Here is a 144,179-nt window from a genome sequence, read left to right on the forward strand (position 1 = left end):
TTTGGCAACATGAGGAAAATGTGAAGCAAGTGTACACACATATACTGTCAGTTTCTCATGACCATATGGACTATTTTGTCAGAAGAAAATATGCTAAGATTCCACATTTGATTAATCTCTGATATTTTTTATTTATAGAAGTTGTTTTCAAATGGAAAGAGATAACACTTAGGGCTAAATGAAATATTGGCTAATAGGTAAGAGTGCTGTGAGGAAGTATATTCCATGTGGTAAAGCATTCTGGCTCATACTTGAGGCAGAGCTGTGCTCCATGTTTGGAAATATATTTCCCATTGTGTTTTGGAACCCTCCTTTTTCATTATTATTTATATAGCAATCCTAGCACTTCGGCAAATCAAAAATTGCATAGATATGCCATATTTTCCCCCGTATGTTCTGTTTTGTAATCAGCAACCTGATTCTAAGGGTTTGTTTATCATATTTTTTTAAATGGAACATGACTGCAGAAAGAGTCCATATGTTTATGTACACCCTACAGAAATCCAACATGCCAGATCAACCCTGAATTATGGGTCTGTGCAGAAGAGTCCCTGGTCTCTCAGAGTCTTTGCCCATTACTCAAACCATTATAGCATTCTGGCTCTTCATAAATGAAAAAGAGATGCAGCAATTTTCCTGATCATCAAATTTGGGTAAATTCATTAACTACAGCTATTCTATGCATGGAGATAACCATGTTGCACATGGCTACTTCAGAACCATTAAAGGCCTTTCAGAACACCAAAACCATGGTTGAATACATAGGGATATCAAAGCCAGAGTTTTAAGCGCTAAGCATCCAAAGACCTTCACCTCTATTGGTCAGCAATACTTTCTCTCACACTTAAGAAAAATGAACTGCCAAATTAACTAAGAATCCCAAGAATTTTGAAATAATTCTTACATAAGAGAAATAATTTAAAGTGCTCACCCATGCCTAGTTACCACTACAAAAGCCCTGTTTGCCCTTAAAATGCAATATCTTCAGAGAATGTTGTGGTGTAAAGCAGGTTTTTTGCTCCTGGGCCTGTTGAAGGTCCCAAATGGTTCAAGGCTTTATAAATCAAAGCCAGCATATGAAATTGGGACTGGAAATTAATTGGCAGATTTACAAAGCCTTCTAAGTAAAAGGTTCTTCTCTTCACATTTACAGCAGATAACTTGTGCAGTATTTGACATTTCCAAAAGCTTTTCAAAAGCAGCCTCTTGATGAATAGCAAGCTACAGTAGTCTAAACATATGGATAATGCAGGGATATAGTCATAATAAATTATGCATATATTACATACCATTTATTTTGTGATTCACTGATGTGTATAGTGTCTTCAGAGTGTACTAGCAGCTTTTTCTTTTCAGTGTTGAGATGTTCAGAGGAATCATGAATCACACATGGTTCCTGATATTGGTCATAACCCCTTCCCATTAGCAATCTGATTAGATACCACAATGTTCTGCCTCTCATCTCACCCTCTGGGGAGACTTTTTCAGGGAGTCTAGAGGTCTGTAGTGGGGAGGAGATGAAGAGAAACATTGATTGTGTGAACAGATGGCAAAAGTTGGATTCTACCCCATACTTTTCAACTGTCCCAGTTTGTCAGGACATTCATGATTAATCCTGTTGTCTTTTTCTACTGCTCTTAAAATGTGCTAGTTTCTCTCTCCTCCTCCGATTTCCCCCCTCTCCTTGGCCTAATTCAGTTACTGAGAATGGAGTTCAAAGTGCAAACATAGTTTGCACTCAGCTTGGCAACAGCTTGCATTTTGCCCTTTTTGGCAAGTTCAGGCAAAAGTAGGCTGCTGCAGCTTTTCTGGCTTCTCTGGTGTTGCTTGGCCACATGTGTCCTTGATTTCATCTGTGAAATGTTGCAGGGTAAGTTAACCTAAATATTGACCATGGTGCAGGAATAAAGGCAGGAGAAATAACATGGCAAGGATAAGCCAGGTTGAACTCCAGGATATATTCAAACCAATGTACCAATGTAGTATGCCCCCAAATCCATGGAACCATCCTTAGAAGAGCAGGGGGGCATGGTATTCAGGTGGCATGTGTGCCAAAGATCTCTGTTTTGTTGGTATCTCCTTTCCTTTTCATGGACAAAACAGAGGCTTGGACCATGAAGAAAGAGCTGACAGCATGGGCCATTTCACTTATGAATCCAACTCCTCTTCCTGTGTTTCATGAATCTGTATTCTGCCTGGGCAAAGGAAGAGAAGTACTCTGGAATTAGAACATGCCACGCACAGGAGAAGGAGGAGGAATTGGATCTTCCAGGTAAGTGATGCCATGGGTTTGAGTGGGGGCCATTTCTCCTTTTCATCCTGCTTCCCACGAGTCTCTGTTCCACCTGTTATCTTTCTTTCTTTCCTTGACACATTCAGGTAAGAGGAGCTGGCTCTGTGTCACTTCACTTAACCCACAGATACAACTCCTCTTCCACAAATCTCTTTTCCACCCAAGCAAAGAAAGAGGACTACTGGTGGCGAGTGCAGGAACAGGTGGCACACAGGAAGTGAAGGAAGAACCAAATCTGCCAGGGATAGTTCCTTCTCCTCTTCCAGTTTGTTGTTTCTGATCCCTTTGGTACCTTTCTTCATTTGCCTACGTGAAAGAGAGACTCCTGCTACTCAGGAAGAGAAAAAGAAGCCAGGTTCTTCAGGGTAAGTGAAGTGGTGTGCAGGGCTGCTCTTTCTTCCCACAGGGACAATAGTAGTGGTGCCCCATTACCTTCCACTAGAGATATTCATAGTACAGTCTTTCCATGTTTGTAAGGGAGCTACACCCCAACCCCTTCAAAAGTGGAGAGACGACTGTATATGGTGGCATCCTACATTTTTAAAGGCTCCTGATAAAAGCTGGTTTTGGGAGACATATTTGACACAATTCTAGTTGTATTTTAGGTAATTCAGAGATGTCAGTGTTTCATTTTGGTATTTCCCCCACTCATCAGATGAGGCAACAATATAACTGACCTAAATATGTGGAGCAATTACCTAGAGGAAAGAATTTATTTCAGTTTGTATCAGCAGCCACAGCAAGTCTATCAACAGAACCATGAAGGAGGAATTTGTGAGGCCCAATACAAGGCAACTTTAAAACCAATATCAGAAATGGGGCCAAGTTAGTTTAAAGAAAAACACAAAACAAAAAAACAAAAAACCCCCACAATACTCACTGGAAACTGCTGTGCATTGTAAAGATAGCCAGTAATCCAATTACAGCAAGTATGATTTTTTTTTTGCCAGTGTAGACAAGCCCATTGTGAGTAAAAAGAATATGAATAGATTGCAGGACTAAAATAAAGAAAATTGGCACTAAGACCTTACATTGTTATTTACTACTGACGTATCTATATAGAATTAAAAGTCATGCTCCTAGGGGAAAATCTATTTTAATAAAAAAGCATTCTGGTTGCCTAAAGGAGATTTGTTTCACACATTAATCAATCCTAAGGTCTTTGTCTAAGACCCCATCTACAGTGATCATTTAATGTAATTTGAAGCTACAACAAACTTCTACAAAGACATGTGAAAGAAAGCCCTTAATGTGCACCAATGCTCCATGGTTGGTGTAATCATCATCTATCTGAACCTCAAACTGATTCCAGAATTTCTCATATCACCTGCACAGTGAAAACACTTTTTTCTATACTTGTTTAAAACTGCATTTAATGGTCAGTGTAGATGGGGCACTAAGATCATCCTCCAAGTATCCCTACCAAATGAAGCAGGCAGGATAGCAATTCACAAGAGAAAGTGCCTTCATAAGAGTCATATCTTTTTTGTGGATTCATCTAAGATAGAATCTCACCTAATATCTATGTTACAGCATTTTCAGCACCAGATGAAGACTCTGAGGAGTTTTGTCTCGCAGCGTTTCCATTCCTTGTCAAGGAAGTTATGATACCACCCGTATGATGTAACCTGTATTTTCCAAGGCCAAGGAGCCTGAAAAACAATCTAAAAAGTCCAAGCCAGGTTTTATCAGCCAGCATGTCAGTGCACAGCAGCGAGAGTCTCAGCCACAATCGCAGTAGTTCAGAGTCAAACAAACCAGCAAAGCAGAACAATGTTAAGGCAAGGACAATTTCAAAAATAAATACTCCAAGGCCATATACAACTGAGTAGCTAGCCCAAGTAGCAGATTTCTCTAACACAGAGTTATGATCTCTTCACATGGCTGTGCTGTTGCACCACAAAAGGAAAGGCACACGGGGTGACTCATGGCATGCCCTCCCTCCTCCCCTCATCACATGGTGAGGTTGGGAGAGGGTGCTTTTTCCAAGTTTTGGATGATGAAATGCTTGGATGCAGAATCCATGGATACAAAGGGCTCAATGAAGGTTACAGTGAAGACTGAAAGACAATTTAAAATGTGGTGGAGGAAACCATTACAAATGAGATGGTACAAATTCATATTTCTTGAAATGTGAAGAGTTCAGAACGCTCACCTCAATATTAAGCAAGCATAACAGCCCCAGAAGTGATTCACTGAGCTGGAGAAGTGCTTACATTCTTCATTATCTGTTACTCCGTGCTCTCATATCCCTTTATCTCCCACCTCCACACATACTTCTTTTGCAAAATTGAAAACATGCATTCCTTCATTCTATGGTTGCTTCTACCAGACCCACAAGAAAGGGCAAGGAAGGTGAGAAGGAATAAGATGGTTTGGAGTCTGCTTGATCATCCCCTCTATCTTTTATCTCCTTAACACCCTTATCTTAAAAAAATCCTGTAAATCTCCTGGTAGAAAAATGTCAGCATTCTGGAAGAAGCAAAGACTACCACCATTGAAGTGATAGTTCTCCTCTATCAACTTCACAAGACTGGCTACATTGTCCAAATGCCCAATCACCATTTCCCAAAGCAATTACTTTACTCTCAGCTCAAGAACAGAAAACAGAATGTCAGTAGACAGCAAAAGAGATTTAAAGTTGGACTTAAAGCTACCCTTTAAAAAAGTGGTATAAACACTGAGAACTGGAAAGCCCTGGCACTCAAGTGTTGTAACTGGAAGGTCAGTTTTTACCAACATTGCTGTGGTTTTTGAAGGGTCATGAATAGAGTGAAAGGAAGAAACATGCCAAGATGAAGGTACATCAAGCAAATCCTTCTTGTGACCACCTTCCACCTGGAAATCCATGTCCTTATTGTGAAAGACCATGTGGTTCCAGAATAGGTCTTCACAGTCATTTATGGGCCCACCACTAAGACTCATACTCAGACACAAGTGATAATTTGTAACACTAGTAGTGGCAGAATCACAGCTGAAAGTGGATATGGTCATTCCCTCTATCTTTCTTTTATCTCCCTAACACCAGTTTGTTCTTTCTCTCGCTGCTTCTCCTTCCTCCTCTCCCTTTCTCATCCTCATCCTCATCTCACCCACATCCTTTATTCTTGACACAACTTCCCTCTCTCTCTCTCTCTCTCTCTCTCTCCCTCCCTCCCTCCCTCCCTCCCTCCCTTCTCTCTCTCTCTCTCTCTCTCTCTCCTTTTTATACATGCAGTAAGGTGCTATATGAGAAACCACTTGTTCTTATTAAAGATCTGAACTTCTTGCTTCTAAAGGGTTTTTAAAATTAGTTTGAGAGATGTGGCTGTCCATTCCTCTCCTGACATCTTTAGCCACAGTGGGGCTATATAAGACAAATCACAATGTGGTCCAGTGGAGCCACTGAACTCCATGTCAGGGCTGTGGAGAATCCATTCTTGGATTTATTTCATATGTTTAGGATACCATCCAAAGGTCTGAACACTGTCCCCACAAACACATGACCACACCCTTCACATGAGAGCCATTGGTGACTACTGTTTAATACAATGTCCAGAGCTCCAAATTGTAGAGCATGACCACAATGTGCAACATTAAATGGGCCCTTAATCACATTTTGTCTCATTGTATCTTGTCCATATTTCATGTTGCATAAGGACTCCATAAAAGTCACAAAATACTTCCAGTTATGATTTTAGCTTCCATTCTCAAGAACCCATACCAGCTCCTGGCATTCACAATCTGTTTTTCTTTGGTGGACGTTGTATTTGTATCTATTGCAAGTTCCACTTTCAGTTATTTACTGAGAGCTGGGACTATTCATCCACTTGAGGATCTCTGTGATCAGTCACACCTTACTAATTCACATCAGCCATATGTCTATTCTGGTGGGTGGTTTGTACATCATCCCACAAAGGGGAAATCAAACAAAAGGGCAGCCCGAGGAATGTAAATGTGTATTTCTTCCTCACTTTTTTCTTTTTATCTCTTGCCCATATTTGGGTGTTCATAGTTTGTAAGTGTGGAGAGATCACACCCCATGTTGACAAGTAAGATCTGTAACAGATATGTAAGAACATTCAGGGGAATGGAAATACAAAGCTCTGTTTGGCTGGTATTCCCAATAAGATGAGAGATCCTAAATGTACATAACTTTATTTAGTTTCTGTTCGTTTCTCGGTTGTATTCATATCTTGCCTTTCCCCCAGTTATCTTAAGGCGGAATCTACATCACTGTCTCACCTATCATTTTCTTCATGACAGTCATGTGCGGTTTCTGGGTTGCTCACTAAGTCCCATTCTAAATTTGTTGTCCATGATACCAGTGCATTTACTTGAGAGACGTAACTTTTCTTTTGCATACCTTGCACTGTCAGCACAGGGAAGTCATTTTCAACCACGCTGGATAATGGGCGAGAAATTAATAAGGGAAACCATCCTGCTGTTGGAATTGATTGGCAATGGCATTTTAAAAGTACAATGGAGGAAAATCGAACAAAGTCAGACATTTTGGTTATCCCTAAATTATAGAATCATAGAATAACAGAGTTAGAAGAGACCACATGGGCTATCCAGCCCAGACCAACCACCATGCAAAAAAAGCACAACCAAAGCACTCCTTATACGGCATGGTTTCCAGACTTTTGATCTGGAAACATTCCCTCTTGAATTGAGGTGCCCAGCATTGGACACAGTATTCCAGGTGAGGTCTAGAATAATAGCACTAGATTATCTTGACACCAACATACTTCACACATTTACACAGATAACCTTTTTTAATGGGATCCACATTCTCAGTGGAATTGTTAACTATAGCAGTGTAAGTGAGAAACTCATTCTTGTCATTTGTAAAGGTTGAACATCCCTTATCTGAAATATGAAAATCCAAAATACTCAAAAATTCAAAGTTACCATTCAATGTACATACACTTTGCTTCATGCACAAAATTGTTAAAATATTGTGTCCAAAATTACCTTCCAGCTGTATGCATAAATTGTATATGGAATGTAAATGAATTTTGTGTATAGACCTGGGTCCCATCTCCAAGATCTCTAATTATTTGTGATGGGGATGCTAAACTTGTATGATAGATTAATTATTTATTTAACATCCTCCCCCATATTTACAACCAATCTCTCTCTTCTGTGACCATAACATTTCATGGGAGAAAACAACATGAGTTATGCTAAGGTTAATGTACATGATAGATCAGGCATGGGCAAACTTTGGCCCTCCAGGTGTTTTGAACTTCAACTCCCAGAAATCCCAGCCATCTTATCGGCTGTTAAGTATTGTGAGGCTTAAAGTCCAAAACACCTGGAGGGCCAACGTTTGCCCATGCCTGTGGTAGATGGTGGGGCTAAAGCCCCAAGATTGCTCTTTATTCACCAAAATTCAACACTACTCTTCCTTTCCTGCAAGTCATTGAAATGTTTAAGTCTTGCACATTATGACAGTATAGCTCTAGCAATGCTAAATCTTCTATCAAAAAGGCATTCAGATCTGTTTGTTTTGTAAATGTGCCTTCAAGTGAACTCTGACTTACAGTAACCTTATCCTAGGATTTTCCTAGCCCAATTTATTTGGAAGAGGTTTGCCATTGCTTTCTTCTTAGAAGACTGAGAGAATGTGACTTGCTCAAGTGTATTTTCTCAGACTCCTAATCCAACCCTCAAACCACTACACCACACTGGCTGTCCTAGATCTCACTGTGCTTGGAAAATGTGAAACCTGATCCATCAACATTAATACAAATCCAGACATTTGTCAAATTAATAGTCAATAATAATAATAATAATAATAATAATAATAATAATAATAATAATTCATGGGGTGGTGTTATTGTTGTCACGTGTCTACAAGTCATTACCAATTTATGGTGATCCTAAGATGAAATTTTTGTCACTGTCTTCCTTTGAAGATGTGAGAGTATGAATTGCCCTAGCTCACTCTTTGGGTTTCTGTGGAGGAATGGGGATTCAAACAATAGTACCCTGGAGTCCGAGTCCAGCACTCAAACCACTACACCAGACTGTTTCTGTAGCACTGGGTTACTTCCAATTTTTATAACATTCAATTAGTAGCCAAAAATAAACACGCCAAGTAAGAAATTTAAATAATGTGAAATGATAATTGCATACACACACCCCTTTAAAATAGCAGTTGCAAACTTTGACGCATTAGAGATAACTAAATAATTTTAAATGAATTATATCCATGCTCGGCTCCCTCGGTTCAGCCCCCCTCCCCCACCCCAAATCTTGGCTGTTATTTCAAGCAGTAATCTCTTTGAAATGTGACCTACTTGTATGCAACAAGCTACTTTTCAAATAGGAGCAAAAGAGTGGCTATACTGGAATGGTTAAATCATTGGAATCACAATATATATATACTCTTGATAGAATCATATTTATCTTTTAGATTTCACCCATAAATCTGATTAAAATTAATGACTCAGACTTAATCTGAGGTAATGGTCAATAGATCAAGTTTATATTGACAGTCTATGTTATGTAATAAAGTTCCCTTTGCAGTTTAAACTATTGCCTTAAGGCAGATTTTAATTTATTTATATGACACCAATATGGTCATTCTGAATAAATGCGTATTTTTTTCCTGTGTATTAATAACCACATTTCATCCGATGAGTTAAAATAAGTTGCTCAGATCCACATGGTTTCAATGGCCTGTGTGCAGCATTCCACAGCATATGGGAGCATGCATTTCGATTCCCTTTATGGCACTTCTGGAATAAGCAAACACAACTCACAAAATTTACATAGTATAGTACAAGTAGTTGAAAAAAGTTTAATTACAAAACTGTATTTTAATTGATTGCCGGAGGAATATATTACAGATTGCCAATTTGAGAAATAGCGACTGAAGTACGTTTTATCAACAGAGGCATTTTTCTTGTTCAACCCATAATAATGGTGTAATTGCCATAAATTTCGATCTGCAATTGGAAATATAAATGAATGTTCCTGTTACTTCTTGCAAGTACAAGGCAGTTTCAATTCTAATGTCTTAAAAACTGAAGGAAGAAAGGAAGATCTCAAAGTACCGAAATAATCATTTTACTTCATCAATAATTATTATTTCTATTATTTTTGGTGGTGGAGCAAGTGCCAAAACCATTGCTATTCCCAATGTTTGTTTGTTTTTTACTTCTAAAGCGATTGTGCGTCCTTGCTAGATTATAATCATTTCCAAACATTTTCCTTGAGAAAAAGGAACTGTTGGAAAGCCCAAAACTATTTGTTTCCTGGAGTTCAAAGGCACAATCCCAATCAGCTACTGCTTTAGTGACTTTTCTTCAGTAATAAAACCAGTGTAATTCTTGGCAACAGTGATAATCTCAAACAGGCAATGAGATGTAGTTATGTGATTTGACTCATTTGGACAAAGTGTAGAAGTCCCTTTAGGAAGCCTGTTTCTCCTTATACCAAATTTATTGATATCCTTATATATTAAGATCAACATGTTTGCACTGAATAAGGAAAAAGATATGTAAACTGCAGTCCATTAAAGCAAAACTTAAAGTTGAGGACAGATATCATCATGGTTAAATATCAAAGCACATCAAGTGAGGAGAATGAGAAGAACTTGAATATGCGGTAGCGCTGCTTTCTGGGAAAGGTGAGCAAAACTTCCATGAAAACCTCCATTTTTTAAAAAGTCACAAAAAAGAGGAACTTTTATTGGGCAACAAACAATTATGACCAGGTATGTAGCCGGAGGGGGGGGGCTTGAGGGGCTTCACCTGTCCCCCAATTCTCAGGATGGTCCACGAGAAGGCCTTACATTTATTATTTAAACTGTTATGTTTATTCATAACATGATCTGATCACCATGCTCAATATATCCCCCATGCATGGAGGTATTGGGATAACGATACAAAAGGTTTGCTAGGGTAGACCCTCTCCCACTCAGACTCAGCCCCCCCCCCCCGAACCAAAATCCCAGCCCCTCCCGAAACAAAATCCTGGCTACGGGCCTGATTATGGCTGAGTCATAAGTGCTGAAAGGGTTTTAAACACAAATTATCATTTTTTATGTTTAGGTAATATTATTTTCTCTAAGTATATTCTAGCATTGCTTCACTAAATCACACGTAGGCAATAATGCTTCTTCGTATGCTAATATGAAAATTTAGAAAAAGATTCTCAGCATTTAATATATAAAATGTTCAGAATGCCTGAATCCTTATCTGTGCCGATTGAGACTTCTGAGAGTCTCAAATCTTAATGTAGATCATCTGAAGTTATGGGTCACTGATATAAAACCTATTCTGAGCTCATAGGTGAAACTTCTAAGTGGAGCATAATGTATAGCCATGGATGTTTTATGTTTATGATTATATGTTTACATATAATCATATGTTTATGATTATATGTTTACATACATACAGATAATCTTTTTGGATATTTCTTCTATACAATGAAAATCAAATGCTACTCTGCAATTCCTTCCATAGAAAGATCAGAAGTCAATTTATTGTTAAACATGTCCTTATCAATAGGATTGTTACTTTCCAGGAAGGTTATCATGTATTTCATTTTAACATAATGAAGCAACAGGTACAATTACCATGGTAACTGTTTTGGGGAACAATTTCTCTATCCATAACAGAGCTCTGATGCCAAATTCCAAATATCTGTGAAGTAAAAGAACACTTCACCAACCTTCCTTTAACCTTATTTCAAATGAAATCTACCTAGCTAGACTTTTATTTACCTAGTACCAAAACAGACTAGAAAATGGTTTGGAAAGTTAGGTGACATCAGAAAGGTTTTAGAAGTTTTTGAAGTAGAGGTCTCGGGTAGCAAATACATCCTTTAATTTGCTTTCCTTCTGTGCAGGATATGAAACACAAACCAAAGATTACAAATTCTTTTAGGGTCAAAGTTAAAGGACGTGCCCACTGAACTTTCAAATATGTATATCACTGTGGGATAAATATTGGGCATCTAATATTGTTCCATATTCATTGCTATTTCAGCTAAATCAAGGGCTATGCTGCCTAGGAGCTGATGGGAGCTTCTGTCCCATGATATCAGGAGTGACACTGGTTGCCCACACCAACTTAGAATGTATACATTATCATAGCATTGTATCAATGTTAAGAGAAAGGCAACAATCTCAGCAGCCAATTTTATCTAAGCCAGCCCCGTTTTCTTTGAGGCAGCAGTCAGTTTGACTGCATAAAGATCCAAGTCTCAAATGGATCTGATATAGCCTGTCTATTATTGCTTCATATCACCAATGATGGTGGCATGGCAACCACACAGCAATCTGTTATTACTTCTGGTTTAGTGTCTGCCAATATAGGGTATTAGTTGTGCTGTATGTCACTCTCAGTTCTATTTCATTGTTACCTGCTAGATGGCAGTGGATGTCTTTTTACACGGCGTGCAGCCAGTTCATCCTTGGTGGGCAGGCAACATTTTTCTCCTGCCACAGGCAAAAGTGTCACATGTTGGCAAAGAAAGCACTTTTTTGTTGGATAGTGCCACATAGTATCTAATTTGTTACGTTGAAATAATCTGCTAGATATCTCCATATACCAAAAACTCATTTCATGATCACTAGACTCAAGAAGCAGAAGAAACACACACACACACAAACACACAATGTCATACTGATTTTTTTTCACACTTTTTATTAAGAATGATATTCATCAGTTCCTATCATAACACTGCCAATCATGTATGCAAAGATGGGTGCAAGCATAGCTGATTCCGGCAATTCATATTTTTGTCTTAGAATTTTATTGCCAACTAACCCCAAACTTCCCCCTTAAAAAATCCACTTTCAGGGAAGATTAGAGACTGGTGACAAGCAGTATATACCTTCCTTTCTATTCTAGCCTTCTGCAAAAGCTCCTGTGAACACATTTTCTACCCAAATCAGGTTATCACCTGATTTTGGAACCCAGTTGGGGTACAAATGATACCCCCAATATTTACAGGAGTAGAATTGACAAGTGAAGTATAAAGATCAGGTCGTACTCAGTTCCTTTTCTGAAATTGTAGAACAAATGTGGAGAATGGCATCACATCAAAGAAATATGGGCACTGGGGACACACGCACCACCTTTTCCTCAAATAATCTTTCTTTGTATTAAGAATTCCTTGCTTTGGTAACAAATTCATGATTGAATTGACAATTGGAAATTAATTCAATATTGACAGGATGTGGGGATCAATGTTAATTCACATGACACACTCAAAAAACAAACACACAAATATATTTTGTGTCCCCAGGGAAACAAACAATACTTATTTTCCAAGAAAAATATTTATGTTACTTTAGGAAAAGAAAACTCACCAAAACCACAGGAGTTTTATGCAGAGTAGCCAAAACAAAATCATGGTGAATTTATGCACTTCTATCAGTGTTTATAGGAAATAGAGGGGAGAAGAAAACTTTGCATTATGTAACCTTTGAGCTAAATTGAAAAAGTGCAAACACGACCCTCAATTATGGAAGCTTTTGATTATGGAAGTTGATGTGGACTAAAAGTTCCATGGATCAAAGCACTCTACATAAAACCAATTTCTAATATAAAACTAATCACAATTATTGGAGGCTATGGGAACTGTATTGCATATAATTTGCCATTGTGAACACAATGCCAGTTGTGTACTGATTACCTAAGCACCATTAGAAACAGAAAAGGAATGGGAAATCACAGGGCTAGGCCCAATAACTGGCCAGAAGACCACAACTGAGAGTATGGTAAGCTCAAATGCCAGCAAGGTGGGTTAGAATCAGAAAAACAAGAACTGTGTAAAGTAACGAATCAAAGAGAAAACTGTTTCATTTAAAGATAAGTCAGAATTCTGTCATCAAAGATAACATTTCCTCCGTAATAACTGCTTTTAATTGTCACAGTATTTAGCAAATATATATCACTATATCCCTGTTTTTTAAATATAATTCCTTTGACTTCAATAGCAAAGTCAATATTTCAGTCTTCCCATTAAGGTTTCCTTTATGGGGTAATATGTGTCCAAGACATGCAGTTTGAATTTGTCCTCTCACCTTGATGTCACACTCTTTTTTAGTTCATTGTGTTCTACTGTGTATATAAACCACAACCTAGAATCTAGTGTTTGGACTTTCTTGTAGTCAATACCACTATAGGTAAGTCAGATAAATGTATTTCTGCTTTCGCCATTCTTCTTTAACATCATGCCACAATATTCACATAGAAAAAAAAAACCCTATACATCTATAGTAGTGATTTTCTTCTTAAGTATGGTAACTTTGAAACTATTCGTACATATATCTGGAACAATACTGCAAAGTAGACTTTATTCCATTTCTATGAGTGGGCCCAATTCGTTTAAAATGTGAGAAACTATGACCCTCTGCTATACAGCAAAGCAGTAAACAAAAGAAGTCCTGCACTATTAAATCAAACCATTTTCTATGAGAAGGAGAGCATATATTTACAGAGTTCATAGTCTGATAGCATTCCCATTTTAATGGTGGGGTTTTGTTTTCTTGGATTATTATCACTGATGGACAATCTAATAAAATATTGTATTGGCATCCATTTGGCTGGCATCACATGACACCATCCACCATATTGATTTCTGGTGCAGTATTTCACAAAGCCTTTTGTGGAAACCTTTGCTTGTGGTTTTTTTTTAAATTCTCAAGAACACTTTATTATCTTAGGATATAAAAATCTAAGAATAACTGTTTGAGTGCAGATCTCTCACCTTGCTTTCATTACCTCTCACCTTGCTTTCATTACTGGTTGCCTTGTCAGTTTTAGATCTGTCTTTTTATGCACTTCTGACTAACCTTAGAAACTGTTGGTTGCCCTTAAAAATTGCAATATGGATAAGGTGTAGATATAAAAAATGAACTGAATAATCCATGCATCCCACCAACTTTTCAGGGCTGTACAAATCACACAGTTGAGCCGTGACAAATCCCTAACCCCAAATTAAAAGCAGCAAAGCACCCATAAAGATACTACTTTTAGTAAAAAAAATTAACTCCTAAATTCTACAAAGAAAGAAACCATCAAAGGAAACTGGTGGGGGAATACAGGGAGTATCTCTTGCAAATGTCACATCACACAGATCATTAAAAAAGAGTATTAATGTAAAAGTCCCTACATAAATGAAGCAGGCAGAAGAGAAAGAGAAGGAAACCAAGAGAGTGAAAATATGAGAAGAGAAAGAACGAATGAGAGGGGCGGGGAGAAGGAGAGACAGGTGGTGGTGGTGGGGACTGTTGAAGTAGAACTGCTACTTACAGGTGTAGGTCATTTCAAAGCTGTCGCTAATATTCACAATATCAATCTGGGGAGCCAGTTTGGGGGGCTCTGTGAACTGAGACAATGCAAACATAAACGCTGCATGTTCCTGGGATTGCTGTGTAGGAAATAATCCCCCTAGGAAACAAAAGATAGGATATGGAAGACAAATCAGAAGTTGAATGTTACATGACCATGACCTTTTTGAACTCTACATTGATATATACTGGTAGCTCTTGCTTGACTTTGTTTTGTTCCTATCACAACCAAAAAGTTTACAAAAAGAACAGAACTTCTGAAGGACAGTACTGTGGGCAGAAGAAGGAAGACATCAAATACACCGTTAAAAGATAAAAATGATGTACTTTGGCTACCTGCTCCTTCCATCATGCTAAATATCCCAGATGTCCAGTATGTTCACCTAACAAGACTGATTAGGGTTGGAAACACGGTAACGGGGTCTGTGTGTATATACGCGTAGGGTATTCTCCGGCCTCTTTTCCTGACAACACTTTAAGGGTTAAAAATGGGCTCTGCTAAGGAAAGAGGAAATTAACATCCACCATCCAAAAGGGTTTCATTTTCCCTCCCTATTTCATTTATAGGATATGAATCTGTCCTATTGGCCACACTGAGCTGATGTTTACTCAACAAGTTGTTGTCGAACTGAAAGAGAACTAAGAAAGGTTCACAAACCTGTTATTATGCAAGGAACATCTAATCTTGGACAAGGGAGGGGTAGGGGCTGACCAAATTATTGTTGCAAAGGGACATATATTATTAACCCATATTCTTTATGTGCAGCAATGTACTCCCTATATGGCAAGGGAGGCTATATGTCAACAGGATTAGAATCATATAACAGGAAGACCATTCTGAAATCTGTGGGGTCTGCTTATTGAATGTAATTTGCTACCAGTTTTCGAAATACAGCCAATTAGTGTGTGATGTTGAAGTTCCTAAAAGAACTAAAGTATCATTTTCCTTACTGTCAATCTACTGACAATCTAATTTCTGACAGATGTTATTGGCTCAAAATTATGTCCTTACATTTTGAAACCCAGTTTATAAAACACTTTTGATCTTTATATTGCTACCTTTGGATTTGACAGAAATGGAAAAGGTGTTCTGCTCCCCATTGGTACAGATGTGCAAATGGGGCAAAAATAGAGGATAATATGATATGCTAATGATGAAGATGAAAATGATGATGATTTTGTTAACATTAGTATTCATCATTTTCTATGATGCTTGCTTTTAGAAAAGCAAGAAATTAGACTAATTAAATGCAGTCCATCACCAATTAGGTGAATCGACATGTTCAACAACGTGCCCCGCTCTTGCTACTGCGCAAGGCAAAGCAGCATGTGTACCAAAAATAAAATAAAAAATAATACAAAATCACACTTGGATGTGGTTGCCAAGGAAGGTGTGAGAAACGGCAGCATGATAATTTTCCAAGCTCACCTTTTGTTACATGGTGAGACACAGAAGAAATTTGGAAAACAAGGATGCTGGCAGGCAAGGGAGCGTCAAACTGCAATAAAAGCACAGATCCTGCAAAACAAGGGGGGGGGGGGTGTAGCCCAGGCGGCGAGTTTTCCTGCTTCCTCTCCCCCTCCCCAAAAATGACAGACAGCAATTGAGATGGCAAAGAGAAAGGAGTGAGGCAAAAATAAATGGATCCAGTAGGAAATGCTGTCTGCTGTGAACATGGGGAGAGCTGCAGGGTGGAGGATTTCTGAGAGGATGAGGCGAATGAAAATGGGGGGAGTGTGTTGTGAATGTTGTGAGTAGGTGAGGCATGCAATGGAAAGAGGCTGAATACAATGTCTTCCTAGCATCGCTTCAATTTTGTTTAGCAGCTGCAGCAACAAAGACTAGAAATAGAAAGCAGTCTGATTTTTTGACAGGTATCAAGCTCTACCTAAGAAAATACCCTCAAAATTGAGGGGGGAGGGAAAAAATGCAAAGTGGTTTTCAGTCCAAGCTGCCTTCTGATGTGATGTGGGGTCCCAGATGGAGGTACAAAGAGTGATCACTTGCTTTCAGAAGCACTTGGACTGCAGGCATGTTCCCCAGCCACCCACAAAGCAACCTGAACAGGTGCACCCCATATTAGGGACCCCTACATAAATTGAACATTCATCAACCCTAGACCTAGATGCCTTCTTTCAGAAGTGAAAACAAAGGATGGCTCATCTGTCTTTTGCTCTCTAATACACAAATACACACATTCACACAGCCATCCATTCAGTACAGCCAAGAAACAATTCCACACTTACCTATCTGGATGTTGCTGGGGAAATTGACCCCCAACACTGCCCCTAGGAAACTGGTGCAGAAGAAGGCAAAAATGTGCTGCATATTCCCTTTTGCATTGGCGAGAAAGAAGCCCAGATCCAAGCATAGATTTGGTATTTTCTCCCTCTTATGTGGTTTTCTTTCCTTTCTTCCTCCCCACTCCTTTGTTTTGGTCCTCTGTTCCTTCTGCGATGCTGCCTCTCTCTTTCTCTTGGAATCCAGCGCTTAGATCGCTGCCTTAACACCAACTGACAGCAGGATTAACTGAACATTGAGAGAGAGAGACACTGAGAGAGAGACACGAGAAGAGAGAGAGAAAGAGAGAGCCCCCTCCTCTTCCTCCAGCACTTGCACACACACACACACACACACACGCACACACACACACACAGAGAGAGAGAGAGTCATACCGTGTACAGGCACTTCTCCTTCTTTCTTATTAGACACATACACAGAGTACTCCCTGCCATCAAATATATTCCCTTCTCATGGCTGAATCTCACCACCACTAGTTCCCCTCCTCCTTCATTTAACTGTCATTTTCTAGAGGGTCTCCCCCTTCCCCATGTGCCATCAGCATCTCCCATAAAATCCACCACCACCAACACCCCCACACTACACACATTCTTTAGACAGATCCTGGAGTAACCAGTAATCCAGCTGCCAATCCCTAAGTGGCGAACTCCATCTGAAGAAGCTCTCTGCTCTTCAGTCACAGATCAATAGGTCCTCTAGTAGGTCAGGGTTGCTTGGCTCTTGAGACCCAAGGGGATGCTGCTAGCTTGGTGTCACTCACTCCAAGACAGCCTCAGTCATTACAACAATGATGGGGGAAGAAAGACACAAATTGCTCCCAAAGGTTACAGAGACAGAGCAGAAGGCAAATAATGGGGTGGAGATACTGAGAAGAGAACCTGCTTGATATTCTTCTTCTGCCCATAATTAATTTTCTCTTTGCAGATTTCTTATTTTCCTAGCCCCACTGTAAAGGGATCCAGGCTGCATGAGGTTAAGTACAAAGCCTAGGAGAACACATTAATGAGATGTAATAATATTGTGGCTGGGTACGTGTGAAAGAGAAGCTTGGGGTGCTGCTGCTGATGGCAGCAATGAGTAGGTGAGAGACAGTTCGTAGGGATTGTCTCAGAGGTTCAGTCTGTGCGGCAGTTAACAGCTTTTTTCTTCCCACTCTCCCCATCTCTTCTGGGATTTAGAAACATTTAGGGCACAGACATTTGTTTTGTCAATGCAAATTTAAATGAAGGAGGACACCATTCAATTATTGTTATTTCTTATTAATTTACTATAGGGGCAACTAGAATTCCTAGCTGAGACCAGGATCCTTCTAGCAGCCCAGTCCTACAACCCACCAATAAAGGTTGTATTGGTATCTTTATTAGTGTGCCAGCTAAGGGCTTGACACCTGTATGTTTCATTCTTCTTTCTAAAATTAGGACATTAAATTATTATATAGAAATAGACAATTTTCCAAAATGTTCAAAGAACTCTGCAATGATGCAAATAAGGATAAGTCTATTCGGATTGGCATGGCCTTAAGATGTGCAGTCAGCAGGGGAAATAAGCAAGATGTAATGCCCCTTCAAATTTCTCCCATAGAACTGAATAACTGGCATTAACAGCTAAACAGAAGGCTCATAGAGCCGTGTTTTTACTGAACCTGCCATCCCATTCATGGTCTGAACTTCACTGACAGAAATCCTTTGTGTATTCATACGCACACCATGTGATTTGTCTCTTTATGGACCAAATCCATGCCAGTATGTGTCTGCAATAGGATATGATGCCCTCCATTTTGGGAGCCCGTTTTAATGAGATGTATTTCTGATAACAAAAAGGAGACTAGAAGATGTCAAAGCTGAAGAAATCAAGGTAAGATGTGCAACTTCAATGGACTATTTTGCAGACTGGTAGACATTGTTCTGGTAGTGCCATATGTCCCTGATATCCACTTGGCAATTTTCCAGAGCAGAGCATTCATTGGAGTGGCCTTTGTGGTGTCAAATGCCCTTCTATTTGACATGCCCCCACTGTCCTTAATTTCAACACATGTTGAGGAAATATTTATTTGAACAAGCCTTTGCTAGTGGTTCAATTCAGATCTATTTCTTCTGCCTCAAAAAGTGTTTTGTTCTTTGTATTAGTGTTTTGTGCATGTATTTTACCCTTTATTTGTGTACAGCACTTTAAGATTTTCCATACTATTGGCTCAATCAGTAATCAAAGGGGATGCAGTCTAAAATCAGAGGAAGGCTAGGACTCAGAAGGGCAGCTATGAACGAAATAAGATTCTGTAGTGTAGAGATATATATTGAATGCTAAAGCTAGGATGGTTCATGCCATTGTTGCTTCCATTTCTATCTAAGGTTGTGAAAGCTGGATGTTGAAGAATGCTGATAAGAAAAAAATCTATTCATTTGAGATGTGGTGTTGGACAAAATATGTGAATACTGGTAAAAAGACAAATGAATGGGTCCTGGAATAAACCAGGCCTGAACTCTCCCTGGAAACCAGGGCCCCTTTCACGTTGTCCCTATATCCTAGAATCTAATCCCATATTATCTGTTTATCCCAGATTATCTGGCAGTGGGAGACATTTAATCTGGTTTACAGCAGATATTCTGGAATCAGATCCTGAGATAAAGGGCAGTGTGGAAGGGGCCCAAGATGGTTAAAATGAGGCTGTTGTACTTTGGCTATCTTATGAGAAGTCATGACTCACTAGAAAATGCTATAATGCTTGGTAAAGTGAGGGCAGTAGTAAAAGAGTAACTGTGGCTTCCTTGATCGAGTCTGACCCCCTGGAACACTGTCTTAGGGCCCTTCTAGACAGGCCCTATATCGCAGGATCTGATCTCAGGTTTTCTGCTTTGAAATGGATTATATGGGTCCCCACTGCCAGATAATCTGGGATAAACAGAAAACCTGGGATTAGATCCTGGAATATAGGGCGTGTCTGGAAGGGCCCTAAGACAGTGTTCTAGAGGGCTAGACTCAATCAAGGAATCCACAATTCTGAATCTGTAGGGCTGTTGTGGATAAGGGACTTCATGATTTTTCATTCATACACTCACCATACATCATTGTCAATTTGAAGGCAGTTAACAACAATACTTTAAAACAGATCTGTTATTTCATTGCTTACTCTCTTTAATTATCAGTACACACTTTCCCTAGATTTTGCAGTTAGCTATGAATGCAATGGTCTCAATCTCTGATTAATAGCATTATGGGAAGGAAAAAAAGGGGGGGTCAGTTTCTCACATAGAAATTCAGGATGAAAATGAAATGCCTGTCCTCAACATAAGAGTTAACTGGAGTGAATTCTTTGTATGCTGCCTGTCTTGCGGGTACAGTAACTGACCACCAGCTGGATCCTTGCCTCAGCAACCTCTCTCGCTCTTGGAACATCATTTTCTACAAGTTGAAAATAGGTGATAAAAATATGGTTCTACTTAGCCCATCTCTTGTTGATTTATTTCATTTATATTATATATTATTATCATGCTTAACCTTTAACCCCCAAACCCCTAATTTTTATGCTCAAACTGGAAGTATTTTGCCTTTCCCTCAAGGCAGGATCCAAACAGGCTTACAGCAAAAATGGAAACAATCTAGCCCAAAACCAAGTAAGTTATTACATAAAAGAAAGCAATTAAATAGGGCATACCATTCAAAACAAGTTATGACAGTCTAAAGCATGCTTTAAAAAGCATAACAAAAACAGGTAAAGAAATATTTGTGTGTGTGCATGCCTTCAGGTTGCTATCAACTTATAATGACAATTTTCATAGTTTTTCCTTGGAAAAGGAATCCTCAAGAGATATTTTTGCCATTTCCTTCCTCTACAGGACCTGGTATTCATTGGCAACCTCTCACTGAATTACTGACCAGGGCTGTCCCTGCTTAGCCTCCAAGATTAGACAAGAACTTCTGCCTTTATGGCATTTTGGCTATTTTAAAAAATATAACCCGCCTTAAAGAAATATAAATACCTCACCCTTAAAAGACCCTTAACCACAAGTAAATTAGTGGCCAAAATCTGTATAAATACATTGTTGTTTCTCTTTCTTTTGGTTAATAATATAAGTTCAAAAGGAGCAAGATTTAGTGGGCAGATAAGTAGTAATGTTGTATCAAATCCACTTCCTTGCAAAAATAACAATTTGGTTTTTTTCCTTTTTCACACAGGTATTGAGCATTTCTGAAGAAAATCATCTCAAAACAGCACTAAAGAGCTTCAGTGGCTTTTAGAAACTGGACAATTGTTTATCAGGCTATGGGCCCCACCCCATCTGCCTTGCGAACAGTACTCCTGTTTCCTAGAAAGTCCCCTAGAGGTCTTAACAGTAGAACTTCATCCCCAGAGTATTTTTAGTTTTGCTTCCAGCCGAGTGCCTAAAAGTTGGGCATGTTTATTTTATTGCCCTTGAGGACAATGAAGAAGATTATATTTTTAAAAAAGTCATTGCAGTGAGAAAGAGCTGGATGCTCAGGTTGAGGTTTAAATTGGTTACAGCTTTTATAACAGCAGAATCTAGCACAATGAAAACATATGATATAGTGACTGGGAATAGATTGGGGAAAGTGATTTTTCCACACGCACATTGCGTGTGTGTTTTGCGATCATTCTGGTCTCTAGTTGACTTCGAATTGAATTATATGGTTAGTCTAGAAGTGCCCTCCAAGGAACGAACTGGCAAAACCACATCTGATTATTCCTTACCTAAGAAAACTCTATGAAATTATTGAGGTCTCCATAAGTCTATAGGCATCTTGAAAGGAAATACACACAGTATTCAAACTATGACTTTTGGCTGTTTTTTTTTTTTTACTAAGTCCCAGAAATACCTTCATATAATTTCTAGTAGTTTGAAAGTGAAAATTGATACTCTTTCACTGCATTCTGCCAATATTTGAATGCCCCAAATACTGCTAAATAAATGATCCTGTACAGAAAAACATGAAGAAACAGTGTTTTCTTCTCAGCAGTTTTTTCTGTACAAAAAAACCCAACATGCATTCTCCACATTCGCGTATATTTGAACAGCAGAGGAAAATCACATAACATTCTTGCTAGACTAAGGAATCATCTATACTGACAATGTAATACAGTTTCAAACTGGTTTTGAAGAAAGTGGTTTCACTGTGATTACATAGGAGAAACTGGAACCAATCTGAGGCCCGGATTGCGATTATACAAACCATGGACCACTGATGCACATGAATGGCTTTGTTTCATGTGCTTTTGTGGGTGTTTGTTGTATGGCCATTGTACTTTGAAGCTAGCTTTGAACTGCATTAAATGGCTCTTGCAATTGGAGGTATATGATTCTTCCCAATAGGCTAGGAAAACTCCTTTTCAACCTGAGAGTGAATAATTATGAAAATTCATTCAAACCTTAATCCCCACTGTTGGTTTTTGGTTGTAATAGTCATGTGTCTTCAAACCATGGTGGCCCTATTTTGGGGGTTCAGAAGGGGTTTGCTATTGTCTTTCTCTTAGTCGGAGAGTGTGCCACTTGACCAAGGTTATCAAGTGTGACCATATGAATCCTGGTCTTCCAGAGTCCTCTTCCAGCACTTAAACTACTACATCACACTGGTTCTTACTGTCAGGATCTCTGACTGAAGTGGGAACAAACCATCCTTCTCTTTTAAGTTTGTTTCCATAACCCCAACTAGGAGAATCTACTGGTTTCAGTGAAGCTGCTGTCAGATAGTATTTTGATCATGCCCACTCTTACTCATCACCTTCCTTGCCACCACTGTTTTATTGCTGCTGGTTGTTCATTATTATAAAGAAACATATAATACATAGTCCCATGGAATATAAAGAACTTCCTCTTTTTAAAGCAGATGTGGGGATTTACAGAGAACTGGAGTGGTGTAGTGGTTTGAGTATTGAACTATGCACACTTCCAGAGAGGCCTAAATCCCAAAATTTTAGTGTTTCTGCATGTTTGCATGTAACTCGATGCCCTCCTAGGTTGACCAGAGATGGACACAGGAGGCTATCTATCCACCCACCCCCGTTACCCCCCTAAACTTGCTGGAGGGGCCGGCATCCATCTGCAAGCCTTTTGGACTAAGTTCTTGTTGTGTCAAAATGATGTGTCAGGAACTTTGGAGAGGGGAGATCTCCTGACATGTCATTTTGATGCGACAGGAGCTTAGTTCAAGAGGCCTGTGGATGGAGGCAGATCTCTCAAGTAAGTTTAGGGAGGAAATGGGGGAGCTTGCAGGGAAGGGTGGCAATGCCATCCTGGTTCTTCAGCCTCCTGGAACCCAAAAAACTGGGATGGCAGTGGGGATTGACTGTCAGGATTGTGGAAGGCATTCCCAAGAATCAATCCCTACAGACCCACCACCTGTAAAGATCTGGACCTTATTGAAAGGTCTGCATCTTTGCAGGTGATTTTTTTTTAACCTGGGGTAAACCTGGAAATCCAGATTTACTCTGTGTTAATCCAGATTAGTCTGATGTGTCATTTGGCTGCCTCAGATTAACCTGGAACCCATCACAGGTTTTGGTCCTCTGTAGATGGGTCATAAAACTTTGGAGATCAAGGTTTGAGTCCCTGATCAGCCACTGGGTCACTTTGACTGATTCACGTACTCTTAAACCCAGAGAACCTCGGGGCATCATAAATTGGAAATGACATGAAGGCACACCACCAGCACCACTATACAAGGCATTTTTAAAATGCCTCTTATGGCCTCCTGAATATAGAAAGTTTCATTTCCCTTCTATGGAACCAAAAACATGAATGGGCAACCTGCATGTTCCTTATTATGCTAGTGGTTTATTTTGCCTACCAAAATGGTGCTTTAGTGTTTGGTAAACCCCAAATCCTTATTATGCAATAAATCAGTGACAGAAAACTCACAAATAAACCCCTTATTGAAGTCATGGATTCATATCCTAATTTAAAATCTGGAAGGCAAACAATTTAAGGAGCTGCATCATGACCTAGTTTTCTTCCTGACACAAAAATACATGGGGGAGATCTATGTAGCTTTCTCCATCACTTGATTTTGTGTACATATTGCTAGGATACCTAGAAGCAAGATTATTCAGATCCAAGGAAATATAAACCAAATTTCCTGTCTTCCTAACATCTGTAGCACACATATTTCTTTGACCCATTTTAATATTGCAAAGCCCACTCTTCTTCTCAAGTATTTATTTATTTATTTACAGTATTTATATTCCGCCCTTCTCACTCCGAAGGGGACTCAGGGCGGATCACATTACACATATAAGGCAAACTTTCAATGCCGTAACATAGAACAAAGACAGAGACAAACGCAGCTCTGAGCTGGCCTCGAACTCATGACCTCTTGGTCAGAGTGATTTGTTGCAGCTGGCTGCAGCTGATTGCTCACCAGCCTGCGCCACAGCCCAGAGCTGTTGAACAGTTTTCAGTACAGTTGCAGACGAAATCTAGAGCCATCACAGTGAGTGTCTGAAGAAATCATACAAATATTTTTATACAGATATTAAAATTGAAATCACAAGATGTATTTCAAACAATGATAAAATGTTTTATTTTTTTGAATTATAGTTCCTATAATCTCCTCAGTAGGGCCAATAGTAGGAGATTGTGGAGTTGTAGACCAAAACAACTGGCAGGCTAAAGATTTCTTTCATCTTTGTCATACAATTGTATGTGTGCTTCCCCTCCTTCATCTGTCCTCTTTTTGTGCACCTGGGAGAAGGATTTGGGAAGTTCTTGCTTCTATTTTGGATTCATCACAAAGGACAGTGCCATGAGAACCTGGAGCTGTAGGTTCATATAGTGTGTTAAATCATGATTTGAAGTGTTGTTGTTGTTGTTTTTTTTAAAAAAAAAACTAACCATAGTTAACATTAACCTCAGTTTTTTTTGTTCTGATCTCATGGTTCCTCACAAACAAGCCAAAGAAGGGGACCTTATATGTAGCTGAATAGGGTGGTGAGTAAAGGAAAAGGCCAATCTGATTGCTAGAGTTTAAGTCTGACAAGTAAGCCATAGTTCTTAACCTTTCTTGAGCCACAGACCCCTATGACAATGTAATAATAGCTGTGTCCCCCTCTTTCCGAACAAAATATTTTCAGCAGAACTTTCAAAGTAACAGAAAGAAAAATGCACCATATTCATAGACTCCATGAAGCCCATGGTACATGAGCCACATGTTAAGAACCTCTCCCCTAAACAAAGTCAAAATGAAAGTTGCATTGTTGAAGGCTTTCATGGTCTGAATCACTGGTTTGCTGTGAGTTTTTCGGACTTTATGTCCATGTTCCAGCAGCATTCTCTCTTAACGTTTCCTATCCTACTTCCAGTGGGATAGTGAATTTTATGAACAGAAAGATGGAGTAACCACAGGGAGCACTCTTAGCCCGGTTATAGCAAACTTTTACATGGAACACTTTGAGAAACAGACTTGGAAAAACACCCAAAAAAAGCCTACAATATGGTTCTGATATGTGGATGACACGTTCACCGTTTGGAACCATGGAGAAGAATAACTAAAGTTCCTGGACCACATCAATAACATCCACCCAAACATCCAATTTACCATGAAAAAAGAAAACAAAGGACAACTACCATTTCGAGATGTCCTAGTCATCTGTAAACTAAATGAACAATTGGGCCACATAGTTTATAGAAAACCTGCACAGACTGATAGATACCTACATAAAAACTCAAACCATCATCCAGGTCAAAAAAGAAGTACAATTAAAGTCCTGGTAGACTGTGCAAATAGGATTTGTGAATCCACCTCCTCCAACCATCTAAACTGGGATCTTGCACTATGTAATTCAGAGCATTAATATTAATATTGTATGTATATGGTGCTCTGAATTACATAGTGCAACTTATGTTTTGAAACTTTATAGTATTCGCTTATCCTTTTTACATAGAAGGAAGATAACTCTATACTCAGAGAGGCCTGACTATTTCTGTGGCCTTTGCAAGATGCTCTAATATACACATCTCTTTTTATGTTTTGAACGTTTATAGTGTTTGTTTATCTCTTCGACATTAAAGGGCATTCTATGACAGACATCAGAACAACTGCAAGACCAGGAACAAACCACGGGAATAAAGACAAGGATCCACCTAGAGCAGTGGTTCCCAACCAGTGGTCCCCAAGAACTAAAATATGGTCTGCAGCCTCACTGTTACTACACCATTGCAATGAGAGTGACTGGTCTCACAAAACCCTCTTATAGTGTCAAAACAACAGGTATATTGGGAGGAGAGAGGCTGACTACCCACGGAAGGTGTGGCAACAAGACTCCTGACTGCTGCTTCTTCTCCTCCCTTCCTCCCCCTGAGTGGGGCTGTTCTATGTGGCACCTGGAAAAGGGGGTGCCTTGGTGTCTTCATTTTTAGGCCTGTTCCTGGAGTTATTTGGGTTGCTGTTTTAGAAAATTGCATTGTATAGACCACATCAGCTCTAGATTATTAAATATGGTTTTCTGTGGGCAAGCAGATGGTGACTACTGGATGGCATATGTTCTGCATCAGAAATTAGAGCTGATGTGGTCTATCCAATGCAATTTTCTGAACCAGCACCCCAAATAACCAAACCAAATCTAAAGTTGACCAAAAATGGATTTGTAACACTTTTGCTACTAATGTTGGAGAGTGGTCCCTGGTCAAAAAAAGGTTTGGAACCACTGCCCAAGAGGAAAAGTGTTCTTACCATACATCAAGGGAACCACTAACCACATAGGAAACTGATGAAGAAACATAACCTACAAACAACCTACAAACCCACTAACAAAATTCAACAAATACTACATTCATCAAAGCATAAGAGGGATTCTCTAATCACTAAGTCTACCATATATTGTGCAGCTGTTGGCAAGTCTACATAGGGACCATCAAATGCACCACCCAGACATGAACCAAAGAACATGAAAGGCACTGCAGACTAATTCAATCAGAGAAGTTAGCTATAGCAGAATACATTAGAAACCAACCAGGACACAGATTATTATTTGAGAATACAAATTCTGTATCACTCTGACAACCACTATGTCAAACTACACAAAGAAGCCATTGAAATCCACAAGTACATGAACCATTTCAACAGAAAGGAGGAAATCATGAAAATGCACAATAATTTAGACACTAAATAATGAACACCACTCAGAAATAGGAGAACTCCAGACAACAGTAATTAAGGGCCAGTTAACACCTCCCAAACAGAGGATGCTTCCAAGCAACAAAGGCCAGGCTACCTCTACGCAGATATCCTCCCTGATTGACTTTGCAAACTCAAATGCTAATTCAAGCTTTGTAATTGCAGCATTCACACTTACTTTAATCAGAAAAGGGTTCCTTCTCCTACCCTGGACATTCTACTTGCCTCACTGCCAACATAACCTCTGAAGATGCCAGCCACAGATGCAGATGAAACGTTAGGAGAGAATGCTTCTGGAACATAGCCATACAGCCCAAAAAACTCACAACAACCCATGAGGAAAGGTTTCCCAAAATTATTTTGGTTTTTTTTTTTACCAGAAATAATTTTTCATACTTTATGTAAAGAGGCAGTATTTTAAAGAATGCTAATAATGTTAGCTGTTAGCTCCAGCTTCTGCCAACCTAGAGCCCCGGTGGCGAAGTGCGTTAAAGCACTGAGCTGGAGACCAAAAGGTCCCAGGTTCAATCCCCGTGAGCGGCGGGAGTGGCCGCTGTTAGCTCCAGCTCCTGCCAACCTAGCAGTTCGAAAACATGCCAATGTGAGTAGATCAATAGGTACCGCTCCAGCGGGAAGGTAACGGCGCTCCATGCAGTCATGCCAGTCACATGACCTTGGAGGTGTCTACGGACAACGCCGGCTCTTCAGCTTAGAAATGGAGATGAGCACCAACCCCCAGAGTCAGACATGACTGGACTTAACGTCAGGGGAAGACCTTTATCTTTACCTAACAGTTGTAAATGTGAGTAGATCAATAGATACTGCTCTGGCAGGAAGGTAACGGCGTTCTATGCAGTCATGCCAGCCACATGACCTTGGAGGTGCCTGTGGACAATGCCGATTCTTCAGCTTAGAAATGGAGATGAGCACCAACCCCCAGAGTCATACACGACTGGACTTAATGTCAGGGGAAACCTTTACCTTACCAAATAATGTACTGTTTCTCAATTTTAATTGCCTGATGGGGCAATCTATATAGAATATTTTTTAAAACCTATATGTAAAACAGGATGTAATAATAATAATAATAATAATAATAATAATAATAATAATAATAATAATACATTTAAATTTTAAAAGAATATTTTACACCTTTCTGTACAGAAACTAGGCATAGATTAATGTTAATAAGAGTGTTTTATTCCAGACATGGCCTTTTCTTTGTACCTATGAACACTTGCCTTCTTTCATTATTTTGCTATTATTCAATTGTAAAATAATACAAATGAGAGATCAGAATGCTATACAGAGAAGGGATTCCCCGAAATGCAAAGGCAAGAGGCCACTATAACCAGAAATGTAATCTAATAATATAAACTATAAGACAGTATTTCCTAAATATGCTATAGTCATACAACATTCAATATACAGACAAGGATTATAGAGATTCAAAATATACTAAATGCTTCAAAATACACGTCCCTAAACCAAAATATAATCAATGTGTTACAAACCTAGAAATAGTCAATTTTTCAATGTAGCACATTCTTCAAGTAAATAAATTCAATGTATCAGTATCAACGACGGAGTGGACCTACAGGCAGGGCCGGCCGGAGATAATTTTAAATATTAAGCGGGGGTGGGGAAAAGCACCCTCCCCCCGCCGGCACCACCTCCCGCACCCTGGCCCTGCCTCCCGTGCTGCTCACCCTGACCCCACCTCTCACGCAGCATGGGAGGCGGGGTCAGGTCGAGTAGCATGGGAGGTGGGGCCAGGGTTGGCGATCGCGGCCTGGAGGGACCTCCGCTGCAGTCTGGCCAGCTGGAAAAGGCCAGACGGGCGAGAGTGAGTAGCGCGGGAGGTGGGGCCAACCCTGGTCCCACCTCCCGTGCTACTAGCCCTGACCCCGCCTCCCACGCTGCATGAGAGGCGGGGCCAGGGCATGCTAGGCAGGAGGCGGGGCACCACCCTGATGGTGCCCCGCCTCCCGCCCAGTGTGCCCTGGCCTGGCTGGCCTTGCCCGGCCAGCTGCCGGCTGGGCAAGGCCAGCCAGGCCACAAGGCTTGCCCGGCTGGCTGCCGGCTAGGCAAGGCCAGCCAGGCCACAAGGCCAGCCAGGCCAGGGCGCACTGGGCGGGAGGCGGGGCACCGTCAGGGTGGTGCCCCGCCTCCCAGCGTGCCCTGGCCCTGCCTCCCACACAGCATGGGAGGCGGGGCCAGGGCACGCTGGGCGGGAGGCGGGACACTGCCCTGACGGTGCCCCGCCTCCCGCCCAGTGCGCCCTGGCCTGGCTGGCCTTGCCCAGCCAGCAGCGGCCATGTGGAGCTTGCTTGTTGCCGAACAGGCCTTCCTGTTCACCGGCGAGCGAGCCCATGGTCCCCGCTGGGGCGGGGGAAGCCTGACGGCGCCCCCCCGGGGACCTGCGCCCGAGGCGGCTGCCTCACGTGGCCTCCATGGGGGGGCCGGCCCTGCCTACAGGGAATACATATGAGTGGCTAGAAACACTTGTACAGGGTAAAAATTACAAAGTATAGTAAAAGAATTAAAGACAGGAGCATGTATACTCACATAAACTCTCCTACAAGGGTGCTCTGCTACTAGTTCGATTCCTTAGGCAAGCACAGGAGAAGCAGGTAGAACTCACTGTATATAGAGAGAATTTTAAAGGAGCCCAGTATGGATATAGGTATGGCTATGTCCCAGCCATCTGAAACAAGTTTCTCATAAAAGGAACCTATTTGAATGTCACCAAAAGTATACTCAGGCTCACAGAAAACATTGAAATGAAATAGAATCATTGAGACCCTTAGGATGAACTGTTTTAAGAGTAAATATCCAGAAGGCTTCCCGTTGTTGTAGTTTGGTGCATAAATCTGTGTTTGAAGAAGAAGTAACTACCTCTAAGACTAGAACCCTGAATGATTCAGGACTATGGTTCATGTCATTGAAATGTTTATACAGGCTTAAGTCAATGGCCCGATTCCTGATCTTACTCTTGTGTTCTGTTACACGGAGTTTAATTTGCCTGCTGGTTTGGCTGACGTACATCAAGGAACAGGGACAAGTAATAAGATAAATGATTCCTTTGGTGGTGCATGTAGCAAAATGTTGCAGTTGATGAACTATCTTAGTATGAAGATTCTGAAACACCTTAGTATGAGTAATTTGGGGACATATGGCACAGTGGTGACAAGGAAAATTTCCTACCAAATTAGGCCTAATTTTCATAATTTGAGAATCATGGTCAATATTAGAGTGTACAAACATGTCTTTCAAGTTTTGTGTTCTTTTATGTGCCACAATGGGGGTCTTTTCACATCCTGGTATATCACGAATAAGTTTCCAATATCTTTTCACTGTTTTAATGACCTGTCTGGAAAAGTTAGTTAACATCAAGGGCCAGACCAATCTGTTGTCTATGGACACAGATTTGTCTGCCAACAGGGTAGTGCATGAAACTTTGGATGCCCTGATGATGACATTAACAACAATATGTCCTAGATAACCCTTGGATAAAAATTGATTTTTAATTGATGTTAAATGGTGTTCAAAATCTTGTTGCAGTGTGCAATTACGTCTGATTCTCAATATTTGAGAATAAGGTAGATTATTTTTTAAGGATGGTGAATGGAAACTGGAATAATGTAGAGTTGAATTTCGATCTGAAGGTTTACGATAATTATTGACCACCAGTCTATTATTCAGTTTTAGTAATCAAGACATCTAAGTACGGAATACTATTAGGGTCAATGTGTCCAGTGAATGTCCGGGCAGATAGTATTAGCCCATTTGATGTCCGGGTGGATGGCACCAAACTACAACAACGGGAAGCCAGAAATTGCATTGTTCTGTTAGCCATTACATGAATACTACTAGTTCAACAAATTGCAATAGCATCATGCAGCAGTCTCACTATTTTAGGGCCCTTCCAGACACACCTTATTCCCAGGAAGAACTGGGATAGAGGCCTCATACCTCCCTCAAATTCCAGGTTTTACCTGGCTGGGTGTGAGGGGTGGGCTGGCTCTATGCCCTCCTCCAACCCCCCCCCCCCACCACCACCACCACCACCACCATTTAGCCACAAAGCTTACCTGCATGCTCAGGCCCCTCTGTCAAAAGCTCCTGATACATTGAAATTTCCCTCCTCCCTCCAACCTCCTGATGCATCATTTTGACACGCCAGGAGCTTTTGACAGATAAGTTTTGGGGCTAAATAGGGGGCTGGGAGGGGAGGTGGGGGCACCATCCTGCTCGTTCAGGCACTTCGACCCCTGTAATTCCAAGAGTCAATCCCCACAGAGCCCACACCTGGAAAGATTCAGACCTTACATTAAGGTCCAGATCTTTGTAGGTGTCAAATTAATCTGAAAATCCCAATTTACTCTGGATTAATTGCAGAATCATCTCTGTATCAACTGGTACAAAACCAACAAGACAGCGCAATGGCTTGGGAAAGGAAGGGTGTGAAAAACAAAGCAGTAGAACTTCACAACAGTTTCTTAAAGAAATGTTGTATTTGAGATTTGGGTATGGATGAAATCAGTATCTTTTGCTTCGTGCTATTCAAACAACACTGTTGGATATCTACTACGGATGTGTGATCTATTAAAATGGTTCAAAAGTCATTACAATACTGGAGGACACTGGCATTTCATTTCTAAAGTGTTTCTAAAATATAGTTTGTGAAAAATTTGTTACTGTAACGAGAGTAACGAAATTTCATTACTATTTTGTTATAGTAATTGCGCATAATTACTATACTTGGGAAGGCTTCAAAGTCTCCTTTCTCATTCAATTTTGAAGCTATTGGAGTGAAACTTCCTACAATAGTAGAACAGATTTACCATAGTTAGCCCACCAATTTTCAGAACATTTCACTTATCCACAGATTTTTGGGGAATTTTCAAAGTTTTTATGAACAATGTTTTTTTTTTTTTTTTAAAAAAAAAAACACTACAAGGGCTATCTACTTGAATTTTATATACAATGCACAAGATAACCAGGGCATCAATCCCCAGAAATGTCAGAAAGATTCACACATCTACAGATTTTTGGGGGATTTTTAAGTTTAGATAAAAACAATTTATCCCCTCAAAAGTGACAACAGCAACCCCCTTGAAAGTTTGTCTGTCTTTATGACACACAATCACATAACTTCAACTTAGCACAGAGTAATATTATAACTTACTTACTTTAGTCCTCTGCAGATTCAATAATTTTATTTATTATTATTAGACTGACTCTAAACGTCTGATGCCATTGCGGCTTTCAGATGCTCAGCACTACATTCTGAGAAATAGTTTAGGGCAGGGCGTTTTGCATTCTCTGCCACAGGGGACCTTCCCTTCCCAAACTATATTTCTAAAATGCTGTGTTCTCAGTCTCTGCCCATTACATTTCTAGTCCTGCCCCCAGTGCCTTTGCTTATGGTGACTGGGCAAAAAAAAAAAAAAAGGATTATTTTTTTAAACACTTTATGTTTTGTTGGCTTTTCCAAAGTTGCTTAATGCTTATACTGAAAATTAAACTGACTTTGGGAGGCATCCAAATGTTACTGAATTTTAATGAAAATGATTGGTGAAAGTTTTGATTCTTAAATTCCACCCTCACCTTTCCTGAATTTTTCTAATATCGATTTGTATGCACAAATTTAACGAATTTGATATGAAATATGAATCAAAAATGAAATAATGCACACCCTAATATCTACCAATCTCCATCTCAGATTCCAATCCCCATCTCAGCTTCAGGCAACAGGAAGAATTACAATCGCATACTGCATTCAGACATTGTCTTCAAGATATACTATAATTTGATGGGTGTTGTGCTACTTGGTTTGTATGTATGTGTGTGCATTTTATGAGATATATGTACCTCTTCTGTGTTTATGTGTTTGCTTTATTTTGCTTTGTATGCCTAAGGGTTTATTTGTGGGGTGTACCCTTGTGACAGGATTACATATTCATGGGTCTTTGTTTTGCCTGTGGATGAGTAAGTTGCTTTTTTATTGTGGTTTTAGGAAGGCATTTTAATGGAATGCTATTTTGCTCACATATTTGTTGGGGTTCTTATTTAAATTTGTTGAGAGGAAATATCGTGGTTTCTGTATATCTCTGTGTGTGAGATGGCTGTTATTATTTTATTTTTTTTAGCATCCCTAGATTCACTTCCATATATATATATATATATATATATATATATATATATATATATATATATTCTTGTTCTATAGGGGAATAGTATGCAGGTCAGCATTTGAAGACCATAATCCCCATCTGTCTTGTGCTCAGATCCATGAGAAAGTAATATATCTAAACTTTTATATGAAATGTGTGTTTTGCTGAGACAAAACACAACTGTTTGGGATAATTTTGTGATTTGGGATAACTGTGGAATAATTTAAAGGCATAGCCATGTTATTTTGGAATATCACAATAAAGGGATCTTGTAGGACCTTAGAGACTAGGGGTTCAGCTACACTCTAGAATGACTATAGTTTGACAGTACTTTAGCTGTCATGGCTCAATGTGATCTAATCATGGAAGTTGTAGTTTTGAAAGGTCTTTAGCCTTTTCTGCCTCAACAAACTACAACTCCAAGGATTCCATAACACTCAGCCATGACAGTTAAGATGGAATCAAACTGCATAATTCTACAGTGTAGATACAGTATACACTAACTGAGAATAATTAGTTTTTCTTCTAGTAGTCAATGTCCTGATTTGCCACAGCAGCCATTTTGTGACAGTGTCCGTAGAACTTTTTGAAAATCCCTTACATGTTCTCTGGCCCAAAGCTGCTATTACAAATTACAGCAGCTAAAGAGCTTGGCTTGATTATAAACATCTAAGGCTGGGTCTACACTACCCTATGTCCTAGGATCTCATCCCAGATCATCTGTTTATCTCTGATTATCTGGCAGTGTAGAGTCATATAGTCCAGTTCAAACCAGATAATCTAGGATCAGATCCTGGGACAGAGGGCAGTGTAGATCCACTTAAGTTGACTGAATTGTTTTGGATAAAGAGAACTGTGAGGGATGTGTAATTTATGTTATCAAGTAAGAGAGGACATATGCGATTCAGCAAGGTTACTGCTATTGTCACATCCAGGTACATTTTCTCAAAATGTCAGGTTGATACCCTTTAAATATGTTGGTTTCTGCACACACAAAATCACACAAACTATTCGATTCACTTTGCAATCGAATAGATTTCCTGAAAAGTGTTGCTAACTAATGCATTTCATTGCTATTATGTCAAAGAGAAACCTGGGCCGGGCAACAGATCTTAACTCAAAATACTTTTAAGTTGGGATGCTCCTAAGTAGAGGTTCCACTGTATTTATTTGATGAGTAGTTACATTTCTACCTTTTATAAAGCCTAAGAAGAGGCTGCACAAACAGAGCACAAACGTCATGGGTATGTTATGGTCATCATTATCATCCACTTATCCTCATAATTACATGAAATAATTTCTTTCCAGGAATTAATTAAGCAAACAGATTAATGGGAGATGAAGGTGTCAGTCAAGTAGACACCAGCACTGCCATGCTGCTCTTAAGCGATATTTGTGGTAGCACAAATATAGTAATTAATTACCGAGTAAGCTAGAAAATTGAAGGCTAAAGGATGATTCACCAAGATAACGAGCTAAAAGTTTTTATTCTTGTGTGTATGTGTGATCTTGCCCTTCTATAATTCAAGAACATACTGATTCTTTAGACTTTAGATATTTATTTGAATTAAGCAGAGGAAGACAGTACTTTAATGTTTTTAGTGGAAAAATATTACCCCAAATTTCCATTAATGTAAGAGTTAGGGTTGTGCAATCAACCACAAAAATTTCCAATATTCATTACTAGGGTTGTCCAAATTTTCGTTATGTTTCTCGTTTCATAATTATTTCAGATTGTTCTTGTTTTTTGAAACAAGTATTGAAATGTTTTCCCTGGGCGCAACTGGCAATGTAATTCGAACCATCATTGGCCCATTCTCTAATTGTTTCTTAAAATTTTCGTTAAATTTTTTCCTTCCAAAATTTTTTTAAATATTTTTTTTTAAAAAAATTTAAATTTTTTTTTGTTTCTGTAACCTAACATGAATGGGAGCCTAGCGCAGCCTAACATGGCTACCGCTCCCTGGCCAATCAGAGACTTCCACGATGGCTGAAAAAGGTGGGGGCTAGCGTCCTCCGAGTCCACGTGGAGGATCTCTATAAAAATCCCCTCCCCAACTGAGCCAAGCCATTCTGGGCTAGGATACCGAGGAGAGAGGGTGGTTCGCGCGCGCTGGGAAGCTGCTTGCTTGCTTGGGGAGAGAGGGCTAAGTGACTGTTCTGGCTATAGGGGGTAGAGTGTCTGTCTGTTGTTGCTGGTTCGATATTGTGTTGTTTTTTGGGGGGGAAATTGGCTTGGGGCTTGTGGCAGAGTTCTTGCTGTGGCTTTAGGGAACTTTTATTTTCCAAAGGACATCTGCATTCCTGCAAGTGCAGAGCTTGGGGTTGCTTTACTTTTCTACTCCAGAGGGAGTCCCTTTGCCTTTCTGTTTTCTTTTTTGGAATTTAGCAATCACCACATCAGCCCTTCTTTGCAATCCTGAAAGGGGGGGGACTTGAAAATAATAGTTTCCAAAGGACGTCTGCGTTCCTGCAAGTGCATTGCTTCCCTCCCGCTCCATTTGTAATCCCAAGCCGCCGGGCTAAGTGTTATTGCAGCAATCACAAAGACACACATTGTTTTCAAACCTAAAGGGTACATTGGAAGAAATAGTTTCCAAAGGACGTGGGGCACCCGCCAAGGCATTGCTTCCCTCACGCTCCATTTCTATTCCCAAGCCTTGGGCTGAGTTTTATTTCTGCAATCACAAAGTCAGACATTGATTTGATTCAATAGAGGGTCCACAGCAATTTATAGTTTCCAAAGGATGTTGCCAATCCTGTCAAGGCATTGCTTGGCGTATGCTGCATTTCTAATCCAAAGTCCTCAGCCAGAGTTTCATTTTTGCAATCACAAGGTTAGCCAGTGGCACCATTGATCGAAAAGTTCAAAGGCAATTTATAGTTTCCAAAGGACGTTGCCAATCCTGTCAAGGCATTGCTTGGCGTGTGCTGCATTTCTAATCCAAAGTCTACACAAGTAGAAGAGGGACATTTACAGTGATAAGAACCCAATTGAACAGGAAATAAGACTTTCAAACCAGGAACAGGTTTCTTCAAATATTGAAAAATAGTGTATTATAAAAAGTTATGAAAATTCGCCAAAAATCATAGGAGACAGGAAACATTCTGCAATTTGTTGAGCAAAGAATGTGGAATGTGTTCTCCCACTGTACCAAATTTGATGAGAATAGCTCAAGAGATGAGGGCGGGAGACCCCCAGAAAAGTCCCCCCGGTTTCCTGTTTTTTTGGCGATTGCTCATGCGTGTCCGCCATTTTAGAAACATTTTAGAAACATTACCAATTTTCAGAAATATCCGAAAATTTTGGGTGAAAAATTAAGAAATAATTTCTATATTGAAGAGCCGGCACCCCCTACTTTAGAAACGAGAATTGAAACATTTTTTCCATCGATCGGACAAGCCTACTCATTACTACATTTATTTCTAAAGTGTTTATAAAATAGCATAAGGAGTCCGTATTGTAACTATTAAGAAGTAATAAAGTTTTGTTATTCTTTTGTTATGTAATTGCACAAGTGGGAAAGCTTCCAGGGCTTTTTTCTCCCTCATTTTATAGCTATCTGGATGAAACTTGCTACAGCTGTAGAACACATTTACCACTGTTATCCCCCTGCCCCTAAAGTCTCAGAATGTTTCACTGATCCACTGATTTTTGGGGAATTTTAATTGTTTTCTACAAACAACATTTTAAAAAAATTACAAGAACTATCTCCTAGAATTTCTCTACAATGATTCAACATAACCAGGGCATCATTCCTCCCCCCCATGTTTCAGAAAAAATTAAATTCAAAATGACTGTTTACTAATGGGTCTATGTACTGTAATAAATAATGTTGCTGTGTTGTGTTGTGTGTTGATTCGCACATCTAAATTTTGGGGATCTAAAAAAAATTGTCAGTTTTTAAAAACCACAACAGCTATCCCCTTGAATTTCTCTATAACACATCTTAGTTGCTATGGCTGGCTGGAGTGTGGTGGGGTGGGGTGGGGTGGCTAGCTGGTAGCCTCACCATCCCCCAAAAGAGGGGTGTGCAATTTGAATAAACACAGAATGGTTTTGGAAAATGACTAAAGTTTGAGAGTGTTTCCTCAGTCATCCAAGCAGATGCAATATCAAATACAGTAACTGAGAAGAGATTTTTTTTCTGTTTTGGGGGCGGGGCAGGGTGCTAATAGGTTTTTATTTTATTTTCAAAAAAGAGGGAAAATTCACTCAAACTATTTAAAAAGGGGGAAAAGAAGGGAAAGACGGGTAATATCAAAGAATATAGTATGTAAGTTATGGAGCCATGTTAGTTAAATAGTTCTACAGATTAGTCTATTGCAGGGGTCCCCAAACTTTTTAAACAGGGGGCCAGTTCATGGTCCCTCAGACTATAGGTTTTTTTTTTGTTTTTTTAAAAAACCCTATGAACAAATTCCTATGTACACTGCACATATTTTATTTTGAAGTAAAAAAAAATGGGACCAAATACAGCCTCAATGTTAATAATCATAATAAAAATAATAAAGAGGGTTGGAAGAGACCGCTAGGGCCATTTAGTCCAACCCCCTTCTGCCTTTGAGCACCAAAAGCACTAGCAAAGAACCCTTAATCATTTATTATTAATTAAATAATAACTAAAATACCATTATAAACACAAGCAAAGCTTTGGAAATGGCCTCAGAGTGTGGTAAAGTCTCCTTTTTCTGGAGGTTTTGAAGCAGAGGCTGGAGACCCTTCCATACAGCTGAATAAAATCTCACATTATCTGTTTGAACTGGATTATATGGCAGTGTGGACTCGGATAACCCAGTTCAAAGTAGATAATGTGGGATTATCTGCCTTGATATTGTGGGTTATATGACTGTGTGGAATGGCCCTGGGTGGCCATCTGTCAGATTGTGTTTTTGCCTGACAGAAGAGGGTTGGACTAGATGGCCTTTGGGAGTCTCTTCAACTTGAACTCCAATATCTAAACCACAGGTGCCCTGAGCTCACTGGAGGAAGAACTGCATGCTTTCACACTGTGCCATTATACTGCTATGGTTCCACTGAAATTACCATGGCAACAGCCAATGAAATACTGGGGTTTGCGGTTTCAGGCTCTCCTCTGGTGCCTCTGGTCACATTGAGCAATCTCAGGTCTCTACAGAATGCCAACTCATCAGTCAAATGGGCGCATAGCGCTGTTTATATGTGTGAGAGGCCTCACTTCCTTCCCCACAGCCCTCCCACCAGATCCAGGAGGATGGCTGCCTTCTCCCTCCTTCTCTTCTGCATCACTCGGCCACGCTGTGTATGTGTGTGAGGGTTGACGCTTTCTTCCCCACAGCGCTCCCACACACACTGCCAGACTCAGGAGGAAAGGGGTGTATCTCTGGAGGACGGCTGCCTTCGCCCTCCTTCTCTTCTGGCTCACTTGGCTGCCCTTGCTCCATGCCACCTCTGGCTCTCGGATCCCAACCGTTGCACAGCCATCTGAGGCTAAAACTTTTAGCCAATGGCGTTCCTCGAGTCCCCGCCTCCGCCTCAACTTCCAGTCCAATTAGAAAGTAAGCCCAAACCTTTCCTCATTCCTCTTGCTCCCCTCCTTTTGCCTAGCTGTTACCAAATTGGCATCTTGAGGGACCAATAGGATCAGGCCGAGGTCTGCAGAGCCCACCCTTCACACCTCCCCTCTTTATTGCAACCTGACAGAACGGGAGAAAGGAAATAGCTGTCTCTCGCTGCTTTAACTCTGGATGCGTCAACACCAGGCATGGGCAAACTTGAGTCCCCCATGTGCACCACTGCCGCCGCCAAGAAAGGCGCATGCGGCGTGGGTAAGGAGGTGGGAAAGGCACGTGCGGGGGCCAGATAGATGGTTTTGATGGGCCACATGTGGCCCGCAGGCTGTAGTTTGGGGTCACCTGGTCTATTGTATCATCAAAGACATAGAGGGGGAGGGAGTGTTGTTCTACATATTCTTTAGTATAGGGAGGAAGATAAGTAAAAGAAAAACATGTTCCAACAAATTATCCTTCAGGATCCATGTTCATCATCTTATATTATCCCTTCTTTTCTTGTCTCTAGTATTGCTTTTTGTTGTTTTATCCATTAACTGATTCAAACTCTATTTTTTCTACCCTTGATGGCAGTCAATTACATGCATATCTTAAAGTTAATTTTTTTTGTTAGTAGATTAGTAATATGTGTTATGGTTGAGCCTTCGGGCTCCGGTAATAGAAGAAGGGGTCATAAGACTCCTCGAGAGTCAGACTCTTTCGAGGAGCGTGAAAGAAAACAGCTCCGGGATTTGTTTACAGACCCGACAGATGAGGACTCATTTGAGGGTTTTTCTGAGGGTTTGGAGGAAGAGATGGCCAGCTCGGAGGAGGATGGCATGGAATGGACTCATGTGAGGGAGGATTTGGGTGTTGGGGAAACAGGCAATGAAAGCATGGGAGGTGATTGGCGGGTTGCAGGATCAGACCCATGGACTGGCTGGAGGGATGGAGCGGGATCCACAGCTGGGGATGCTGTGGGGTGTAGTCAAAGGTGCTTAAGCTCTGATGAGGATGATGATGTTGGGGCGCCTGGAATTGGGATGGCAGCTGACAGCGATGATGAGCTTGAACTGGGATAAAATGGGGTTTGGGACCAATGTCTAATTGCGTTGGGCAAGGTAATCTGGACAGACGCTTGGGCTTTTGTTGGGGAACATCCTGAAGACGGGTGTGATTCGTTACTGGATACGTAAGTTTACCAAGGACACTGGGCATCGATGGCGGGAGGAACTGTGCGGGGTTTTTCTCTGTGCAACTTGTGTTTAATCTCGATAGCTTGGACCTCCGTCGTCTTTTTGACGGGCAATACCTACTCGCACTGGATTGACGCTGGACTGACTGACTTCGATTCCGGATTATCCCTTCTGCTGGCTATCGGTGAGACCTTTGGATTTCTTGACGACTACGCTTGGCTATAGACCTCTGGACCGGATTGGGACCCTGCTGACTGCCGTTACCCTGACTGCTGTGCCTGGACCTGGATATCGTTGGCCGCTGAACCTTAAGCTGAATCCTGACTACGACCACGCTTTTCGCTCGCTGCAGGAAGGAATAAACAAGCCTGGTTTATTCTCCTGCTGTTTCTGAGTAGCAGAGAGGAATCTGCCACCAGTCTGTTGTTTACATTCTGACTCCTGTTGATCCTCTTTTGTTTGCATTGTTTGCCAGGCTGAAGTAAGCACTTTTGATTTAATCCGGATTATACTTCTGTTTAACCCGGTTTATCCCTTTGAACTGTTTAAGCTCAGACTGAGCTGTTTTTTGTTACTTATCACACTGAAGTCAAGTGTTTGCCCTGTTCTTTGTTTCCTACGGGCGTTTTTAGTTCTGTAACCTCAATAAACTGAGTTTGTTTTACTTGCTGGCGTTCTGTCTCTGACAATATACATGTAAATATTTATTATAATTATCATTCAGGTAGGATCTACACATAATAAATCTTCTTATATAAGTGCATATATCTATAGTACCAACCTTCTTGAAGTTATACAGCTGATTTCTGATGTTCAAGAAGTCACCATAAATTTTCTCCCTGACATCTCATGGACAGAAAGGGGCATTGGTGGAGTGATTTGAGCGCAGCTGGGTGGTCTAACCTTTCTTGTGGGAAAAGACTGATAAGGGCAGTGGGGGTGAGGAGTGAGATTGGAAGGGAAGTGTGTGTGTGTGTGTGTGGGGTTGGCCGAAACTGCCATTAGCGTCTTTTTCTTGAGTTGTAGAGATCTGAGTAATAAAGCCAATTCCAAAGGACTTTTGTGAGTAGTCTACATGGCTAGCTAGATCCTGCAGGAACTGACATATGCACTTTTCTGCTTTAATTCAGAAGTATTAATGAATTAATTTTCTAAAACTTTTTTCCCTCTTAGATATACAAGTTATATAGTTTATACACATGTATTATTTCATAATACCTTTAGTTCACAAATTCTATTGCAGTCATCTTATTCAGTTTTTTATAAAATCCATAGAAAGTTTCCATTCTTTTTGCGGCTTATGAGTATTATCCTATTGTAGAATTAAAGTTAATTAATCTATTTTGGCGATTTCATTTTTTTTTGTAACCCATTCATCCCGTGTTGATGTTCATTGTTGCTTCCATAGGTTTGCATATTCAATCCTTGCTGCTGTAGTCATTAGGCTTGTCCGATCGATGGAAAAAATGTTTCAATTCTCGTTTCTAAAGTAGGGGGTGCCAGCTCTTCGATATAGAAATTATTTCTTAATGTTTCACCCAAGATTTTCGGATATTTCCGAAAATTCGTAATGTTTCTAAAATGTTTCTAAAATGGCGGACGCGCATGCGCAATCGCCAAAAAACAGGAAACCGGGGGGGGACTTTTCTGGGGGTCTCCCGCCCTCATTTCTTGAGCTATTCTCATCAAATTTGGTACAGTGGGAGAACACATTCCACACTCTTTGCTCAACAAATTGCAGAATGTTTCCTGTCTCCTATGATTTTTGGCAAATTTTCATAACTTTTTATAATACACTATTTTTCAATATTTGAAGAAACCTGTTCCTGGTTTGAAAGTCTTATTTCCTGTTCAATTGGGTTCTTATCACTGTAAAAGTCCCTCTTCTACTTGTGTAGACTTTGGATTAGAAATGCAGCACACGCCAAGCAATGCCTTGACAGGATTGGCAACGTCCTTTGGAAACTATAAATTGCTGTGGACCCTCTATTGAATCAAATCAATGTCTGACTTTGTGATTGCAGAAATAAAACTCAGCCCAAGGCTTGGGAATAGAAATGGAGCATGAGGGAAGCAATGCCTTGGCGGGTGCCCCACGTCCTTTGGAAACTATTTCTTCCAATGTACCCTTTAGGTTTGAAAACAATGTGTGTCTTTGTGATTGCTGCAATAACACTCAGCCCGGGGGCTTGGGATTACAAACGGAGCGGGAGGGAAGCAATGCACTTGCAGGAACACAGACGTCCTTTGGAAACTATTATTTTCAAGTTCCCCTCCCTTTCAGGATTGCAAAGAAGGGCTGATGTGGTGATTGCTAAATTCCAAAAAAGAAAACAGAAAGGCAAAAGGTCTCCCTCTGGAGTAGATGGAAAGCACCCCAAGCTCAGCACTAGCAGGGACGCAGACGTCCTTTGGAAAAAAAAGTTCCCTAAAGCCAGCCACAGCAAGGACTCTGCCCCAAGCCCCCAGCCAATTTCCCCCCAAAAAAACACAATATCGAACCAGCAACAACAGAAACACTCTACCCCCAGTTAGCCCTCAATCCCCCAAACAAGCAAGCAGCAGCTTCCCAGCGCGCGCCAAACACCCTCTCTCCTCGGTATCCCAACCCAGAATGGCTTGGGTCGGCTGCGGTTGGGGATTTTTATAGAGATCCTCCACGTAGACACAGAGGACGCTAGCCCCCACCTTTGGCAGCTATCGTGGAAGACTCTGATTGGCCAGGGAGCGGCCATGTTAGGCTGCACTAGGCTCCCATTCATGTTAGGTTGCAGAAACAAAAAATAAATAAATAATATTTTTTAAAAAAATATTAAAAAAAATTTGGAAGGAAAAAAAATAACGAAAATTTTAAGAAACAATTAGAGAATGGGCCAACGATGGTTTGAATTACATTGCCAGTTGCGCCCAGGGAAAACGTTTCAATACTCATTTCAAAAAACGAGAACAATCCGAAATAATTACGAAACGAGAAACATAACGAATATTTGGACAACCCTAGTAGTCATGTACAGGAAGATTCTTTTCGGGTGTTTTGGTATTTGCAAATGTTCGTTTTTGGTTAGTTTTAAAAAAAAAAACCCTGCTGTAGTTTAATTGAACTAGGTTTCTCAAACACAGAATGGTTTTGGAAAACTACTAAAGCATTGGGACTGTTTCCCCAATCACCCCAGCAGATGCAGTATCAGATTAAATAATTGAGAAGAGTTTACCACCCACAGAATGGTTTTGCTCCCAGTAGTCACTCCTTAGCAGAATCAATAATAAATTCAATTACAGATGTAAAATAAAATTTATTTGTTTATTTATTGTTCATCATATTTCTACCCCGCCTTTCTCCACCCCAAAGGAAACTCAAGGCAGCTTACAAATGGCAACCATTCGATGCCTTAAAAGTACAAACAATAAAGATTAAAAAATCATTTAAAATTTTAATTAAAATCACATCATCCGAAAATCATAACCCAAGGCCGTTTCATCGTCAATTATACATTATTCCAAGTCTATTATTGCACTATACTAGTTACTGAAAGCCTGATCCCAAAGCCATGTTTTTACTTGCCTTCTGAAGGCAAAAAGGGAAGGAGTTGATCTGATATTGTTGGGGGGGGAGAGTTCCACAGCCGAGGGGCCACCACTGAGAAGGCCCTTCTCTCGTCCCCACCAGCTGCGCTTAATCTTAATCTCTGAGGTGGCTCATAGGGGAAGATATGTACAGACAGATAAAATGGGCCATAACCATTTGGGTTTTATAGGCTAAAACCAGCACTTTGAATTGTGCCTGGTAGTAGACTGGCAGCCAGTGGAGCTGACATAGCAAGGGAGTTTTGTGTTCCCTGTACATTGCTCTGGTGAGCAACCTGGCTCCTGCCCATTGGACTATCTGAAACAAACTTGCCCTGATTGTTTCCTGTCTGGATTTCTCCTGTTTTTTTATTTTTATTTTTTTTTATTTTTCAGTGATTGGTTGGGAGGGGGGCAAAATTCTGTTCTTTACACTTGAAAATTATCTTGGGCCGGCTCTAGGCACAAATAATTTTTATTATTATTATTATTATTATTATTATTATTATTATTATTATTATTATTGACACAAAGACACAGTATGACACAGCAAATGAGAGATGTATGCTGGATTTCGTATTACAAAATCACAAGTTGAATATTTCCCAAGCATTTAGGACTGTGTGATGTATTTTCGGATGATGTGCACAGATCCCAGTAAGGTAGCCTTTTGCAGTTGACAAATCGTAATTTTGTTGATGTTTGTTGTTTCTAAATGCCGGCTGAGATCTTTTGGCATGGCACCCAGTGTGCTGATTACCACCAGAACCACCTCTCCTGGTTTCTGCCAGAGCCTTTGCAGTTCGGTTTTGAGATCTTGATAATAGTTGAATTTTTCTTTTTGTTTTTCATTAATTCGACTGTCACCTGGTATGGCAATATCAATAATCCAAACATTTTTCTTTTCCACAACCATCAGGTTTGGTGTGTTGTGTTCCAGAACTTTGTCAGTCTGTATTCGAAAGTCCCACAGTATTTTTGCGTGTTCATTTTCCACTATCTTTGCAGGTTTGTGATCCCACTAGTTCTTTACTACTGGCAGATGGTACTTGTGCCATAAATTCTAATGAATCATTTGGGCCACATAGTTTGTCAGCGGGGATGATGGGTAGCAGAGTGAAATCCAAAAATTCACCATCCCGGTTCACCTCCTTCTCTCCAGACTGTCTCCCGGTGTGGAAAACAGCACTGGACAAACTCACTCCAGTAGATGAGGGTTCAGTTGGTAGTCCAATGGCAAACAACTTTATTTACATGATCTATTTACAGATAGAGCAAATTCAGTCCTTTCTCCTCCATGAGTGCTTGCCGAAAGCACCATGCACACACACACAGCTCATCTCTCATCGCTGTTCTCTGTTCGACACAGGAAAAACTAACTCCCTCGCATTCCACAGGAACTAGATAGTAAGTCCCGGTCAAAACACACTTGACCCCATTGGTCCTGTGATACATCAATCATAGCAGACTCTCATTAACTCCATAATTGCTGAATCCAGATTGATTTTAACATTTCACAATACACAATACCCTGACATAGTTGTGGTTCTGTTTGTAGTCTGTCTGTGCGATTTTTTTTACAGCAGCTAAGGATATGATCAATGGTTTCGTCAGCTTCCTTGCACAGTCTGCATTTTGGGTCATCAGCTGATTTTTCAATCTTGGCATTAATTGCATTTGCTCTGATGGCTTGCTCCTGTGCTGCAAGAATCAGGCCTTCTGTCTCTTTCTTCAGTGTACCATTTGTGAACCATAGCCAGGTCTTCTCCTTATCAACCTTTCCTTCAATTTTGTCAAGGAACTGTCCATGCAATGCTTTGTTATGCCTGCTGTCAGTTCTAGTTTGTAGTGCAGCCATCTTGTCGTGGTGGGAGGGCTTTACTGTGCTGGTGGAAGTACAACTACCAGCAGGTCCAACCAAGCCAGAAAGGTGTGGAACTAAGAGCACCTAACCCATTAGCGCTATGGAGAAACAAACCAAAACGAAGTCTATACTGGCTCGGTCGTTGCCCAGGATAAAAAGGGCTGCGGTCGATGCTGCCGATTCTGGACATCCATCAACAAGTGGGCTACAGAATCAAAATACAAAAGAACAGTCACAGAAGTGGCAGAAATATACAATGCCAGAAAACCACACTATTATTATTATTATTATTATTATTATTATTATTATTATTATTATTATTATTAATATTATAAACAAGAAATGTTTACGTGATCCCAGGTATAAAAGCATATAAAATAGGTATAGAAATCAACCATTTACTGATAACAAAACAGCATTTGCAAGGCTTGTTAAAAGAGGCTGATTTTCCTTTTCATGAAATACATTTTCTGCAGTCTGTGTATTTACATGTGTGTTCTGTACATACAGATGAAATTCCTGCAAAGAGTTTAGCTTGCTAGTTTGGTTCCATCTCCCAACATACTTTCTAGTTATGCAGGTTCAGTATATGCTTTAGCTGTGTTTGTGATTTTATTTCAATAGAAATGAAGTTCCAATGTGTTCCCTGAATTCCAAATAATTTTTTATTCAGGTTACAATTCGACCAACTTTTCCTCAAGCCTACGGTACACCTATGGCAATCTCCCACAGGATGGACATTGCATCCTTGACAATTGGTTGACCAAGACTATTACAACCTTGATATTTGTAAATAGAAAGTAACTATTCCTGCATTTGTCATTACATCACTATCTTGCTGTTTTCTAAATGGACTTTCTTGAGCTGCATTCTTTGAATTACCATGGGTTAACTCAGTCATGAGGTAGAGGATTTGGAGGTAATGGCAAAATAAAACTGACTTCTTAGAAAGGTTTTTTGCTTCCTACTCAGTTCTCAGCACATTCATTGCTTAATCATACTCTTTTGGCACCACTCATCTAAGTAGGAGCATCTTTCTCCATTGATTTGGTTGGGTTCTTTTTTTTAAAAAAAATTAAATAACATATTGTCTTTTAAAACTTTCACTCAGCAAATGCTGATAAGGTGTTAAGGTTACTTCCAGAAGACACAATTTCCCTTTACTTTGATGCCTACTTAAATGTTGCAGTGCTTTTTTATTATTTGGCTGAATACAAAGGGAGAACATACTCAAACTACAAAAGATACTGCCTTACGTGGAATAAATCTGTGGGCTTGTTAGTTGTGACTAACAGTTTCCAATAATTTAAGTGTGATTACTCCAAGTAGGACTAACATTTGATTTCTTCTTATGAACAAAAATGTATGTTCACAGGAAGTCAAAGTCCCTTCTACACAGCACTAAAATCCAATTTGAAGCGAGCTCAAGGTCAGGATGTCTACAAAATGTACACTCCCGATGTGCACTGCAAAATGCATCCAACTAGAATGAGTGTATTTTAAAAACTCACCAGAATTTCTTGATCAAGCAGTAAAATTTGCAGAAGTCAATCACTGTATGGCTACTGCAGAGCAGGAATCTAAGACCACGATGTGGAGTGCTTCTGCGGACAGGGCTACCACTGAAGCATTTTAGGAAAGAAACTGGATACACAAGTCTTGAGATGTAGGGAGAAAGACACCTTTTGACTTACTTTTTGGGACTTCAAATCCCAGCTGAGGTTTTTGAAAGATGAAGTCCAATTAAGCAACCTTTCCAAGCTCTATTCAGTATTTTTGGCTCCAAACCTTGCCTACCCGCAACTCCCAGGCAAACACTGAAAATTATTCACACTTGTATTATTGTGTGTGTTTAAGTCATTTCTGATTTATGGAGACCTTAAGGCAAATGTGCTTGGCTTTTTAAAAGCAGCATTAGTTCAGATGGGCTTTGCCCTTGCCTTTACCAGAGAAAGTGTGATCTGCCAAGGTTATCCAGTAGATCTCCAGGCCAGAGTGAGGATATGACCCCTGGTCTCCCAGCTCTAGTCCAACATTCAAGTATAGACTTGGTTTGTTTCTCCATAGCGCTAATGGGTTAGGTGCTCTTAGTTCCACTCCTTTCTGGCTTGGTTGGACCTGCTGGTAGTTGCACTTCCGCCAGCACAGTAAAGCCCTCCCACCACGGCAAGATGGATGCCTATTCTGTGTTCCTAAATACTTAACTGAAGCTTTCAATTACTGCAATGAAGGAAACTTTCACTACAAGGGGTAGAATTCCTATTTGTTATTTGACACTCCCCCTCTCCATAGCTACACCTCTGCAGTTAGAAGATAAAAACTGTAAAAAAACAAGTTGGAATTCTCCAGTTTTCACATTAAAAAGGGTTTTTAAAAAAGAAAGGAACAATAGGAATTACAATTATTCAAATAGGCTTGCAAATAGAGCCATCACATTATTACCATTTGAAAGAATTCCAATGCTGCTTTGCAATGCACAGGATAAATAAACATGTAGGTTACTCACTGTACTGACTTATCTTGACCTTTTTAATAGTCCAAGGGAATCAAAGCTTTGAAATAAGAAGAAATGAATCAATAAAATGAAGTTTCCAGTATTGAATCGTGATAGTGCTGTATATATGAGATCTTAGTACCCCTCCCCCCTTGCAAGAAAAAGAAAAGGGAGAAAAGAACTAGCACAGCAAGAAATGTCTTCATCGTTTCCATTGCTTTCCCAGGGTTTATGTCTAGAATTAATGCAGTTTTTGAAGACTTTCTTTTCCACTTATTTAATTATTGTTACCATTACCTCTTGGCAGTACAGATGCTTTTATAAAGGTTTATTTCACATTTTGAAGGTTAAGAAACTCTTGATACTGTGTTTTGAAAGCACTCATATTAAGAAAGCCTTTATGTCAAGTTTCAACACGATCATATATTAACTATGAACTCTGAATGTGTATATCATTATTTAGCCAAAATAGCACCATCCAGAAAAAAACAGAGGTTTGGGGTAATTCTAATTCTTGTAGAATTACCAAAACACATTTGGAAGGGGGATGTAAAGAGAAGAGTTAAAAGAGCTCCTTGAAGATTGATCACTCTCAGTAGGCATGAAATACTGTCTGATGACTGGGGGCTTGTCTACACTGATAAAAAAATTGCTCACCTCATAGCAACCTTAAACCTTAGATATGACATATGATCTCTCTGGCAAAGGGAAGCACTTCATTAGACTGTAATGCAATATACCATAACCTCTCTTCTGCCCTGCAGTTTCCAGGACAACCTAAGACCTTGTCAAATGTGCCGCCAGAATCATTGGGTATCACCACAGATACTGGAAATATTGGTGGCTCCCACCCAGAGGATATGAGGACCTGTCGACTTGAACTGTCCTGGCTTCTCCCCTACCTCATCACATGGGGGGAAGCCTCCTTGAGCCAGCTCAACCCACCTTTTGTAATGGAAAGATAGGGATCCTCCTGTCAAATGCCGCTGATAATTTTTCTGCAGTGGCAGGGTTTTTGCAGAATTTCAGCCATAGAGCCACCCCGGAAGTAGCTCTCTGGGCTATGATGAATGCCATTGGGATCCATGGCTGAACTACTGAGCACCCGTCACTACCACTGAAAAATAGGTGGTGTGAAGAGATCCTAGTCTATTGCTGTGTTACATGTATACAATTTAGCCTGGGCTGGTTTCAGGGGTATGGATGATATGGGTCACTGCAGTGGCAAGCAATGCCGTTTTTTAAGAAATGCCCAGTGCTCCTAGCTGTGGTATATGCTTTCTGACAATAAAGATCCCTTCAAATCCTTCTTGGAGCAAGAAAAGGATGGTTTACTGATGAGTAAGCCAGTGGGCGATCAGTCTTCCCTTTCCTTTTGCCTAGCAAGTTCTGTCCCACCCATTGTAGCTAGCAGCTCCTATCACCATCACCCCTTTGCCAAGCAAGGCCCTGTGCTCCCACTCCTATTCTGGCCCCTTGTCCAGCTCTGACAGCAGTGTGCCACTCTCCTCTGGCTCTTAAGTATGAGCATGGCCACAGTAGTTGTGAAAACTTTTGGCGGCTGCTAAAAGTTCTGGAGCAGGCACCCAGGAGCCAGAGGAAAGGACAACGTCAGTGGGTGAAATGGAGTCAGCCTAAGAAGAGGAGAAGAAGAGGGATCCTCTACTTACCACTAAAAACAGTGGTCATTCAAATTTTGGGTGTGAATAGCAATACAAATTCAGTGTGATAAGTAGATGTGGTGCTAAAAGGGAGATTCTGGGGAAGCTTCAGGGCTGAATAACCTGCATTTCAGCTGGAGTGTTTTGGTGGTGTAAACATTAACAAGCCCTGGGTCTGTTGGGAAGGACAGGAAATGGAAATGGAAATAATAGTATGGCATGGAATATTATGAAATATAACAAATGTAGTTTGCTGGAATCCTGGGATCCTAAATAGGCACATTACAGGTGTAGCAGGTCCCACTTGTAGGTTTTGAAATGTGTTTTTATCTGTTCATGTTTCTTCAGTTCCAGAAGCAATAATAATTAAAACCACACAAGATAATAAGAAATGCCATATTACATCTTGCTGAGATTTAACCAGATGCAAAGCATCCTTTCTAGTGATTGCTCATACCATTAGATGGCCTACAATCAAAGCTTCTTTTTTTAAGTGAGCTGCTGCCACTTCTGGAAACTGAATTATAAGATGCAGCCCTATTGTTGTGTGAGAAACCAATGAATAAAGCCGCACAGCTTCACAGAGATTTAAACAGCAGAATGACCTTATCCAAATTTCCTGCATAAATTTTGCAGTTTGATTTGTTTGCAGTTGAAGTCTATTTGTACAGATGTTATGGTGTGCCTTGTAATAATTTCTGACTTATGGAAATCCTACAGCAACCCTATCACAATTTTCCTTCCAGAGGAGTTTGCAGTTGAATGTGAGTTGCCCAAAGTCACTCAGTGAATTTCCATGGCAAAATAGGGAATTGAACCATGGTCTCCTAGAACTTTGGGCCAGCTTTCATACCACACCATTACACTGGCACTCTCTGCAGAGTACAAAGAAAATTGTAGCCCAGCCTATATCAAATAACAAGACAGAGCATGATAAAATACCATAATAATATTTGCAGTAGTTAAGGGATTTCTCTGCAATAGTCAGTATTATTCATCATTACTAGGTTTCCAGAAAAAAATGTAATTTTAATTCTAATTTTCCACAACTTTTAAAAGAGCTTGAATGAATGAAACCGGGGGGGGAGGAGGGAGAGAGAGGGAGAGGGAGGGAGGGAGGGAGGGAGAGGGAGAGAGAGAGAGAAAGAGAGAGAGAGAGAGAGAGAGAGAGGGAGGGAGGGAGGGAGAGAGAGTAGCCAGCTGCAATAAATCACTACTGAACAAGAGGTGCCAATTCTGGGCACTGTGTCCAATTCTGGGCACCTCAATTGAAGGGAGATGTTGACAAACTGGAAAGTGTCCAGAGGAGGGCAACTAAAATGATCAAAGGTCTGGAGAACAAGCCCTATGAGGAGCGGCTTACAGAACTGGGCATGTTTAGCCTGCAGAAGAGAAGGCTAAGAGGAGACGTGATAGCCATGTACAAATATGTGAGGGGAAGTCATAGGGAGGAGGGAGCAAGCTTGATTTCTGCTGCCTGCAGACTAGGATGCGGAACAATGGCTTCAAACTACAGGAAAGGAGATTCCACCTGAACATCAGGAAGAACTTCCTCACTGTGAGGGCTGTTTTGCAGTGGAACTCTCTCCCCCGGGCTGTGGTGGAGGCTCCTTCTTTGGAGGCTTTTAAACAGAGGCTGGATGGCCATCTGTCAGGGGTGCTTTGAATGAGATTTCCTGCTTCTTGGCAGGGGGTTGGACTGGATGGCCCATGAGGTCTCTTCCAACTCTACTATTCTATGATTTTTATTATTCTATGATTCTAGGTCATGAGTTCCAAACCCAGGTCAGATTGAGTGACTGACCATTAAATAGCCCCATCTCGTTGTTTTACCTAAGCAACACAAAAGACAGTTGCATCTGTCAAGTAGGAAATTTAGGGACCGCTTATGGGGGAGGGTAATTTAACTAATTTACAACACCATAAAAATGTCCAGCAGTATGCGTACCAGAAGATGAGGAAGTACTCCATCAAGGACTCAGCATCACAGTGGATGATGAAGCAGCAGCTCCCACTGTGGCTGGAATTGAGCATACCCTCATAAAGCCAGAAGCTGGAAATGTTAAGTAACTTCTGTGTCTCTGTCTCTGTGTGATGACTCATGGGCCTTGTAGTCCTGTTCCTAGTACTATTGTGGCAGACGAAGAGGAAAACATGGGGTTTTCGCCAGTTCAGCAAGAGCCGGAGTCTCTTCACCTGCAGGATGTTGATGTTTGCCCTCAAGAATTCAGCCAAACAGGCCTTGGGCAGAACTCCCCCCCCCCCCGTTTTCCAGGAGGGAAATTATTCTAAAGATAGGGGAGTCAGGGAGGCTAATCGGAGAAGCCTGAGAATCGCTGCCAAACAAATGGCTGATTAGGTCTGCTTCCCTTGGGAAATTCTAAGGAGTCATGCATCTGGACAGAGTTGGGTTTCGCTTCTCGTTCTCTAGGGAAAGAGTTCTGTTGGCGGGAAAACGAGACCCAATATAGGTGTTTGGCGCGAGGGATTCTTTGCGGAGTCAATTGATCAGCTTGAGGAGAGAGATCATGTGTGGACTTCGTAATCCCAGTTCCTTGCTTTCCGGATCTAGCTTCAAGCCTTGCCTTGTCTCACGGTTTTACCACAGACTCTGTTCATGCTTCATGTTCGTCTTGCCTCCAGTCACGGATCTAGTCAAGAATCAAGTTTATTTCCAGCCTTGTTGTCAAGCTTCATTGGACTTTAAAGACTCTGTTATTTCCCCACACTATTGCTTGGCAAAGTGTGTGTTTCGGTCAAGTGGATTAAAACTTTGAACTCTAATATCTTATATTGGACAATACATTTCTGGACTATATTTGACCTCATCTGAAAGGTCTGCTTCTGAACTATATTCTTCACTTGTTTTTATTGATTTTATATATTTCTTTAATAAAGATATTAGATAGAGACTGGCCTCTGTGTAAGGTTATTGGTGCTCTGCAGCCAGGGTCCTGACACTCTGTGTGTCGTATGTCTATGGCATGGAATATTTGCCATGTATGTGTACATTGCAATCCGCCCTGAGTCCCCTTCGGGGTGAGAAAGGTGGAATATAAATACTGTAAATAAATAAATAAATAAGATGACTGGGTGGAATGACAGATATAAGGAGGGATAGATGATAGACAGAACCTTCTGAGATACATAGATACTGACTAAATCTTTCTGGATTATTTCAAATAATGAATACATTCGTATGTCCTTTATGAAGAATGAGCTTTTCCATGTTTTCTCAGTATGTATGTACTGTGGATTTTCCAAATATAGATAGAGGGAAGCACAGCTGGACATCTAAGCAAAGGGTATGTATATATTTGTATATATTTGTACATATTAGGAATATCAGCACAATACTTACTGTAGTATGAACTATAGTACACAAGCAAGTTGTACTGACTTTAATCCTCCTGATGCTTTGGACTTCATCTCCCAGAAGACCAAGCCTCCTTAACTAATCAGCCAAGATTCTAAGGATCTTATCTCTCTCTCTCTCTCTCTCTCTCTCTCTCTCTCACACACACACACACACACACACACACACACACACACGTGCCATTTTGCCAGCATAGCGAAATGGCAGGTGCGCTGGGCAACTCCATCGTCCCACACACCACTCAGATGCAGTGACGCCTCTTCCGCCATACGAGGGAAGCATCGCCCAACTGGGGCACTGCACAAGAGCATTCCAGTATTGACAAGGAAGTGTTCTAGAATGCTTCCACGCCGGTTGGGGAGGCCAAGTCTATAAAACCAAAGGCTGAGAACTATTGGCATGGTTTTGATTGTAGGAGGGGATTATATTGAGGAAATGTGGAAATAAAATATAGGATATTACTCATAAAGGTCAGAATTGGTCTTCCACAGTGAATCTGAAAGTCCTTTTCAGAAGGGTAGCAATATTGGTCTGTTGTGGGGGGGGAGGGGGGAGGGAGGAGTCTATTAGTACCTCTGAGACTAACATGTCTCATTTGGCATAGGCCTTGTAGGTAGAGGCAGCCAAATTTGTTTCATTGTGGAAGAACTCTTACTGCGCCATTTGGTAGCTGTCTTCCCCTTACTGACCTCTGCCTACCTCTTCAAACATGCTGGGTCCTGCGGGCTTTCTCAAGGAACGAATGTCAAGTAGGAGCAGTGGCCATCATCCAGATGGGCAAATGAGAGATTGAGACGATTACAGGGGATGGGGAGGTTGTGGTATGAAGCAGCCACTGTTGCATGTGTGAAGACAAGCAGGCAGGCACAACTCCAAAAAGTAGATATTGCTGCCAAACAATGAGTGAATGGGAAAGAAATAGAAAAGTGATGAATAGAGTTGCCAAATCAGAAACTGATACAGACACCTGTACCTTTAAATGTTGTGTAGATTGAATTTCAACTGGATTTAAAACTCAGTTCTGGATTCAAACCATTCAAAAACACTGGGTCATGTTGGCTTCATCAAGGAAACACTGGCAAAGTGGATCAGTGGCCAACATCAGATCAGCAAATGGACATTGTGAACATTTGGAAAATCTGTCCTTTAGTACTGCCATAAATGTGCTCAAATGAAACCCTCTTATGGCTGAAAAAGAAGATTGTCTGTCACCATTTGTGAGGAACTTGCCTTACTCTGAGCCACAAAAACAAAGCTATGTAGAAAAAAGCACTTCCACATCCCATTAACAAGAGCCAGTCAGCCTACTTTCTACTACCCACCCTCCCTCCTTCCTACACACTGAGAGGAGAAAGGGGTAATTATTACTGAGATTTCATATGATTATTGGACTACTGGGTATAGAAAGAATAAAATATCAATGAGTGCTAGGACTTATAAATCCATTGTGACCCCATTTTAACAGTTCACTTTGAAGTCATTGTGTTGACTTTTTATTATACTGAATGGGTCACTCCTTTGGTGTTGGGCCTAGCCCCTCTAATGACTGAGTTATAAAAACTGTCCCTCCTCCTGCTGTTTCTGTACTGAAGCATGTTTCCCAAGGGCTGTGATTATGAAATGTCACCGTGGTAACAGTTGGAATAGAATATATTTTCCCCTCTCTATTCTTCCCCCACGCACCATCACTTTGTTCTGAATGCAAGCCCCGTGTCTCTCCTCCTCCCTTCCTAGCCCCACTGGAATAATGAACTGCAAAAAAAGAATATAATGACAAGAACATGTATCTAAGGAGGAAAGGGAAAGGACCAAAATGCTCATAATTTGTGGGGAGTCAGCTTTGTAAAAGCTTTTTTTTTTTGTCCAGTTCATTTTTTTAGCAACTATGTTGGTGGCGATCTGAGTCACTTTTGCCAAGACAAGCTTTCACAGGAAAACTGTTATTGGTCCTCAAGCCCATAGTCGGGAGGGGGGGGGTGTTATGGGTTCAACCCCCCCCCCCAAAAAAAAAGCTTTTACAGGTTAAAAAATACCTGGATTTGTCATGAAGTTTAACTGGTTAAACAAATCCCCTTGATAAGTCTATGAAAAGCAAAAATTAGTGTTCCTCCTGAACTGCAAGCACTATCTCAGCCACATTTTAATAATTTATTCACATTATAATTACCTACCTTTCCTCCAATTTACATCTCAATAGCAGCAAAAGCTAACATAGCAGAAGCAACCAGATTATGACATCACAAATGTTTAATCAACATTTTTGATGTGAAGGCGTCATAATCCACCAAATCGGAATCGGACTCCCCAGATTAAACTCCGTAAGAAAATCTTAAGTTTACAATGTGCAATGTTTCCAAGTATATATTATCAAATTGTAACTATTGGCTCCTCGGCTGTGGAACTCCATCCCCAGTGATATCTGGCAGGCTCCATCCCTTCTGAGTTTTAGGAAAAAAGTAAAGACTTGGCTTTGTGAGCAGGCGTTTGATGAGTGAATTCTGTTGGCTCGACTCAGTCCGAATTAAGGTTTATGTACAAGGTCTTGTGGACGAATGGCTCAAGTATTTTATACTGTATGGTTTTAAATCTATTTATTGTATTTTGTTAAATTATCTAATTGTTTTAATTGCTTATGTTTTATCTTTTTGTATTGTATATTGGCATTGAATTTTGCCAGATTGTGAGCCGCCCTGAGTCCCTTCGGGTGAGAAGGGCGGGATAGAAAGGATGGAAATAAATAAATAAATAAATAAACAATTTTTAAAAAGCCTCCCTCAGCTCATGCTCGAGTGAGGGTCCTGGCCGGCTTATACTGTATTTGGGTCGGCTTATACTCTTATCTTATTAAAGTCTTATTATTTTCTTAAATTACAGTGTTATATAAATATTCAAAATATTTAACCTACTGATGCCTCAATTAATGTAATTTTATTTGTATCTATTTTTATTTTTGAAATTTACCAGTAGCTGCTGCTTTTCCCACCGTTGTCTGATACTCAAGTCAATAGGTTTTCCTAGTATTTTGTGGTAAAGTCAGGTACCTTGGCTTATATTCAGTTCGGCTTATATTTGAGTATATAGGTACTTTAATTTTTCCTAAACTAACAAGTTTTTTTAATAACTATGTAGCAGATTAAAGGTATTCTATGTAGTTTCTAAAAATATAATATGTGTGAATTATAGAACTTTATTTTTAGATATTCCAATTTAAAGTGAAGATATGTATAAGAGATCTTTCAAAATGATGTATCTCTTATTCTAATCAACATTTTTTTCATGAAATTTGAACACAATTATAGATTTTATTTTGTTATGTAGTTTCATTTGTTTTTAACCCATGTAATTATCTTTAATAGTTTTTGAAATATTATTTTAAAAACACCTGAAAGTAGTCATGCTCTCTTGATCTTCCCACTTTCAGAGCTCTCTCTTATGTCTCCCTTCTTGCTCCTCCCACTGGGATATAAAAGGAAGGCATTAAAGCAACTGTGGGTCATTCCAAACATGGCTGTCTTACTGTGTTTGCCTACTCATTTCAAAGATGCCACCATTATCACCCTTTTTAAAAAGGGGAAAGAACAGACTGTGGAAACTATCGAGGTATCTTCTTTCTAACCTCCGCTGGGAAAATCCTCACAAGAATCCTTACAAATCGCCTTCTACCTATCTCAGAAGACATCTTCCCAGAATCCCAGAACAGTTTCTGCCCCTCAAGAGAAACGGTGGATATGATTTTCACTGCACAACAGTTCCAAGAAAAACACAGGGAACAAAATCAACCAATATACATGGACAGATGGCAAGCTATTTAACCTCAACAGACTGAAAGCCAAAACCAAGGTTACAACAACATCTGCTATAGAACTCCAATATGCTGATAATAGCGTAGTCTGTGCTCATTCAGAAGATGACCTTCAAGCCACTCTGAACGCCTTTGCAGAAGCATACAAAAACCCTGGCCTTTCATTGAACATTGATAAAACCAAAGTGCTCTTTTAGCAGACACCAGCCAATCCTTCTGCAATGCTGGAAATAAAGCTTAGTGGTGTAACGTTAGGTTCACCATTTTTGATACCTTGGCAGCCTCCTCTCCACAAATGTCAATAGTGACATTGAAATACACCACCACCTAAGTTCTGCGAGTGCATTATTTTTCTGAATTAAGCAGAGAGTGTTTGAGAATTGGGACATTTGTAGGGATACTAAGATGCTTATTTATAAAGCTACTGTCCTCCCAACCCTGTTATATGCCTGGGAAAGGTGGACCATCTTCAGACACCACACCCAACTTCTGAAATGATTCCATCAGTGTTCTGTGAAAAATCCTGGAAATCTCTTGGGAGGACAGGAGGACAAATGTCAGCATACTGAAAGAAGCAAAGACCACCAGCTTTGAAGCAATGATCCTACGCCATCAACTTTGCTGGACTCGCCATGTTGTCCAAATGCCCGATCACCGTCTTCCAAAACAGTTGCTCTACTCCGAACTCAAGAATGGAAAATGGAATGTTGATGGACAGGAAAAGAGATTTAAAGATGGATTTAAAGCCAACTTTAAAAACTGTGGCATAGAAACCGAGAACTGGGAAGCACTGGCACTTGAGCACTCTAACTGGAGGTCAGCTGTGACCAGCAATGCTATGGAATTCAAAGAGGCACAAATGGAAGGTGAAAGAGAGAAACGTGTCAAGAAGAAGGTGCATCAAGCCAATGCTGATCAGGACCGCCTTCCACATGGAAATCGATGTCCTCACTACAGAAGATCATGCAGGTCAAGAATACGACTCTACAGTCACGTACACACCTACCACCAAGGCCCTACACTTGGAAGGCAATCATAGTTGTACACAAGTGATTGCCAATGATGATACATTTCATGTTCAAGGTGAACTCTATAAGTGCTGTGTGGTGTTTGGAGATGTTGGAGGTAAAAGTGGTCATCAGAAGCTTGGTGCATTGGTCGCTACATCATTTGTGTGATAGAAAAATGCAATACAAGTCTTCAATGGACACCAAAAAAACAAAGTATCATCAGAACAACATGTGCTTGGCTGAAAATGTCTTGCCAATTCACAGTGGAAAGCATCTTGGTGTAACCCATCATCATGATAAAGGAAATAAGAAAAAAGGAGAAGAAAACAGAAAGAAACCTGCTGATTGCGGAAACGATTGTTCCTCGTAGCCAACAAGACCTGGCTTTAAGAGGGAGGAATGATTCAGGACCTATTACTTGTAAAGAACCTTTGGACAATGATGGTAATTTCAGGCCCTTGTTGAGATCCCATGCCAGATCAGGAGACACTGACCTGAAAAATCCTCCAAATTACTAATTAAGTCATTTTCAGTTTCTTTTAACTTGAAACTTTGTAGCTAAAATATAAATTTGATTTAGTTAGGTCTATATAAAAATATAGAATGATTCATAGAATGTAAATTGTTTTGTGTTATGGATCTTCATGATTTGCTGAAAAAATAAAAATTGTTTTACTCCCCTGCCCCCGCCCTCAAAATGTTTTTCCTGGCTATGGGCCTGCTGAGTCCTTCAAGTAATTCTTGATGATGTAAGGATAATGACCAGGCTCATCCTTGTGTATTAAATAAGAACATGCAAAAATATCTTCCTAAGTAACGAGATGACAATACGTTGTTTTTTGTTGAGCTGTCGGCCTTGAAGAAAATTTATGAATTTGCCATTTTTATCAGTTTGTGGAGTTTGTTCCAAATATAAAACTATGGTAACAGCTGCTTGCTGAATTGATTATTAAAAAGCATTAACACTGAATGGTGTGTTCATGTCTATTATACTCACCAGCTATCTAGAATTGGCCAGAACAGCCCTAATGAATTTTCTGTCATCTCACCTTTTCAACTGTATCTAAAATGTTCCAGTTTAGTTTTCTCCCAACCCCCTTTTGTCCTCATATTACTTCAACGGCATCTGTCTGTTCGATCTTGTGGGATTCGTTTCAGCCTGTGCAACCTGATGATGTGGACAAGATTCTTGGAGCGGTGAGGGCAACCACCTGTGCCCTTGACCCTTGCCCATCTTGGCTCTTAAAACGAGCCAGTGGAGGGCTAGTTGATTGGTTTGTGAAAATAATCAATGCCTCTTTGGAGCAGGGCATATTTCCATCTGGCCTAAAACAAGCTGTGGTGAGGCCTGTTTTGAAGAAAGCCTCCTTGGATTCGGCTAACCTCAGTAACTACAGACCAATCCCTAACCTTCCATTCTTGGGCAAGGTCTTGGAGCGAGTGGTTGCTTCCCAGCTCCAGGGATTCTTGGAAGATACGGATTTTCTAGACCAATCACAGTCTGGTTTCAGACCTGGCTACAGTACCGAGACAGCTTTGGTCGCCTTGGTGGATGACCTCCGCAGAGAGCTGGACAGGGGGAGTGTGACCCTGCTGGTTCTCTTGGACATCTCAGCAGCTTTCGATACCATCGACCATGGTATCCTTCTGGGACGGCTCTCTGGGATGGGCCTTGGGGGTACTGCATTGCAGTGGCTCCAGTCGTTCCTGGAGGGCCGTTCCCAGATGGTGAAGCTGGGGGACACCTGCTCGGACCCCTGGCCTTTGACCTGTGGGGTCCCGCAAGGTTCTATTTTGTCCCCCATGCTTTTTAATATCTACATGAAATCGCTGGGTGAGGTCATCCGGAGTTTTGGAGTGCGTTGCCATCTCTACGCAGATGACACGCAACTCTACTACTCCTTTCCACCTAATTCCAAGGAAGCCCCTCGAATACTGGACCAGTGTCTGGCCGCTGTATTGGCCTGGATGAGGGTGAACAGGCTGAAACTTAATCCTGACAAGACAGAGGTCCTCCAGGTCAGTCGTACGTCTGATCGGGGTATTGGGTGGCAACCTGTGCTTGACGGGGTCACACTCCCCCTGAAGGCACAGGTCCGCAGTTTGGGGGTCCTCCTGGACTCTGCGCTGACACTTGAGGCCCAGGTGTCGGCCGTGGCTGGGAGGGCCTTTGCACAACTAAAACTTGCGCGCCAGCTGCGACCATACCTCGAGAAGTCTGATCTGACCATGGTGGTCCATGCCTTAGTTACCTCTAGACTGGACTATTGCAATGCGCTCTACGTGGGGCTGCCTTTGAAGACAGCTCGGAAACTACAACAAATACAACGATCGGCAGCTAGGTTTCTAACTGTGGCAGATTACAGGGCGTGTTCAACAGCACTGTTTAAAGAGCTCCACTGGCTGCCATTTATTTTCCAAGCCTAATTCAAGGTGCAGGTTATCACCTACAAAGCCCTAAACAGTTTGGGACCCACCTACCTTCGAGATCGCATTTCCCCCTACGAACCCGCACGGCCTCTTCGTTTGTTGGGGGAGGCCCTCCTCTCGCTTTCACCAGCTTCGCAGTTGCAGTTGGTGGGGACGAGGGAGAGGGCCTTCTCCGCTGTGGCCCCCCGCCTGTGGAACTCGCTCCCCAGGGAGATTAGGCAGGCCCCCACCCTACTTTCTTTCAGGAAGAGCCTGAAAACTTGGCTATTCCAGAAGGCCTTCATTGACTGATCCTTGTGGGATCATGTTATTTACCTGTTAAGCAGTAGATCCTCTGGATTGTTTTAGGATTCACTCAGCACTTTAATTATTACACCTGCTGTTTAATTATCCCTCCCTGATAATTTGACATTGCTTGTACCTTGGCCTGGATCTTTCGACTCAAATCGTAATTTTAATATTATTTTATATATTGACTTTTACGACTGTTCTTAATCATGTTGAAGTTTTATTGCTCGGTTGTTAATGTTTTATTTGACTTGTGTTGTTGTGTCTGGGCATGGCCCCATGTGAACTGTCTCGAGTCCCTTTGGGGAGATGGGGTAGGATATAAGAATAAAATTATTATTATTATTATTAACTGCTGCAAACTGAGGCTGGATCTACACTGCCATATAATCCAAATCACATAATCTGGAATCAGAAATGGGATTATATGGCAGTGTAGATCCAGCCTGACTTTAAAGTGCAGAAGTATTAAATCACTGGGAGGAGGAAGAGTAGAGCCCAATAGGCTCAGAGAAAAACAAACTGTAATTGAGCATGAATGAGAGTTTTGTCTTATTGTTTCTTGAGAACTTCCTCAAATTACCACATTTCTTCATAACATTATTGGGAAGAACTTACATTTTTTTTTAAAAAAAGAAAGGAAACCAAATGAAGTGATGCAACAGTTTTTTTCCCACCCAGAGACAATAATGAAAATTTCTTTTGAAAGCTTCTCGTTTTTAGCACCTCACTGATACTGTAAGTGCAATACAATTCTACCCATATTATTAATAAAATAAATTTTATTTGGGTTTTTATGTAAACTTGAAAAATTAACATATTTTGTTATAAAATTGATGGAAAATAACTTGGGGGGTGTTGATAAAGTAATCAGAAGGGGAGTAGAGAAAGCTGACGTATTTGTATCACTCCATGAGAAATCATGAGATGAGTTTAAAATACATATCTCAGACTTTTTTTTTCATTTTCTTCCACATAGTGACCAGAGGAAAATATTTTTCTTTTTGTGCAGCCCTAATAAGAGATGGCTAGCCTCTGATAATGATTTCTATCACAGTTCTTCCAGGCCTGACAAAAGGTCAGAGCTGTCCCAAATGAAAACTGAAAAACTAATTTGCTTTGTACTTTCATACACACATTCTTGGAATATTGAAGAAGTCCTTCCAGAAGTCAACTGTTGCTTAGCTATTTCTTTCACTGTTTTCACAGGGATTGTTTTCCAAAACCTACTTTTCCTGCCATGGGCTGAATGGTATGGAATGCTGGGATTTACAGTTTGGCGAGGCACCAGCATTTCTTTGGCAGCATTTCTTTGTAGAACTACAGCTCTCATGATTCCATAATATTAAGCCATGGCAGTTAAAGTGGTGTCAAAGTGCATTAATTCTAAAATGTTGGTGCACCCCTGGTTACACAACAATTTCAATCAATCTGTTCCAGCATGATAATTTTATAGTGGTGAGATTAAAAACCGGAGAAGCTTCCTCTACTTGTAATGGCTGTGTAAAACAAGGAATTTTATCAGGTTTGTTATGCAGTCAGGTCACAAGTAACACCTGACATTTTCCCTTTTTATACAGTCATTAGTAAAACAGGAGCCTTTTTCAGTTTCACTCTGGTAATCTTACACTGATGGTCAAGGACATTGCTGTAGAGAATCACCACTACCTCGAGACAAATTTTCAGTGTAAGATACACACATTTTTTTAAATGACTTCTTAAGAAGCTGGAAAACTTGAAATCTGAAGCTGTCCAAAATATTTCTGTTAGAATGGCTGGGGAGCCTTCATGGCTCTCATTTAGGCAGGAAAAGACAGAAGAAAAAGGGTCCTTCCTGCTACTTGGCTTGTAGGTATCACAAAGTGCCAGAGAGATCCTCCGGCCCCCAAAAGTTGGATATTTATAATTGATATCATAATGAAATACTCCTTTCTTTCACAACATAGATGAGAAATCTCTTATTATCAAGACAATTGAACTCATCAGGCCTCCTCATCCAACTTGCAAAGGCCTAGTTAAAGGCCACTATTTATTTACTCTTATTTACTCTTTCTATCCTGCTCTTCTCACTCTTGTAGGGGACTGAGAGTGGTCATAACTATGTGGACATAACTCAACTTCTGGAGTCAGAAGATTTAGGTTGCATCTACACCAGCCATTTGATCTGGGGCTAGTCCAGACCATTATGCTCTAGACTGACACTTGATTGTGATAGCAGTCCTGTGTGACAGATGTGATTGCAATGATCAGGTGCGCACAGCTTTGGGATGGAGGGGAGCAGCAGCAGTGATGCAGATGACAAGGAGATGTCCCAGTGGGGCAAATGTGGTCTTGGCCTGGGTGGACCATCTGGACACCAACTTGGTGCTGCAGAGGGTTTAATCTGTTACATAGGACTGCTATCACAGTCAAGTTGGTGTCCAGATGGTCCACCCAGGCCAAGACCACATTTGCCCCACTGGGACATCTTCTTGTCATCTGCATCACTGCTGCTGCTCCCCTCCTGCCAAAGCTGTGAGCACATGACTATTGCAATCACATCTGCTAAGGTCATAACAGAACACCCATGCTGACAGCAAAGATGGTGTAATGCTACCTCTCCTTTTCATTCTCCATGTTAGCACCCCATCTGATTTTGGCAGACTGGACCACGATGGCCAGGCTCTCTCAGGGAGCTCAGAGGATGATGAGGATCAGGAGTGAAGACGTGGCAATGAGGCATCCTCTTCCCTGTGCTGATCAACACAGGGAAGGGGTGATAGCAGCAGTGTGCATGTTCAATGTATTGTTGAGGGCCTTGACGGTCAGAATCACTTGGTTGCTGTGAGTCTTTCGGGCTGTATGGCCATGTTACAGAAGCTTTCTCTCCTGATGTTTCACCCACAGAGGTTGTGAGGTACCTGAGGATGTAATGAACTATATAAAACACAATAATGGTTCAACACATAAGTAGTACACAATATGTATATTAGAGCATCATATACATATTACATTCACAGAATCAATGCTCAGTCCTAAGGTATATAACCCAAAAGTATCTAACTCAGTATTATAAATCAAACAAAATGATATAAGTCTCTTCAGTACTAAAAGGATTGGATTGGCTTAAAGGCAAACCGATTCAGAGTCTCTGCAGTTCTGGAGGGATTCCTCAGGACTCCACAGGTTTTGGATCAATAGTAAAGCCAAGGAGACAGAGTCAATGCTGATGTAGATCCTGAGTAGGTGGTAATATATCCTTTCACGCCGTTTACAACTGGTTCCCAGGTTTTATCCCAGTTTCGGGATTCCCAGTTTCCAAAACCTGTGGAGTCCTGAGGAATCCCTCCAGAACAAGCCAATCCAATCCTTTTAGGACTGCAGAGACTTATATCATTTTGTTTGCTTTATAATACTGAGTTAGATACTTTTGGGTTATATACCTTAGGACTGAGCAATGATTCTGTGAATGTAATATGTATATGATGCTCTAATATACATATTGTGTACTACTTATGTGTTGAACCATTATTGTGTTTTATATAGTTCATTACATTATTTAGAATAGACATCTGTGTTTATTCAAAGGTACCTGAGGATGCCTGCCACAGATGTAGGCGAAACGTCAGAAGAGAAAGCTTCTGGAACATGGCCATACAGTCTGAAAGACTCACAGCAACCCAGTGTGCATGTTGACAATTGATCAGGCCAAAATGGAGCCCATCTAGCTGTCCAGATAACCTCAAAGACCTTAGAATATCCCCTGACTTTGCTTAGTGCAGAGCAAAGTTGGCTTAAGGGCTAAAATCTCTGGATACTTAGTAGAAGTCCAATGCATCGTGAAAACTGCCAGATCCAGATTCAGGGTACATATGGAGGTGTTCTTTGGGGGTGGAGGTGAAGTGGGGTTCATAAACAAGACTTTGGACAAGTGTATCAAACTTCCAGGAATTAATGGCTCCTGATTATGATAGCCTATCTTTTTTTTTTTTTTGGTGGGTAAACAGTTTATTAATGATATGTTACATAACAAAACAGCAAATTATAGCAGATAAAGTCAGATAACAATCCTTTTGAGATGTACATGCATATCTACATTAGTCAATCAACCGATTAATTCCAACATTGAGTACATATTATCAGTAACTCAAAACATATAGAATTGCTCTTTCTACATGTTATCCACTATTTTCAATCTAGGTTTCTACTCATTTTTTAAAAAAATTAAATATAAGAGTTCACTCTAACATTCAAACAAAGACATACAACGTATTACACACAAAAGACCCTGCACGCGCCCAAAACTCCTATCCCACACAAAATAAAACCCCTTCCCCACACCCGTGCACACTTCACCATGACTTCCAACCCTGAAGCACTATGAAGGCTTTAAGCCAATTTATCTATCCTTGTTAATAGTAACCCTAAATTCCTAATGGAACTCCTCTATATTACTGACTCTCTATTCAGATATGTTATGGCCAACTTCCATGTTTCTAAAAAGTCCTCATTACTTTTGTTCCTCCTATTATTGGTAATTTTGGCCATTAGCATATATTCCCACATTCTTTCCCTCTAATCCTTTTTTAGTTAAGCCTTTCTCCCCTTTCCAGTCTTTTTTTTTTTTGTGGGGGGGAGGGGGCTATACTGGTTGAGTTTAACCTATACAACACATGAAGTTTGTCCAGATATAGCTATACAGAAATGTATTGAACAATTCAATGTTCTCTGCTGAAAAGGGGAGCCTGTGGCTTTACAAAAGAGAGAGGTACCCCGGATCCCAACTTTACTGCTACTAATCTAATTTGAATCTAATTTGAATTTTCATGCCCTTTGTGTTGGTCTCCACATACCGCCGCAAAAAGGAGTCGCCTCTGCCTTCACTGAGTTCCAGCCAAGTAAACTGAACAGATCCAATATCTAAAACAAACTATAGGCTTGTAGGCCCCTCCCCCCAGTATGATTTTTATCATCTTTTGCTTGATGCAAAAGCCAGCGGAGCTTCAAAAGCTTGCATGTTTTGTGCATTTTTGTTTGCTAATAAAGGTATCACTTTTTGTGGATTTAGTTTTATTATGACATGGCAGTTGTCATGCAGCAACAAAAAAGCCAATTAAATTCTAGGCAGCATCAGAAAGAGTAGCAGAAATAATACTATCACCGTATTTTGCTTTGGCCAGACCTCAGTTGGAATACTGTGTCCAGTTCTGAGCACCACAATTCAAGAAATATATTAGAACATGCCCAAAGGACAACCAAGATGGTTAGAGGCAGATTAGGGAGTTGTGTATGTGTGTGAAAAGACTTTGAGTTGACATGATAGCCATCTTTACATATCCGAAGGGATGTCATGTAGCAGGTGGAGCAAGCTTGTTTTGTGTTGCTTCAGAGACTAAATCAGGGACCAATGGATTCTGATTATAAGAAAAAGGATTACAGATTGACATTAAGAAGAATTTTTTTAGTGTTAAAGTAGACTGTCCTTTTTCTGGTGGTCTTTAAACAGAGATTGTATATTTAACTCTCAAGAGTGCTTTCTTTGCACACATATGCATAGCAGAAGTTTGGGTTAGATGGCTTTGAGATCCTTTCGAACTCTGTGATTGTATGATTCTATAGGATGAGGCAACTCATTAATTTTAATTCTGAGCTTCTCTATGCACATTATATAGTACAGAATGCTATAATTCCAAATCAAGTTTACAAGTATATGCTATTTTAAAATGTTTTATAACATCTACTGTTAACTACTGTAATCAGAATATAAATTCTGGTTAATCAATCAATATAAACACTTTAGGAGCTGGATGTTCTTTTGAGATGGATGACTCCAAATTCATATAAATACATTAGCCTCACAGAAGAGATAAAAGGTTATTATACTGTATTATTATTATAGTATTATCCTGTATTGTGCAGAATGAGATTATCAATTGATCTTTCAATGGAAATTGTGAACAGAAGCTAACTGCCTACAGCTCTCCTGCCAACCTGAATCATCTTTCTGCACACTGTTTCAAGAACAGCTTTTCACATTTCATAGGGCTACCCCAAAAACCTGCACAAACAAATAAACAGTAACAATAATTGCCATGCTTAATTGTGTCCCTAGATGTCAGGGCATACATGGGAGCTACTGAAAATAAGTAAGAATAACTGTAAGGTGATGGAAACCTGGAGCTGCCCCAGACTTGCAAAAATAGGACTATCAAATTTCACACAATATGTAAAGTTATGTTTGTGCAGAACTCTGAGCACTTCCAGACAGCATCAAAATGAAGGTTTTAAAAGTGGGGCAAAAAATCCTAGGACCTGACAGCAAATCCACACACATAGCTGTAAGTCCTGGGAAATCACCCCTGCCGTCCTCACACATTCCTTTGAAGCGGATCAAGATGAAGGGAGGGGGGAACAGTTGACATCTGGCAGAAGTTTTCTCAAAAAAATTCTCCCCGAGATGCACTGAATCTCATATGCACACATGTGAAGATCCCAACGTACACACAAGCAGATTTCTTATCTTTCTCTTGTCACCCAACCATTAATTCAAGCTCTGTTTAATATTACAAGAAATAAAGGAATGGTTGCAGAGAGTTCTAATTGATTTCCAAGTTTGCTCCCCTTTAACCACCTATGTGTCAGTGGCTCCATTTTTTGACAGCCCAATCAGCTGTTTTAGGCTTTTAAAACACGTGTGATAGAACAGTCTACACAGGGGGATGGAAAGGAAGCCATGTGTTTTGCATGCCTTCAGGGATATACAGTCACATTTTGGGGGAGGAACTGAGTTTTAAGAGCACCTTTTAAACATGTGATTTTCAGCTGTTAACCCAGTTCTGCCCACACTTTCCCCAAACGTCATTTAGCCTGGTTACTTCTGGGTTTTACTGCATGTGTAGAAGGGCCCTCAGTCAATACTGTCATTAAGGTTTTTTTTTCTGTACAGCAAAGATATTAATTGAAGCCTGCCTTCTTCACCTAAATCAGCTTCTGATACCTTGTCTATACTAACAAGGTTTGAAGTTTTTAAGCATTCTAATCACTGTCCCCGAAAATAACACTATTACAGTTGGAAAATAAATTAGGTCAACTTCTAGGTCAACTAAATTGAAATATTTACACATTAAAGAGATTCTCTCAGTCCCCTTGATCTTTTAATTATCCAATATGAAACTTAGGTAGTGGAGGCTTGTTGAAATTGCAAGATAAATAGGCAGATAGCACCATGGTACATGTAATAAGCAATTAAATTTGCCAATCTTCCTTATCAGAATTGTAAATTATTCAATCATGCTATTTTCTCTGGGTCCTCAGTAACTATATAATATAAGCATATACATTTGAATTGCTATTCAACTCCTGATTTATCTAGAGTTATACAGAAAGTTTACCAATGTCATCCTCTGTAATATCTTGCTTTTCACTTGATACTTTACAAATTAGTATCTTTGATTGGCAAACAATAAACAATGAATCAAGATCACCTGAACGTAGGATTTCAAATAATTAAATTCAATTAATCATGGAAAGTCTTCCCTCAGCTGAGACATATATTGGTTCAAAATATTGAATGTGATCTGGAACCAGTATTGACTAGAGATGTGTGCAAAAAGAAATTCCTTTGTTTCCTTTGTGCTATCATTTTGTTTTGACATTTTTGTCAGAAATGGGAGGTGACGTGAAAATGAAAGCAGGACAGTCATTGTGCTTGTTTTCATTTTCCTTTCGTTTTGGCCTGTAACAACAAGTAGGTATTGACAGAGGGCTGCTTTCCCATTACAGCTGATGTGTACCAATGGGTGTTAATAATAATATTAATATAAATAACAATAGTTACTCTGGTACCCTAACCTGAGTCTGAGAGAGGAATGCTTCCCCTTTACATCTGATGTGTACTATTTATTTATTTATTTATTTATTTCCATCATTTCTACCCCACCCTTCTCACCCGAAGGAACTCAGGGCGGCTTACAAAAATGGCAGTTAATGCCAATACACCAATATACAATAAATAACATTAAAACAGTTAAAACATTTAAATAGTATCATAATATACAATAAACAAAATTAAAACCCATTAAAACTAATGGGTGTTAATATTAATAATATTAATAACAATAGTTATTCTGGGATCCTGAGAGAGGAGTGCTTCCCCATTACAACTGATGTGTACTAATGGGTGTTAATATTAATATTATATAACAATAGTTATTCTGGGTCCTTAAGCTGAGTCTGAGAGAGGCCTGCTTCCCCATGACAGCTGATGTGTGCCAATGGGTGTTAATAATAATATTTTTATTAATAACAATAGTACTCTGGGGAGGACCCAAAAGTTTTAAAAGTTTATGAGCTAAAAGGGGTCAAAATGTGTGTGGCGATTTTCACCGCTCTAGCTCAAAAACCAAGCCGGGGGGGGGGGGGGGGTGGAGGTGAGCCTCGGAAGCTCTCCCATTGCAGCCAACGGTCTGAAAAATTTTGTTTTTTCGTAAGTCAGATGAGAATTCTGTTTGTATAGGTGCTCCATTTTCACTAGAGAGAATAAATACAAAAATGAGATGAAATGAATGAAACTATACAAAAAGAACAGCAATTCCATACAAAAGCACACTAGTATTGACCATCTCAGCCATGACTGAAAGACAGTTGGATGCACATTTTAAAGGAGGGGTGGTGGTAATAATAATCATTTAGCTCAATCCTATTCTAATGAATCTGAACAACTCTTCTTAGGGTAGAGATTAAATGTTCATAGGTTTAAGTATGGACATTAAATAGGATTGCTGAGTCTTTAGCAATACACAACCTGAGACTAAAAAATAGGACCCATTGATGTGATTTTGATAACCCTCTAGAAAGCCTGGTGTTTTATTATATAGTCAGCCCCCTGTATTCATGAATGTAATTATTAATGGCTTGAAAATGTTTTTAAAATACCCAAAAACAAATCTTGATTTTTGCCTTTGTCTATATGGGACATTTCACTACACCATTGTATTTAATGTGACTTGAGCATCCATGGATTTTGATATCCACAAGGATGGGGGAGTGGGGTCCTGGAATCCATCTGTAGCAGATACCAAGGGCCCACTGTATTATTATGCTTACCCCATTCCTCACCCCACGTTTGATGGTGACAGGTGTACTCTTCACAAAATATCCAGGCTACAATCTAGCAGAAACATGAACACAATGGGTTTTCATGCACTTCAGTTGACATTGGAGTATAGTGCTGTGCACTGAAAACTTGTAGAGCTTTGTGCTATATGAATATTTTGAAAGTGTTCAGATTCTACAAAGAGTAACACACTGGCGTATGATACTAGTTGCATCAAAGTATGCCTTAAATTAGGAAAATTCCTTTTAGGTCATCAGGGAAGATGGAGGGGCCTTCTACACTTAACTAAAGCCTGAGAGGAAGCAGGTTAAAACCCCCCACTTAATCCCAGGTTTCAGTCTTCACTCATCCCATAACCATAGGCACGGTACCTCAACAAATCCTGACATTTAACTAGGATTTGGATCTCCTGAGGTTATCATTTATCCAAAGTAAACTGGAAAAGCCAAGTTTACTTTCCATTAATCCAGGTTTACCTAAGGCACCCCAGTTAAGTCCATTACTTATCACAGGTTTTAGGCCTGTGTAGAAGGGCCCAGAGTGTACTGTACGACAAATATGAGGAAATAACTGTTTATAAAGAAAAAACTTACTTTTCCAAGTTTTTAATTAAGATATAACTACATTATTTTCCATTTGAAAAGGGATAATTTTATTTCTTTGTGCTGTAAATGTAACTATTTTAATCACTTCAAAGTGTTTTTTGGAGAGGGGGTTCACTTTCTATCACACAGAAGCAGCTTATGGCATTCTGATTTGTAAAATGTTACTAATAAGGAATCTGCTTAGTAAATCTGAAATAATGAAAAAATAAATGGGTATTTTAAAGTCATCTAAATGAAATAATAATATTTTGTTGGGCCTCAAAATTGCAACCATAATTATTTTTAAAGCAATATTTGACAATCTGAATAAGACATTCTCACATTCTTTTTCCTCAGTTGAGTTCCAAATTCAAGGTTTTACACAGTTCCTTCTTAAATCATTAACTAATCTCGAGCAGTTTTGGTTGAATAAGGATTTACATTTTGTTTAATGTGACCTGTGACTTTGGGTATTCTTTTCCCACTTTAAACTCATTATTTTGGCTATTTCAACCCACTGGATTCCTTAGTAATCTACCATGACAAATTGTTGGCTTTAATTACTGGCTCTGAAATGTTCTTGTGCATAGAAACCTGCAGAGCTGCTCATGTTTGACTATAGTAAGTCAAACTTCAGGGAGATTGTGGTGGGGTATAAGAATAATGTTGTTGTTGTTGTTGTTGTTGTTGTTGTTGTTGTTGTTGTTGTTGTTATAAAAGATGTTGGTTTCTTGAAATAGAGCTTATCATTGCATCTCTCATATTTCAAGAGCAAATGATGTGTAAAAGATGGTTTACACAACTCATCAGCCTTTGATATGTCAAATAAAAAAACAATCTACCGCAAACTTTGATTTTTGGAGACTGGGTGCAGCTACACTGCAGATTCAATGCAGTTTAACAGCAACTGCCTTGGCTCAATGATATGAGAGTTTTGTGAAGCACCAGTACTCTTTGACAGAGAAGATGAAAGACCTTATAAACTACTCTATGGTATTTTCCAGTAGAAGCAAGCTATAGAATTCCCTGGAAAGCCGAGAAAATTCCTAGAGGGACATATTTATGGCAAAACTGCAGTGCGTACATTGCATGAATTGTATTTTTAAAACTTTTCAGTTGCATTTGCAACTAAAATGCATTTGCATCAGCATTCCATCCTTGCTTGAATATTTTTCTTCAGAATTTAGCAAACGGAGCATCTTCATCTATTATACTATGAAGGATCACAGTTCTTTTTTTAACTGACAGGACTGTCTACCTCCCCAGTCCCCAATCATTTTCGAGTACTTATTTTAGTCACATATCAATCTTTTCCTGTTTGTGGCTTTTTAAAAAAGAGCTTCCCTTGCATAGCTGACTCACAAAAATATTATTTTGATTCAAATGTTAATGGTCTGAGCACAATTGAATATGGAATTCACTTCCACATTTCCAGCTGTGAAAAAAGTTCAATTAGTTCACCATATTGTTGCTAATGTGTGCCTCCCCCAAGGGTTGCTATGGCAATTTGTTGAATTAAAAATGGTGAAACTGCTGGGACTCTTCCTTCTGAATTCCTCTGGCTGTTGCCTTTCAGTCAGCTTGAGATTTCAATAAGGCCAAAATCAACTCTATAAAATAAATTATATAGCTGACTCACCCGGTTAGAAGTGCATTTGGGATTATGCCTTACCACCAAATGACAGAGGAAAGAAGTACAGATGAAATTAGAACATGTCTGCAGCTACGATGTGAAAAATGCAGAGCATTGGTCTTCTCACAGAGTGATTTGAAATCAAATCCTAACTGTTACATTTATTATATGTTAATGCCCGATCGCACAAGAGCCTGTGTGCTTTGAACCTGAGAAATTGGTGACTAGAGTGGAACCAGAGAACAGATACTTAACTTTTAACATGCAGAAAAAGGAGGTGTAATAAACCTGGCTACTTCTTTCTCTATTCATTTTGTCTAACCTCTTTCTTAGCACCAGAATGATACAGGAGCAGACCTTCCCTTAGTTATGGCGAAACTACACTGTAGAATGAATGCAATTTGATACCACTTTAACTACCATGGCTCAATGCTATGGAATCATGATGGGAGTTGCAGTTTCACAAGGTCTTAGCTTCTCTACCAAATAATGCGGGTGCCTCACCAAACTACAACTCCCAGGATTCCATAACATTGAAACTTGGCAGCTAAAAAGGTGTCAAACTGAATTAATTCTACAGTGTAGTTACACCATAACTAAGGGAAGGTCTGCTCCTGTGTCATTCTGGTGCTAAGAAAGAGGTATAAAGATATAAGAAAGCAAGTAAGAATAACATTGCATTACTGTGAGGAAGTAGCTTATACTTGATCATCACTCATTTTATTAATAATGATGATAATAATAATAATAATAATAATAATAATAATAATAATAATAATAATATAAAATAATTGTAAAAGCTGAAAAGCTAATCTTCACATGACGTGGATTGACTACAAAAAGGCCTTTGACTCACTCCCACACAGCTGGATCATCAAGTGCCTGGATGCCATCGGGATTTGTAAAAACGTTGGCACCTTTATTGAAAACATGATGGAGCACTGGAAAACTGAACTGTTTGTTGGAAATGAAAACTATGGACTTGTCAACATAAGAAGAGGAATTTTCCAGGGAGATTCACTGCCCCCTCTGCTTTTTATTATTGCCATGACCCCTCTGTCTACAATCTTACAAAAAACAAATCTCGGCTATCAAACATCTAAGAAATCTCACAAAATTTCACATCTGATGTACATGGATGACCTGAAGCTGTATGGGAAAAAGGAAACTGAAATCCAGTTTTCGACCAACACTGTCCAAATTTTTAGTACTGATATCAGCATGGAATTTGGTTTGGACAAATGTTCGACAGTGGCATTGAAGAAGGGAAAAATCATTGAAAGTGAGGGCATAAATATGCCTAATAGCCAAACGATAAAGTGTCACCAGCCAGAGGCCTATAAATATCTGGGCATATTACAGCTGGACAACATCAAGCATGAACATGTGAAGACTGTGGTCAGTAAAGAATACACACAAAGGGTCAGAAAAATTCTCAAAAGCAAGCTCAATGGAGGCAACACCATCGAGGCCATAAACACCTGGGCCATATTTATCATAAGATATACTGAGGGCATTATAAACTGGACACAGGCGGAACTGGACAATTTGGACAGAAAAACAAGAAAACTCATGACCATTCATCACTCACTGCACCCTCGCAGTGATGTTGACCGGCTATATCTGCCTAGAAGATCAGGGGGCAGAGGACTCTTGCAAATAAAACAAGCAGTCAAAGAAGAAGAACATACCCTGGCAGAATAGGTAAAGCAAAGTAAAGAACCTGCTTTGATTGAAGTCAAAAATCAGAAACTCCTTAAAGCACAGCAGACAAAAAACCAGTACAAGAAAACTGCACTACAAACTAGAGCTGACAGCTGGCACAACAAAACATTGCATGGAAAGTTCCTTGATAAAATTGAAGGAAAAGTTGATAAGGAGAAGACCTGGCTCTGGCTCATGAATGGGACACTGAAGAGAGAGACAGAAGGCCTGATCCTTGCAGCCCAGGAGCAAGCCATCAGAACAAATGCAATTAAGACCAAGATCGAAAAATCAGCTGATGACCCAAAATGCAGACTGTGCAAGGAAACCGATGAAACCATTGATCATATCCTCAGCTGCTGTAAGAAAATCGCACAGACAGACTACAAACAGAAGCACAACTATGTGGCCCAAATGATTCATTGGAACTTATAATAATAATAATAATAATAATAATAATAATAATAATAATAATAATAATAATAAAACTTTATTTATACCCCGCCACCATCTCCCCAACGGGGACTCGGGGCGGCTTACATGGGGCCATGCCCAGAACAGTACAATATAGCAAAATATAAAAACAACATATCATAATACAATTAAACAATACAATAAATAATCATGTACAGTGCAACACAAAACAAAAAAAACAAAAAACAACAACAATATAACAGGGCGGGCCGCATGAGACACTTAGTTAAAACTTGGGGTGAGAAAAGGATAAGAATACAACCACGGGGAACAGGGACATAAGATAGAAAAACAATCTAGAGGATAGATGTTGGGGGGACTAACAAAAGAAGTGTGTAATAGTTACTCTCCGAAAGCACATCGGAAAAGCCAGGTTTTTAAATCTTTCCTGAAGGCTAAAAGAGTGGGGGCTTGCCTGATTTCGATGGGCAGTGAGTTCCACAAACGGGGGGCCACAGCAGAAAAGGCCCTCTCCCTTGTTCCCACAAGGAGGGTCTGGGATACAGGCAGTAGCGACAGGAGGGCCTCCCCTGATGATCGAAGAGATCGGGCAGGTTTATGGTAGGAGATACGGTCACGAAGGTAGGTGGGTCCCAAACCGTTTAGGGCTTTATAAATGATGGTCTGCACCTTGAATTGGGATCGGAAAGCTTCACCATCTGGGAACGGCCCTCCAGGAAGGACTGAAGCCACAGCAAAACCGTGCCACCGAGTCCCATCCCGGTGAGCCTCCCCAGAAGGATACCATGGTCAATGGTATTGAAAGCCGCTGAGATGTCCAAGAGAACCAGCAGGGTCACACTCCCCCTGTCCAGCTCCCTGCGGAGGTCATCCACCAAGGCGACCAAAGCCGTCTCGGTGCTGTACCCAGGCCTGAAGCCAGACTGCGAGCGGTCCAAAAAATCAGTGTCATTGAGGAACTCCTGGAGCTGCGTGGCAACCACCCGCTCCAGAACCTTGCCCAAAAATGGGAGGTTGGAAATTGGTCTGTAGTTGTTACATACAGATGGGTCTAAGGAGGTCTTTTTTAATAACGGTTTTACTACCGCCTGCTTAAAGCAGGATGGAACTGACCCCTGAACCAGGGAGGCATTTATAATAGCCACAAACCAATCCAACAACCCATCTTTGGCCAGCTTAACCAGCCAAGAAGGACAAGGATCCAGAGCGCAAGTGGTCGCCCTCACAGACCCAAGAATCCCCTCCACGTCATCAGGAAGGACAAGCCGGAAAGAATCCCATAAGATGGAACAGACAGGTACCTCGGTTACCTCCGCTGGAACTACAGTTAAGCTGGAGTCCAACTCACGACGTATCTGAGCAACTTTGCCTGAAAAATGGTGCGCGAAATCGCTGCACCGAGTTGCCAAGTCATCAGGAAGCCCCTTGGTCTCAGGAGGCCGCAGGAGCTCCCCAACTACTTGGAACAACTCCGATGGCCTGTTGGCTGCAGACGCTATGCGGGCAGTCGTGAAAGCTTTCCTGGCTGCTCGCAGAGCCACGGAGTAAGCTTTAATAGCGGCTTTAGCCCGTGCTTGGTCAGACACATCCTGAGATTTCCTCCAGATGCACTCTAGTCCCCTCCTCGCACGCTTCATCACAGCCAGCTCCTCAGTGAACCAAGGAGTCGACGTGACTCTACACAGTGAAAGGGGACGTTCGGGAGCGATCGTGTCAAGTGCCCTTGCCAACTCGCTGTTATAACGATCAGCCAGGACATCAACAGGATGGCCAGTCTCCAGAACAGGAAGATCCCCAAGAGACCTCAGGAGTCCATCCGGATCCATCAGCCTCCTGGGGCGGACCATCTTAATGGGTTCACCACCCCTGCGGAGGTTAGAAGCCACGGCGAAACTTAAACAGATCAGATGATGGTCAGACCATGACCATGGAAGAATATTTTGCTCTTCCACTCTGACTGTCCCACCGTCCACAATAAAAACCAGGTCCAACGTGTGTCCCGCCTGATGTGTGGGCCCAGATATAACTTGAGTCAGCCCCATGGTCGTCATGGCAACCATGAAATCCTGAGCTGCACCTGTCAAAGTGGTCTCGGCATGAATGTTAAAGTCCCCCAAAACTATGAGTTGTTGGGAGACCAGGGCCGAATTGGAGACCACTTCTGCTAGCTCGGACAGAGAGACTGCTGGGTCGCGGGGTGGACGGTACACCAGCAGAATCCCCAAGCTGTCTCGGGCTCCCACCTTCAGGAAGACACACTCAAACCTCGAAGACTGCGGAACGGCGCATCTGATCAAGGCGATGGACTGCCGAAAGATCACCGCGGCTCCTCCTCCACGCCCCCCAACCCTGGCCTGCTGATGCACCCCAAAACCCGGTGGGCATAGCTGGGTGAGATTCACACCACCCAGCTCGTCCAACCACGTCTCGGTGATGCAAGCCAGATCCGTTCCCTCATCCAGGATCAAATCCTGGATGACAGCTGTTTTACCGTTTACAGATCTGGCGTTCAAAAGCAAGACCTTAAGGCTGGGGGTTCTGTCCTGAAGACTACCACACCTATTCCTCTCCAGGGTCGCAAGAACTCTGTTGCGCTTCTCCCTGGGCAGCAAGTGACCGTTCTTCCTCCTCCCCCACACCACCTCTATAGAGTTCCACCCATGAGAACCCGCTTCCCCCTGGTGGGTTGGCTGATTGAAGTTGTCATGTAAGGGGGATAGTCAGCTGTCCTGAGAAGGAAAGCCTCCCAATGGGCTTGCTCGTTTAAGGAAGGAGCCTATCTCTACTGGGGCTACTTATGCCTCAAGTACCACCTCCCTGCAGCAATGAACTGGTGGGATCACAAACCTGCAAAAGTGTTGGAAAATGAGCACGCAAAGATACCGTGGGACTTCCAAATCCAGACTGACAAAGTTCTGGAACACAGCACACCAGACATCACAGTTGTGGGAAAGAAAAAGGTTTGGATCATTGATGTTGCCATCCCAGGTGACAGCTGCATTGACGAAAAATAACAGGAAAAACTCAGCCGCTATCAGGACCTCAAGATTGAACTTCAAATACTCTTGGCAGAAACCAGTGCAGATGGTCCCGGTGGTGATGGGCACATTGGATACCATGCCAAAAGATCTCAGCTGGCATTTGGAAACAATAGACATTGACAAAATTATGATCTGCCAACTGCAAAAGGCCACCCTACTCGGATCTGCACGCATCATCCGAAAATACATCACACAGTCCTAGACACTTGGGAAGTGTTTGACTTGTGATTTTGTGATATGAAATCCAGCATATCTATTTTGTTTGCTGTGTCATACAATAAAATAATAACAACAACAACAACAACAACTGACCCTCTGTCAGTAATTCTACAGAAAACAAACCTAGGCTACCAAACACAAGAAATTCACCAAAAATTTCCCACTTGCTGTACATGGATGATCTAAAGCTTTACGGAAAATCAGAAATCCAATTACTGACCAACACAGTCAGAATTTTCAGCACTGACATCAGTATGGAGTTTGGCCTAGACAAATGTGCCACAGTGGCATTAAAAAAGGGAAAAATACTCACATCGAGGGCATAGAAGTGCCAAATGGACAAACCATAAAATGCAATCAGCCTGAAGCCTATAAATACCTGAGCATACTACAGTTGGACAATATCAAGCATGGGCATGTGAAAATGTGGTCAGCAAAGAATATATCCAAAGAGTCAGAAAGATTTTGAAGAGCAAATTAAATGATGGAAATACGATCAAGGCTATCAACATCTGGGCTATACCCGTTATTAGATACACTGCTGGAATTGTGAACTGGACACAAGCAGAGCTAGATTATCTGGACAGAAAAACAAGAAAACTGATGACAATCCACTACTCATTACACCCACGTAGTGATGTCAACAGACTTTACCTTTCCAGAAAATCAGGAGGCAGAGGGCTTCTGCAATTGAAACAAATGGTAGAGGAAGAGAAACATGCCCTGGCAGATTATGTGAAAGGCAGTCAAGAACCAACATTGAGGGAAGTCAACAGAAGTAAACTGCTTGAAGTGCAAAAGACAAAGAGTGAATACCGTAAAAACACAATCCAGAGCAGAAGAGAAAACTGGCAAAAGAAGCTCTCCATGGACAGTTCCTGGGAAAAATTGAGAGCCAAATTGACAAAGAAAAAACATGGCTGTGGCTCACAAATGGAACTTTGAAAAGGGAGACAGAGGGCCTGATTCTGGCAGCCCAAGAAAAAGCCATTAAAACCAATGCCATCAAAGCCAAAATTGAAAAGTCGATGAGAGATCCCAAATGTAGACTCTGCAAGGAAGCAGATGAAACAATAGATCACATCCACAGCTGCTGCAAGAAGATCGCACAGACAGACTACAAACAGAGACATAACACCGTTGCTCAGATGATTAATTGGAACTTGTGCCACAAATACCATCTGCCTGCGACAAAGAACTGGTAAGATCACAAGCCGGAAAAAGTTACAGAGAATGAACATGCCAAGCTACTCTGGGACTTCAGAATTCAGACACACAGTTTTGGAGCACAATACTCCTGACCTCACAATCGTGTTAAAAAACAAAGTATGGATTGTCGATGTTACAATCCCAGGTGACAGCAGAATTGAAGAGAAGCAACTGGAAAAGCTGACCTGATATGAGGATTTAAAGATCGAATTGCAAAGACTCTGGCACAAGCCAGTCAAGGTGGTCCCAGTGGTGATCAGCACACTGGGTGCAGTGCCTAAAGACCTTGGCCTGCACTGAAACACAATCAGCGCTGACAAAATTACCATCTGCCAGCTGCAGAAGGCCACCTTGCTGGGATCTGCACACATTATTCGCTGATAAATCACACAGCCCTATACTCTTGGGAAGTGTCCGACGTGTGATCCAATACAACAGCCAGCAGAGTGTCTGCTGTGGATTCATCTTGTTGTGTTTCAAATGATGATGATGATGATGATGATGATGATGACGATGGTCCCAGTAGTAATTGGCACACTGGGTGCTGTGCCTAAAGATTTCAGCCTGCATTTGGAAACAATAAACACTGACAAAATTACGATCTGCCAACTGCAAAAAGCCACCTTACTGGGATCTGCACGCATCCTCCGAAAATACATCCCACAGTCCTAGACACTTGGGAAATGTTCGACTTGTGATTTTGTGATACGAAATCCAGCATATCTATCTTGTTTGCTGTGTCATACTATGTTGTTGTGTCAATAATAATAATAATAATAATAATAATAATAATAATAATAATAATAATAATTTACCCACCTCTTCTCTTAGCTTACAACATAGCTAAAATCCCTTAATCGTTATATAAAACACACATATTAAAACATATTTCAACAAAATACATATATTTAAATACATAGAACACAGATGAAAACATAGCAAACACAAGTTTAAACTTCATGATTAAAACTGTCTGGGTGTTTAAACATATGATCATAAACTATAACTCTGAATGACTAACCGTGGGACCACTACCGTAGTAAAATTGTTACATTCCAGTCTCTCTAATCCATAATTTAATTTGCAATTGCTTCATTTCACCTTTGGTACCATTTTTTTTTTGTTAACCACTACTCTGAGAAAACTAGTATACAACTGGTGTTAGAATTTGGAAACCCATTTCCCATGATCAAATCATTGCTTGCTTATGGAATGTCACTTTGGGCCATCATTAACCTCAACAAATCTATTTTATTGGGCTGTTGGAATTAATAAGGTGAGAGGAACCATGTCAACTGATCAGGCATATCTCTGAGCCAGTACATTAATTACAACAAGGATAATAACAGTCATAACAATTCTACATAGGCATGTCTAGTGACTATCTTGTTGTTGTGTGGTTTTGACATTTTCTCCTCTCGTGCAAAAAACCTGCAGATCCATGAAAAAATTATCAGAAACTCATGTGTGACTGTCATGTGATGCATAAGAGAGAGCTGCGAGGAAAAAAGAACAAATATGAAGGGCAAAAGTAGATCAGCGAGTAAGGTGAGATGGTGGAGAGATGATAGTAATAATGATGACTGATGGGTTTTCTGTTCTCACAACAGGCGGAGTGAGAATATTAGCTGCCCTTCAGAAAACAAAACTTATTCCCTCTTCCCTGAAAGTCCTAAACAACTGGACAGCATAGTGACTCAATTTTTGTCTCATATCGCTGCTCCTACCTAGTAAAGGTGCATGAAACGACAGAAGTCTGTTCTCTTTTTGTTTTGAATTTGGGTCTTTCCCCATTCTGTTTTTTTTTTTAAGATTCTGGAAGATTAGGAGGGGGGGCATTTCTATTTTTAATTTGTAACCCTGAGTTCCATTTTTGTTTCGGTAAGATCTGGTCCATTGCTACCAATGGGAGAACTTGTGAGGCATGTCTTTCTGACATTTTTATTGCTATCAGGATGAAACTTGCCACGCTTGTAGAACACATTTATGACTGCAAGTCTGCCAAGTTTCCAATCATTTCACTAATTCACTGACTTTTGGGAAATCTTTAAATTTTTTACCAATAACATTAACAAAACCCACAAGAGGGGGTTTTGGGATCTGAAGTCCAAACCAGCACATGTTAGAAGAGGAGAGGAGAATGGATAGAACCAGGCCTGTGATTGGCTGAGAAACATCATGTAGCTTCACTCACCGCTCAGTCCCATCACCTCTACAATGGAGAGATTGCTGCTTGTGCTTGCAAAACAAACAAATGGTCAGAATACTAATGTTGAAAAATAAGCCAGAATTCACTAATCTTTCCCAAATTTAGCTAGATCTCCCTCTGCACTGCACAGCTTGTATTGCTGGATTTAAAGTGAATTCATGCTTTAGTGCAGTGATTCTCAACGTGGGTCCTCAGATAGTTTTGGCCTACAACTCTCAGAAATCCAAGCCAGTTTATCAGCTGTTAGAATTTCTGGAAGTTGAAGGCCAAAATAATCTGGGGACCCAGGTTGAGAACCACTGCTCTAGTGTGATGAGGCTGTGAATCTCAGAGAGGATTCTGTATAAACATATATTCAGCAAGACAACTGATTCAAGAGATGGTCACAGTTAAAGATCCATTTGTTACAATTTTTACAAAAGGCTTAGAGGGCAGGAGCTTTGTGCTAATGATGAGCACCATTTGAATATATTGGGGAGAGAGTTGCAAGAGCTCTAAAACATGTTGGCTGTATCATATTGGTTGATTGAGCATGTCGCCTGCTTATGTGATCCATAGCAAAGGCACTAATCAGAGTTCAGATATTTTTAGTAGGGCTGTGCAATGGGTTTAGCTGAATCCCAAACTGTTTAGGTTATTCAGACTGATTTGCATCAAGTCATGACTGGATTGGATAAATATGAGATAGGTCCATATTGGCCCAGAACATTTATAGTTGATTGGTGATCTGCATAGGATTAAGTGGAGGAGGAGGACATGGGAAACTGGTATCATATTGGTATTGTAAAATATTTTTTTGGCAGGAAGATGGTCCCCCTAGCCACCAGGGCCTTGTGCTTAAGCACACATAAGTAAAGTGGTAAATCCGGCACTGCATATACACTAAACTCTTGAGTGACATGAATGGGAGCTGAGTTTTGCTCTTTGGCAGCAGCACTTGCTAATGACAGTGGTGGCACTGACTGAGAACTGTTTTGTTCTTTTCATTGTTCTTGTTTAGCAGAGGTAAAAATTTCGATAAAGCTGTTGTTAATGTCTGGTAGCAATTTTGTGTTTACTGCATCTTCTATTTCTGCTTCATTGATCCTGTTTGTACCCAGTGTTGCATCTCCCATTCCTAAACCTTTCCCAATCCATCTTCATCTTTTCTTACAATATATATATGGCTTTCTATTCTTCATTTAATGTTGTTTGAGAAGCACTTTTATTAGACAGTGGAACATTTGTGGCTCCCTTCCTGTTTTGGCTCAAGCTCTAAAGTTTAGGTTTGGTTTTGGTTTGGAGGAATTTGTGAAAAGATTGAATATAGCACAAACAGAAGCCATTGTTTTGGCATTCAGAAAAGCTTTAAAATAAGCAAGTAAACAGAGAGAACATGTTAGCCACATTCCTTCCATAGCTTCTCTATGTGTAGCAGAGCCTCTGCTTTTCAGAGTATTGCTTTCTTTATGAAAAAGGCAGGAACAGAAGACTCACCTACTGTCTCTGTAACATAATTGAATAAGACTAATGACTGCTTGAATAGGGACACTGTCAAACATTATCTTTAAACAACTTTAAAAGTGAATACCACAAAACTGCTGGACCTACTTTCCTCAAATTTGGCAGGATCACTCCTTTTAAAATGATCAAAACTTTATGCATTTATGTGAAAAAAAACCCAAAGTGGGGAAAAGTGGTTACAGGCCTGTTTGTCTGAAGTGTGGAATGTGGGTGGTTTAAGCCCATCTAACAGGCTACCATTTCTTCAAATTTCATATATATATATATATACACACACACACACACACACACACACACACACACACACTAGCTGTGCCCGGCCACGCGTTGCTCTGGCGAAGTATGGTGAAATAAAGTATTGAGGAATTGGTGGTAGTTAAGGTAAAGGGTAAAGGTTTTCTCCTGACATTAAGTCCAGTTGTGTCCAACTGCACACTGAAGTGGATTATATGGCAGTGTGGTGTCAAGATAATCCAGTTCAAAGCAGATAATATAAGATTATAAATGGGTTATATAGCTGTCTGGAAGGGCCTTGAGTCTACACTGCCATATAATCCAGTTCAAATCTGATAATCTATATTTTATAGGCAGTGGGGAAGAGGCCTAAGTGAGGCCTAACTCTGCCTGTCCCCTGGGCTGAGTGGGTTGCTAGGAGACCAAGTGGGCAGAGCTTAGCCTTTTAACTGGCACCAACTGGATAAAAACAATTATTCCTCTCCCTCTAATTAGGACTTCATTTTTCTTTTCTTTTTGTTGTATGAACGTAGGGGCATGGATGAGGGGTTGTGCTGCCAAGTTTAGTGTTTCTGGGATGTGTAGTTTTGTTGTTTTGTCCTAGGCCGAAATTTCATTACCCTTTTATATATATAGATATATAGATATATATTTAAAAGATGAGACTTCCAGGTTGGAAGGCACTCCACCAACTGTTGGGGAAGGCTAGAGGGCAAGTATAAGTAGCTCTGTGTCTAATGATACAAAGTGAAAGGATGTTCAGCTACAGACAAGCTCAGAGGCAAAATTAAAATCCAAACCTGCACAGCATTAAGTAGTAGCAGGAGTGTGGAATATGTGATGCATGAATCAAGGAAAGCTAGATAATATTGTAAAAATAGGAAATGGAAGGCATAGCCATATGTGGTCTGAGAAAGCAAAAGCAAACAGGAATGGGTCATTTTCAGCCCAATAATTATAGATCATTTTATTTAGGAAATGATAATCAAAGGAGAAATGGGATGATAGCAGCAGTAAGATGAAATATAGAAAACCAGTCAGGTGTTATATAAAAAGACTTATCAAATAACGTCAATAAGGTGTCAGAGGAAACCTATCAATATAACTATAATGCAAGTTTATTCTCTCATCACAGAGACAGATGAAGAAGATTCTAGGAGATTGTACATGGGTGTTCAAGAATAGCGTGATCACACATGACAATTGGGCCATGTTGGTATCCATAGGTGACTGGAATGCAGAAGCAGGGAAAAAACTGAATCAAGCATGATAGGAGAATTTGACTTACAAGAAACAAAGCAGGAGTATTATATGACAAATGGGCACACATCATGAAAACTGAACAAAATTAAAGATGGAAGTAAATACTGTCTTTCAAGGAAAGCCATTTGAAGATAAACTAACATCTTAGAAAATGAGGTGGATAAGAATCTCTAAACTAATCACCATGAAAAAAACAGAATTCCAATAGAATTGTATCAAACTATAAAACGAAAACAATTCAAACTGCAACAAAAATATCTTCCAACAAATATGGAAAACAAAACAATGGCACATGGACTGGAAATGTAAACAAAGTGATGCTCAAGATTTCTTTTTTCCCAATACAGTAGAGTTCCGGTTAACTGACTTCCGATTATCCAACCTACTGTATTATTTGACGTGCTAGGCCAGCCCTTTGGAGGCGCCCCCTGCACGTTGCTAGGCAGCAACGCACACAGGGCGCTTGCCTAAACTGAGTGCTCACTGTAGGGATGAGCCTTGTCCCTCAGGCCAGCACTCGGCCCTTTGGAGACACCCCGTGCGTGTTGCTAGGCAACAACACGCATGGGGCGCTTCCCTAAACCGAGTGCTCGCTGGAGGCACGAGCCTCATCCCTCTGGCAAGCACTCGGCCCTTTCGACGTATCACCTGTGTGTTGCTAGGCAGCAATGCTCACTGGGCGCTTCCCTAAACTGGCTTGATGGGAAGGATAATAGGGGCTCTGTATTATTCGTCAGTTCTGGTTATCCGACATTTGGCCTGCCCATTTATGTCCAATAACCGGAACTCTACTGTATATGGTAAGAAATGACTGATACCAAGCTGAGTTCAAAAATGGAAGAGGCAATAGGGGCAAGTATGTGAGGGGAAGTCATAGGAAGGAGGGAGGAAGCTTCAAACTACAGGAAAGGAGATTCCACCTGAACATCAGGAAGAACTTCCTCACAGTCAGGGCTGTTCGGCAGTGAAACTCTCTCCCCCGGACTGTGGTGGAGGCTCCTTCTTTGGAGGCTTTTAAGCAGAGGCTGGATGGCCATCTGTCGGGGGTGCTTTGAATGCGATTTCCTGCTTCTTGGCAGGGGGTTGGACTGGATGGCCCATGAGGTCTCTTCCAACTCTACTATTCTATGATTCTATGATTCTAAGTATATGTTGGATAATGGAATGCACAAAGAATGCCACTGTGCTTTATAAATTGCATGGTACCTTTTGATTGTATAAATCTTGAAAAAATAGTTTCTTGTAAAAGAAATCAGTCACTGAATTTATTTTACTGAATTTCTTGAACTGAATTGAGGTTTAATTGGTACACTGTCCAGTTTTTAACTTCTGATAAACATGTGTAAGTTGTAGACAGGAACCCCAGAATTGTTTTATAAAAGGAGGACTCAACTTCAGCAGATTAATGTTAATTTTATCTACTTGCTGTTACATTTTTACAAACAATGGAAATGCAGAAGACATTGTATTAGAAAAATAATAACAAACTGAAACAGATAGTCTGACTACTATGAAATCAAACTGAAAAGTAATAAATGAAATGATAGAAAACTGAATAAATACAAAACTAAATAAACACAATATATTAAGCAAAAGGAAAATATTTAAGTGAATGTAAATTTGCCTGTCACACCCTCTAACATGTCCACTACTCTAAAGTTAAAAGCATGAAAATATGTTTAAAGATTCAGGGCTACATATAACCCTCTAAAATATACAAAGGATGTATAACTATCAAACTTACAGTATAGAGAATCTCCTAATGCAAATCAGGAGTTGGAGGAATATAGTGGGCTCGGGCTGTGGTGCAGGCTGGAGAGCAAGCCAGCTGTAACCAACTGCAATGAATCACTCTGACCCAGGAGGTCATGAGTTTGAAGCCCGCTCGGAGCCTATGTTTGTCTTGTCTTTGTTCTATGTTAAAAGGCATTGAATGTTTGCCTATATGTGTAATGTGATCTGCCCTGAGTCCCCTTCGGGGTGAGAAGGGCGGAATATAAATGCTGTAAATAAATAAAATAAATAAATATAGTGAAGTACTGATAACAATAAATTAATAATGTAAGGTGGTGGGAACAAAAAAGTTGGGTTGGGTTAAAAATGTATTCTTCTATAGCATTCTGCACATAGTTTTAACCCTTTCAGGAATGCTCCTCTCTCTTCCCCTTCATCTTAACAAGTATACCTGGTGGGAAGTTAAGAGAGGACCTGACTTTCCCAGAGATAACTCACCTTACAATCTTTCTGCAGGCAATTGAAAATCATGTTCTGGCATGTCTTTGAAAATATTTTTTTTTGTGGTTGGGAAGACAGTCCTTCTACAATGTATCAAGTTTTTCTTTTTCTTTTTGGTGGTTTACATTTTAACTGGTTTTTATTTTTTTGTTTATTCAATGACTTTTTACATTTTATGTTTGACTTTTAAACTATGCTTGTTTTTACTGTTGCAAGTCACGTTATGTCCCTCATTGGGGAAAATAGACATGCATAAATTTAGCAATTTGAGATGTAGCTAACGGGATTTGAGCTGACTAGAGATCTCTTTCAAAAAGTCAGCCTGTGTTTTTCAACTGTATAAAAAATACTGTAGAAGGAGTGTTCCGGGAAGGAGATAATTAGAAGTGGAATCAGAAGTAACATTAGCCTTTAAATGATGGCAACCATAAGGCCTTTCATAAAAGCTGCCTTGGTGAAATTTGTTCAAAGGGGACCTGCCCTTGCCTTTCAAGATGTGAATTGCCTGTGTTCACCCAGTATATCTCTATGGCTGAGTGGGGATTCAAACCCTGGTTTCCAGAGTCTTAGGCCCCTTCTACACTGCTTTGTATTCCAGGATCTGATCCCAGATTATCTTCTTATCCCAGATTGCAGTGTGGACTGAGATAACCCAGTTCAAAGCAGATATTGTGGATTATCTGCCTTGATATTCATCATCATCATCATCATTTAATTACTTATTAATCGCCCTCCATCCAAGATGCTCTCGGCAATTTACAAGATTTACAATATTCTGGGTTATATGGCTGTGTGGGTCTCATATAATCAAATTCAAATCAGATAATCTGGGATCAGATCCTGGGATATGGAGTAGTGTAGATCCAGCTGTAGTCCAACAGTCAAACCAGTACATCATGCCAGACATTTTCACACTATCATCACACAAAACCTATTAGAGAATATAACCTTTTCGAGAAGAGCCAAAAAACCCCTTTAGAGCAGAATCTCTTCTTGTAGTATACAACCAAATATAATTATGCTAGGCAATGATTTTGGTTGTTAGAGTGAATAAACTGCAATCTCTGATCTGTCAGGAAAACAGAGATTTGCCAGTGCATAAAATAGAGCTTTAGAAGTGTTTTTTTAGTACCCATAAAACAACCTGTTTCATATTATGCACTCAAGAGATAAAAATGAAGTAGACTTTGATGGCATAACATTTGGTTCACTCACAACTTTCTTTTTAAAAAAATATTTTTATTAGTTGTTTTTAAACATTGAAAGAGTGGAAACAATAATGGGTGACTTCCTTTAATCCTTTGTGGTTAGGGTTTTGTTATTTCTTTCCTCTAGATTATTGATTGTCCTTCTGTCCCCAATTCTTCTCCAAAATTTAATGATCTATTAATTCTTCATTCTTCTAAAATAATTTTCTACTAGTTCCCAGTCCGTTTGTTTTATAGGGTTTCCCGAATTCTTTTTAAGAAGAAAAGTTAATTGGTCCATATCTTTAACCTCCCTTACTTTATTTCTCCAGGTGTCCAAATCTCATGTTTCCTGTGATTTCCATGTTTTCGCATAAACGATCCTCGCAGCTGTCAATAAATATGTGAATAAAATATCTTCATTTTTTGTTAAGGTCAAATCCTTATCTCATAAACCTAGAAGGTAATATTCTGGTTTCTTTGAAAAATTTCTTTTAAATAATTTTTGTAGCTCCTCATGAATCTTTGTCCAATATTTGGTGGACATTTTACAAGTCCACCATAAATGAAAAAAAACTTCCTTCATAGTCCGAACACTTCCAACATTTTGTATCAGCATTTTTATACATTTTGGATAACTTGATTGGCATCATGTACCATCGGTGAAACATCTTGAGCCAATTTTCTTTAAGGTCCGAGGCATAGGTATATTTTAACTTTTTGTTCCAAATCAGTTCCCATTGACTTAAATTAATTGGTCTCCTTATATTTTCTGCCCATTGAATCATACATTTTTAACTCCTTCTTCCTCAGTTGCCCAATCTAATAATTTATTATAGATTTTTGTAATTAACTTCTTTTGCGTAAGAAGGATTTTGTCCCAGAAAGATTCAGTAGTGCTGAATCCTATCTTTTTATCCTTATTATAGTGCTCTCTGATCTGTAAATAATGCAGCCAAGATACATTGTTAAATTTTGTTTCAGATCTTCATGAGGTTTTATTTCTGTGGTATTCTTGATTAGGATATCTTTATATGTTGGCCATCTGATTCAACCTAGAAGTCTCCTTTGATTAGCTTCCATGGCGGATACCCACATCGGTGTTTTAGTATAAAAATATTTTATATATTTATTCCAGACTCTCAATAAGGAAGATCTTACAAAATGATTTCCAAACCCTTTTATTTTTTTTTTCACTCTATCATACCAAGTGTATGCATTCCAACCTACCCTAAGGTCATGTCTCTCTAAAGTTATTTTTTTCCCTTTTCCAGAGTCATTCATTCTTTCATCCAAATTAGGGCACATGCCTCATGATACAATTTCAAATCGGGAAAGCCGAAACCTCCTCTATTTTTTTTATCCATCAAAATTACATAATTTATCCTAGGTTTTTTACCTTTCCAAACAAACTTTAATATCTCTTTTGTCCATTATTTAAACTTTTTAACATTTTGTATGATAGGTACATTTTGGAATAAGAACAATAGCCTCAGTAGAATCATAGAATCATAGAATCATAGAATAGTAGAGTTGGAAGAGACCACATGGGCCATCCAGTCCAACCCCCTGCTAAGAAGCAGGAAATCGCATTCAAAGCACCCCTGAAAGAATGTTCATCTTTATCAGGGAAATCCTTCCTAATAATGAAAGGTTTAAATGGCTCCATTTCGTCAAGTCCCTTTTAACTTCTTCCCAGAGATTCTCGTAATTATTTGTCAATAGTTGAGAGTTCTTTGTGGTTACCCAAATACTTAAATATTTGATTTTTTAAGTTACTTGTATTCCAGTCTTCTCTTTTAACTCCTCTTTCTTTTTTCTTTCTAAATTTTTAATGAGGATCATCGTCTTTTCCCTATTTAATTTAAAACCTGCCACTCTCCCAAATTCCTCTATTTTTTGTAGCCAATAATAGATATTTTCACTTGGGTCTTTTATAATTCCTATGACATCATCTGCAAACGCCCAAACGTTATATTCGTGTTTTCCGATTCTTGTTCCTTTAATTTTTTTGTCTTCTCTTACATTTTTCATTAAGACCTCCAGGGCCATTATAAATATTAATGGGGATAATGGGCATCCTTGCCAGGTGCCCTTCCCTATTATTATTTCCTCTGATTTTTGGCCGTTAATAATTAATCTTGCAGACTGTTTTTTGTATATTGCCGCGATAGCATTACTAAAATGAAAGGCCATGTCAAGTTCCTGAATTAATTTTTAAAAAATCCCAATTGAGATTATCAAAGGCTTTCTCTGCGTCTATTGCTAATAAGGCCAATTCCTTTTGATTGTTATTGTCATAATATTCAATTAAATCTAAGATTGTTCTGATATTATCTTTTAGGTTTCTGTTTGGGAGAAAGCCTGTCTGTTCTTCACCAATCTTGTAAAAATTCCTTTAATCTGGAAGCCATAATATTCGCAAAACTTTTGTAATCTAAATTCAATAATGAGATAAGGCGATAGTTTTTTTATATTCATCTTATCGGTTCCTTCCTTGTGAATCATTACAATCTCTGCTTTACTCCATGTCTGTGGTACATCATCACCTCTGATAATCTTATTCATTACTTTTTTAAGCATTGGTATTAGTTCTTCCTTCATGTTTTTATAGTAACCAGCAGTATATCCATCCTGCCCCGGAGCCTTATTAGAATCTAGTCTATTGATGGTGCTTTTAATCTCTTCTTCTGTTATTTCTTTATTTAGTGATTCCCTTTGGAATTCAGTAATTTTAAAAAAATTAAATTGTCCGAGGTATTAGGAGATTTCTTCCTTTGAAATTTGGTCTTTGGTGTATAATTGTTTATAAAATTTATGAAATTCTTTGTCCCTTGTTTTTATTTTGATTATCTGTTTTGATTGAGATTTTTTGTTAACCTGTTGGGCCAGCCATTTACCTGGCTTATTAGCGTTTTCAAAGTTGTTTTGTTTTATAAATTTGAGTTGTTTTGCTAGTTCTAAGTGATACTTTCTCTGATTTAAAATCTTGATTTCCTGTGTTATTTTTTGTTTCCAGGTTTTGCTTTTAGTTGACTTTCTTTACTTTCTAGGTCTTTTTGAATTTCCTTTAATTCCTTGTTATTATTGGCTTTAACTTGAGCACTGTGTTGGATTAAGTGACCCCGGATCACTGCCTTCGATGTATCCCATATTAATGATGGTTCCATTCCTTCTATATTATTGAACTTTATAAATTACTTTATTAGTGATTTATATTTTTGATATCTTCTTTCTATGGCCATACCACCCTGAACATGCCCGATCTCATCTGGTTCACTCACAACTTTCATGTGATCAGCATGTACAGGTATAAAAACTTATTAGTCCAGTTTCAAATATCTTTGAGATGGTTCCCTGACCCAGCTGGCCAGGACATCTCTCTTGTAACAAAACAACTATCAACAGGACACATTGTCAAAAGGAGAGAGAGAAAGAGAGACCATGTGGTCTGCAGCCCCTTTTATAACTTCTTAGAAACCATAGAGTAAAGGAAGCTGCATACCAGGGACTGGGCTTATCTTAGCAGGCTAAACCGCTGTGCTGCAGAAAAATCCTGCCAATCAAAAGGTTGGCAGTTTGAGCCCAGGTTGGGGTGAGTACCCGCCATTAGCTCCAGCTCACCTGCCCACCTAGCAGGTCGAAAACAGAAATGCAAGTAGATAAATAGGTACCACATTTAGTAGGGAGGTAATAAAGGCACCCTTAAGGACATCGATCAGAGAAAAGCTCTTTGATATGGATGATGGAGTGACAGCACTCCTTACAGTCGGAGTTGAGCACAGCCTTCAAGATGCCAGAAATAAGATGGGAAAAACTGCCTTTACCTCTGTGTGTGTTGTCTGTCCTTGTTAATTGTATAATCTGCATTTAATGTTTGCCGTATGTGTATTCTGTAAGCTGCTCTGAGTCCCCTTCAGGGTGAAAAGGGCGGGGTATAAATACTGTAAATAAATAAATAAGCAAACATATATACATACATACAAGAAACAGTAAGCAACAAGATTATAGACAAACAGATTGATAGAGAAAGCTTGATGAAGGTTGTCATTTCCAACAAAACTATGGTGCAATCACATCCTTTATACACTTCTAGTTACCACACTTAGAAGCAATATTGCAGAGATGGAAAAGGTGCTTTAAAGTGAAATCAAAATGACTAAATGACTGGAGTTATACACTTCTAAGGAGAAATATTTAAAACCCTTTAGCTTAAGGGAAAATGCAAATAGAGAGATAATAGGACATAATAATAATAATAATAATAACAACAACAACAACAACAACCTGTCTCTCCCTGCGACTTGAGGTGTGATAAAATATCATTAAAACAAGAGATAAAAAACTATTAAAAGTCACACACAGAGTTAAAATACAAGTGAAAATCCACTGATAAAATGCAGATTAAAATTCACAACTAAAAACTGACTGGGTAGGTCTGCTGGAAGAGATGGATTTTCAATTATGTCCTAAATTTCGACAGCCAATCTAGCTGTTGCATCTCTTCCAGCAGATCATTCTTATCATAGTCCTTAAATGCAAACTCTCTTTCTTTTCTGAACCTAGCTTGGCTATTTCACAGTGTATATTTGGTAAACGTTTTCCTTGTGAAATCTTGAGCAACAATATTCTTGCATAGTAGATCAATGCAATGGTCTGGTTGTTACTGAAATCTTTGATGTTTCTTTCCTTGAGGTCTGGAATCCATCAGCATATCCAGTTTAGCTTTCCATATCATTACTGGATTTTTGGTAAATTTTAGGTTATGCCTATATCCTTTGAAACAGGTTTTTAATAGCCTACTAAAACAGTGAGGTTTTTTTTTGGGGGGGGGGGGGGTAATGTAACATGTAGGGGGAAACACGTGAAAATGAATTTAAATATTCATAGGAATTGTAAAGTAACTGGAGAGATGTAAATATATAGATATCTCAGAAAAACCTGAGAACAATCTGGACAAACAATGTGTTAGAAACAACTCATGCACAACTCCTTGTTGCTTCAGAAGTTGAAGATTTACTTGCTCATACAAGGAGTCATTTCAGGTTGCTACACTCAAGTTATTCCTATGTTAGTTGGCTTTTAGGCTGTGGTTCCTGTGTGGCTAATGTACAGATTGGACCCCAACCAGGTACATGTGCACTGCGCTACCCTTGCTAGGTACCACCTATGGGAGGGCAAGCAAGCTAGGAGCGAGACTGAGAGAGACAAATTAAGGCTTGAAAGCCAGCAGCCCCTTTCTTCTGATGTGAACAGAATTCTGAGAAATGTATTTTGGGAAGGGGAGGACGCCCGTGGCAGAGAATTTAAAAGGCCCTGCCCTAAACTACGTTTCCCAGAATTTTGCTTGCATTAGAAAGCTCCAAAGAGGTAGAGGAGAGCTATTGTCCATCTACAGCAGCAGCCAGCTATGCAGTTTAGAGATTATATCCTGGTTATCTTGTTTCATTGTGGAGAAAACAAAGGAGATAGCTCTTGTAGTTTTTTTAAAATGTTGTTCATAAAAACTTTTAAAATGTTCTGAAACTTTGGGGACTAACAGTGGTAAATGTGTGCTACTATTGTAGCAAGAGCCATCCTGATAGCTCTAAAAATGAGAAAGAAAGGACCTCCTGAAGTTTCCCCATTGGCACAATTACTTAACAGAAAAAGTAACAAAAATGTGTTACTTCATTATAGTTACGACTCTTTACAATATTTTAGAAATACTTTACAAACAATTCATACCCCCCTAATTTAGTAATGAGTACTGAAACATTTTTTTATTGATCACACAGGCCTAGTATGTATGTTGATTTGTACCACAAAATGTTGCACCCCTAGACTGCAGAGACACCTCAAGACCACACTGGAGCGCCAGACTATAAGCAAAGCAAGTTTTATTGAAGAATATATGTAAGCAATAGCAAATCAAAGTTCAAAGTCAATGAAACAATGTTTTAGCAAGAGTCCATGAAAATCAAGCACAAGAATAAACTTCAATAAGATATCAAAATTAGTCCAAGGAACAGGAACAAAACTGGAACAAAGAACAGGATCTTTACCTGGAACAAGGGATCCAAACTGCAAATCTTTCAGGAACAATGACTGGATAATCCAAAATTCCCTAAGAGCAATAACAAGAACTGGAACAAAACTCAAGATACAAGGCTACATGAACTTGGCATGAAAATCCACAGGAACATGAAACAGGATTCTATGAGTCCATAAACAGGAACACACTCTTGATGAGCAAAGTTACCACCTCTGAAAATCTCTCGTAGAAGCAGTTCCTCTTAAAGCTGAAATCAAGGCCTCTTTCCATGGGAAGTTTGTTCAAAACCTTTTGTCATTAGTAATCATCTGCTTCGTCTCAAAACCTCCCTTTCTTGCCTCTATCAACATATAGCTTTCTTTCTGTCAACATTGTTAGTCTTATCACAATACCCATCTGCCAAGGAATAGTTCGACCTTGACTCTTCTAAGGAATGTGGTTCAAGCTGCCTGCTTGCTTGAAACCATTGTAAAGTTGCTTCCAGAATCTTCAGGGACAAACTCTGGCTGGCCAGAAACAGCAGCTTCATCCAACTCTGGCTGCATGGAAATCCTATGCCAAAACCCAGATTCATCTGATAGGTTAGGTGCAGGTACAATCACAGGCTGCACAGGCCCAACTTCAGGCTCACCTGACAGCTCAGGTGCAGGCTGGGATACAACACAAAGGCTCTGTTATGACCTGATGGATTTGTACCAAACTTGACACACATATCCTTCATTTTCCATATAATTGAGGGGTTTCGAATTTAAAACACCCTTTTTGGGCCCAGAGCAAAAGAAAATAAAAGGAACAAAGCTGGTTGTGTCTGTGATTTGGTGAAGTGGCCCTTTGTTATGTCACTGGAAAACAAAGGGAGTGAAGGCTGTTGAGGGGAGGAAGGAAGGGGGAGGAAAAAAAGAGGGAAGAGAAAGGAAAGATAGAAATGTATGAATATAGAAAAGAAAAAGAATAGAAGAGAGATGGAAAAAGAAAAGGAAGAAAGGGAAGGGAAAAAAGTAGGGAAGGAATAAAGAGAAAAGAAAAGGGAAGAGGGAGGGGGAAGAAAGTAAAAGGAGTGAAGGGAGGGACAGAGAAAAGAATGGAAGAAATGTATAAAAGAAGTCTTGAAAAAATGTAGACCTTTTCTTCTCCTTTATGATTTTTGAAATCCTTGCTTGATGAGAAGCAAGTGGAGTTTCAAGCTCTTGCATGATCTATTCAATGTATTTTTGGTTAGCCTTGTAAAGATATCACTGTTTTGTGGATTTGGGGTATTGTATTTTAGCTCAGATTCCTCTCTCAGGTAGCACATAATCCATCTTTTATTTTAAACTGTTCTCTCCATTGGACTGGAAATATTTCTGTAGGCCTGCTCATTTTCCAGTGAGTTTACAATTTTCCACTGGAGTTGTCATGCTTCTAACCGAGTTATAATTTTTCTAATTGAAATATAATGGCACTAATATAGTTGCTTTGTTGCTAAGAGAGCAAGCATGTAGCCCCAAATTATCCCTCAGGGTAGGAAAAAGTATATATGAGTAAAAGAAACTCACTGAAAAAAAATCTTCTCGTGGTTTTTATACACATAGCATATAGTCCAAGGATTTAAGGTGCAGAAAGTGTTAGAAAAGGATTTTGAAGGACAAGATTGTTGACTTGAAATCTCAAGGCAAGTTTCATGGTTCTAAAGGTATATATCTATTAATGCTCTTATTCTTATTTTTTTTTTATTTTAATAGCAATTAAACAGAAAGATATATGTATTAATGTTTCTACCTTTTCGTAAAATATAGTAAAGAAAGGTGTAAATTAGAAAGATTGAAGTTTGTAATAATGAAACTATTTTTTGAACTCAGAATAGAAAGGTATTCATCACCCCCAAATGTACTTGTGGCCATCACAGCCCCCTGGATCCCTGCAGCACCCACCAGGGGGCAGTAGCGCCCACTTTGGGAATCACTGGTCTACAGTCTAAAGTTCAGATAATAGATTTTAGTAGCTCTTATATATTTTTGTGGGAATACCATTGTGGCCCAATTGTCTAAATAAATAGCACATTTTTGAAGCATATTACTTCCATGTTCTTCATATATTCAATGTCATGCAATAGTGGGGGAGGGGGATTTATTTAATGCCACTGAATAATATCACATTGCAAATTTTGGTTGTAGAAGGCATTCAATATTTTTCTCAGTGTCTGCCACAATGGGCGGTTAGATACCGGCATTGCCTCTCAATGTTATTATGATATAAATAATTTTAAAACTATTCTGTTAGCAGAGCATATCAAGGAAATAGCCTATCATGTCATTTTGCATCAGTTGCACAGCCAGAACATTTGAAAGGAAACATTTAAAGGCCGGTTCATAGGGGAAATTATAATGATGATTATTATTTGCATGAAAGCCAATTTCAGCTACTGATAAATTATTGGTCTGAATCATAGCTGGAAGATAAATGTAAAGATATTGGAACCTATGGAGATACTAAGAACAGATATCAAAGAATAGGTCTGTAGCATTGGGTTCTACTTTGAATTATTCATTAATCCCATTTTCTACCATTTATTGTCAGATTCAAATTGTTATGCACATTCAGATTAATCAGAGAGCATAGCATTGAATCATGATGAGGGGCAATCATGCGTGTTTAAATGGTCCCACCTCCGAAGTCATGTCTGATATAGTGTCTGGCAATCGTGTTTACAGTTACTTGGGAGTAATTTTATTTGGATCCAACTGAGTTTATCTTTGAATAACCATGTGTAGAGCTTCACTTTATATACTATGGGTTAAATCTAATTGTTCTTTTCCAGCTAGAATAGACCAACTGAATGAATAGACCCAACATCATTGCTGGTTTACCAATTTCCCTTGGATTTTGTGTATCTAACTAGATTCACCATTAAGACACAAAAGCCTTCTTCCCTAATCTGATAATTTTCTGCAGGGAAGTGTTACTGGAATGAACATTTGGTGAATTTCCAGTGTCCAGTGTGTACTTTCCTATGGCTGGCTTATGTCCCAATCCAGGGATATAGGAATGTTTGCAGCTGGTCAACTGAAGATTAAGGCTTTGATTCATTTATTTTATTTATTTATAGTATTTATATTCCACCCTTCTCACCCCGAAGGGGACTCAGGGCAGATCACATTGTATACATATAAGGCAAACATTCAATGCCATACACATAGAACAGTACAGAGACAGACGTAGAGGTAATTTAACCTTCTCCTGAGGGGATGTTCAATTCTGGCCACAGGGGGGAGCAGCTGTTTCATCATCCACTGTGATGGCACTTCCTCATTCCAACGTCGTAAATTAGTTAAATTTGCCTCCACACTTTATAAGTGGTACCTTATTTCCTACTTGATAGATGCAACTATCTTTCGGGTTGCTAGGTCAGCAACGAGCAGGGGCTATTTTTTTAAATTGATGGGTGCTCACCCCGCCACGGGCTGGTCTCAAACTCATGACCACATGGTCAGAGTGATTTAATGCAGCAGGCTGCTCACCAGCCCTGTGCCACAGCCCGGCCCCACTGCATGGCACTGTGTTTCAGTCCCCCTCTCCCCTCTACGCACACACACCACATGGCCATTCAGTGGTGGGGAGTAGTGAGAGTGCAGAATCAGGAATGCATGTTTTATGTTTTATATTTTATGCTGTATTTAATTGGTTGTATTTTTTATATGTTGTTGTTTTTAATGATGTATCGGCATCGAATTGTTGCCAATTGTACGCCGCCCTGAGTCCCTCCGGGTGAGAAGGGCGGGATAGAAATATTTGAAAGAAATAAAAATAAATAAATAGTCATGCCTATGTAGGCATATGTGGATCAAACTACAGGAAAGGAGATTCCACCTGAACATCAGGAAGAACTTCCTGACTGTGAGAGCTGTTCGACAGTGGAACTCTCTCCCCGGGGCCGTGGTGGAGGCTCCTTCTTTGGAGGCTTTTAAGCAGAGGCTGGATGGCCATCTGTCGGGGGTGCTTTGAATGCGATTTCCTGCTTTTTAGCAGGGGGTTGGACTGGATGGCCCATGTGATCTCTTCCAACTCTACTATTCTATGATTCTCTATGATTCTAATGATACCAACCAACATCTGCCAGGTACCCCTGGAGTGGATAATATAATCATTCTGTATCTAGTGATGGTGACTTGCCAGGTGCATATTTGGTCCTCCTTCCCTACTGTCCATCAGCTCACTAGCTGCAGAGAAGGGCTGCCACAGCTAAACACTGACAGAGAATACCAGCCTGTTCAGTGACCATACAAAGAAAATGTAGACAGGCATAAATTGGACTTAATGCCTGCATATATCATACTCCAATTAAAGTGAAATATATACACTTTTTATACCACAGAAACAGGTTATAAAAGAGAATGAATAATCAGAATACCACCTATCTATGTAAATAGGAGTAGTGTGTCTAGATCCAGGGAAGTCATGCTACCCCTCTATTCTGCCTTGGTCAGACCACACCTGGAATACTGCGTCCAATTCTAGGCACCGCAACTAAAGGGAGATGTTGACAAGCTGGAAAGTGTCCAGAGGAGGGCAACTAAAATGATTAAGGGTCTAGAGAACAAGCCTTATGAGGAGCGGCTTAAAGAGCAGGACATGTTTAATCTGCAGAAGAGAAGGCTGAGAGGAGACATGATAGTCATGTATAAATATGTAAGGGGAAATCATAGGGAGGAGGGAGAAAGCTTGTTTCTGCTGCCCTGGAGACTAGAACACAGAACAATTGCTTTAAACTTCAGGAAAGGAGATTCCACCTGAACATTAGGAAGAACGTCCTCACTGTGAGAGCTGTTTGGCACTGGAACTCTCTGCCACGGAGTGTGGCTGAGGCTCCTTCTTTGGAGGCTTTTAAGCAGAGGCTGGATGGACATCTGTTGGGAGTGCTTTGAATGTCATCTTCCTGCTTCTTGGCAGGGGGCTGGACTGGATAGCCCTTGAGGGCTCTTCCAACTCTATGGTTCTATGAGTCTGTGTTTTCTCAGGGTTTGGCTGACAGATACAGGCAAAGAGAAGGAGTAGAGGAGAAATAAAGGGATGGTTATGACATGAATAAGAAGGCAAATGAAAGAGCGAGGCAGACAAGTAGAGAGAATATAAAATTATTTTCCCACATAGATTGGGTCCATGTTATTTGAAGGACCATGTTTGAAAAACCTTCTCTGTATGATTGCTATTAACTGCCTTGAGTCTGTATGTCAGGAGAAAGGTGGGATAAAAATGCTGTGTGTGTATGTGTGTGTGTTCCAGAGAATGGCTCTGAACTGAAACAGCTGACCACACATATAAACAAAGAATATGTCCACCACCCTCAAACCTTTGGTAGGTAACCTAGAAATGTGAATGTGTGTAGACAGAAGAAGAATTTAACTGATCATTTGACTTAAGGCCCTTCCAGACATGGTTAAATCCCGAAAGGAACTGGGATTTTAAATCCCAGTTTTTCTCGGAATTTAGACCAGACAATGGGCCCTTTACTCTGGAATTTTGCAGGGCGGGTGGCTAAATGCATAGGTGGGCAGGGGCACTGTCAGTTTCTTTACTACCCTCCATTTCCCCCTCAACTTCAAGAGGAAGTATTGGACAGAGACCTCAAGCCTTTTTTTCTTCTCCCTCATTCCTTTGAAGAGCCGACAGAGGGACTTTGGAGAGAGGAGGGAGGATTCCTCTTCCAAGGCTGTCTGTTGACTGTTTGAGGGAGGAGGAGAGAAAAAAAATGCCTGCAGGCCTCAATTGGGACCTTCCTCCAGGAAGTGGAGGGGGAAATGGGAGGCTGGTCATGCCATTTCTCTTCTCCAGGCTGCCAAGTCTGAGGAGGGGACATGGCTGTGGAAACAGACACTGGGATCCCAGAGGTTGATCCCAGGAGTCTGTTTCCACAGGCCTCATACCTCCAAACATCCGGACCTTCAGGGAAAGTCCAGATCTTTAGAGGTATATTTTGAAAAACTGGATTAAACCTAGTCAATATGTCTTACTCCAGTTTTAAGCGGATTAGCCTGAAACGTCATCTGAGTGCCTGAACCTAATCTATTTCCTACTAGCTGTGCCCGGCCATGCGTTGCTGTGGCGTTGTCTGGTTGTGTTGGTGAGAAATTGTTGAGGTAGTGGTGGTATTGAATGTCGTATGGTTGTCTTTTATGTTTAGTATGCATTTGGTTGTTTGTGTACTGTGAAAGTGGTGAGGATAGAGGACATTGTTTATGTTCGATTAGTGAGACTCTACTGTATATTGGTAATCTTATATTATCTGCCTAGAACTGCCCCTTCTACACAGCTGTATAAAATGCACACTGAAGTGGATTATCTGGCAGTGTGGACTCAAGATAATCCAGTTCAAAGAGATAATATAAGATTCTAAATGGGTAATATAGCTGTATGGAAGGGCCTTGAGTCTACACTGCCATATAATCCAGTTAAAATCAGATAATCAGATAATCTATCCAATTTTTATTACGATTTTACCATTTATGTGTTTTAAATGCAATTTTTTATCCTGTATTTTTGTTTTAATTGATATATTGTATTACTGTTTTATCTTTTTATAGTGTGATTTGTATTATGTTGCCTATGTTTTGTTCTATGTTGTTTGGGCCTCTGCCCCATGTAAGCCGCCCCGAGTCCCCATGGGGAGATGATGGTGGGGTATAAATAATAATAATAATAATAATAATAATAATAATAATAATAATAATAATTATTATTATTATTATTATTATTATTATTATTATTATTATTATTATTATTATCTGTGTCTTATAGGCAGTGTAGAAGAGGCCTGAGGCCTAACTGTGCCTGTCTCCTGGACTGAGTAGGTTGCTAGGAGACCAAGTGGGTGGAGCTTAGCCCTCTAACTGGCAGCAATTGGATAAAAACAATTATTCTTTTCCCTCTAATTAGGACTTTATTTTTCTCTTTTTTTTGTATCAACCTAGAGCCGTGGATGATGGGTTGTGTTGTCAAATTTCGAGATTGGGGGGCCTGTAGTTTTGTTGTTTTGTCCGCTGCCTTGATGCCATCACTCTTTTATATATATAGATTGTTTTAGGGCTGTGTAGATGGAGCCATAATTCTGATAGAAAGGTTTTCACAATACTTCACTTTGCAGGTGCCTCTTTTATCACATTTCAGCTTTTCTTATGCCTCTATCTTGGAGTTATCAATTTAATTTAGGTTGGTATGGTGCATTTGATGATTAGATACAAATCATGAGTTCCAAAGTTCTTTAGTAAATCCCAGGTTGCTGTCTCTTCTGTCAGAGTGCCGGAAGCAGTTGTTTTGGAGTTGAGCCGAAGTTCAGGGCACAAAATTATTTTTGAATCTCAAACTTTTGAGGTTTTTGCGTTATCTGTCAATTCTCTCTCTCCCTCTCTCTCATCTCCAGAACATGCCATTCTTTTGATGCATGTACACATCCCCATTAGAGAATGTAAAAGATAACAGTGTTTCTTAATAGCAGGGTATTTAATATTGACAAGCAGAAAGTGAGCAACAACCAGTCCCACACTATTGCCCCACCCCCAAAATACAGGGTGTAGCAGAGAAATAAAGCAGATTTAATCTTCTTTGCTAAAATATATAATGTACATTTACTGACAAATACTAAGTTATTGATAAAACCCAATGATGTGAGGCTCTGCAAACATGAGCTCTTCACACAGGCAAGAGAATGGTATAGTAGACTACAAAATGGAAGATAAAAATATGAAATTAACTGGAGGGAAAGCTAGGGTCAAAAAACATGAAATGATGGGTGTTTATGCTCTGCCTAAAGTATTAAAGAGACATGCAACCTAGCAACTGCTGAGTATAAGTTTTCTGCATCTAACAATGCTTTCACACCCCCAAATCAACAGCAGTTCAAAAGTGCTATCCTCTGCTGATTCAAAATGCATTCCTTGTTCAAACAATCACTCTCAAATTGTTTTGTTTGGAGATTAACCTTTGCCATACTTAAGGCACAGAGAAACATTTAATATTCTAGTCATGATCATACACCCCAAAGTATCACAAATTACACATGATAAACCACATATTCCAGACTGTTACAAATGTTGCACTGAATAGATAAGCACTGGTATTATTTAGACAATAAAAATGTTGAGAATAGAACTATAGAAATATAATACGTTCCCTGTTTCTGTGCATAACCCAAGGAATTGGCTGCACAACCACTCTGAAAAGCTATAGTTTCTTTAACCATCCAGATAATATTTGTAACTCAAGAAATTCACATTATTGAGGGGCAAGCTTTTTTCTGCACTGGAGACCAGGTCATAGAGCAAGAAAAAAAGAATCAACTAATCATTAGGAAGAACTTCTTGATGGTAAGAACTGTTTGACAATTGGATATGTTGCCTTGGAGTGTGTGGACTCACCTTCTCTGGAGCTTTTGAAAAAGAAGCTAGATGGCCATCTGTCAAGAAATTTTTGTTTGTGTGTTTCTGCATGGTAGGGAGTGGGATTGAATGACCCTTGTGGTCTCTTCCCACTCTATGATTTTATTATTCTGTTTTTCTTTAACATGAGCTCATGGGATTCATAGTGCAACAATACCAGCAGAGTTACATGATTCCCACCCTGCCCTAAGATATGTATATGATTTTGTATATTTTCTGCATCAGAAATCTTTTTACAAAAAGTGAAGAATAATTGTATCCCACTTTGCTTATTGGTTTGTGAATTTGAATAAGTTGGTTCATATTAAAATGTTATCCAAACATACCTTAACCTCCATTGGGACCCTGCTTCCCACTTCATCCTCCTCTGCTGTCTTCTACTGAAATGCCTTCCGTGGATGTCATCAGAAGGAGGAGGCTAAGGGAAGAAGCATTTTCGCAAGTGGAATGACCCTGCCTCCTACCTCAGCTCCCTCCACTGCGACCTGCTAGAATGGCTGGCTGCCACTAGTGTCAATTTTTTTGAGTTTCACTGATGCTAATTTAAATGTCAGTTTCCTGTATTTCTACCACATAACCCACATAAATATTCAATCTTTCCCCCATTTAGGATTATTTTGTCTCTAATCTTTCTGCAATTAGAATCTCAACCAGTTTGTCCTTTCTTACTCAGATTGAAGTTCAAGATAGTTGGTCTTCTGTTTACTTTCATATAATTTATCTTCCTTTCAGTTGGTATGGAAACTGTATCTTTCCACTTTGAAAGAGCAAACAACTGTGAATCATTACTTAGAATATATACACATACATTCCGTACTTATCCTCTCTGGTTATTTTCTAGATCCTTCAGCATGACTCTATGGTATTATTGGGCTGAAAGTCCTTTATTTTAATAAGGTTTGATATTATGTGTAGCTCCATGTATCCATGAGAAATCCAGGAACATATTCACCATTGATATGCAGATAGTATATTTTATAGGTGTGTGCGTATGTGTATGTGTGTATATGTGTGTGTGTGTGTGTGTGTGTGGCAAATTCTCTCTCTGTGTGAGTGTGTATACAGTAAAAGCTGTTATATATTTGAAAGCTGGTTTATAAAATCATCTTCAGTTTTTTATTGCTACTTTATTAGAGAGGGAAAGGGCTAAAAAATTCTACAGTCTTGGATGCAGAGTGTTCATTGCTTAACATAATGAATATAAAAATGAGCGCCTTCTACAATATTATATATTGTATTGTACTGGATTGACCATTGCTAGGTGAATAATTGGCTGTTGTTAGGTGACGTGGCCCCCTGTGATGTCACTGGGAAAGAAAGGTGACTGTGTTTGAGGGAAAGGGGGAAGGAAGGAAAGAGCCATAAAGAGAGCCATGTTGGATTGAGACATTGTAAGGTAGCCTCTCTTAGCTGGAAAAGGGAGAAAAAGGAGGGAAAGGGGGAAAAAAGGGAAATAAAGGAAGGGAGAAGGAAGTGGGGGAAAAGATAAATAAAAAGGAGGGAAGGAAAAGAAGAAAAGGGGAAAAGAGGGAAAAAAGAAATGTAAAAGGAAGGGAGCAAGGGGGAGGAGATGAAAAAGGAGAGAAAGAAGGAAGAGAAAGGAAAGGGGAAAGGTATAAATGGAAGGGTGTAAGAAAGTGAAATAAGGGATGAATGTGAAAGGCAGCAGCCCCTCCGACATACAGGCAGTGCTGCATATATATGCCAGTCATCAAAATAAATAAGAGCAAAATCCTTGAAGCCTCAATGACAAATGAAACAATCACATTTTGGTTTGTCAGAGGCAGGGGGTTGGACTGGATAGCCCATGGGGTCTCTTCCAACTCTATTTATTTATTTATTTATTTTATTTACAACATTTATACCCTGCCCTTCTCACCCGAGGGGACTCAGGGCGGCTTACAAAAATTGGCAAAATTTAATGCCCAAAAATGCAATCATAAAAGCAAAACAATACATATAGATCCATTAATAACATTGTTAAAACACATTATAAAAACCTTAAACACACACACACACACACACACACACACACACACACACATATATATATATATATATATATATATATATAATTAATTCCATTCGTCCGAGATCCTCATGCTTCATCCTTAAATCAGGCCATGCAAACTTTATCATTTATGTTATGGTTGAGCCTTATGGCTCCGATACTGGGAGACGAGGTCGTAAGACTCCTCGAGAGTCAGACTCTCTTGAGGAGCGCGAAAGGAAACGGCTCCGAGACTTATTTGCAGAACCAACAGACGAAGACTCCTTTGAGGGTTTTACTGAGGGAATGGAGGAAGAGATGGTTAGCTCAGAGGAGGATGACATGGAATGGACTCGTGTGAGGGAGGATTTGGGTGTCACCGGCAATGATAGTAGGCTTGCTCAAATAATTCGTTTTCCCCGTTTACCGTTATTGATTCGTTATTTTCGGTTTTTTTGAAGCAATATTGAATCTTGGTTGTCCACACGCCTGGATATCGCGGTTTCGAACCGCGATTGGCCGTTTTCCGTAATGGCGCCTTTTTTTTCGTTTTTAAAAAATGCTTTGTCAAATCATCCAAACTTTTTTAAGTCCACTGGGGCAATCTAGTGTGTTGTTTGCACCTTGTAGCCAATCAGAGAGCACGTTTAACCAGGGGGAGGGGCTGGTAGGACGTGCTTAATGAAAACAGCGTGCACACGCCTCGTGGCTCAGTCGCACTGGGAATTTTGGAGAGGGTGGAAGGGTAGATTAGATTTTGGTGCAGGCAGGCAGGAAACATTGCTGCGTCACAGCATGGCTGTGTGAAGACCAGGACAGGAGAAAAGGTGGGGTGGTCTGTGGCTGAGTTTGGTGGTGTGGGTCTTAGGTCTTTCTATTTCTTTTGTTGTTGCAAAGGGCTGTCCTGTGGGTGTTTTTCCTGTTCAAAATACAACTCCTTTGGGGGAAAGAAAAGGTTCCCTTTGTGCCTTTCCCAGTCTCAAACACCTCCAGGGCTGCCTGGGTGTGTGTCTGCCAGGGACGCTTTGGGAAAGAGTTGCATATCCCATACTTTGCTGTTCAAAATACAACTCCTTCGGGGGAAATAAAAGCTTGCCTTTGTGCCTTGCCTTCCCCAGTCTCAAACACCTCCAGGGCTGCCTGGGTGTGTGTCTGCCAGGGACGCTTTGGGAAAGAGTTGCATATCCCATACTTTGCTGTTCAAAATTCAACTCCTTCGGGGGAAATAAAAGCTTGCCTTTGTGCCTTGCCTTCCCCAGTCTCAAACACCTCCAGGGCTGCCTGGGTGTGTGTCTGCCAGGGACGCTTTGGGAAAGAGTTGCATATCCCATACTTTGCTGTTCAAAATACAACTCCTTCGGGGGAAATAAAAGCTTGCCTTTGTGCCTTGCCTTCCCCAGTCTCAAACACCTCCAGGGCTGCCTGGGTGTGTGTCTGCCAGGGACGCTTTGGGAAAGAGTTGCATATCCCATACTTTGCTGTTCAAAATACAACTCCTTCGGGGGAAATAAAAGCTTGCCTTTGTGCCTTGCCTTCCCCAGTCTCAAACACCTCCAGGGCTGCCTGGGTGTGTGTCTGCCAGGGACGCTTTGGGAAAGAGTTGCATATCCCATACTTTGCTGTTCAAAATACAACTCCTTCGGGGGAAATAAAAGCTTGTCTTTGTGCCTTGCCTTCCCCAGTCTCAAACACCTCCAGGGCTGCCTGGGTGTGTGTCTGCCAGGGACGCTTTGGGAAAGAGTTGCATATCCCATACTTTGCTGTTCAAAATACAACTCCTTCGGGGGAAATAAAAGCTTGCCTTTGTGCCTTGCCTTCCCCAGTCTCAAACACCTCCAGGGCTGCCTGGGTGTGTGTCTGCCAGGGACGCTTTGGGAAAGAGTTGCATATCCCATACTTTGCTGTTCAAAATACAACTCCTTCGGGGGAAATAAAAGCTTGCCTTTGTGCCTTGCCTTCCCCAGTCTCAAACACCTCCAGGGCTGCCTGGGTGTGTGTCTGCCAGGGACGCTTTGGGAAAGAGTTGCATATCCCATACTTTGCTGTTCAAAATACAACTCCTTCGGGGGAAATAAAAGCTTGCCTTTGTGCCTTGCCTTCCCCAGTCTCAAACACCTCCAGGGCTGCCTGGGTGTGTGTCTGCCAGGGACGCTTTGGGAAAGAGTTGCATATCCCATACTTTGCTGTTCAAAATACAACTCCTTCGGGGGAAATAAAAGCTTGCCTTTGTGCCTTGCCTTCCCCAGTCTCAAACACCTCCAGGGCTGCCTGGGTGTGTGTCTGCCAGGGACGCTTTGGGAAAGAGTTGCATATCCCATACTTTGCTGTTCAAAATACAACTCCTTCGGGGGAAATAAAAGCTTGCCTTTGTGCCTTGCCTTCCCCAGTCTCAAACACCTCCAGGGCTGCCTGGGTGTGTGTCTGCCAGGGACGCTTTGGGAAAGAGTTGCATATCCCATACTTTGCTGTTCAAAATACAACTCCTTCGGGGGAAATAAAAGCTTGCCTTTGTGCCTTGCCTTCCCCAGTCTCAAACACCTCCAGGGCTGCCTGGGTGTGTGTCTGCCAGGGACGCTTTGGGAAAGAGTTGCATATCCCATACTTTGCTGTTCAAAATACAACTCCTTCGGGGGAAATAAAAGCTTGCCTTTGTGCCTTGCCTTCCCCAGTCTCAAACACCTCCAGGGCTGCCTGGGTGTGTGTCTGCCAGGGACGCTTTGGGAAAGAGTTGCATATCCCATACTTTGCTGTTCAAAATACAACTCCTTCGGGGGAAATAAAAGCTTGCCTTTGTGCCTTGCCTTCCCCAGTCTCAAACACCTCCAGGGCTGCCTGGGTGTGTGTCTGCCAGGGACGCTTTGGGAAAGAGTTGCATATCCCATACTTTGCTGTTCAAAATACAACTCCTTCGGGGGAAATAAAAGCTTGCCTTTGTGCCTTGCCTTCCCCAGTCTCAAACACCTCCAGGGCTGCCTGGGTGTGTGTCTGCCAGGGACGCTTTGGGAAAGAGTTGCATATCCCATACTTTGCTGTTCAAAATACAACTCCTTCGGGGGAAATAAAAGCTTGCCTTTGTGCCTTGCCTTCCCCAGTCTCAAACACCTCCAGGGCTGCCTGGGTGTGTGTCTGCCAGGGACGCTTTGGGAAAGAGTTGCATATCCCATACTTTGCTGTTCAAAATACAACTCCTTCGGGGGAAATAAAAGCTTGCCTTTGTGCCTTGCCTTCCCCAGTCTCAAACACCTCCAGGGCTGCCTGGGTGTGTGTCTGCCAGGGACGCTTTGGGAAAGAGTTGCATATCCCATACTTTGCTGTTCAAAATACAACTCCTTCGGGGGAAATAAAAGCTTGCCTTTGTGCCTTGCCTTCCCCAGTCTCAAACACCTCCAGGGCTGCCTGGGTGTGTGTCTGCCAGGGACGCTTTGGGAAAGAGTTGCATATCCCATACTTTGCTGTTCAAAATACAACTCCTTCGGGGGAAATAAAAGCTTGCCTTTGTGCCTTGCCTTCCCCAGTCTCAAACACCTCCAGGGCTGCCTGGGTGTGTGTCTGCCAGGGACGCTTTGGGAAAGAGTTGCATATCCCATACTTTGCTGTTCAAAATACAACTCCTTCGGGGGAAATAAAAGCTTGCCTTTGTGCCTTGCCTTCCCCAGTCTCAAACACCTCCAGGGCTGCCTGGGTGTGTGTCTGCCAGGGACGCTTTGGGAAAGAGTTGCATATCCCATACTTTGCTGTTCAAAATACAACTCCTTCGGGGGAAATAAAAGCTTGCCTTCCTGATTTTCCCAAGCCAACTTTGGGAAAGAGTTGCATATCCCATACTTTCCTGTAGAACTGGAAAGTACAGGTATCCCCTTGTAAATAAATAAAACTAACTAAATGTTATAGACTACGCTTTTGCAACAGTATATTGGCCAGAATATAACACGTTGCCAATCAAGATTCAACAAATATTTCCCACCAGTAACACAACACCTTACCATCATCCCTTCTGTTACCTGAAAACACTCCCCTTGTCATGAAGCGCTCAGCTGTACGCGGGTCTGGGGGAGCAAGTCCTGGTAGTGGTCAAGCCACGGCCAGGACACTGTGGGGGGCCAAAAAAGTTAAGGTGGGTCCCATACGTCTGGAACGCCGAACTATGGGAGTGGGTGGACTTGATGAAGAACCAGGCTGTTCTAATGCAGACAGTTCACAGGCATCCACCCGGAGCCGGCTGTCGCATGGAGCTGAGACAACTGGACGATCATTGGAACATACAGGTGTTGCCGTCCTGGAACTACAGGTGGTGGATAGTGAGGATATAGATAACCCCACCCCTCCACCAGCTACTGACAGTGAGGAGGAGGTAGAGGAGGTACTACCATCAAAACGTAGACTTTCTCATGCTGCTGAAAGGGTGCCCACGACTCCCATCTCTGAGGGCGTCGCCACAGTGGCTGTGGGGAGGCCAAGGTCATTTATTTGGGACCATTTCCATGTCCACTCTCAGAGTTCTACTTTGGCAGTTTGTAGACACTGTGGGGCAAACATCAGCAGAGGCAGAGACACGAGACATCTTGCGACCTCGGGGTTGAGCTCTCACATGAAGCGACACCATCCCTCCATTTCGCTTGGAGGGGGAACTGCAAGCCCTTCCAGTGGCAGCCTTAGCACGCAAAGTTCACCAGGTGAAGATAGTGGAAGGCGGACACAGTCCACCATGGAGGATTGGGCCATTCCATTACCCAGAAAGAAAACGGGGGAAACATTGCTCACACCCCAGCAGATAACCCAAACTGTGGGAGAGATGATTGCCCTAGATCACCATCCCTTCCGCCTGGTAGAACAAGAAGGCTTTGTACGCCTTATGAAACGACTGTGCCCCCGCTACAAAATCCCCTCCCGTCACACCTTTTCCAGAAAAGTAATCCCCGGCTTGTACGAGGGCTGTAAGGAACGCATTATCCAGATGTTGCGTACCGCCATGGGAGGACACATCCATTTTACCTCTGATATTTGGTCAAGCTTGGGAGGAGGCCACTCCTACCTCTCTCTCACGGCACATTGGTGGGAGAAGGAAGGCACTATGGATACATCCCATCGTTGGGCACTCCTCGCATTGGAGGTAGTTGATCGTGATCACAAGGCAGAGACCATCTGCAACTATCTGGAAAACATGATGGGGGAATGGATGCAGTGTAGGCCGGAAGAAATGAGGAGGGGCTTTATGGTGACGGACGCAGGGAAAAATATGATCAAAGCGGTTGAAAGTGCCGGGTTTCAGAATGTGTCCTGCATGGCCCACTTGCTTCACAATACCGTCAAGGAAGGTTTAAAGAGCCAGGAAGAGCAGTCGGGCAGCAACACAAACATCTCCCTGCTGATCGAGCGCTGTAGAAAGATCGCGGGCTACTTCCACCGGAGCATCAAGGCAGCCCGGCAGCTGAGAGACAGGCAGAGCCTTGAAGGCCTCCCGCAGCACAAGCTGCTCCAGGACGTCTCGACTCGGTGGAATTCAACCTTAAAAATGCTGGAACGCATGGTCGAGCAGCAGAAGGCGGTACACGGCATCTCCCTCACTTTGGTTGCGCCTGTTAGCAAGCTTGTTCCAACTAAGCAAGAGTGGGACACCATCTCCCAGCTAGTAGACGTACTAAAGCCATTCAAACATGCCACTGAGACACTTTCGGAATCAAAAGCTCTTCTGAGCCAGGCAGTGCCCATGGTCTTGAGGCTAAGGAGGCACCTAGAAAGGCTTGGGGCCGGTCGAACAATGGACTCCCTGGCTGGACCGCTGACACCGCCGGTCCAGGAGGTGGTGAGGAGGTTGTCCTTTGCTGTACGGAAACGGCTAGAGCCACTTCTTTCCAGCAAGGTCCATATGCTGGCGGCCTTGTGTGATCCACGGCTAAAGTACAACGTCTGCCCAAAAGACTTTACCATGTGGAAGGCCCAACTTGTTGACCTTGTGAGGGAGGTCTTTGCTGCCAGGGTGGAGGAAACGGCCACAGCGGCCCCTCTTCCAGAACTGCCTGTCACCCCAAGCACTAGCGCTAGTGGCGAGACGGAAAGTCCCGCGGAGCCGGTAGGGGGTTGCCGTAGGGATACGGATCTCCAGCCGCGAACAGGAAACGTTTTCTTTGCAGAGACGGTGGCCATACTTGCCTGCTCTGAAGAATCCTCTTTGCTGGCTTCTGCTCAAAAGGTAGACTCGGCCGAATGCTCGGTCAACAGGTACTTTGAGGAGCCTCCTGAGATAATTTCTTGTGATCCATTGTCCTATTGGGCTTCACGCGAACACATGTGGCCGGATCTGTCGCACGTAGCCCGCCAGTTCCTCAGCTGTCCTCCCACCAGCGTCCAGAGCGAAAGGGTCTTCAGCATAGCGGGAGATGTAGTCACGCCCCACCGCAGCTTGCTGGACCCTCAAACAGTTGAGAAACTTGTTTTCCTGAAGGCCAACCTTCCTGTGTTGAATTTCCCAGATTTGGATTTTGAGGCCGACTGCTCCTAGAGCAACAGTTCTCCTCCTTTAACCAACTCTGCTTCAGAGTAACTTTGGCCAATTTTTTGGGCGTCCGGGCGGGGGGGTGGCCCCTTTGGACTCTGTCCAACAACTCTCTCCTCTATCCTACAATGCTTTCCTCTCTCTTTTCCCTTCCTTTCTCCTCTTTTTCATCACTCAACGTTGCCCCACTGACGTTTTTGGGTTCATCCATCTCAAGGGGCCGTTTCACGAATCATGTAATCATGGAATCATAGAAAAGTAGAGTTGGAATAGAACTCATGGGCCATCGAGTTCTCCCCCAAGACAGACGCAGGAAGTTTCATTCAAAGCATCCCCGACAGATGGCCATCGAGCCTATGCTTAAAAGCTTCAAAAGAAGGGGCCTCCAACACAGTCCGGGGGAGACAGTTCCACTCCCGAACAACCATCGCGGAGAGAAGTACTATCTTTCATTTGTCCCTGTTGAACTTAATATACTTTTGGCCCATCTCTGTATTCGGAAGTTACAAAACGTTTTCTCTCATGTAATACTGGCTCTGTAGAGGTTGAACGATATTCTGTGGAAAATTAGACCATAAAAGCCAAGGTAGATAATGCTTCCTCTTTGTGTTCTGTTTGGATTTCATTCAATTCCCTTTTTATTTGGGGGGGGGGAAATATTACCATCACGAGCCATGACTGTTTGGTCTTCTACAGATCCTCGCAGCTCCTGTACAGAAAGAGCACTGTTATATTTGATGTGGATACTTCAGATAATCATTTCAGGTGTAGGAATACGCCAGACTCTCACTTTACAGAGGTATACTATCTGTCCATCTGAACCTTTGAGGATGTCTTTATCCACTGGAATTACTACACCTCGACTTGGGACAGAACTTCTCTAAATTGTCATCTTTCAGTGTCCCATTGTCTAGAGCGGGTGTGGTTGCCGCAGTGGTCATGGGACGGCCGCCTTTGGGTCCCCTAGCCCTCTGCCCGCTTACGCGGAGGGTGCCTTTATAACTCGGAGGGGGGAATCATCAAAGACAGTGGTACTCCTCCGCCTTTGCCAGCATTTCTCCAAATGGTTGTCTAGTGTCCCTTCTCCTTTATATGCCGTGGTCTATGCTGTGGTCGTTAAACGGCCGCTTTTGGGTCCCCTCCCCCTTTGACCTGGCACGCAGAGGGTGCCGTTCCCCCTTCAGGGCGTGTTCCTTTGCGGCTGCTTGCAATGTGTGGGCGCAGGTTACCCAGAGTGGGAACTGCCTTTTGCTGGCTTGTTGGCAGGACGATAGAAGAGGTACACGGCCTTCCCCTGGGGTGGTGGGGTGTTGCTGTGGGTAGAGGCTTAAGTCGCAAAAACAAAAAACTTTGTGGGAGGGCCGTGCCGAATTCTCCGGGATGCATGCCGGCCAACTGTGGCCGGCTGGCTCAGGGTGGGTTCTTTGCTGCCCTTTTTTTTTTTCCCTTACTCTTTTTTTCTTTTTGCTGCCTCTCGGACTACGTGACGCCAGACTCTAGAGGTATATGCCCTTCCCCCTTCAGGGCGTGTTCCTTTGCGGCTGCTTGCAATGTGTGGGCGCAGGTTACCCAGAGTGGGAACTGCCTTTTGCTGGCTTGTTGGCAGGACGATAGAAGAGGTACATGGCCTTCCCCTGGGGTGGTGGGGTGTTGCTGTGGGTAGAGGCTTAAGTCGCAAAAACAAAAAACTTTGTGGGAGGGCCGTGCCGAATTCTCCGGGATGCATGCCGGCCAACTGTGGCCGGCTGGCTCAGGGTGGGGTCTTTGCTGCCCTTTGTTTTTTTCCATACCTTTTTTTTTTTTTTTGCTGCCTCGGACAACGTGACGCCAGACTCTAGAGGTATATGCCCTACCCCCTTCAGGGCGTGTGCCTTTGCGGCTGCTTGCAATGTGTGGGCGCAGGTTACCCAGAGTGGGAACTGCCTTTTGCTGGCCTTTGGGTAAAACGATAGAAGAGGGTGGAACGATCAAAGACAGTGGTACAGTCTCCCATCACCCTGAGAGGTTGTGATTGACGCTGTTGCTGCGGAACGTCCGCCTTTGGTTCCCCTTGCCCACTGTCCGCGCACACGGACGTTGCCGATTGCCCGTCAGGGCGTGTGCCTTTGCGGCTGCTTTCAAGGAGTGGGCGCAAGTTCCGTCTCGTGGAAACTGTTTCTTGCTGGTCTGTTGGTAATAACGAGGGTGGAGTGATCACAGACTGTGGGACAGTGTCCCATTCACCTTAAAAGGAAGTGTACTCAACGATGTGGCGGCAGAACGGCCGCCGTTGTTTCCCCTCGCCCTCTGGCCGCGCACGCGGAATCACTGAAAGAAGTGGGACACCTTGGCCTTTACCACTTCTCAAAATTGTCTTCTTTTACTGTACCATTGCCTTGTGCGGGTGTAGTCGAGAGTATGTGATGATAATCTTACGCAGAGTAAGAAGTAGAGAATCAATCCACTCAGAAACTCTTTTGCTATTAAAAACAATTACTTAATAATGCCTTCATGTTTCCTTTGGAATCAACATTTCTGCTTTGTTTCTACTTTGAATTACTTTCTACTCCATTACACACTATATCTTTCATAATTGTACTTCCTCAAGTTTACTTAAACTGTATACCAACTGAAGTCATTTCCCTCTATCCAGGTCATCTGCAGGAGAACTTTAATAACCCCTGAAGAACACACTAGTCTTCCCTGCAGTGGAACTGCATGGAAACATGTGCCTAACATCAGAGCCTTAAAACCTTCCTCCTCCAAAAAGCATTATAGGTCTGTGTGGTCGTTTGTAGCCTATTTAAGAATAGGTTGACAGGCCAATAGTATTTCGCACTGTATAGTTTTTTAACTGTCAAACTACCTCCTCTTCAGTCCTCGGACTAGAGCCGTGTTTTTACACCACTGTTTTTTAAGCTGGTAATGCTGTATGCTGACTGTGACTTCAGTTATATCTTATGTCTTATTGACCCAACATGAACACAGAAGAGTCTCACTGTTCAAAGCCGAACGGGCCTACCAGTGCTGAAATAAGCAAATTTCTTGGATTGGACTTGTTGAAGAAAAGCATATAACACATCATATCAGGTTATTATTTTCCAAATAAAGCACCATAAATGCATGTTATACAACCAAGGAGACATAAGAAGTCGTTCTATATGCTGAAATGATATGTTGCTATTGCTTACTTTATGAATTTAGCTGCAAAATATCACAATATAATGGAATCATTGACTACAGAAATGGCTAGATTTTTCCAGAGGCTAGACGGTTTGCTGTTATGGAGTGTATCTTTGTGTCATGGGTTGTGGTGTGTGGGCGTGGGGCCGGCCAACGGTGGCCGGCCCCCCGGGTCTGATGGGCTTGGGCCCACATTTTGAAAGCAGACGTGAAGAAAGCATGCCCTTCCCCCTGTGGGTTCAGCGGTGTGGGCGTGGGGCCGGCCAACGGTGGCCGGCCCCCCGGGTCTGAGGGGCTTGGGCCCACATTTTGCAAGCAGACGTGAAGAAAGCCTGCCCTTCCCCGTGGGTTGCGGCGTGTGGGCGTGGGGCCGGCCAACGGTGGCCGGCCCCCCGGGTCTGAGGGGCTTGGGCCCACATTTTGCAAGCAGACGTGAAGAAAGCCTGCCCTTCCCCGTGGGTTGCGGCGTGTGGGCGTGGGGCCGGCCAACGGTGGCCGGCCCCCCGGGTCTGAGGGGCTTGGGCCCACATTTCCTTTTTTTTTTTCTTCTCTCTCTTTCTCTGGGAAGCGTGCCGGCCAACGGTGGCCGGCCTAGTATTTTAAAGTGTGGGCCTTTTTGGCGGTGGCTTTTTCTGTCTTTTCTTTGGTCTTTGCTGCCTCTCGGCCTACGTGGCCGAGTTTCCCCCGATGCACCGCCTCTCTCTTCTCTCTCGGCTGTCGTTCTTTACCCCTTTATGCGAGTTTGCACCGAAGCCTCCTTTGGGGCGGCGGCCCCTCTTTCTTCCTGTCTGGGAATCGTGCCGGCCAACGGTGGCCGGCCTAGTATTTTATAGTGTGGGCCTTTTTGGCGGTGGCTTTTTCTGTCTTTTCTTTGGTCTTTGCTGCCTCTCGGCCTACGTGGCCGAGTTTCCCCGATGTACCGCCTCTCTCTTCTCTCGCCGGCTGTCGTTCTTTAGCCCTTTATGCTATTTTGCACAGAAGCCTCCTTTGGGGCGGTGTCCTCTGTTTTTTTTTCTCTCTCTCTCTCTCAGGGATGCGTGCCGGCAAACAGTGGCCGGCCCGGCTTAATGTATGGGCCTTGTCGCCTGTGGCTTTTTTCTTTCTTTTCTTTTCTTTTCTTTTCTTTTTGCTGCCTCTCGGCCTACGTGGTCGGGTTTCCCACGATGCACCGCCTCTCTCTTCTCTCGCCGGCTGTCGTTCTTTACCCCTTTATGCGATTTTGCACAGAAGCCTCCTTTGGGGCGGCGGCCCCTCTTTCTTCCTCACAGGGAAGCGTGCCGGCCAACGGTGGCACGCCTAGTATTTCAACGTGTGGGCCTTGTCGGCCTACGTGGTCGACGTGTTTCCCACGATGCACCGCCTCTGTCTTCTCTCGCGGCTGTCGTTCTTTACCCCTTGGTGCAATCTTGCACAGAACCCTTCTTTGGGGCGGCGGCCTCTATTTCTTCCAGTCAGGGAAGCTTGCCGGCCAACGATGGCCGGCCTAGTATTTCAGTGTGTGGGCCTTGCCGGATGTGGCTTATTCTTTCTTTTCTTTTATTTTCATGAAATCAGCGGGGGAGGATGGGCGGGTTGTGTTTCCACAGAACACCACTCAAAGAAACAGTTAGCGGTATCCTATACTGTTCTAAATTGCTCGACAACAAAATGATAGAATCATAGAAACATGGCACCAAACATCATATAATCATAAAGCTAGAAGAGACCATCCAGTCCAACGCCATTCTGCCATGCAAAAACAATATACAGTAGAGTCTCACTTATCCAACACTCGCTTATCCAATGTTCTGGATTATCCAACTTATTTTTGTAGTCAATGTTTTCAATATATTGTGATATTTTGTTGCTAAATTCGTAATTACTACGTAATATTACTGCGTATTGAACTACCTTTTCTGTCTAATTTGCTGTTAAACAAGATTTTTTGGGGCTTAATTTGTAAAATAACCTAATTTGCTGTTCAAAAGGCTTTTCCTTAATGTCTCCTTATCATCCAACATATTTGCTTATCCAACGTTCTGCTGGCCCGTTAATGTTGGATAAGCGAGACTCTACTGTATCCAGAAATATCTGATGCTGTAACCGATATATCATTTACCGTCCCGGAATACTAGCCAGATGGCCCATGAATGGTCACAAAAGTCATAGAAATATGGTCACAGAAGTCATGGAATAATAGAAACATGGTCCCTAAAGTCATAGACTCAAAGAACCAAGTAACAGAACCATCCCAAAAGTCCTAGAATCCTAAAATGATAGAATCATAGAATCATGGCGCCAAACATCATAGAATCATAAAGCTAGAAGAGACCATCCAGTCCAATGCTATTCTGCCATGCAAAAGCAATATAACACTCTTGCAGGCTTCATCATTACTGGATCCGTCCTTCAGGACTTTGGCAAACGTTGGATGTGCAATGTTGCTATTTCATCCAAGGCAGAAATTCAACTCATTCTTGGATGGACAAACAGAACCACAACTGCTAACGTTCCCTTAAGGCAGTGTTTCTCAACCTGTGGATCTCCAGGTGTTTTTACCTACAAGTCCCAGAAATCCCAGCCATTTTACCAGCTGTTAGGATTTCTGGGAGTTGAAGGCCAAAACATCTGGGGACCCACAAGTCGAGAAACACTGCCTCAAGGGAGAAACTGTGGCATTACCTCCGAAGTGAAAAAATTGGAAAAACCAAACTCTTCCTTGAAAAGCTGTGATTGTCTAGACATGTGGGGGTTAAATCTAGGGCAAAGGAGGGTAAAAATAGATGGGAGGGTCCAATGTGAAAGGTTTGGAACCCCTCCCCTTATATATAAAACAAAGACTCCGCCTCCAATATGTGGCATTCAGTGTGTGTCCACACCAGGGTAGAATTGGCACCATGCTCTCCAGATCAGCCATGCACGTGCCACATTATGCCCCTTCCATGTTCAGGGAGTTTGACAGATGGAAGGGCTATCTGAGCCTTGCGAAAGTGGTTACGGAGATCATCGCGGAACGCAAGAAGGTCCCATTTCCATCTCAGAGTTGGGACACAATGGAGTACGACATGCAGCTAGTCCTCAACGAGGACAACTTTGAAACAGCATCACAATGGGTTAATGGAAGCAGTTCCAGCAGCAAGAGCTCCAAAGGTAGTGCCAATGGCCAGGCTTCCCAAAACAAGGAGATTTGCAATTTCTGCAAACACAACGGGGAATCCAAGCAGGTCTATTCGTCCCACCGGCTGAAGGGGATGGACGGCACCGTGGAGTGCCCCATCTTGCGCAAATACACCTGTCCGCTCTGCGGTGCCACGGGCGAAAAGGCCCATACTTTAAAATACTGCCCACTGAGCCAAGGGAAGAGGTCGCTGTATCGCAAGTGCGGACGTAACTCGGCTGGACGCAAGGTGAGGAGATAAGAAGATCAGGAGAAGACGAAGCATTTATTCTTAGTTTTAGTTTGACTTTGTAAAAGAACAACATTTGATTTCGAGCATCATTAACACTCTTTACATTTCCTCCCACTTTGTTTCAGGTTTGGAGAATGGAAGCCCAATTCTCTTAGACTACATTTGTGAGTCCAGAAATGTTTTTTTATGTATATTGTTGCCTTCTTTCACATTTGTTGTACCTAGGTTATATTGTGTTTCTTTTAGATGTGTCAGTTGCCTAGTGTGATGACTCATGGGCCCTGCAGTCCTATTCCTGACAGTATTGTGGCAGATGAGGAGGAAAATATGGAGTTTTCCCCAGATTTCCGGTCGGAGTCAGAGCCTTGGCAGCTGCCTGAAGTTCTAGTCCAAGAACCAATTAAACCTGACCTTGGTGGGAACTCTCCCCCTTATGGGAGAAAACAGGCTTACACGACTGATAGAGGATCGAGAGAAAAATTTAGAAGTAGTGCTCGCCTTGCTGCCAAATATGCCACTGATTAGAAGTATTTCCCCTGAGAAAATACGGGGAGTCTTGCACCTGCAAGCTGGTTTCCTTCGCTCCCTGTTCTCTAGGGAAAGTGATTGTTGTTTGGGGAAACGAGACCCAATATAGGGAAATTGCGCGAAGGATTCCTTGCGGAGTCAATTCGTCAGCTCCTGGAGAGAGGTCATGTGTGTGTGGACTTCGAATCCTGTTCCTTGCCTCCTGAATCTAGTTCCAAGCCTTGTCCTCGTCTCACGGATTTACCACAGATCTTGTTCCATGCTTCAAGTTGCTTTGCCTTTAGCCACAGCTCCAGCCACGTTCCAAGTAACTTTCAGCCTTGTGTCAAGCTTCATTGGATTCAAGACTTTTGCTGTTTTCCCAACGCTTTGCTTGGCAAAGCGTGTGTTGCGGTTATTGGATTATAATCTTTGGACTCTAATATTTCATATTGGACAATAATCTGCTGGACTATATTTGGCCTCATTTGAAAGGTCTGCTTCTGAACTTTATTCTACACTTGTTTTTATTGACTTTATATATTCCTTTAATAAAGATATTAGATAGAATCTGGCCTCAGTGTATGGTTATTGGTGCCCAGCAGCCTAGATCCTGACACCTTGTATCATGCTTTTTTATACATATAATCATGTTTTTTACATATGTAATATCACGTTCCTTTTACATCTGTAATTGCCTTATATCATATTTTATATTGTGTTTTATATATGCAGTTACTTTACATGTTTCTTTTATGTATGGATGTATAATTTTTACATGTTTAATTATATTATTTGCAACTATAATTGCCTAATATCATGCTTCTTTTATATATGCAATGACATCATGTTTATTTAACGTATATAAGTGCCTTATATCATGTCCGGGTTATCATGTGTGTCTCCAGAGGGATGCAGCCCTATCCTTTGCAGGGAAAATATAGAAATATCTTCTAAATGGCTACTGTCTAGAATTTTGTTTTGTAAACAAAGGAAAGGTTTATATGCTATTGGAAAGAAAGATACTATTTTATGTTTAAATTTTGGAAAGGAATAGAATTGGTTATTATTACTGTGGTCTAACCTTCAATTGTTTGCAAGTTGTTCTAAAGTTTGGATCGTAGAGTTTAATAAACAGAGTTTATGGTTTTGGCATCAAAACTGTTCATGTTGTGCTTAAATGGGATTGAATTTTCTTTAATTTGTGGCCCATAATAGGCTGGTTATAAGCCTGATCTGGAAGGCAGCCAAGGCAAAGACCATTGAGCTGCTGAACTTGCAGACTGAAAGGTCCCAGGTTCAAATCCCGGGAGCAGAGTGAGCGCCCGCTGTTAGCTCCAGCTTCTGCCAACCTAGCAGCTTGAAAACATGCCAATGTGAGTAGATGAATAGGTACCGCTGTGGCGGGAAGGTAATGGCACTCCATGTAGTCATGCCGACCACATGACCTTGGAGGTGTCTATGGACAACACTGGCTCTTGGGCTTAGAAATGGAGGTGAGCACAACCCCCAGAGTCAGACATGACTGAACTTAACGTCAAGGGATACCTTTACACACACACATATGCAGGGACTACACCAATTTAACAAAGTTTCAGCCACAAAAACAAAGTTTCTAAAGTAGAGCAATGACTTTCACAGTAAAGACAACCCAATTTAACAGGAAATAAGACTTTCAAACCAGGAACAGATTTCTGCAATTATTAAAAAATGGTTTATTATAAAAGCTATGAAAATTTGCCAAAAATCAGAGGATAAGGGAAACGTTCCACATTTTGGTGAGCTATCAGTGTTAAATGTGTTCTACCACTGTACCAAGTTTGAAGAAGATCACTCAAAAAATGAGGGCGGGAGAGCCCCCTAAGTCCCCCCCCCTTCGGGCTGTTTTTGGGCCACCGCGCATGCGCGTCCGCCATTAACGAATTAATTTCGAAAATAACGAATTTTCGTTAATTTCGAAAAAATTTGGGGGCCAAATTCGTTATTAGCAACAAAAACGAAAAACTGCCCCCTCTAGTTTTGAAACGAGTTTAGAATCAAATTTTTCATGGATCGATCAAGCCTAAATGATAGCATGGGAGGCGACTGGCGGGTTGCAGGATCGGACCCGTGGACGGGCTGGAGGGATGGAACGGGATCCACAGCTGGGGATGCTGTGGGGCGTAGTCAAAGGTGTTTTAGCTCTGATGAGGATGATGATGATGAGGCACCTGGAATTAGGATAGCAGCTGATAGTGATGAGGAGTTATGAACTGGCATAAAATGGGGTTTAGAATCAATGGCTAATTGCGTTGGGCAAGGTAATCTGGACGAACGCTTGGGCTCTTGTTGGGGAATTTCCTGAAGACGGGTGTGATTCGTTTGCTGAATACGTAAGTTACCAAGGACACTGGGCATAGACGGCGGGAGGAACTGTGTGGGCTTTTCCTGTGCAACTTGTGTTTAATCTTGATAGCTTGGACCTCCGTCGTCTTTTTGACGGACATTAATTGCCTACTCTGGATTGACGCTGGACTGACTGACTGACTACGACCTCGGACTATCCCTTCTGTGGCTATCGGTGGAACTGGTGAACTAAAGACGTCTGTACCTGGCTTTCGACCTTGGACCGGATTGGGACCCTGCTGACCGCTGCTACCCTGATTGATGTGTTTGGACCCGGAGTTCGCTCGTTGCACGGAGGAGTAACAACTTAGTTACTCAATCGTAGCTTTTGAGTAGCAGAGAAGAATCTGCTGCCAGTTATTTGTGTTTCATTGAATCTTTGTTTACCAACCTTTGTTTGTTTAAAGTGCCAGGCTGAAGTAAGCATTTTTGATTTAACCCGGATTAAACTCCTGTTTAATCCGGTTTATCTTTTGAACCGTTTTTAGTATCTTTTCACATTGAAGGCAAGTGTTTGCCTAGCCCTTTGTTTCTTACGGGCATTTTTTTTGGTTCTGTAACTTTAATAAACTGTGTTGAACCTTATTTGGTGGCGTTCTGTCTGTGACAATTTACTTATCAAAAGCTTGGGCACATAACCATGTTTTCATGACCCTTCTGAAATAACTCTATTATTCTATGATTCTATGAAGTGGAGGGAAGTAGCTTGAATTTACCTAGTAAGGCTACTGCACCCTTATTAAAGTAAGATTTTTCAATATTGGGACCTCCAAAGAAAAGACCCTGCTCCTGGTAGAGTCTTTTAGGCCTTCCTTAGGTGAATGTACCTGAAATTGCTGTAGAGTACTCCCAGCAATTCAGATTCAGATTCAGATTTTGCTTACTTAAATGGTGACCTAATTAGTAGGGATGTACACGATATATGTTTCCTTCGTTTCCTTCGTGCATTTGTTTTGTGTCGACCATTTGTCTAGATGAAACAAATGATGACAATTTAGTAGGAAATGAGAGGTGACACGAATATGAAAGCTGCCCAATCATCGTGCTTGATTTCATTTTCCTTTCATTTCAGCTGCGTAACAATAAGCAGGTACTGACAGAGGGATGCTTTGCCATTACAGCTGATGTGTACCAATGGGCATTAATAATAATATTAATATTAATAATAATAGCTACTCTGGAACCCTAAGCTGGGTCTGAGAGAGGTCTGCTTCCCCATGAAAGCTGATGTGTGCCAATAGGTATTAATAATATAATATGTTATCAATATGTTATTAATATTAATAACAATGGTATTAATAACAATAACAATAATTGTCCAAAATTTTACACTTTTTCGTAAGTGAGACGAAAATTCTTTTCGTATAGGCACCCCGTTTTCAGAAATGGGGACAAATACAAAACTGATATAAAATGAATGGAATTAAACAAAATGAACAGCAATTCCATACAAATGCACACCACTACTAATTAGGCTCTTGTACTCATTAGAGTACAAAAAAACACAGCTTTTTAAACTCCTGAATCTCTTCCAGGAAAATGGTTGCAATTAAAGAAAACCTATTCATCATATTTATATTATACATGGCAAAAGATATTGCATGGAAACTTTAGCTAAAATTCTTGTAACCACAGGAGTGACACAAACAAACACTTGTAGTTAGACAAGAATGACTTGAATTCATCTCCTTTAATAAAAGGTATTTAGAAACAGGTATTACAGTGCCTTAATTTGTTAGTTTATTCATTCTGTTGCTTCCGATTGATCAGCCTTGGATTCATCAAGCCCCGCATGCTGCATGGTGTGTTCTGCATACATGAAACATGGACAAAGGAAAGATGGAACTAGAAATCCCTTAACAGCCTTGACTTCGCAGAAGTTCTATTTTCAATCATTAACGTTGCCCAGACTGACAGAATAGTTTGTTGGTATAGCGAATATATAGAGAAAATCATGGCGTCTTCCATGGGAACTTGATAAGGACTTTTGAGCTAATGAGTACTTTTAGCTAATAGGTGACAACCTTCATATTCTCTCCTGAAAAGCTCTGTGTTGATGGAATGTAAATCTCCTATCTAACTCCTCATTAAACTGTGCACCTGGTTCCCTTGAAAGTGTGATGCCTCATGGGCCTTGTAGTCCTGTTCCTAGTGCTATCGTGGCAGATGAAGATGAAAACATGGGGTTTTCGCCAGTTCAACAAGAACTGGAGTCCTTTCACCTGCCGGATGTTGATGTTTGTCCTCAAGAATTCAGTAAAACAGACCTTGGGCATTCCTCGCCTCCGTTTCCCAGGAGGGAATCTTACTCTAGAGACAGAGGAGTCAGAGAAGCAAATCGCAGGAGTTTACGGATCGCTGCCAAACAACAGGCTGATTAGGCCTGCTTCCCTTGGGAAATTCTAAGGAGTCTTGCATCTGGACAGAGTTGGGTTTCGCTTCTCGTTCTCTAGGGAAAGAGATTGTTGGCGGGAAAACGAGACCCAATATAGGTGTTTGACGCGGGAGATTCTTTGCGGAGTCAACAGAGCTGCTTCAGGAGTGAGATCGTGTGTGGACTTCGTAACCCCAGTTCCTTGCTTCCCGGATCAAGAATTCAAGTACTGCCTTGCTTTGCTGTTATCCACGGACCTTGTTCCAAGATTCACTGTTTGCCTTGTTTCTAGTCACGGACCTTGTCAAAGAACCAAGTCTATTTCCAGCCTTGTTGTCAAGCTTCCTTGGACTTCTAAGACTCTGACATTTCCCCACACTATTGTTTGGCAATAGTGTGTGTTTCGGTATTGGATAAAGAACTATGAACTCTAATATCATTTATTGGACAATACATTTTTGGACTATATTTGACCTCATTTGAAAGGTCTGCTTCTGAACTATATTCTTCACTTGATTTTATTGCTTTTATATATTTCCTTAATAAAGATATTAGATAGAGATTGGCCTCCATGTATGGTTCTTGGTGCCCAGCTGCCAGGGGTCTGACAGAAAGGAAGATAGGAAAGGGTCACAGGAAGGATGCTTCCTTAACCCCATTCTTCAAACACAGACTCCCTTGAAAGGAAGAAAAGGAAAGGGTCCCAGGAAGGATGCTTCCTTAACTCAATTGCTCAAACCCAGGCTCCCTTTAAAGGAAGAAAGGAAAGAATCCCAGGAACGGAAAGGGGAGCCTTGTAAGATCCCTATTCCCGCCAATGGGATGGATATTCCTAGATCTTTTGGCTGTGGAATGGAAACAGCTATTTGGCAACCCTCCCGTTTTGGAGAGATGCATGAAAACGTATCCATGGGTCTCCCGGAATTCAGCCAGTGGAAACGGATTGAGGTTCATCCAAAATACACAAGCCTACCAAATAAGTAATTTGAATTATAAGTAATTTGATGGATTATGATCGACCCCGCCGGGCAGTACCCTGACAGGAGCACAAAGCTAGAGCCACCTGTTGCAGCTGAGGTGTTGCTGGACTTGCAATGTGCCCCTCCATCCATTTTTAAGTAATTTGAAGCTGCTCTCCACAAGCTTCACATTAATCATGATCTCACTAGTTTTTTTTTCAAACATGCCTGCCCTGAAAGTTTAAAATTATTTACCCGGAAGTAGCTGCGTTAGAAAAGAAGCAAAAGCATAATCTTGTGGTTGAAACTTGAATAGTAAATGAAGAGTTGCTGAACCTGTATATTTACTATCCACATTCCCCAGAACACTAATTTCCAAAGGCAGCTATTGTACGTTAATAACAAACTGATTGAGAAAAGCATATTAAATGAGAGATAACAGCCATGTAATTTATGCAGATCCATTACACAGTTGTTAATGCACAATTGTTTTCATTAAGATATATTGCAGTTGGAATATACACAAAATTAAGGCTAAAAGAAATATTACTGAAAAATTCCTTTTGAATTGATTAAAGCTTTTGAACTTTTGGCAAAATAACCAAATGTAATAGAAAGCATAGACAGTATTCCAATTTGGGTTGTGTTTTCAAGCCATTTTGTCTTTACTATGGGCTTGTTAGGTAAGGTAGCTACAGATTGTGGGTTTTAACTACAATCTCAGCTAGTAAACTAAGGGGAAGATATTGGCCCTAAGCATTCCCAACCTAATTTGAATTTTATTATTAATCCCAACTAAAATAGCTCCACGGAATCAATAGAATTTAGTTGCAGACTGGTTCGCTGTTCACAGTTACTCTAGTTGAAACTAACCAATAGAATCCAATTGGGGTCTAAAACAAAAGTTGTGTTCAATATCAATCAAGACTTTATTACGGCCCATGACCAGCACAGAGAGAGGCACAAATGCCCTGGGATGGGGAAATGTAGTTCCATAGGGAGGCAATCATAAAAGAAATGAGAAAACAGTTTGTTTTGTTTGTTTGTTTGTTTGTTTGTTTTTGTTTTTGTTTTTAAAAAACAGTACTGGTTAAATACATGTTTAACAAAGCAGTTATGGGACTGAGGGGGGGGGGAGTCTGATAGAAGTCAAAACACTAGGGGAACACTTGAGGGAGAGGGAGGGGCACATTGCAAGTCCAGCAACACCTCAGCTGCAACAGGTTGCTCTAGCTTTGTGCTCCTGTCAGGGTACTGCCCGGCGGGGTCGATCATAATCCATCAAATTTTAAGTGCTGCAGCGCAGAACCTAGCAACACTGTAAGTTATTGTAGTGCTAGAGTCTGAGAGCAGCAAGGTGGTATAAAATTTTCTGGTGCACCCTGGGTATTTAAGAAGCCATGGAGTAATGGTGTTCAATATGATAAACCATTTCCCTTAGTTAGAATTTTTGAGGGGTGTGGGGTATTTCTAGTTGTTGTTCTACTGGTGCTGTGTACATTCAAGTCATTTTGGATTTATAGTGAGCCTATCATGTGGTTTTCAGGGCTCAGAGTGTATGATTCCCCCAGAATCACCAATTGGGTTCTCAATCAATTGGGTAGAGTGGAAGGGTCCAACTTCTAGATCTTTGTGAATTGTAGAAATAAATATTATTCATGTTCTATAACAATAACTATAATTTTCAACATGATTCTGGAGTGATACATGCTTAGAAATCTGTTTTTAAAGGAAGATATACAAATGGCTGGCATCAAGCCCATAGCCAGGAAGGAAATTTGCGGGGGGGGGGGGGGGTGAAAGATTTTTTGCAAATCATGAAGAGTAGGTCCATAACACAAAACAATTTAAATTATATTATTCATTCTATATTTTTATACAGACTTAATTAAGTCAAAATTCTATTTTAGTTACAAAGCTTCAAGTCTTAGAAAACTGAAAATGACTCTTTGCTCAACAAATTGCAGAATGTTTCCTGTCTCCTATGATTTTTGGCGAATTTTCATAACTTTTTATAATACACTATTTTTCAATATTTGAAGAAACCTGTTCCTGGTTTGAAAGTCTTATTTCCTGTTCAATTGGGTTCTTATCACTGTAAAAGTCCCTCTTCTACTTGTGTAGACTTTGGATTAGAAATGCAGCACACGCCAAGCAATGCCTTGACAGGATTGGCAACGTCCTTTGGAAACTATAAATTGCTGTGGACCCTCTATTGAATCAAATCAATGTCTGACTTTGTGATTGCAGAAATAAAACTCAGCCCAAGGCTTGGGAATAGAAATGGAGCGTGAGGGAAGCAATGCCTTGGCGGGTGCCCCACGTCCTTTGGAAACTATTTCTTCCAATGTACCCTTTAGGTTTGAAAACAATGTGTGTCTTTGTGATTGCTGCAATAACACTCAGCCCGGGGGTTTGGGATTACAAACGGAGCGGGAGGGAAGCAATGCACTTGCAGGAACGCAGACGTCCTTTGGAAACTATTATTTTCAAGTCCCCCCCCCCTTTTCAGGATTGCAAAGAAGGGCTGATGTGGTGATTGCTAAATTCCAAAAAAGAAAACAGAAAGGCAAAGGGACTCCCTCTGGAGTAGAAAAGTAAAGAACCCCAAGCTCTGTACTTGCAGGAACGCAGACGTCCTTTGGAAAATAAAAGTTCCCTAAAGCCACAGCAAGGACTCTGCCACAAGCCCCAAGCCAATTTCCCAAAAAAAAAACACACAATATCGAACCAGCAACAACAGACAGACACTCTACCCCCTATAGCCAGAACATTCACTTAGCCCTCTCTCCCCCAAGCAAGCAAGCAGCTTCCCAGTGTGCGCGAACCACCCTCTCTCCTCGGTATCCTAGCCCAGAATGGCTTGGCTCAGTTGGGGAGGGGATTTTTATAGAGATCCTCCACGTGGACATGGAGGACAATAGCCCCCACCTTTTTCAGCCATTGTGGAAGTCTCTGATTGGCAAGGGAGCGGTAGCCATGTTAGGCTGCGCTAGGCTCCCATTCATGTTAGGTTGCAGAAACAAAAGAAAATTATTTTTTTTAAAAAAAAAAATATTAAAAAAATTTTTTGGAAGGAAAACATTTAACGAAAATTTTAAGAAACAATTAGAGAATGGTCCAACGATGGTTCGAATTACATTGCCAGTTGCGCCCAGGGAAAACGTTTCAATACTCGTTTCAAAAATTGAGAACAATCTGAAATAATTACGAAACGAGAAACATAACGAAAATTTGGACAACCCTACAAGTTATGCTTCCAGTGCATTTGATGGTTTTTCTGCAGATGCAATCTTTTTCCATTTTCTACACTACAGGTCAAATTCTTCCATCAGTGTGTCAGTATCTTGGAGGCATTCATTGTAAAATTCTGTGACCTTGTCCAAGTTGGATTTTAAATGGCCACAATTAATAGGGAGGAACAGTTGCAGTTTCTGAACTACAGTAGAGTCTCACTTATCCAAGACTCGTTTATCCAAGGTTCTGGATTATCCAATGCATTTTTGTAGTCAATGTTTTCAATATATCGTGATATTTTGGTGCTAAATTTGTAAATACAGTAATTACAACCTAACATTACTGCGTATTGAACTACTTTTTCTGTCAAATTTGTTGTATAGCATGATGTTTTGGTGCTTAATTTGTAAAATCATAAGCTAATTTGATGTTTAATAGGCTTTTCCTTAATCCCTCCTTATTATCCAAGATATTCACTTATCCAAGGTTCTCTCGGCCCGTTTAGCTTGGATAAGTGAGACTCTACTGTACTTCTCTGTGCCTTGTAAATCTTTCTTGAAGCTGACTGCAGAAAAAGTCCAGAAATGGGATTTACACATTTAGCCTATAATGTTCCATTGGTGTTGGTGAAGTTGCCCTGCATGTTGCTTTTACAAGTCTGCCTTGAAGGAATGAGGAATCCTAACTTCTCCACCCATAGACTCCACCACTGATCTTGTTGTGTCAAAGATCTCCTGTAATTCTTTCACAGATTCTGTTTGCATCTCCCTGGGATTTTCTAAGAGACTGTTGACATGTTGCAGACTACAGAAAATGTCCATATCTACTCTTTGTAATGTTTTGCTCAGAAGGGAAGATGACAGAAGCTTTCTTAGAATGTGTATGGTTACTACAAATTCAACATTCAAAATAGCTAAAAGGAGGTGTCCAGCTTGGGAAGAAGTCTCACTGTTGTATAGAGGATGGGAACTGCACTTGCTCATGGAATAAGAATGAAAATGGATAATACCGGTAAAACTGGCAACATAAGACTTGTGATGTCTCATGGGCCATGTAGTCCCGTTCCTAGTACTATTGTGGCAGACGAAGAGGAGAACTTGGGTTTCCCACCGATTCAGCCAGAATTGGAGCCCCTGCACCTGCAGGATGTTTGCCCTCAAGAAGTCAGCCAAACAAGCCTTGGGCAGAATTCTCCCCCGTTCTCTCGTAAGGATAATTATAATAGAGATAGAGGCGCTAGGGAGGCGAATCACCGAAGCGCCAGAATCGCTGCCAGACAATTAGCTGATTAAGCCTGTTTCCCTTGGGAAATCTTAAGGAGTCATGCATCTGGACACAGTCTGGGTTTCACTTCTTGTTCCCCAGGGAAAGTGTTCCTTGGCGGGAAAACAAGATCCTATATAGGTGTTTACCCGCAAGGAGATCCTTGCGGAGTCAATTCGTCAGCTTCAGGAGTGAGATCGTGTGTGGACTACGCTACTCCAGTTCCTTGTTTCCAGGACCTTGCCACGGACCTTGTTCTAGTTCCAAGCCTGCCTTGTTCCCCGGACCTCGCCATGGACCTTGTTCTTGCTTTTTGCTTCTTGTTGCCTCGTATCAAGTCTTGTTTGCCAAGAATCTAGTTTGTTTTCCAGCCTTGTTGTCAAGCTCCATTGGACTAAAGGACCCTGTCATTTCCCCACACTTGCTCGGCAAGTGTGTGTTTCGGTTATTGGATTATAACTTTGGACTCTAATATCTCATATTGGACATTGATTTCCTGGACTATATTTGACCTTTCCTGAAAGGTCTACTTCTGAACTATATTCTTCACTTGTTTTTATTGACTTTATATATTCCTTTAATAAAGATATTAGATAGATTCTGGTCTCTGTGCATGGTTATTGGTGCTCTGCAGCCTGGGTCCTGACAAGACTAGTGTGTGATAAGGAATGACAAACAGAACAACATCTTTTGTAATGCTACAGGACTAAATGCCATGGTAGTATGACACTCCCCCACCCTCATGTGGGATAATGTTCTTAGTGAAAACAATTATTATTATTGGCTGGAATCCTTTGTCATAATGTATAACTTTACATATACTAAGCTACATAGCAAAGTAAGAGACACTGCTAGTGAATTGGAAGGTGCACAATAGATAAGAGTGTCCTGAGGTGCTTTGGCAATAGCTGTGTCCTGATGCACAAGATGAATTATAAACAGGACCAATGCACAATTTTGCATTTGTCACTTTACTGGCTTCCCTATGTGACAGCAGCCTTTTACAGTATATAGTTGTTAACAAAATGCTCAATTCTAATTCATGCCGATGGAAGTCAATTTATGAAAATGTAACTCCTCAACAGGATTCCTATCATCATCATCATCATCATCATCATCATCATCACAATGTTAATTGAAATATACGATTTTACAGACTGACTCTATATTTGAGTGATGTGACTTTAAAACAAGTAACTAGGTGGAAACTAAGTTTGCCATTTAATGTTAGTCTGCAGAGGAAATGAAAATTTCATTTTCTAGGGAATCTATGTCTGCAACCTTCAGACTACTACTGAATTACTATAAAGAAGGAGGAAAAAATCCAAGCCAAGCTATACTGAAGTCTATCCTTTATGATTATCAGTTGTAAAAAAAAGAGTACAGACAAGTTTGCTTCTAAAAAAAAGAAAAAAAAGAAAAGAAAAGAAGAGGTTTTGACACCACACAATGCAAAATCCTGCACTGTTAAATGTAGACTTTTTTTGCTTTCACGTTTTTGCTTTCTGATGCATAAAAGATAAGAGCTGTGCTTCAAGGAAATAGATTCAGGATATGGGAGTGTATTTGCCTCTTCCTCCCTTTTATATATAACATCCTTAAGTTCTGAAAAATCAGTTTCTTTTGTGCATTTATAATCATCTTCCTGGGAATATGCCCATACTGCAAGATTGAGTTCAAAACTATGATTTAATTCAGACTGATTTAAAGACCATCTGACCTGACTCATGCCAAAAACAAGGGTGCAATTCAGAAATTTGAAGATTTGTGCTTTCCATTGGCTGCTACTAGGATGCTTTCTTCAACTCCAAATTTTTCGCATTCATTTTTGTATTTTGTGAAAGCATAGGAGGTGAGGGAATGAGCAAGGAAAAAGAAATGACAATATTTATTCAGAGGAGGCTTTCCATGGCCTTTCTCTGAGGATACGAGCATTTGACTCTTCCAACATCACCCAATGGGTTTCAAAAGGAGAGTACAGGTTCAAAACCAAGAATATTCAGCCAACACTCAGACCACTAGGCAATACTGGATCACACCCTTCATTTAGATATCATTTAAAATCATTTTATAATTATATATTGCAATTCATTAAAAGCATTTATTCCCATAGAATATTCTAGGTTGAAAATTATTACTATTATTACTAGTATTTATTTCCCTCTTAATTGAGATGCAAAGTAGCTCACAACCTTTTAAAGTGCAATTTAAAATCTACAACATACTAATATTACAAGAGAATTCAATAATCAGTCCACTAAAATCACTTAAAAACTTAAAATACTCCAATACACAAAAGCATCCCCTGGCTCATTTGCTTTCTTCTTTAAAAGGCCACCTGAATTAAAAAAAAAGTCTTAGCTTGTCACTGGGAGGACAGCAAGGAAGGGGCCATTTTCTAGGCAGATAACAGCCACTAGCCCTTATTCAGCCAGATTCTCTTTGAGGCTTCTGCCAACAGTCTTCATTGTCACTAACTCCCTGGAAAACCAGGAGGGTTAGTTGGACCTCATCCCAAAAGAGGGGACACAGAAGCATTCATGTCCACTGCCTGGCCATTTCCTCATTTCAGAGGTCAGTAAGAACTTCAGCAGAATCACCTGCTAAGGTGACAGGAAAATTTTCAAGAGTCATCAGAAATTCATCTGGGTCCATCAGCTTCCTGGGTGGATCATCCTAATAGGCCCCCCATCCCTACAGAGGTTGTGAGTCTAAATCTGGCCAAATATTGGTTGGTCCAACTCCACACCAACATCACCCCAGCCCACACAGAAAACAAGGTCTGAAGTGTGTCCACCAGCTGCTCAATGACAAAGGGAGATAGGCTTTTGCAATCCCTATAGATTCCCTAAACTAGGGAAAACCATATGTAAGATTAATGAATACAAACCAGTCACAAATCTTTAACTAGGAACTGCCTTCATGAATTCCTGCCTTAAACACATTTATTATGCATAAACCTTTCACAGCATTCACCTCCCTCCAATTTGTAACAATTTGATGCAATTTTCAGAGACAGTAACCCCCAAGCAAGAGATGTTGCATTCTAAATAGCAGACGAATTGGTCCAGGGAGGCTAACACCACATATAGGCAATTTTCTATCAGAGTTGATAAAATTGCAGCCATAATTTCCTTTTTTGAGAGAAGCAAAATGTACACATTTAGGGTGAAAATATGTTTAAAAAATCATTATTTTATTTATAATTGGAATGTATCCATAAAAACACACGTATTTTCTGGACCATTGTTCTAAAAATGATAGTACAGAGCTGCCCCTAAGTAAGATATCTGTACATTTTCAGATAATAGATATTAGGCTTGTGGGACTGATGAAATTCTTTTTTAAATATACATTACAAAAATAGGGGGCACTGGCGAGTCATTTCTAAAGTGTTTCTAAAATATCGTAAATGTCAGCTCCATTATTATAACGAGAGTAATAAATTTCATTAAGTAATTGTGCGGGGGGGGGGGGGGCTTCAGGGGCTCCTTTTCTCATTTTAGCAACCAAGCTATTGTAGCAACCAAAACATACAAAATAGGGTGGCAATAGCTTATAAGATAGTGATGCCCTTAAAATGAACCCGAGCAGCATTGTGCCTGCCTCAAACAACTTGATCATAGAATCATAGAATCATAGAATCATAGAATAGTAGAGTTGGAAGAGACCTCAAGGGCCATCTAGTCCAACCCCCCGCTAAGAAGCAGGAAATCGCATTCAAAGCACCCCCGACAGATGGCCATCCAGCCTCTGCTTAAAAGCCTCCAAAGAAGGAGCCTCCACCACGGCCCGGGGGAGAGAGTTCCACTGCCGAACAGCCCTCACAGTGAGGAAGTTCTTCCTGATGTTCAGGTGGAATCTCCTTTCCTGTAGTTTGAAGCCATTGTTCCGTGTCCTAGTCTGCAGGGCAGCAGAAAATAAGCTTGCTCCCTCCTCCCTATGACTTCCCCTCACATATTTGTACATGGCTATCATGTCTCCTCTCAGCCTTCTCTTCTGCAGGCTAAACATGCCCAGCTCTTTAAGCCTCTCCTCATAGGGCTTGTTCTCCAGACCCTTAATCATTTTAGTTGCCCTCCTCTGGACGCTTTCCAGCTTGTCAGCATCTCCCTTCATCTGCGGTGCCCAAAACTGGACACAGTATTCCAGGTGTGGTCTGACCAAGGCAGAATAGAGGGGGAGCATGACTTCCCTGGATCTAGACGCTATTCCCCTATTGATGCAGGCCAAAATCCCATTGGCTTTTTTAGCTGCCGCATCACATTGTAGGCTCATGTTTAACTTGTTGTCCACGAGGACTCCAAGGTCTTTTTCGCACACACTGCTGTCAAGCCAGGCGTCCCCCATTCTGTATCTTTGATTTCCATTTTTTCTGCCGAAGTGAAGTATCTTGCATTTGTCCCTGTTGAACTTCATTTTGTTAGTTTCGGCCCATCTCTCTAGTCTGTCAAGATCGTTTTGAATTCTGCTCCTGTCTTCTGGAGTGTTAGCTATCCCTCCGAGTTTGGTGTCATCTGCAAACTTGATGATCGTGCCTTCTAACCCTTCGTCTAAGTCGTTAATAAAGATGTTGAACAGAACCGGGCCCAGGACGGAGCCCTGCGGCACTCCACTTGTCACTTCTTTCCATGATGAAGACGACGCATTGGTGAGCACCCTTTGGGTTCGTTCGCTTAGCCAATTACAGATCCACCTAACCGTAGTTTTGTCTAGCCCACATTTTACTAGTTTGTTTGCCAGAAGGTCGTGGGGGACTTTGTCGAAGGCCTTACTGAAATCCAGGTACGCTACATCCACAGCATTCCCTGTATCGACCCAACTCGTAACTCTATCGAAAAAAGAGATCAGATTAGTCTGGCATGACTAATGTTGACCGTGTTGACTGTTAGCAATGACCGCATTTGTTTCTAAGTGTTTGCAGACCACTTCCTTAATGATCTTTTCCAGAATCTTGCCTGGTATTGATGTGAGGCTGACCGGACGGTAATTGTTTGGGTCGTTCTTTTTTCCCTTCTTGAAGATAGGGACCACATTCGCCCTCCTCCAATCTGCTGGGACTTCTCCTGTTCTCCAAGAACTCTCGAAGATGATTGCCAGTGGTTCTGAAATAACTTCCGCTAGTTCCTTCAGTACTCTTGGGTGTAGCTGATCTGGCCCTGGGGACTTGAATTCGTTTAGAGAGGCCAAGTGTTCCTGGACAACTTGTTTCCCTATTTGGGGTTGGATTTCCCCCAATCCTTCGTCCATTCCGTGTTGCTGAGGTTGAAGATGGCTTTCTTTTTCTGAGAAGACCGAGGCAAAGAAGGCATTAAGCAGTTCTGCCTTTTCCCTATTCCCTGTCGCCATCACCCCATCTACTCCTTGCAGTGGCCCTATCGCCTCCTTTTTCTTCCTTTTTCTACCAACGTAAGCAAAAAAGCCTTTTTTGTTGTTTTTTATGTCCCTGGCAAGCCTGAGCTCATTTTGCGCTTTAGCCTTGCGAACCTTTTCCCTACAGGTGTTGGCTATACGTTTGAATTCTTCTTTGGTGATTTCTCCCCTTTTCCACTTCTTGTGCATGTCACTTTTGAGCTTTAGCTCAGTTAGAAGTTCTTTGGACATCCATTCTGGCTTCTTTGCACTTGTCTTATTTTTCTTCTTTGTTGGCACTGTTTGCATTTGCGCCTTGAGTATTTCACTTTTGAAAAACTCCCATCCATCCTTAACTCCCTTGTTTTTTAATATCGGCGTCCATGGAATGCCGCTCAGTAATTCCTTCATTTTTTGGAAGTCAGCTCTCTTAAAGTCCAGAATGCATGTTTGATACATCCGAGAGCCCATTACTCTCCCAAGGATGTTCCTGTTGCTCCTGGTCTATGATTGGGGATGGAGCATTTGCATGATTACATAAGTGTGACTGTGGTGATGCACTGTCCCCGTCAGGGCTATCCCCTGCGCATTGATCCAGGGTGGTCCACTGAGTGGTATCTAAGAAACTGTGGTCCTCCACAAGATGTGTTTCCTGATTGTATGTTAATGATGTAAGAATTTCAAATCTGTTGTGTAAATGCAGCTGAGCAGAGGAGTTCTGCGGAGGCTGCCTGGTCCTGCGTCTCCTTCTATGGGTGACCTCCTTCCAAGCCTGAGGGTTGTCTACCTTTGAGTTGATCTCCCCATAAGGTTCCTGATCATGGTCTTGGTGGTGTTGGTGTGATGCAGGCTGCTGATCTACAGCAGCGTGTTGTGCAGTGTCCAAGAAGAGCTCGAGTGCCTGAATGTCCTTAAGGGTCTTAATACGGTGCTCGAGCTGTTGGATCCTCTGCTCCATCAGAGTCATCTGTTTGCATTTGGAGCAGATGTAGTTGTCTAGTTTTTGTGTGAAAAAGCGGAACATGCCACAGCTGGTGCATGTGATGGGAATGTTTTGCTTTTGTTGCATCTCTTGGTGAGCGTGGTGGCCAAGTGGGATCTTTGTACAGTTAAGTAATATGCGCGCACTTTATGAGCAAACTGCAACAAACCACCTCTTTGTGTATTTGTTTATGTTGCTTTGTTTCCTGTATGTACTGCAAAGGATAGTTAGTAAAGGTGCGAGAACCAACTGCCCTTCTGGGATCAGGCTCTGGCAGAAACTCACACTGGCAAATAAAGCTTTCCCAGAAACTCAATTAACAGGGGACAATGCCTGCTGTCAATCAACTTAAGTACCTGGCTCTCTTTCAACACAACAGTCACACAACAGTTAGACTTTGACCACAAGAGCCAAGCCCACACTCAGTTTAAAATCTTAGCCAAATCTTAGCCAAATCCTACCTGAAGCCAGGGAGCAAAAATGTCCTCCTGCTGCCTCTGCTTCTGCGAGAACCAACTGCCCTTCTGGGATCAGGCTCTGGCAGAAACTCACACTGGCAAATAAAGCTTTCCCAGAAACTCAATTAACAGGGGACAATGCCTGCTGTCAATCAACTTAAGTACCTGGCTCTCTTTCAACACAACAGTCACACAACAGTTAGACTTTGACCACAGGAACCAAGCCCACACTCAGTTTAAAATCTTAGCCAAATCTTAGCCAAATCCTACCTGAAGCCAGGGAGCAAAAATGTCCTCCTGCTGCCTCTGCTTCTGCGAGAACTAACTGCCCTTCTGGGATCAGGCCCTGGCAGAAACTCACACTGGCAAATAAAGCTTTCCCAGAAACTCAATTAACAGGGGACAATGCCTGCTGTCAATCAACTTAAGTACCTGGCTCTCTTTCAACACAACAGTCACACAACAGTTAGACTTTGACCACAAGAGCCAAGCCCACACTCAGTTTAAAATCTTAGCCAAATCTTAGCCAAATCCTACCTGAAGCCAGGGAGCAAAAATGTCCTCCTGCTGCCTCTGCTTCTACGAGAACCAACTGCCCTTCTGGGATCAGGCTCTGGCAGAAACTCACACTGGCAAATAAAGCTTTCCCAGAAACTCAATTAACAGGGGACAATGCCTGCTGTCAATCAACTTAAGTGTGGTTATGGCAGCCAACACACAAAAATTAGGTTGGCATTCCGTAGAAAATACCCTCAAAATGTGACCAAAAAAAAAAGGCAAAAAGCTTGCACTCACCCCAAAAAAGAAGCAAGCAGTAAAGCCTTAGCTTTAAGCTATCACTGACTCCTTCTCTGTCTCTTCGGTACTAGTACCCTATTGCCTGCCTGTCTATTCCCTTTCCCTACCTCATCACAAGTGGTGGGTGCGATGTGGCACTCACTAATTTAAAGAGCAATGGCTGCAGCTCTGCCTCCTCTCCTCCCCCCTTCAGCCCTGATTGGCTGAGAGGCATGGCAAGAAGTTTGGCTTCACCTCTCGGTAGTGCTTGTTTGTGTCACGGAGAGTTACGGTGTTCACATAACTTACGAAAAAATACCAGGTGAAAGTTTCATTTCTTAAATTTTTGGCATGGGCGATGTTATATCCATCATATGCATGTCGTTAGATCATGTCGTATGCACAAATCTAATGAATTGGATCCGATTTATGATAGAAAATTGAAATTTTGTATAGCCCTAATAGATATACAACACTTTATATTAAATAATGGTTCTCAGATTTTCCCAGTAGATGGTAATTTGGTTAATCAATATATAATTAATTATGCTGTATATAACTAACATAAGACATTTACAAATATGAAAAATACATAGACTGATTTATGATGGCAAAAGACTAACTTTATGGTATTACTATTGCCTTTTTGGCTTCCTCTGGAGGTTCAAATCCTGTTCCAAGCTGAATAATCAAAATCACCAATTTTTTTTCAGTAGGGCAACTCTACATCTCTGGAAGCCATTTCTGTGATGGTTGAGAATGGTAGTAGTAGCAGAAAAGCATCATGTTATTTTCCTGTAAGTGGAAGAGCAGCACTAATATTATCTTCAGGAACTACCAAGGAAAGTCTGTCACAATCTATTGAGCCAAAAGAAAAGAGATTGATATATTTCACCTGATTGTCTCACTGTCTACAAATATGGAAATGGCAAAGCAGAAGAGGGCTGCCATGTGGAAAAGATGGTTTGGTGAGGTCTGCAGCAGGGCTGCACATAGCTATGTGCTGGATGGACATTTGTCTCCTGAAGCAGGATCATGACATAAAAGTAACTGAAGGGAAAAGAGAAAGAATTAAGTTCCAAATAATCAGTTTTCTTTATGGGAACAATGTTAGATTGAGTGGCCTACCTCAGATTAAGCTGTCCTACACAGTGGAAAGGAAAATTGAGGTGAAGAAATAAAGGTATATTGTTTGCACATAATCACAAAGAGGTGAGAAATGGTGAAGGAAAAAGAGGATTGGACAAACACTGTTGCTTTATTTGCCATTCTGTGTCTTTCATTTTGAGTAGAAAGAAATGTGAGGCAAGGAATATAAGAAGAAATGAAAGGGGTGATTTTGGGAACTACCCCAATCACTGAAATTACCCGAGTTCGCCAAGCCGCTATGAGACCAATAAAGAGCCCAAAATTAGTTGAGGACAAACACACCTTTATTAGGTAGCTACCGGCTGACAGAGCCACACAGCAATGTGAGGCTGCAAAAGCTGTCGGCCAAGAATGTTTTCATCCCGGCCAATTTATAGGGCAGTTGTTTATCACATTTCAGTTCCTCTTTCTGAACTGGAATTCACTGGAAATCCCCCATTTCAGTTTGTGGTGAGCTAGAGTTTCCTGCGTTGCCAACAAGTCCAGGATATTCTAACCACAACATTTCAGCAGGTGCAAGCAGAAAATATGTAACACATATATATTGCATACATTTCTTAGAATCGGCCCACCACAAGCTTGACCACAACTGAATTATTGCTTAAACATAGAACACATGCTGATAAACAGCAAGTTGCAAATCTTCATAATTCAGAGGGGAGACTGATCCTTTTAATTTCACAGCAGACAGGCAATTCTAAAATGGAGTCACGTTGGCTAAGTGACCCCTTCATTCCCCCGTTTTTTCTTGTAACCAAGGAAGACATTTTCTTGGTTACACAGACCATCCAATTACAGTGGGGTGGTTTCTTGTTCCATGGTGTTTAACTGCATGTACATGACACGCTGAACTTCCCTGTGCTGACTGAAAGTAGCAGTGATCAGTCTCGCCATCATGTTTCTTAAGCAGGACATAATACAAGGCAAAAAGAGCAAAGCCAGAAGTATAATTAGCAAAATTATAAACAATACTTTAACGAGGTCTCGTAACCAATTAAGATTCGGGAGCCAGCTAAAAAGCCAATCAAACCAACCAGTTCCCTTGGGGGTGTAAGTAGCCCTTATTGTGGAGACAACAGTGTTGATTTTGGCCACATCAGATTCAATAAGTCCAGACTCATTGACATAATGGCAGCAAGTTGTGTTCAACCATATGCATAAGCCACCTTCTGCTGCCAGAAGGTAATCTAATGCCATCTTGTGTTGCATAAGGACTCCTGCCAGTGAGTCAATTTCAGTCTGGAGTGCTTTCATGCCTATAACAGTCTGATTAGCCAAAATTTCCAGTTGGGCAGAGAGCCTCCTTAGTTGTTTGACATTTAGGGCAACTCCCAGACTAGGGAACAAGATTGTTGCAAATCTTTCTCCCTCTGAAAGATACGTATTATCAGGATCATAGCCACGTTTTTCATCATATGATCTTTTAGGCCTGTTCCACCGGTCAGCTGCTTCCAATGCATGCAGGGGCTGCTCTCGCGGGTGTATCCCAATATTAGTGGGGACTAGGGTACCAATAGTGCAAGTTCCAACCCATAGTGGGGGTAAGACTTTACCTCCCCACTTCCCACATATCCAGAAATACCCCGGAGGCAATCCTCCCATTGCATGGTTATCAAGCAGTATACCGGGCCTTGGCCTTCCAGGAATTTGGTATTCCATTCGGAAATTTCCTCGCGTCCGGATCAAATCTTGCTGCGGTGGGGGTGCAGCCTTCACCACTGGTGATCGGGGTGAAGATGCAGCACCACCCACAGGCGGTTGTGGTGGAGCCGCCGCTCCCGCCTCAGGTGGCTGAGTTGCTGCCCGAGGCAGCTCCGACCCGGGCTTAACCACATATATTTTGGGGGGTGTGTTAACTTTCCCATTACGGGCCGGACGAGAGGGCGGTTTCTTGTCACCCCCCTCTGGTGAGGCCGCTTGCCTCCTCAATCTTTGCGTGTGACCATCCTGTTGTGGCTGTAGCTGTTCAACTCCAAAGTGTATGTTGTCATAATATACAGGGAGAGTGAGATTACAACGGGGGTAATCTCCTACTTCTATGAGATTGGCTTGGGGGAAGTTCTTATGATCAATTTCTGAGATCCCTTCTTTTGATCGTGTCAAACAGGCTGATGCGGCTGGTGCAGTATCATCAAGGGCCAATAAAAATTGGGCCGAATCAGTCAACCCCTCTTCACGTTCATATGTCCAAGGGGTGAACAATTTCCATCCAGATATATCCAGCAGTGGCCCTGCTTTCATGACCCAACCCTCATATTGGGAGTGAGGGCTATGGGCACAAATCCAGCAGTCTGCAACCTCTGCTTCTTTGGCTATCTCTTTAATTAATTGGTGGAACATGTTCTTGTCCCAACCCATCTGAGTCTGCACCAATGGCATCATTATCAATATCAATAAGTATAATTGTGTCCTCATTTTTACGCTGGTGTTTGTCCTCAATATCACAAAATTTCAGCCAACACAGAAACAGAATACAACCCACACAGGAACCCCCAATTCCCCACACCCAAAACCAAGTGTCCATTCGGTCTTTTGGGACACTCTCGGAAGTGTACCCTCCTTCCTTCTTCAAGGCGGTTCTTGGTAACCTGACCTCTGGGGCTAGCTCTAGGTAGCTTCGGGCCCCTCCTCTTCAGGGCAGCTCTTGGTAGCTTGACCCTTAGGGCGGGTGAGTGTGAATTTTAGTGGATTGTCCTTGTGTAGGTTTACCTTCCAGTAATCAGGATCTTTGGTGGTGTAGTCCTTCTTGATACGAGTGTAATGTACCCACGGCTTTATACCCTTTAACTTCACAGCAGTAGGGGTTGTAAGTAACACCTCCAGTGGTCCCTTCCACCTTGGGCCGAGGGGATCGCACTTCCAATCTTTCAGCCAAACAAAGTCTCCTGATGAGAAAGAATGTAACGCAGTAACGGGAAAAGGGTAACGCAGCATGCCAGTATATTTATACAGTTTGTTTAACACTGTACCCAAAGCTTGGACTTCTTTTATCAATTCTTGTTTTCCTAATTCATGTATGTCTCCTTGCAGAGGTCTAATTTTCAGAGGGGGTCTTCCATACAACAATTCATAAGGTGACAAACCCAAAACCCTGGTGGGGGTGCATCTAACCTTCAGTAATGCCATTGGCAATATTTGAACCCATGTCATTCCAGTCTCTTGACACATCTTTGAGATGGTTCCTTTCAAAGTCCTGTTCATCCTTTCCACTTTCCCCGAAGATTGGGGCCGGTAAGCACAATGCAATTTCCAAGCGGTCCCTAACAACTGGGCTAGGCACCCTAAGACCTGGTGAACAAAGGCCGGGCCATTGTCACTTCCAATGTGTAAAGGTATTCCGTACCTAGGGATTATGTCCCTCATCATGGCACGGCTGACCTCTACAGCTTTCTCAGAGGTGGTAGGATATGCTTCCACCCACCCTGAGAATGTGCATACCATTACCAACATGTAATGAAATCTTTGGACTTTTGGCATTTCAGTGAAATCAACCACTAGAGACTCAAAGGGTGTCGTTCCCAAATACTGAACTCCAGGTGGGAGCAATGGCCCCATCCTGGGATTGTTCTTAGCACAAATTTCACATCTTAGAGCAGCGGTTCTGGCCAAGGCATGCAGGCCGTCCACCCAGATTTGCCGTTCCAAGAGTGAAGCCATTCCTGTTGCACCTAAATGGGTTTGTCTATGGACCTCCTTCACCAATTCCCATCCCAAAGCTTTTGGGACGAAGATTTTCCCATTGGGTAATATGAGAATATTACCCTTCCACTTTGCCCCTTCTGCTAGGGCCCACTCCTTCTCTTGTGCAGAGTAAGTCATGGACTCTACTGTGGGTGTGACATCCAATTGCAAAACCGATTCCTCTGATATGCTCTCATCTGCTGCTTTCCTAGCCTGTTGATCTGCCAGGCGATTTCCCTGTGTTACCTGATCCTCACCATACTGATGTCCTTTGCAATGCATGACTGCTACCTCCTTTGGTTCCCAGACTGCATCTAAGAGTTGCAAAATTTCTGTTGCATTTTTGATCTGTTGTCCAGCAGAGGTCAGCAGTCCTCTTTCTTTATAAATGGCACCGTGGGCATGCAGAGTGGTGAAGGCATATTTCGAGTCAGTATAAATATTGACTCTTTTCCCTTTAGCCAATTGGAGGGCCCTTATTAGAGCAATCAACTCGGCCCGCTGTGCGGAAGTCCCTGGAGGCAACCCTTTTGCCTCTAGGGTCTCCCCATTGCTATTCACCACTGCATACCCTGCTTTTCTTTCGGAACCAACCACACGACTTGAACCATCTGTGAAAAGCACCCATTCTGGAGTCTGTAGTGGCAGATCTTTGAGATCTGGCCTACTTGAATACACTTCATCCATCACTTCTAAACAATCATGCTGCATCAATTCTCCTTCTTCTACTGGCAACAAGGTAGCTGGGTTTAAAGTGGCACACACTGACAATTTAACCTGTGGATTGTCCACCAACATGCTCTCGTACTTAAGCATCCGGCTATTGGTGAGCCAATGGTGCCCCCTATGTTCCATTAGAGTTACTACAGCATGGGGACACTTTAACATCACAGGTTGCCCTAAGGTCAGCTTGTTTGCTTCTTCTACAAGAACTGCAGCAGCCGCTACAGCTCTCAAGCATGGGGGCCATCCACAGGCCACATTGTCCAGTTGTTTAGACAGATAAGCCACTGGCCGGGGCCAATCGCCCACCAACTGTGTCAATACTCCTACAGCCACTCCTTTCCGTTCTCCTACATACAAGTAGAAAGTTTTGTCCAAATCAGGCAACCCCAAAGCTGGGGCAGACATCAAGGCTTTCTTCAATTGCTCAAATGCATCCTGCTGTTCTGTTCCCCACGTCAAGGGGTCTCCTGACTTCCCTTTCGTGGCCTCATGGAGGGGTTTGGCATATAGTCCGAAATTCGGAATCCATATACGACAAAACCCTGCTGCTCCCAGGAATTCTCTGACCTGCTTGCGAGTTTGGGGGGTAGGGATGGAGCAAATGGCTTCCTTTCGCTCCACCTCTAGCCTCCGAACACCTTTGGCCAAACGAAAACCCAAATACTTCACCTCTTGCTGGACTAGCTGAGCCTTTTTCTTTGAAACTTTGTAACCCTTATCTGCCAAAAACTGCAACAAGGTCTGAGTTCCTTCTAGACATTCTTCTCGACTATCTGCACAGAGGAGAATGTCGTCTACATATTGGAGAATGGTCCATCCTTTGTCATTTTTGACCATTGGCAGCAAGTCCTGCGCCAGGGCTTGTCCAAAAATGGTCGGGGAATTACAGAACCCCTGTGGCAATCTTGACCAAACGAGTTGACCTTTGGCCCCTGTCCCAGGATCCTCCTTTTGAAAGGCAAAAATCTTCTGGCTCTCTTCGGCCAGTCTGATGCAAAAGAAAGCATCTTTGAGGTCCAGGACAGTAAACCATTGGTGATGGGGTGGAATAAGGCTAAGCAGTGTGTATGGGTTTGGAACTACTGGGTGGAGAGGGACTACTAATTTATTTACAGCTCTCAAATCCTGCACAGGGCGGTAGGACCCATCCGGTTTTCTGATTGGCAACAAGGGTGTGTTCCATGGAGACTGGCAAGGAACCAGTATCCCATATCTTTCCAATCTCTCCAAATAGGCCGCAATTCCAACGATCGCCTCCCGAGGGAGCCGATACTGTCGGATTGCCACCGGATTTGCGAAGGGCTTTAATTCAATTATGACTGGTGGAACATCCTTTGCCAACCCCGGAGGGTTATCTTCCGCCCATACCTCTGGGACATTGAATGCTTCCCAGTCAGTTCTTTCTTCCAATACAGAATATAATCTCCACTCTTCCTCCATAGGTAGTTCCAAAGCCATTTTTAACTGCTGTTCTACCAACTGTCTATCCGGACCTGTCCTGAATCCTGCCAACATTGAACCATCTTCCTCAAAAAGCAGAGCAGCTCTCATTTTGCACAAAAGATCTCTTCCCATCAGGGGCACAGGACATTCAGGCATATAAATGAATCTATGCCTGACCAGATGCCTCCCTAGCAAACATTCTCTCTCTGCCAACAAAGGACAAGCTTTTCTTTTTCCTGTAGCCGCTACAATATTTACATCTTCTCCAGTTGGGTGAGACACAGCCGTGTTCACCACCGACTTAGAAGCCCCGGAATCAAGCATAAACTCAACGGATTGATTTCCAACTTTCATATCGACCATTGGCTCCCCTGGTTCAATCCTAACCACTCCATGGCTACCCGGGGATCCGGGAGCCGGTCTGTCCTATTGCTCATACTCATCCTCCTCCCTCACGGAGGCCAATCCATGCACATCTAACGCAGGGTCTACCAATCCAGCTGCAACCGGAGCCCATCTGGGCTGGCCGGCAGCTCCACGGTTCTGCCTTTTCCCTTTCCAATTTCCATTCTGCACTTTTCTATTCTGTCCTTTCTCAAGATCCACTTTGCAATCGGCTGCCCAATGCCCATGCTTGTGACACCTTGCACATTCATTCTTTCCCAGCGGCTTGCCCCCTGGTCCTTTCTTTCCTTGATCTTTTCCTTTCCAGCCCGATCCTCTGGGTCTTTGCGACTGTCCCCCCTGGAACACAGCAGCTATGACCTTGGCCCTGCGAGCCACCGCTGTTTCATCTTTCTTTGCCTGCACAACCTCACGAGACAAGTAAACCTGATTTGCAATTTCCAAAATCCTTTCCAAAGTCAAATGAGCCAAACCAGCATCCTTCTGTAACTTTCTCCGTATGTCTGGGCTACACTGGCTAGAGAAAACACTCTTCAACACTATCTTTCCTGCAGCTTGATCCCTCTGATCATCCATGTCATAGGGAGAGAACTTCTCAAACGCTTCCCTGAGCCTTTCCAGAAATGCGACCGGACTTTCATTCTTTTCCTGCTCCATCTGGTAAATCTTTTTCAAATTTGGGACCCTTGGAACTCCTCTCCTCAAAGCGCGCACAACCAAATTCTGATACAACCTCAGTGCATCCTTACCAGGGCCACCTGGTTCATTCAAATCCCAATGTGGGTCTTCCCTCACTGGGAATACCCTTTCCTGGTACACATCCACAGCATCTATACTACGAGAGGTTGCATGCTCCTTTGCAGCCTCCTGTCTACCCACTTGCGTCAACAATACTCGTTCTTCTGCCGTCAACAAAGCCTCTAACAACTGTTTCAAATCCACCCAGCTAGGATTGTGTGTCTGAATGATACCTTCAACCAGGTTCGCCATGCCTCTCGGATCTTCTGACCAGGCGGGACGGTTCGTCCGCCAGTTGAGAATGTCCGAAGAAGTAAAAGGAACGTGTTGAAACAAAGTCCTAGTCTCAAATCTAGGGCGCCCCTGATCATCTAGGGACAATGGCACAAGTTGCGGCACCTCCCTTATGGGGCACAATGTTGCCTCATCATCACTTGATTCACTATAACAATGGGCTTGCTTCAATTCTACCAGCTTCTGGCGGGCATCTATTTTTGCCTGCCTCTCCGTTCGCTTTATCTCTTCTGAGGGGTAGAGCGGCTGGGGGCTAGAACTCACCGCAGGCTGCTCCTGCTTGGGGGCGCTTGCCGCTGCCGTGAGGTCAAGTCCCCCTACCGCACCTCCCCTTACGTGTGATGTCAGTGGAGTATAGAGGGTAGGTATATACGGGGGAGCCGGCATGGGTTCGTCAGCCGGATTCCCTGAATCTTGGTAGGGGGGAGGTTTGGCAATTTGTCTTCCCCCTCTCTTTCCCATTGGGGTGCCAATTCCCCTTTGGGAATTACCTGAGGCAAGTCCTCTATTCCCCCCAGGCACCACCTCTTCAACCACCATGCATTTGCATTCTCTCAACCAATCAGGTGGTTTCCGTACAATATCATACCAAGCCGAGATGTATTTGGCCTGATCAGGGTGTACCTCACCAACAAATCTATAGACATTCGCAGTCAAAGCAAGATCGAGTGACCCTTCAGGAGGCCACTGGGGAGTGAGGGGGAATGAGGGCCATTCCACCTCACACAGCGAGCGCAACTTGTTTGGCTTCATTCCTTTCTCATATGTGTATTTGGAAAACTTATCAAAATTATCTAACATGCATTGGAGAGGGGTCATCGACCCTTCTGCTCCTTTGGATCTCTTTGATTCTTTCCCACCCATTGTGGTATGTGGAGTCGACCCTGGCCGGCACCCCCAGACGATCAATGGCCAGTAACCGGGAACGCAAGGTCTTCTCCGCCCTCCCACAGGATGCGAAAAGAAAGCACAGAAATAAATTTTTCAATGGAGTATGTCCCCCAGACTGTGG

General features: G+C 41.5%; 2 protein-coding genes and 1 long non-coding RNA gene across 10 annotated transcripts in view; all 3 read right to left on the minus strand.

Annotated features, from left to right (window-relative positions):
• Nucleotides 1-17,496, minus strand: part of gria1 (glutamate ionotropic receptor AMPA type subunit 1) — a 331,557-nt gene extending 314,061 nt beyond the window's left edge. For 3 of the 8 annotated variants that reach the window (XR_010002705.1, XM_008116339.3, XM_003224413.4), the window contains exons 1-2: nucleotides 16,839-17,235; nucleotides 14,554-14,691 (exon numbers count right to left, since the gene is read on the minus strand). Coding sequence is in view for 7 of the 8 variants with exons in the window: in XM_008116339.3 (XP_008114546.1) it covers nucleotides 14,554-14,691; nucleotides 16,839-16,920 (220 nt within the window). In the remaining variant the exon portion in view is untranslated. Of the gene's footprint in view, nucleotides 1-14,553; nucleotides 14,692-16,838; nucleotides 17,237-17,267; nucleotides 17,431-17,480 lie in introns of those variants that run through there. The other 5 variants (XM_008116337.3, XM_003224414.4, XM_008116336.3 and 2 more) reach the window with 4 other exon arrangements.
• A 25,699-nt stretch (nucleotides 17,497-43,195) lies between these two features.
• Nucleotides 43,196-102,493, minus strand: LOC134296134 (uncharacterized). The gene is made up of 2 exons (XR_010002709.1): nucleotides 101,730-102,493; nucleotides 43,196-45,555 (listed from the first exon to the last, which is right to left on the minus strand). It is a non-coding gene; the product is annotated as an uncharacterized LOC134296134 (long non-coding RNA).
• A 39,661-nt stretch (nucleotides 102,494-142,154) lies between these two features.
• Nucleotides 142,155-144,179, minus strand: part of LOC134296135 (uncharacterized) — a 21,349-nt gene continuing 19,324 nt past the window's right edge. The window contains exon 2 of the mRNA XM_062970262.1: nucleotides 142,155-144,179. This exon is cut by the window's right edge and continues 5,863 nt beyond it. Within this exon, the coding sequence (XP_062826332.1) occupies nucleotides 142,157-144,031 (1,875 nt within the window). The 5' untranslated portion in view covers nucleotides 144,032-144,179 and the 3' untranslated portion in view covers nucleotides 142,155-142,156.

The sequence above is a fragment of the Anolis carolinensis genome, chromosome 2, assembly GCF_035594765.1.
Source record: "Anolis carolinensis isolate JA03-04 chromosome 2, rAnoCar3.1.pri, whole genome shotgun sequence".
Taxonomy (NCBI): Eukaryota; Metazoa; Chordata; class Lepidosauria; order Squamata; family Dactyloidae; genus Anolis; species Anolis carolinensis.